The following is a 144,179-nucleotide window of genomic DNA, read 5'->3' on the forward strand; positions in this document are numbered from 1 at the left end:
CATATATAAATCTGCATATTTGTGATATTTACTCTGAGGGCATTTTTTTTTTTTACCTTTAAAGGGGGCATTTCTTTCCCAATGTTATTAATTGGGAAAATTGTTGTTATTTTTTTTTTTTTTTTTTTTCTCCATTAGGTCACCTGATGGAGTTTTTCGGTTCCTTGCCACTGTTGCCTTTGGCTTGCTCAGTTGGGGATATTTGGGGATATTTAATTTAATTAATCAATCAACGATACTATTGATCAGCATTACCGAATTAGACGTTCCACTAGAAACAAACATTGATGTATTGTTCTAATTTATTACTGTGAAGCTGCTTTGATACAACCTGTGTTGTGAAAAGCGCTATATAAATAAACTTGACTTGACTTGACTTGATTAATGGTACAGTATGCTTCATCTTTCAATTCAAAATCTTGCATTTGATCAATATATTCAATTAGAAATATTAAGACACTATAGGGCTGTTACCAATCAAATTAAATCATTTACACTAAAAAAAATGCATTAAATACATTATGTATGCTTACTAGGACTAGATGTTAGAATCCCCTGATAATCAGCAAGTGCTGTTGTCGCTGATGTCCTCTTGGGTAGGGTTGGATTGGGGGATGACCGCCTGGTGCCTCCAGTACGACACATCATCAGTTGTACACCCCGGCCTCATTGGGTGTTTCGGCCTTTTATCACAATACACCCTCACCCGAGGCAGGCCCACCACAGGCTGATCAGACCTGGGTGTGTGTCGCACCGGAGGCTCCATGAGGTCACTTGGCAGCCCATATCGTCTCCTTCCGCTTCAGCCACAACCAGTGACTGCTTCTTTCGGCAGCAGTTGCAAGGTCTTTGATGGTCTTCCGCTGAGCCTGTCCTCTGATTCCAACCTCCTTAAGTAGCCTTGTGATGGAACTAGCTACAAAGCCCCTGCAGCCCACTTCCACTGGACGCACGTTTACCTTCCAGCCCCGGCCCTCTGCTTCGGCAGCCAACTCTGCATATCGCAACCTCTTCCTTTCAAATGCCTCATCGATGGCTTCCTCCCATGGGACTGTCAGTTCCACTATGAAGACACATCGACAGCATTTGGACCAAAGGACCAGGTCTGGGCGCAGGTTGGTCACTGCTATTTCAGGTGGGAAGGTGAGCCTCTGATTTAAGTCTACTCGCATTTCCCAGTCCCGGGCTGCTTTCAGTGGGCATGAGTCTGGAGGCGATCGATTGGTCAACCGTTTCTCCCCCTCCCGAACAAAGGATGTTGGTTGCCGGAATGTAGTCTGGGCTTCCAGGGGCATGGTGTTGACGGTTACCCTCTTGCTCTCCAGTGTAGCAGCCAGGCATTTCAGCACTTGATTGTGGCGCCAGGTGTATCTGCCTTGCGTAAGACTGCTCTTGCAGCCCACCAAGATGTGTTTCAGAGTTGCTGGGGCAAGACACTGGAGACAGGCTGGATCTTCTCCGAACCAGAGGTGTAGGTTGGTTGGAGAGGGCAGGACATCATACGTGGCTCTGATGGTAAAGCTCAGCATATTGGAGTCCATGTTCCACAGCTCGCTCCAAGTGATCTTCCTTCTCTCCACACCTTCCCACCTCATCCAGCGGCCTTGCTTGGCTTGAGACACCGCTCTGGCACACCTGTTTGCTTCCTCCTGGTGGCGCACCTCCTCAACCACCAGGCGCCGGCGTTCAGCTGGAGTAGCCTTCTGCCATGTGGGTGTTGTTGCCCCCAGCCCTAGGCCCCCTCTGCCTTGTTGGACTTGGCCCACTATATCCCGGTGTCTAAGGGCGGATTTTGCCTGTGCCACTGCCACACCTGGCTTCCACCTCCTCCCTGTGGCTAAGGCGGGAGCAGCCCCTCTGACAAAGGGATCCCGGGATTCTGTGAGGGTCATATCAAGCCTTGCTTTAGAGCATTTGTACTCCTCCACCAGACTTGAGATTGGCAAAGAGAGGGCTCCATTGCCGTACAGTCCTATGGTGCTGAGGCATCTGGGTAGTCCAAGCCACTTTCTCACCTGCACGTTTACCAATTGCTCCAACCGAATGGCGTGGGATAGGGTGACCTCATAGATGGACATTGGCCACATGAGGCGGGGCAGCAGTCCAAACTGGAGGCACCAGAGCTTCAGCTTCCCTGGGAGGGCAGTGCTGTTAATCTGCTTCAGGCCACTGATGGTATCCTGCTTTAATTGTTCCACCTGTTTGGCATCTTTGAGATCTATATTGTACCACCGACCAAGGCTTTTTATGGGCTTCTCCAGGATAGTTGGTATCGGCTCGTCATTGATGTGGAATCTCTCATTTACGATCTGGCCCTTGACAATGGAGATACTGCGGGATTTGCTGGGTTTAATCTCCATTCGTGCCCATCTGATGTTTTCCTGGAGTTTGTAAAGCAGGCGTTTGGTGCATGCATTAGTTGTTGTAATGGTCGTCATGTCATCCATATATGCCCTGATTGGAGGAAGCCGCAGCCCACTCTTCAGACGTTCCCCTCCAACCACCCATCGAGATGCCCTAATTATCAATTCCATTGCCATTGTGAAGGCCAGTGGGGAGATGGTGCAGCCCGCCATTATGCCTATCTCCAAGTGCTGCCAGGCAGTTGTACTAGCCTGAGTTGTAACGCAGAACTGGAGGTCCTGGAAATAGGCTTTGACCAGCCTTGTGATGCCTTCTGGGACTTGGAAGAATTTGAAAGCTGCCCACAGCACCTCATGAGGCACTGACCCGAATGCATTGGCAAGGTCTAAGAAAACCACATGCAAGTTTTTCTTTTCCTTCTTAGCCGTTTGTACCTGGTGCCAGATGACATTTGAGTGCTCCAAGCATCCTGAGAAACCACTTATCCCTGCTTTCTGCACTGAGGTGTCTACATAATTGTTCTTTTGCAGGAATGCTGAGAGTCTTTGGGCCACAACACTGAAGAAAATCTTTCCTTCCACATTCAGTAAGCTGATCTGCCGGAATTGATGGATGGTTGAGGAGTTCTTCTCTTTGGGAATTAGGATCCCTCCTGCCCTTCGCCATGCCTTAGGTATGACACCTTTTTCCCATGTCACCTTCATTAACTTCCAGAGGACCTTCAAGACACCTGGTGTGTTCTTATATAGCCTATATGGAACACCGTTGGGCCCAGGGGCTGATGCTGTTCTTGCCCGTTTTACTGTTATCTCGACTTCTCTCCATGTTGGGGGTCTAGTGTCCAACTGGTGCTCAGGTGGTAGGATTGGTGGCATGTCATCGGGGATGGTGACTGGCACATGCCTCTGATTGTCGGAGTAGGTCTTTCTCAGGTGTTCTTCCAGTTCTCTCATAGGTACTTTGAGAGTCCCAGTTTTCTCCTTGACAAAGAGGTCTTTGGTGAACTTGTAGGGATCTCTATAGAAAGCAGTTCTTGTTCGCTCTTTCTTCTTACGTTGCTTTCTCAAGCGTTCTGCTCTTTGCAGCATTGCAAGGCGCTGCTTGCTGTCACTCTGTAACACCTCAATTCCTTCCCTTTCCACTTCTGTGGCCTTCTTCCACTGTCTTCTCAGGCATCTTCTCTCTTTCACAAGACGCTCAATCTCTTGCTTCCTCCTGGACTTAGGTTGGACTAAAGGTTCCTTCTGAGTACTGTGGCCCATGCGTTTCACTCCGAATCTCTCTGTGCCGTAACTGTATATGGTCTCTCCTATCTTCTCCAATTTTCTTTCGACACCCCCTTTCAGACCTTCTAGGAGATTGACGAGGTCTGTGTCGATGGTTCCCCACTCCTTTTTCGGACAGGATTTGGGCCACATAATTTGAGGCTTTCGAGCATCCATTTTCCTCTCTACCGCTTGCTGTGACTGGATAGGGTCTGGGCTCATGTCCACTGGTGGAGCTGTGCTTGTCTGAGCTTCGCCTGGGGTGCTGATACCCTGTGGGTTGTGGTGAGTATCCTGCCACTGGGCTTCATCCGACTGATTTGCCCTACCTCTGAGGAAGTAGTGGTCAATGCGGGGTCCTTTGGTAAGCTCTTTTAGACACTTTTTTCTGCCCTGATGGATCTTGAGACCCTTCTCCGATGTGATCTTACTCCAGCCACAGATACAGCTTTGTAGTTTGTGTCCTGCCAGTACTGTTAGTCCGTCAACTGTCTTGCTGATTATCTGTGTCGTCGTCGTTTCCGATCCAAGGTCTGTTACCGTGTGGTCTGCCAGTGAGTCATCTTGCGCCCCCGCTCTCGCAGACTCTGGGGGTATTCTTCCTCTTGACTTTTTTGTAGCAATGGTTGGGTGGATCCGAGTCATTGTGTTGTGACCGGCCCCTGCCGACATGGGTAGCTAGCCCATGCCAGCCCCATTGGGGTCTGTTCCCTCCTGTCAGCAGTCTCTTCAGGCTGTCACCAGGTCTTTCCCAGGTTGTCAACTGCCCTTTCACAGTAGTCACTGGTTCCAAACCAGAGTTCAGTATGCTTACTAGGACTAGATGTTAGAATCCCCTGATAATCAGCAAGCGCTGTTGTCGCCGATGTCCTCTTGGGTAGGGTTGGATTGGGGGATGACCGCCTGGTGCCTCCAGTACGACACATCAATTATACGACACATTAATATACTAAAATAATATTATGAGATTGTTGGGGAATAGAATAGAATAGAATCGGGCATTTATATAGCGCTTTCAAATGTACTACTGTACACCCAAAGTGCTTTACACACATATCAGGGGATCTCTCCTCAACCACCACCAGTGTGCAGCATCCACTGGGATGGTGCGACGGCAGCCACAGTACAAAGGCGCCAGTGCGCTCACCACACACTAGCTATAGGTGGAGAGAGGAGAGAGAGTGATAGAGCCAATTCAATGTAAGGGGATTATTAGGAGGCCATGATTGGAAGGGCCAATGGGTGGAATGTGGCCAGGACACCGGGGTTACACCCCTACTTTTTACGAGAAATGCCATGGGATTTTTAATGACCACAGAGAGTCAGGACCTCGGTTTTACGTCTCATCCGAAGGGCGGTGCTCTTTGACAGTATAGTGTCCCCGTCACTACACTGGGGCGTTAGGACCCACACAGACCACAGGGTGAGCACCCCCTGCTGGCCTCAATAACACCTCTTCCAGCTGCAACCTGGTTTTCTCAGGAGGTCTCCCATCCAGGTACTAACCAGGCTCAGCCCTGCTTAGCTTCAGTGGGCAACCAGTGTTGGGCTACAGGGTGATAAGGCTGCTGGCGGAAATCCAACATGTTGCAAGCAAATGGTTTAGAGAATAAAAAAATCTAATTTTTGCTTACCATCCGTACAAATATCGTTCTCAGTGTGGGACATACCATGCAAATGAAGAAATCCTTTCTAGAACTGTAATAGACTTTGTTCATCTCTCCTTTTCTGTAATAGGTCAGGCACAAACTAGTGCAGCACCACAGACAGGTAATTATACACCTTTGAATTAGAACCAGATCTGCTTTTCACACAACTTTTAAAACAGCCTAAAAAATGAGTTTGAACTGAAAAACATAAAGCACTGCAATCAATCTGATATGTCAACATCTTCATCTAAACATAACATTGTTGTTTATTTGTGTGTTAGTTTCTTCTGCTTCAACAGCGACATTGAACACGACTTCTTCAAGGCCAGGACTCAAAGGTAATGATGCTGAGGAGGATGAAACTCCACTATTATTATCACTTTGTTTGTTATCTCATCAAAAATACAAAACTAACAAACAAAAATTAACAAACGAAAAACCTAATGACCTGTTTTTCTCTCTTTATATTGTTTTGTGATTAATAGCTGTCAAGTTGGTGAATGGAACCAATCTCTGTTCTGGAAGACTGGAGGTTCTCCACAATGGAATATGGGGAACAGTGTGTGATGATCTGTGGGATTCTACAGACGCAGCAGTGGTGTGTAGAGAACTGGGCTGCGGGAGTGTTATAGAGGCAAAGAGTGTTGCTTATTTTGGACAAGGTTCTGGACAAATATGGTTGGATGATGTCCAGTGCCATGGGAATGAATCTACACTGGCAAACTGTTCATCAAATGCATGGGGATCACATAATTGTGTGCACGGTGAAGATGCTGGAGTCATCTGCCAAGGTGAGTCAGACACATTTATTCATACTCTAATTAATGAAACAATGAATAGCCATGACAACTAATGATGAGGAGGGAGGAAACAAAAGAGACACATGCTAAAAGTCCTTGAAAACAAAACAAGAACAGACTAAACATGACATTACTCCCCCCTCCGGAAGGCGGCTTCTGATGGCTGAAGACTAATGAGGCGGCAATCTCTTTGGGGGAAGTTTCAGGGCACGTAGCAGCGGAAGGGTTAGAAGTCTGTGGTGCAGACAGAGCGATGTCAGACCAAGGTGGACGGTCCTGGGTGGAGCAGAGGGAGGGAGGATCCAAGGTGGAGTCGACTGCTCGACAGGCCGAGGTGGAGCTACAGGCCTGGAGGTCTGATGTGGAGTGCTGGAATTGACACCCCTGGGCTGAGCTGGCGAATCTGAAGCCCAAGGCTGGTCTAAGCAGGGTAGAGTACATAGTGGAGCTGAGGGACTGAAGAGAGCCAGAAAAGGTCGGGCCGAAGGACTGACTGGCTTGGGCAGAGGAGGTGGGAGAGGGAGGCTAGGTGAGCGTATCATTAGTGGCAACAAAAGCATTGAGCTGCTTAGGACCAGCGGCGATGAAGGAGTCTTGAAGATGGACAGTAACATCTGTGATGAAGATGAGTCGGAACCGGACTGGACCGGCAGAAACGGAGAAGAAGAGGAAGACTTGGGTCTGGGCAGACCCAATGGAAATGAAGGGACTTGGATGCCAGACGAAACCAGTGGAGGAGGAAGGGCCTGAGCACAGGAAGTGATCAGCAAATCCTTCTCTCCAAACTGAATTCAAATACTGGAGGATTGGCTTGACCACACAACTCATCAGCCAGCTCCACCAGTACCAGTACTCCACCAGGATCCATCTATTGTATCCTTCTCTTCACGGGAAACGAAGGACGCATTTGGAGGCCACATTTGAAGGAGCCTTTGTGGCGCAACGGTGACGGAATCGGCCTTCGAAGGATGCAGCCTCTGAATTGGGACGCAGTTAATGTGTAAATTAAGCTTCATTTAGAACTTTGTATCTTTTGCCCAGCTGGTGGCATGGGCTAAATTAATTGGCCTGGTCTCAATGTCAGACATTGAGTTTTGTTCCACTCACTTCATGCTTGGAATCTATGCAGTCGACTTTCTTAGCATGTTGAAGGTGAATGGTTTAGAGAATAAAAACCTAATTTTTGTTTTCCATCTGTTTGAATATCACTCTCAGTGTGGGAAAGACCAAAAAAATGAAGAAATCCATTCTGGAACTGTAATAGACTTTGTTCATCTCTCTTTTTCTTTAATAGGTCAGGCACAAACTAGTGCAGCACCACAGACAGGTAATTATACACCTTTGAATTAGAACCAGATCTGCTTTTCACACAACTTGTAAAACAGCCTAAAAAATGAGTTTGAACCGAAAAACATAAAGCACTGCAATCAATTTGACATGTCAACATCTTCATCTAAACATAACATTGTTGTGTATTTGTGTGTTATTTTTTTCTGCTTCAACAGCGACATTGAACACGACTGCCTCACAGCCAGGACTCAAAAGTAATGATGCTGAGGAGGATGAAACTCCACTATTATTACCACTTTGTTTGTTATCTCATCAAAAATACAAACAAACAAACAAAAATGAACAACCTAAAACCTAATGACCTGTTTTACTCTCTTTATGTTGTTTTGTGATTAATAGCTGTCAAGTTGGTGAATGGACCCAATCTCTGTTCTGGAAGAGTGGAGGTTCTCCACAATGGAATATGGGGAACAGTGTGTGATGATCTGTGGGATTCTACAGACGCAGCAGTGGTGTGTAGAGAACTGGGCTGCGGGAGTGTTATAGAGGCAAAGAGTGTTGCTTATTTTGGACAAGGTTCTGGACAAATATGGTTGGATGATGTCCAGTGCCGTGGGAATGAATCAACACTGGCAAACTGTTCATCAAATGCATGGGGATCACATGACTGTGGGCACCATGAAGATGCTGGAGTCATCTGCCAAGGTGAGTCAAACACAGTTATTCATGCTTTAATTAATGAAACAATGAAAAGCCATGACAACTAATGATGAGGAGGGAGGAAACAAAAGAGACACATGCTAAAAGTCCTTGAAAACAAAACAAGAACAGACTAAACATGACATTACTCCCCCCTCCGGAAGGCGGCTTCTGATGCCTGAAGGCTAATGAGGCGGAAATCTCTTTGGGGGAAGTGTCAGGGCAGATAGCAGCGTAAGGTTTGGAAGTCCGTGGTGCAGACAGAGCGATGTCAGACCAAGGTGGACGGTCCTTGGTGGAGCAAGGTGGAGTCGACTGTTCGACAGGCCGAGGTGGAGCTACAGGCCTGGAGGTCTGATGTGGAGCACTGGAATTGACACCCCTGGGCTGAGCTGGCGAATCTGAAGCCCAAGGCTGGTCTAAGAAGGGTAGAGTAAATAGTGGAGCTGAGGGACTGAAGAGAGCCAGAAAAGGTCGGGCCGAAGGACTGAATGGCTTGGGCAGAGGAGGTGGGAGAGAGAGGCTAGGTGGGCGTATCATTAGTGGCAACAAAAGCTTTGAGCTGGTTAGGACCAGCGGCGATGAAGGAGGCTTGAAGATGGACAGTACCATCTGTGACGAAGATGAGTTGGAACCGGACTGGACCGGTGGAGATGGAGAAGAAGAGGAAGACTTGGGTCTGGGCAGACCCAATGGAAATGAAGAGACTTGGATGCCGCACGGAACCAGTGGAGGAGGAAGGGCCTGAGCACAGGAAGTGATCAGCAAATCCTTCTCTCCAAACTGAATTCAAATACTGGAGGAAGGGCTTGACCACACAACTCATCATCCAGCTCCACCAGTACCAGTATTCTACCAGGATCCATCTGTTGTATCCTTCTCTTCATGGGAAACGAAGGACGCATTTGGAGGCCGCGTTTGAAGGAGCCTTTGTGGCACAACGGTGACGCAATCGGCCTTCGAAGGATGCAGCCTCTGAATTGGGACCAAGCTAATGTGTACATTAAGCTTCATTTAGAACTTTGTAACTTTTGCCCAGTTGGTGGCATGGGCTAAATGAATTGGCCTGGTCTCAATGTCAGACATTGAGTTTTGTTCCACTCACTTCATGCTTGCAATCTATGCAGTCCACTTTCTTAGCATGTTGAAGGCGAATGGTTTAAAGAATAAAAACCAAATTTTTGTTTACCATCCGTTTGAATATCACTCTCAGTGTGGGAAAGACCTTGCAAATGAAGAAATCCGTTCTGGAACTGTAATAGACTTTGTTCATCTCTCTTTTTCTGTAGCAGGCCAGGATGAAACTCCCCTATTATTACCACTTTGTTTGTTATCTCATCAAACATACAAAACTAACAAACAAAAATTAACAAACGAAAAACCTAATGACCTGTTTTTCTCTCTTTATGTTGTTTTGTGATTAATAGCCGTCAAGTTGGTGAATGGACCCAACCTCTGTTCTGGAAGAGTGGAGGTTCTCCACAATGGAATATGGGGAACAGTGTGTGATGATCTGTGGGATTCTACGGACGCAGCAGTGGTGTGTAGAGAACTGGGCTGCGGGAGTGTTATAGAGGCAAAGAGTGATGCTTATTTTGGACAAGGTTCTGGACAAATATGGTTGGATGATGTCCAGTGCCGTGGGAATGAATCTACACTGACAAACTGTTCATCAAATGCATGGGGATCACATAATTGTGTGCACGGTGAAGATGCTGGAGTCATCTGCCAAGGTGAGTCAAACACATGTATTCATGCTCTAATTAATGAAACAATGAATAGCCATGACAACTAATGATGAGGAGGGAGGAAACAAAAGATACACATGCTAAAAGTCCTTGAAAACGAAACAAGAACAGACTAAACATGACATTACTCCCCCCTACGGAAGACGGCTCCTGATGCCTGAAGACTAATGAGCAGGCAATCTCTTTAGGGGAAGTGAATTGGGAGGCAGCTAATGTGTACATTAAGCTTCATTTAGAACTTTGTAACTTTTGCCCAGTTGGCTGCATGGGCTAAATTAATTGGCCTGTTCTCAATGTCAGACATTGAGTTTTGTTCAACTCACTTCATGTTTGGAATCTCTGCAGTCGACTTTCTTAGCATGTTGAAGGCGAATGGTTTAGAGAATAAATCCTAATTTTTGTTTACCATCGGTTTGAATATCACTCTCAGTGTGGGAAAGACCATGCAAATGAAGAAATCCTTTCTAGAACTGTAATAGACTTTGTTCATCTCTCTTTTTCTGTAATAGGTCAGGCACAAACTAGTGCAGCACCACAGACAGGTAATTATACACCTTTGAATTAGAACCAGATCTGCTTTTCACACAACTTTTAAAACAGCCTAAAAAATGAGTTTGAACTGAAAAACATAAAGCACTGCAATCAATCTGATATGTCAACATCTTCATCTAAACATAACATTGTTGTTTATTTGTGTGTTAGTTTCTTCTGCTTCAACAGCGACATTGAACACGACTTCTTCAAGGCCAGGACTCAAAGGTAATGATGCTGAGGAGGATGAAACTCCACTATTATTATCACTTTGTTTGTTATCTCATCAAAAATACAAAACTAACAAACAAAAATTAACAAACGAAAAACCTAATGACCTGTTTTTCTCTCTTTATATTGTTTTGTGATTAATAGCTGTCAAGTTGGTGAATGGAACCAATCTCTGTTCTGGAAGAGTGGAGGTTCTCCACAATGGAATATGGGGAACAGTGTGTGATGATCTGTGGGATTCTACAGACGCAGCAGTGGTGTGTAGAGAACTGGGCTGCGGGAGTGTTATAGAGGCAAAGAGTGTTGCTTATTTTGGACAAGGTTCTGGACAAATATGGTTGGATGATGTCCAGTGCCATGGGAATGAATCTACACTGGCAAACTGTTCATCAAATGCATGGGGATCACATAATTGTGTGCACGGTGAAGATGCTGGAGTCATCTGCCAAGGTGAGTCAGACACATTTATTCATACTCTAATTAATGAAACAATGAATAGCCATGACAACTAATGATGAGGAGGGAGGAAACAAAAGAGACACATGCTAAAAGTCCTTGAAAACAAAACAAGAACAGACTAAACATGACATTACTCCCCCCTCCGGAAGGCGGCTTCTGATGGCTGAAGACTAATGAGGCGGCAATCTCTTTGGGGGAAGTTTCAGGGCACGTAGCAGCGGAAGGGTTAGAAGTCTGTGGTGCAGACAGAGCGATGTCAGACCAAGGTGGACGGTCCTGGGTGGAGCAGAGGGAGGGAGGATCCAAGGTGGAGTCGACTGCTCGACAGGCCGAGGTGGAGCTACAGGCCTGGAGGTCTGATGTGGAGTGCTGGAATTGACACCCCTGGGCTGAGCTGGCGAATCTGAAGCCCAAGGCTGGTCTAAGCAGGGTAGAGTACATAGTGGAGCTGAGGGACTGAAGAGAGCCAGAAAAGGTCGGGCCGAAGGACTGACTGGCTTGGGCAGAGGAGGTGGGAGAGGGAGGCTAGGTGAGCGTATCATTAGTGGCAACAAAAGCATTGAGCTGCTTAGGACCAGCGGCGATGAAGGAGTCTTGAAGATGGACAGTAACATCTGTGATGAAGATGAGTCGGAACCGGACTGGACCGGCAGAAACGGAGAAGAAGAGGAAGACTTGGGTCTGGGCAGACCCAATGGAAATGAAGGGACTTGGATGCCAGACGAAACCAGTGGAGGAGCAAGGGCCTGAGCACAGGAAGTGATCAGCAAATCCTTCTCTCCAAACTGAATTCAAATACTGGAGGATTGGCTTGACCACACAACTCATCAGCCAGCTCCACCAGTACCAGTACTCCACCAGGATCCATCTATTGTATCCTTCTCTTCACGGGAAACGAAGGACGCATTTGGAGGCCACATTTGAAGGAGCCTTTGTGGCGCAACGGTGACGCAATCGGCCTTCGAAGGATGCATCCTCTGAATTGGGACGCAGTTAATGTGTAAATTAAGCTTCATTTAGAACTTTGTATCTTTTGCCCAGCTGGTGGCATGGGCTAAATTAATTGGCCTGGTCTCAATGTCAGACATTGAGTTTTGTTCCACTCACTTCATGCTTGGAATCTATGCAGTCGACTTTCTTAGCATGTTGAAGGTGAATGGTTTAGAGAATAAAAACCTAATTTTTGTTTTCCATCTGTTTGAATATCACTCTCAGTGTGGGAAAGACCAAAAAAATGAAGAAATCCATTCTGGAACTGTAATAGACTTTGTTCATCTCTCTTTTTCTTTAATAGGTCAGGCACAAACTAGTGCAGCACCACAGACAGGTAATTATACACCTTTGAATTAGAACCAGATCTGCTTTTCACACAACTTGTAAAACAGCCTAAAAAATGAGTTTGAACTGAAAAACATAAAGCACTGCAATCAATTTGACATGTCAACATCTTCATCTAAACATAACATTGTTGTGTATTTGTGTGTTATTTTTTTCTGCTTCAACAGCGACATTGAACACGACTGCCTCACAGCCAGGACTCAAAAGTAATGATGCTGAGGAGGATGAAACTCCACTATTATTACCACTTTGTTTGTTATCTCATCAAAAATACAAACAAACAAACAAAAATGAACAACCTAAAACCTAATGACCTGTTTTACTCTCTTTATGTTGTTTTGTGATTAATAGCTGTCAAGTTGGTGAATGGACCCAATCTCTGTTCTGGAAGAGTGGAGGTTCTCCACAATGGAATATGGGGAACAGTGTGTGATGATCTGTGGGATTCTACAGACGCAGCAGTGGTGTGTAGAGAACTGGGCTGCGGGAGTGTTATAGAGGCAAAGAGTGTTGCTTATTTTGGACAAGGTTCTGGACAAATATGGTTGGATGATGTCCAGTGCCGTGGGAATGAATCAACACTGGCAAACTGTTCATCAAATGCATGGGGATCACATGACTGTGGGCACCATGAAGATGCTGGAGTCATCTGCCAAGGTGAGTCAAACACAGTTATTCATGCTTTAATTAATGAAACAATGAAAAGCCATGACAACTAATGATGAGGAGGGAGGAAACAAAAGAGACACATGCTAAAAGTCCTTGAAAACAAAACAAGAACAGACTAAACATGACATTACTCCCCCCTCCGGAAGGCGGCTCCTGATGCCTGAAGACTAATGAGGCGGAAATCTCTTTGGGGGAAGTGTCAGGGCAGATAGCAGCGTAAGGTTTGGAAGTCCGTGGTGCAGACAGAGCGATGTCAGACCAAGGTGGACGGTCCTGGGTGGAGCAAGGTGGAGTCGACTGCTCGACAGGCCGAGGTGGAGCTACAGGCCTGGAGGTCTGATGTGGAGCACTGGAATTGACACCCCTGGGCTGAGCTGGCGAATCTGAAGCCCAAGGCTGGTCTAAGAAGGGTAGAGTAAATAGTGGAGCTGAGGGACTGAAGAGAGCCAGAAAAGGTCGGGCCGAAGGACTGAATGGCTTGGGCAGAGGAGGTGGGAGAGAGAGGCTAGGTGGGCTTATCATTAGTGGCAACAAAAGCTTTGAGCTGGTTAGGACCAGCGGCGATGAAGGAGGCTTGAAGATGGACAGTACCATCTGTGACGAAGATGAGTTGGAACCGGACTGGACCGGTGGAGATGGAGAAGAAGAGGAAGACTTGGGTCTGGGCAGACCCAATGGAAATGAAGAGACTTGGATGCCGCACGGAACCAGTGGAGGAGGAAGGGCCTGAGCACAGGAAGTGATCAGCAAATCCTTCTCTCCAAACTGAATTCAAATACTGGAGGAAGGGCTTGACCACACAACTCATCATCCAGCTCCACCAGTACCAGTACTCTACCAGGATCCATCTGTTGTATCCTTCTCTTCATGGGAAACGAAGGACGCATTTGGAGGCCGCGTTTGAAGGAGCCTTTGTGGCACAACGGTGACGCAATCGGCCTTCGTAGGATGCAGCCTCTGAATTGGGACCAAGCTAATGTGTACATTAAGCTTCATTTAGAACTTTGTAACTTTTGCCCAGTTGGTGGCATGGGCTAAATGAATTGGCCTGGTCTCAATGTCAGACATTGAGTTTTGTTCCACTCACTTCATGCTTGCAATCTATGCAGTCCACTTTCTTAGCATGTTGAAGGCGAATGGTTTAAAGAATAAAAAACAAATTTTTGTTTACCATCCGTTTGAATATCACTCTCAGTGTGGGAAAGACCTTGCAAATGAAGAAATCCGTTCTGGAACTGTAATAGACTTTGTTCATCTCTCTTTTTCTGTAGCAGGCCAGGATGAAACTCCCCTAATATTACCACTTTGTTTGTTATCTCATCAAACATACAAAACTAACAAACAAAAATTAACAAACGAAAAACCTAATGACCTGTTTTTCTCTCTTTATGTTGTTTTGTGATTAATAGCCGTCAAGTTGGTGAATGGACCCAACCTCTGTTCTGGAAGAGTGGAGGTTCTCCACAATGGAATATGGGGAACAGTGTGTGATGATCTGTGGGATTCTACGGACGCAGCAGTGGTGTGTAGAGAACTGGGCTGCGGGAGTGTTATAGAGGCAAAGAGTGTTGCTTATTTTGGACAAGGTTCTGGACAAATATGGTTGGATGATGTCCAGTGCCGTGGGAATGAATCTACACTGACAAACTGTTCATCAAATGCATGGGGATCACATAATTGTGTGCACGGTGAAGATGCTGGAGTCATCTGCCAAGGTGAGTCAGGCACATTTATTCATACTCTAATTAATGAAACAATGAATAGCCATGACAACTAATGATGAGGAGGGAGGAAACAAAAGAGACACATGCTAAAAGTCCTTGAAAACAAAACAAGAACAGACTAAACATGACATTACTCCCCCCTCCGGAAGGCGGCTTCTGATGGCTGAAGACTAATGAGGCGGCAATCTCTTTGGGGGAAGTTTCAGGGCACGTAGCAGCGGAAGGGTTAGAAGTCTGTGGTGCAGACAGAGCGATGTCAGACCAAGGTGGACGGTCCTGGGTGGAGCAGAGGGAGGGAGGATCCAAGGTGGAGTCGACTGCTCGACAGGCCGAGGTGGAGCTACAGGCCTGGAGGTCTGATGTGGAGTGCTGGAATTGACACCCCTGGGCTGAGCTGGCGAATCTGAAGCCCAAGGCTGGTCTAAGCAGGGTAGAGTACATAGTGGAGCTGAGGGACTGAAGAGAGCCAGAAAAGGTCGGGCCGAAGGACTGACTGGCTTGGGCAGAGGAGGTGGGAGAGGGAGGCTAGGTGAGCGTATCATTAGTGGCAACAAAAGCATTGAGCTGCTTAGGACCAGCGGCGATGAAGGAGTCTTGAAGATGGACAGTAACATCTGTGATGAAGATGAGTCGGAACCGGACTGGACCGGCAGAAACGGAGAAGAAGAGGAAGACTTGGGTCTGGGCAGACCCAATGGAAATGAAGGGACTTGGATGCCAGACGAAACCAGTGGAGGAGCAAGGGCCTGAGCACAGGAAGTGATCAGCAAATCCTTCTCTCCAAACTGAATTCAAATACTGGAGGATTGGCTTGACCACACAACTCATCAGCCAGCTCCACCAGTACCAGTACTCCACCAGGATCCATCTATTGTATCCTTCTCTTCACGGGAAACGAAGGACGCATTTGGAGGCCACATTTGAAGGAGCCTTTGTGGCGCAACGGTGACGCAATCGGCCTTCGAAGGATGCAGCCTCTGAATTGGGACGCAGTTAATGTGTAAATTAAGCTTCATTTAGAACTTTGTATCTTTTGCCCAGCTGGTGGCATGGGCTAAATTAATTGGCCTGGTCTCAATGTCAGACATTGAGTTTTGTTCCACTCACTTCATGCTTGGAATCTATGCAGTCGACTTTCTTAGCATGTTGAAGGTGAATGGTTTAGAGAATAAAAACCTAATTTTTGTTTTCCATCTGTTTGAATATCACTCTTAGTGTGGGAAAGACCAAAAAAATGAAGAAATCCATTCTGGAACTGTAATAGACTTTGTTCATCTCTCTTTTTCTTTAATAGGTCAGGCACAAACTAGTGCAGCACCACAGACAGGTAATTATACACCTTTGAATTAGAACCAGATCTGCTTTTCACACAACTTGTAAAACAGCCTAAAAAATGAGTTTGAACTGAAAAACATAAAGCACTGCAATCAATTTGACATGTCAACATCTTCATCTAAACATAACATTGTTGTGTATTTGTGTGTTATTTTTTTCTGCTTCAACAGCGACATTGAACACGACTGCCTCACAGCCAGGACTCAAAAGTAATGATGCTGAGGAGGATGAAACTCCACTATTATTACCACTTTGTTTGTTATCTCATCAAAAATACAAACAAACAAACAAAAATGAACAACCTAAAACCTAATGACCTGTTTTACTCTCTTTATGTTGTTTTGTGATTAATAGCTGTCAAGTTGGTGAATGGACCCAATCTCTGTTCTGGAAGAGTGGAGGTTCTCCACAATGGAATATGGGGAACAGTGTGTGATGATCTGTGGGATTCTACAGACGCAGCAGTGGTGTGTAGAGAACTGGGCTGCGGGAGTGTTATAGAGGCAAAGAGTGTTGCTTATTTTGGACAAGGTTCTGGACAAATATGGTTGGATGATGTCCAGTGCCGTGGGAATGAATCAACACTGGCAAACTGTTCATCAAATGCATGGGGATCACATAACTGTGGGCACCATGAAGATGCTGGAGTCATCTGCCAAGGTGAGTCAAACACAGTTATTCATGCTTTAATTAATGAAACAATGAAAAGCCATGACAACTAATGATGAGGAGGGAGGAAACAAAAGAGACACATGCTAAAAGTCCTTGAAAACAAAACAAGAACAGACTAAACATGACATTACTCCCCCCTCCGGAAGGCGGCTCCTGATGCCTGAAGACTAATGAGGCGGAAATCTCTTTGGGGGAAGTGTCAGGGCAGACAGCAGCGTAAGGTTTGGAAGTCCGTGGTGCAGACAGAGCGATGTCAGACCAAGGTGGACGGTCCTGGGTGGAGCAAGGTGGAGTCGACTGCTCGACAGGCCGAGGTGGAGCTACAGGCCTGGAGGTCTGATGTGGAGCACTGGAATTGACACCCCTGGGCTGATCTGGCGAATCTGAAGCCCAAGGCTGGTCTAAGAAGGGTAGAGTAAATAGTGGAGCTGAGGGACTGAAGAGAGCCAGAAAAGGTCGGGCCGAAGGACTGAATGGCTTGGGCAGAGGAGGTGGGAGAGAGAGGCTAGGTGGGCGTATCATTAGTGGCAACAAAAGCTTTGAGCTGGTTAGGACCAGCGGCGATGAAGGAGGCTTGAAGATGGACAGTACCATCTGTGACGAAGATGAGTTGGAACCGGACTGGACCGGTGGAGATGGAGAAGAAGAGGAAGACTTGGGTCTGGGCAGACCCAATGGAAATGAAGAGACTTGGATGCCGCACGGAACCAGTGGAGGAGGAAGGGCCTGAGCACAGGAAGTGATCAGCAAATCCTTCTCTCCAAACTGAATTCAAATACTGGAGGAAGGGCTTGACCACACAACTCATCATCCAGCTCCACCAGTACCAGTACTCTACCAGGATCCATCTGTTGTATCCTTCTCTTCACGGGAAACGAAGGACGCATTTGGAGGCCGCGTTTGAAGGAGCCTTTGTGGCACAACGGTGACGCAATCGGCCTTCGTAGGATGCAGCCTCTGAATTGGGACCAAGCTAATGTGTACATTAAGCTTCATTTAGAACTTTGTAACTTTTGCCCAGTTGGTGGCATGGGCTAAATGAATTGGCCTGGTCTCAATGTCAGACATTGAGTTTTGTTCCACTCACTTCATGCTTGCAATCTATGCAGTCCACTTTCTTAGCATGTTGAAGGCGAATGGTTTAAAGAATAAAAAACAAATTTTTGTTTACCATCCGTTTGAATATCACTCTCAGTGTGGGAAAGACCTTGCAAATGAAGAAATCCGTTCTGGAACTGTAATAGACTTTGTTCATCTCTCTTTTTCTGTAGCAGGCCAGGATGAAACTCCCCTATTATTACCACTTTGTTTGTTATCTCATCAAACATACAAAACTAACAAACAAAAATTAACAAACGAAAAACCTAATGACCTGTTTTTCTCTCTTTATGTTGTTTTGTGATTAATAGCCGTCAAGTTGGTGAATGGACCCAACCTCTGTTCTGGAAGAGTGGAGGTTCTCCACAATGGAATATGGGGAACAGTGTGTGATGATCTGTGGGATTCTACGGACGCAGCAGTGGTGTGTAGAGAACTGGGCTGCGGGAGTGTTATAGAGGCAAAGAGTGATGCTTATTTTGGACAAGGTTCTGGACAAATATGGTTGGATGATGTCCAGTGCCGTGGGAATGAATCTACACTGACAAACTGTTCATCAAATGCATGGGGATCACATAATTGTGTGCACGGTGAAGATGCTGGAGTCATCTGCCAAGGTGAGTCAAACACATGTATTCATGCTCTAATTAATGAAACAATGAATAGCCATGACAACTAATGATGAGGAGGGAGGAAACAAAAGATACACATGCTAAAAGTCCTTGAAAACGAAACAAGAACAGACTAAACATGACATTACTCCCCCCTACGGAAGACGGCTCCTGATGCCTGAAGACTAATGAGCAGGCAATCTCTTTAGGGGAAGTGAATTGGGAGGCAGCTAATGTGTACATTAAGCTTCATTTAGAACTTTGTAACTTTTGCCCAGTTGGCTGCATGGGCTAAATTAATTGGCCTGTTCTCAATGTCAGACATTGAGTTTTGTTCAACTCACTTCATGTTTGGAATCTCTGCAGTCGACTTTCTTAGCATGTTGAAGGCGAATGGTTTAGAGAATAAATCCTAATTTTTGTTTAACATCGGTTTGAATATCACTCTCAGTGTGGGAAAGACCATGCAAATGAAGAAATCCTTTCTAGAACTGTAATAGACTTTGTTCATCTCTCTTTTTCTGTAATAGGTCAGGCACAAACTAGTGCAGCACCACAGACAGGTAATTATACACCTTTGAATTAGAACCAGATCTGCTTTTCACACAACTTTTAAAACAGCCTAAAAAATGAGTTTGAACTGAAAAACATAAAGCACTGCAATCAATCTGATATGTCAACATCTTCATCTAAACATAACATTGTTGTTTATTTGTGTGTTAGTTTCTTCTGCTTCAACAGCGACATTGAACACGACTTCTTCAAGGCCAGGACTCAAAGGTAATGATGCTGAGGAGGATGAAACTCCACTATTATTATCACTTTGTTTGTTATCTCATCAAAAATACAAAACTAACAAACAAAAATTAACAAACGAAAAACCTAATGACCTGTTTTTCTCTCTTTATATTGTTTTGTGATTAATAGCTGTCAAGTTGGTGAATGGAACCAATCTCTGTTCTGGAAGAGTGGAGGTTCTCCACAATGGAATATGGGGAACAGTGTGTGATGATCTGTGGGATTCTACAGACGCAGCAGTGGTGTGTAGAGAACTGGGCTGCGGGAGTGTTATAGAGGCAAAGAGTGTTGCTTATTTTGGACAAGGTTCTGGACAAATATGGTTGGATGATGTCCAGTGCCATGGGAATGAATCTACACTGGCAAACTGTTCATCAAATGCATGGGGATCACATAATTGTGTGCACGGTGAAGATGCTGGAGTCATCTGCCAAGGTGAGTCAGACACATTTATTCATACTCTAATTAATGAAACAATGAATAGCCATGACAACTAATGATGAGGAGGGAGGAAACAAAAGAGACACATGCTAAAAGTCCTTGAAAACAAAACAAGAACAGACTAAACATGACATTACTCCCCCCTCCGGAAGGCGGCTTCTAATGGCTGAAGACTAATGAGGCGGCAATCTCTTTGGGGGAAGTTTCAGGGCACGTAGCAGCGGAAGGGTTAGAAGTCTGTGGTGCAGACAGAGCGATGTCAGACCAAGGTGGACGGTCCTGGGTGGAGCAGAGGGAGGGAGGATCCAAGGTGGAGTCGACTGCTCGACAGGCCGAGGTGGAGCTACAGGGCTGGAGGTCTGATGTGGAGTGCTGGAATTGACACCCCTGGGCTGAAATGGCGAATCTGAAGCCCAAGGCTGGTCTAAGCAGGGTAGAGTACATAGTGGAGCTGAGGGACTGAAGAGAGCCAGAAAAGGTCGGGCCGAAGGACTGACTGGCTTGGGCAGAGGAGGTGGGAGAGGGAGGCTAGGTGAGCGTATCATTAGTGGCAACAAAAGCATTGAGCTGCTTAGGACCAGCGGCGATGAAGGAGTCTTGAAGATGGACAGTAACATCTGTGATGAAGATGAGTCGGAACCGGACTGGACCGGCAGAAACGGAGAAGAAGAGGAAGACTTGGGTCTGGGCAGACCCAATGGAAATGAAGGGACTTGGATGCCAGACGAAACCAGTGGAGGAGGAAGGGCCTGAGCACAGGAAGTGATCAGCAAATCCTTCTCTCCAAACTGAATTCAAATACTGGAGGATTGGCTTGACCACACAACTCATCAGCCAGCTCCACCAGTACCAGTACTCCACCAGGATCCATCTATTGTATCCTTCTCTTCACGGGAAACGAAGGACGCATTTGGAGGCCACATTTGAAGGAGCCTTTGTGGCGCAACGGTGACGCAATTGGCCTTCGAAGGATGCAGCCTCTGAATTGGGATGCAGTTAATGTGTACATTAAGCTTCATTTAGAACTTTGTAACTTTTGCCCAGCTGGTGGCATGGGCTAAATTAATTGGCCTGGTCTCAATGTCAGACATTGAGTTTTGTTCCACTCACTTCATGCTTGGAATCTATGCAGTCGACTTTCTTAGCATGTTGAAGGTGAATGGTTTAGAGAATAAAAGAACTCATTTTTGTTTACCATCTGTTTGAATATCACTCTCAGTGTGGGAAAGACCATGCAAATGAAGAAATCCGTTCTGGAACTGTAATAGACTTTGTTCATCTCTATTTTTTCTGTAATAGGTCAGGCACAAACTAGTGCAGCACCACAGACAGGTAATTATACACCTTTGAATTAGAACCATATCTGCTTTTCACACAACTTGTAAAACAGCCTAAAAAATGAGTTTGAACTGAAAAACATAAAGCACTGCAATCAATCTGATATGTCAACATCTTCATCTAAACATAACATTGTTGTTTATTTGTGTGTTAGTTTCTTCTGCTTCAACAGCGACATTGAACACGACTTCTTCAAGGCCAGGACTCAAAGGTAATGATGCTGAGGAGGATGAAACTCCACAATTATTATCACTTTGTTTGTTATCTCATCAAAAATACAAAACTAACAAACAAAAATGAACAAACGAAAAACCTAATGACCTGTTTTACTCTCTTTATATTGTTTTGTGATTAATAGCTGTCAAGTTGGTGAATGGAACCAATCTCTGTTCTGGAAGAGTGGAGGTTCTCCACAATGGAATATGGGGAACAGTGTGTGATGATCTGTGGGATTCTACAGACGCAGCAGTGGTGTGTAGAGAACTGGGCTGCGGGAGTGTTATAGAGGCAAAGAGTGTTGCTTATTTTGGACAAGGTTCTGGACAAATATGGTTGGATGATGTCCAGTGCCATGGGAATGAATCTACACTGGCAAACTGTTCATCAAATGCATGGGGATCACATAATTGTGTGCACGGTGAAGATGCTGGAGTCATCTGCCAAGGTGAGTCAGACACATTTATTCATACTCTAATTAATGAAACAATGAATAGCCATGACAACTAATGATGAGGAGGGAGGAAACAAAAGAGACACATGCTAAAAGTCCTTGAAAACAAAACAAGAACAGACTAAACATGACATTACTCCCCCCTCCGGAAGGCGGCTTCTGATGGCTGAAGACTAATGAGGCGGCAATCTCTTTGGGGGAAGTTTCAGGGCACGTAGCAGCGGAAGGGTTAGAAGTCTGTGGTGCAGACAGAGCGATGTCAGACCAAGGTGGACGGTCCTGGGTGGAGCAGAGGGAGGGAGGATCCAAGGTGGAGTCGACTGCTCGACAGGCCGAGGTGGAGCTACAGGGCTGGAGGTCTGATGTGGAGTGCTGGAATTGACACCCCTGGGCTGAGCTGGCGAATCTGAAGCCCAAGGCTGGTCTAAGCAGGGTAGAGTACATAGTGGAGCTGAGGGACTGAAGAGAGCCAGAAAAGGTCGGGCCAAAGGACTGACTGGCTTGGGCAGAGGAGGTGGGAGAGGGAGGCTAGGTGAGCGTATCATTAGTGGCAACAAAAGCATTGAGCTGCTTAGGACCAGCGGCGATGAAGGAGTCTTGAAGATGGACAGTAACATCTGTGATGAAGATGAGTTGGATCCGGACTGGACCGGCAGAGACGGAGAAGAAGAGGAAGACTTGGGTCTGGGCAGACCCAATGGAAATGAAGGGACTTGGATGCCAGACGAAACCAGTGGAGGAGGAAGGGCCTGAGCACAGGAAGTGATCAGCAAATCCTTCTCTCCAAACTGAATTCAAATACTGGAGGAATAGCTTGACCACACAACTCATCAGCCAGCTCCACCAGTACCAGTACTCCACCAGGATCCATCTGTTGTATCCTTCTCTTCACGGGAAACGAAGGACGCATTTGGAGGCCACATTTGAAGGAGCCTTTGTGGCGCAACGGTGACGCAATCGGCCTTCGAAGGATGCAGCCTCTGAATTGGGACGCAGTTAATGTGTACATTAAGCTTCATTTAGAACTCTGTATCTTTTGCCCAGCTGGTGGCATGGGCTAAATTAATTGGCCTGGTCTCAATGTCAGACATTGAGTTTTGTTCCACTCACTTCATGCTTGGAATCTATGCAGTCGACTTTCTTAGCATGTTGAAGGTGAATGGTTTAGAGAATAAAAACCTAATTTTTGTTTACCATCTGTTTGAATATCACTCTCAGTGTGGGAAAGACCAAAAAAATGAAGAAATCCATTCTGGAACTGTAATAGACTTTGTTCATCTCTCTTTTTCTTTAATAGGTCAGGCACAAACTAGTGCAGCGCCACAGACAGGTAATTATACACCTTTGAATTAGAACCAGATCTGCTTTTCACACAACTTGTAAAACAGCCTAAAAAATGAGTTTGAACTGAAAAACATAAAGCACTGCAATCAATTTGACATGTCAACATCTTCATCTAAACATAACATTGTTGTGTATTTGTGTGTTAATTTTTTTCTGCTTCAACAGCGAAATTGAACACGACTGCCTCACAGCCAGGACTCAAATGTAATGATGCTGAGGAGGATGAAACTCCACTATTATTATCACTTTGTTTGTTATCTCATCAAAAATACAAAACTAACAAACAAAAATGAACAACCTAAAACCTAATGACCTGTTTTTCTCTCTTTATGTTGTTTTGTGATTAATAGCTGTCAAGTTGGTGAATGGAACCAATCTCTGTTCTGGAAGAGTGGAGGTTCTCCACAATGGAATATGGGGAACAGTGTGTGATGATCTGTGGGATTCTACAGACGCAGCAGTGGTGTGTAGAGAACTGGGCTGCGGGAGTGTTATAGAGGCAAAGAGTGTTGCTTATTTTGGACAAGGATCTGGACAAATATGGTTGGATGATGTCCAGTGCCGTGGGAATGAATCTACACTGACAAACTGTTCATCAAATGCATGGGGATCACATAATTGTGTGCACGGTGAAGATGCTGGAGTCATCTGCCAAGGTGAGTCAGACACATTTATTCATACTCTAATTAATGAAACAATGAATAGCCATGACAACTAATGATGAGGAGGGAGGAAACAAAAGAGACACATGCTAAAAGTCCTTGAAAACAAAACAAGAACAGACTAAACATGACATCACTCCCCCCTCCGGAAGGCGGCTTCTGATGGCTGAAGACTAATGAGGCGGCAATCTCTTTAGGGGAAGTGTCAGGGCATGTAGCAGCGGAAGGGTTAGAAGTCCGTGTTGCAGGCAGAGCGTGTCAGACCAAGGTGGACGGTCCTGGGTGGAGCAGAGGGAGGGAGGATCCAAGGTGGAGTCGACTGCTCGACAGGCCGAGGTGGAGCTACAGGCCTGGAGGTCTGATGTGGAGCACTGGAATTGACACCCCTGGGATGAGCTGGCGAATCTGAAGCCCAAGGCTGGTCTAAGAAGGGTAGAGTACATAGTGGAGCTGAGGGACTGAAGAGAGCCAGAAAAGGAGGGGCCGAAGGACTTGACTGGCTTGGGCAGAGGAGGTGGGAGAGGGAGGCTAGGTGAGCGTATCATTAGTGGCAACAAAAGCATTGAGCTGGTTAGGACCAGCGGCGATGAAGGAGTCTTGAAGATGGACAGTAACATCTGTGATGAAGATGAGTTGGAACCGGACTGGACCGGCAGAGACGGAGAAGAATAGGAAGACTTGGTCTGGGCAGACCCAATGGAAATGAAGGGACTTGGATGCCGGACGGAACCAGTGGAGGAGGAAGGGCCTGAGCACAGGAAGTGATCAGCAAATCCTTCTCTCCAAACTGAATTCAAATACTGGAGGAAGGGCTTGACCACACAACTCATCAGCCAGCTCCACCAGTACCAGTACTCCACCAGGATCCATCTGTTGTATCCTTCTCTTCATGGGAAACGAAGGACGCATTTGGAGGCCACATTTGAAGGAGCCTTTGTGGCGCAACGGTGACGCAATCGGCCTTCGAAGGATGCATCCTCTGAATTGGGACGCAGTTAATGTGTACATTAAGCTTCATTTAGAACTTTGTAACTTTTGCCCAGCTGGTGGCATGGGCTAAATTAATTGGCCGGGTCTCAGTGTCAGACATTGAGTTTTGTTCCACTCACTTCATGCTTGGAATCTATGCAGTCGACTTTCTTAGCATGTTGAAGGTGAATGGTTTAGAGAATAAAAACCTAATTTTTGTTTACCATCTGTTTGAATATCACTCTCAGTTTGGGAAAGACCATACAAATGAAGAAATCCGTTCTGGAACTGTAATAGACTTTGTTCATGTCTCTTTTTCTGTAATAGGTCAGGCACAAACTAGTACAGCACCACAGACAGGTAATTATACACCTTTGAATTAGAACCAGATCTGCTTTTCACACAACTTGTAAAACAGCCTAAAAAATGAGTTTGAACTGAAAAACATAAAGCACTGCAATCAATCTGACATGTCAACATCTTCATCTAAACATAACATTGTTGTGTATTTGTGTGTTCATTTTTTCTGCTTCAACAGCGACATTGAACACGACTGCCTCACAGCCAGGACTCAAAGGTAATGATGCTGAGGAGGATGAAACTCCACTATTATTACCACTTTGTTTGTTATCTCATCAAACATACAAACAAAAATGAACAACCTAAAACCTAATGACCTGTTTTTCTCTCTTTATGTTGTTTTGTGATTAATAGCCGTCAAGTTGGTGAATGGAACCAATCTCTGTTCTGGAAGAGTGGAGGTTCTCCACAATGGAATATGGGGAACAGTGTGTGATGATCTGTGGGATTCTACAGACGCAGCAGTGGTGTGTAGAGAACTGGGCTGCGGGAGTGTTATAGAGGCAAAGAGTGTTGCTTATTTTGGACAAGGTTCTGGACAAATATGGTTGGATGATGTCCAGTGCCGTGGGAATGAATCAACACTGACAAACTGTTCAGCAAATGCATGGGGATCACATAACTGTGGGCACGGTGAAGATGCTGGAGTCATCTGCCAAGGTGAGTCAAACACATTTATACAACTGATGTATACTTGGGATGTTATACAGTATATTGTTGTGTATGTGAAAAATACATTTTATTTGTTTGATATTTTCTCATGAGCAAAGCAACCATGTTTCATATTCTAAATAACATAATCTACTTGAAAGAACCAATGTATCATTATAGTATTTCATTATTTTATGTTTGCAATAACACAACAACTTTTTCCAATTATATTCCATTTATCCTTAAATCATGGGGTCAAGCTATCCAATGGCATACACATAGTATCGTTGAGAACATTTGTGTGGTCACCCCCGTGGTAAACTTAGGAAGTGCTTCGAAGGCCATTATACAATTTATAACTCAAAGTTATCTTAAACATACTTTTCTGCATTACTTAAATGAGAGATTACAAAATGAATGAGTGAAAAATAGATAGAAGTGAAATTAAATATTAATTTATCATCAATTTTCTTTAAATAACAAAGAAGATTAGAGGGCTAAAACGTCCTACGTATGACCCTGGTAACATAATTGAATTTGTTTCTGTAAGCAAATAAATGCTCCAGCTGCCTCATTCATTCTTTGGTTCTCCTCTTAGCTGTGAGTGACCCCTGTTCTGAGCTCAGCTGCACTGAAGATGAATGGTGTGGAGAGAAAAATGGTGTTTACGGCTGTTTCTGTAGCGAGAGCCGTCAAAGACCTGACCCAGACTCTTTTGGTTGGACTCGTTCCTCAACAACAATTCAAATCTAAGTTTTAAGTAATTAATCACATTTGTTTTATTAAAGCTACTGTGCTATTCTTACTCTTTTTTCCCCCTGTCAGATTTCTCTGAGGTTTGTGAAAGCAGCTCTGGTTCCATGTCTTTGTCTCGCTGCCAGCTCTTTGAGGCTGGTTTTCCTGCTGACAGCTTACACCTCAATGACCCCAGCTGCAAAGGAACACTCCAGAATGGCAGAGTGGAGTTCCATTTCGACAACAATGACCACATCTGTGGCACAAATCTTGTGGTAGGAGTCATTATAAATACTATATGCTATTTAAACACACACAGCTCTTATACCTCGATGTGTTACGGACTGAAAGGCATTGAAGTACAACTAAGGAAAAAGTACAACTAAGCCTTTTTTAAATCAAACTAATTGTTTAAATCAGACTTCTTTTTTTTTTTTTTGTTCTTAATACTGTAGTTGAATGCAAGCTGCTATTAAAAATGTCTTTAAAATTCTTTTAGATAATATCTTGAATTACATTCAAACTAAAATATTAAAATATTATGTCTCTGGTCCATAGGCCAATGGCACCCACTTCATTTATGAGAACTTTATTTTCGGAGCTCTGGGCTCGACCAATGTTATCATCAGCAGGAAGAGAAGTCTGAAGCTGAACTTCTGCTGTATATACCCCCAAAACCAAACACTTTCTATGAATATGGAAATCAATCCACTGGAGAGGTAGGACTTTATTGTTCGGACTCCGTTTGTGCTGCTTTATTTACAGGGGGAAAAAATATATGGTAATTTATATATGGTTTTATATATATGGTAATTTTCTGTAAACTGAACTGTTTAACTCTAAAATAGAGTCATTAAATTAATACACATACGTTTACATGGACACTTTTTGTTTCAATCAGAATAAAATCATCTGATTGATGAATCTGAACGTAGTGTTTACATGAACGCCAAATAAAGTGCACATGAACCGCTGTGTCGTGCTGCTTATATTTATCAAGCAGTAAAAATGCCCCTTCCCGAGCTAAAAACAAGTCGTCTGTGGATGAGAGTCTGAAACAAGGATGGATGGGATGTTGTCTTTCTCCACTTCACAGACGATGAGTGGAAAGAACGTAACAGAATGACACAACAGTAATTTATTGCACTTCACTCAACAATAACAACAACTCGTTCCTCACTTCATATGTCAATGTGCAATTTCTTTGTCACTGCACACGCGCAGTACTTTCTAGTTTTGGTTTTAATCCGAACAAGTGTATACATGTCCTCTAGATCAAGTTGGAAAAGATTTAAACCACCCCTTTGACGTGAATTCATGTGACTATTTTATTCCGACTGCGCTAATAGTCCGATTACAATCGGATTATTAGGGTCCATGTAAACGCAGCTAATGTATAAGTATACTGAGAGTATGTATGCTACTGTATACTTCTAAAACAGAGTCATTGAATTGATACAGTATGAATCAATGTATCAGTATCCATCCTTTTTCCACACATCTACCCCACTGTTTTCTCAACAGCATTGTCCACAAGAAGCTTCCTGCAGGTCAAGGGAGATATCAGGTCAGGATGGTTCCATATCAGGATGTTGAGTTTTCCCAGCCCTTTAATGGAAGTGTGAATGTGGAGATAAACTGGCAGATGTTTGTGGAAGTTCGTGTTGAGGGGGTTGACGGCCGTCAGTTTGCCACAGTGATTGACACATGTTGGGCGACACCTGAGAACAATCCTGATCACTCTGTCCGCTGGGACCTCATCAGTGGAGAGTAAGACTTTTCTTGTGTTTTAATCAGCGCAAAGTCTTAAAAGACAAAAGAGATTTACAGGACATTATTATCACTTTTGGGGTACAAATCTTCTGAAAGCACCACTTTAATGCCACCATTAATTTGATGCCAATCAGTTACTGAATTTTAGTCTGCACGCTTTTGTTGGACAGTTGAAAAATGTAACACAACAAATCATTTTTATTGTGTTTTTGTTGACATTACTATTTTATACAATGTTTCAGGTTCCTTTATTCTTTACATATTATTATTAAAGAATAAAAAATTGACTTAATTGTCACTGCTGATATTCTCAGGTGTCCCAATCCAAGTGACGACACAGTTGAGCTTCTGCAGAATGGAGTCTCCACATCCAGCCGTTTCTCCTTCAGGATGTTTGTCTTCACTGCAAACTCATCTAAGGTTTACCTGCACTGTACTGTTCACCTTTGCCTTCGGAGAGGAAATAACTGCTTAACTGTGAGTTTACAAAACCTCTCAAAACTAATTTTGTTCTGATATTTTCTTTCCAACATGATTAGAGTATAATTATTTTTCTTGATTGTATAACTCCCCTTTAAGAAAATACATGTATAAACACACCACAGGCCTTCTAAATAGTTTCCTTAGTTTGATCCTTTTTTGAGAAATTAGACTTGGGCTATCGAGAATCGAGCAGGTCAACGCACAACAGTCCACCATACATTTACACTTTATCCATACAACACAAAACATAACATTTCCAAATGGCATACATCAGTCATTACACTATTTTTATACACAATACCTGAACTATAAGTAATGATTGCTTTGAGTGAGTGAGGGTAGATTTGTGTTGGGTATTGGGTAATAATTTAGGTGTAGGTAGTCATGTAATAATTGACAATGGAATTAGAGAGAATTTATACCTATTCAACTTACATGTTGTCTTGCCTATGGGGGCATCAGCTCATACTCCTTATTAAGAATATGGCTTGGATCAACAATAATTAATAAGGCGAAATAAGGCTCTGCTTCTTTACAGACAGATGGGGCTAAATGGCAATTATTTCAACCACATTTTGAAGTTGTGACCTACGTTTAATGGACATTGTGAAGCCATAACATATTATAGATTAATCTGTAGAACTGTACCATGATACTTTTATCCACCCCATAGTCCCTGAGCCTTTACAAATAATACAAGCACTGACTAGCTTGTGTCCAAACATACTCCACTTGATGGCCTCATTTTAGCTGAGAAGTAAATCCCTGAATGCTTATGTTATTGCCTGCTAAACTTCCTCATCATAAATTGACACTGGGCAATGATCACCCACAAACCAACATCCAACAAAACATATCAATAAATAAAGGTATCAATAAATGTTGAAAGTGTTTAAATTTTATTAAAACATTTAATATTTTGGTATCATGACATTTTTTTGTTGCACTATGTCCTAAACCAAAACACATGTTTGCTTAGCTATATGTTTTTACTGTCCTCTGCTTTAATAGAGTATAGAATCAAATGCTGGTCTACATAATACACAGCCTGATTATCCTGTATTTCTTTTTCTCTTTTAGCACTGTGACGCTGGAGGCCACAGGAGAGAGAGAAGGTCTGTGGAATTCCATGACAGTGCTTTCATTTCCATGGGTCCCCTGATGTCGTCTGAAAGAAGCAAAGGTTTTTTTTAATTACATTTATTTATTAAAAAGCCTCATTTAATTCAGTTGAGTGATGTATTGGTTATGCATATTTAAAAAATCTGCTATATGTCAGATTTGAATCTATTACATATCACTGTATTATATTTCTTGTTCACAGATATTTGGACCCCATAACCACAACTCCAATTCTGTGTGGTTCTTTGATTATGCTATTTGTTTCTCTGCTAAGTGTCCTGAACTTTTTCTAGAAGAGTGAAATACTTTTTACAAAGAATGTTCATTGTTTTACACACATTTAATCTCTTTATAAATTAATGTGACACTGATGCCATATTGCTACAAGCTGGGTTTCTCAACACCTTTGCAAATCACACTCTCAAGATCATCTTAAATACGTCACTCCTGATTGTACGATGGAGTAATATCTTTTTCCTAAACCAACATGTAGATTTCTCGTTATTAAGTAGAACTCTTTATATTAAGTAGAAGTGCATTATTATGGGAGTTTTCTAGTTCAAAGGGTACTGATTAAGGAATAAGTTTTCTTTTCACATTAAAGTGTGGGGTAGAATCATAAGGAAGAACAGAAACAATGTCTACTGTTTGACAATATTCTATGTAGTTAGGATGTCTTTGTCTATAAAAAAACGGTGTCAATTGTCTCTCTGTTTACGATGTATGCTTTTGTCCCCATGCTATTTAGTACTATATAGGGTTATAGTGTAACACCTCCTTTCTTTTAAAGATGTTACTCTGAGGTGGTTCAACAGATTTTTGACATGTACTGATAAATAAATCTCTTCACAGAACTAATGATCATTTAAACCTATTTTATTTTCCCTACCTGTGCTTAATACATGTGCCAAACAGACAATAGAAATAAACTGCAAAGCAATCTCAAAGGTCTTTGTCTCTTCAGTAATGAGTCAATGAGATGAAGTAAACTTATCGTTTGAATGTCCTGTCTTTGATAAGTTGAAGTAATGATGAAGATGAAATGAGTTACAAATCCACAAGACTATTTGAGTGCGATGCAATGGTTGTAATCCTATAATCCACAAGGTGAGAAAAGATAGCAGTCAACCGCATTCAGTAAATCGTTGTCCTCAGCGCCACGTTACTGGCCATGTGTTGTAGAAGGTAGCATGAGTTCAACCATTAGATTTCCCTCTACCAAACGAATTGACTTACACTATGGTAGCTGAGATTATATGTCCGGTTACCTCCAGGCAATAGCGCCCTCAAGCTGCTCCTGTTGTTACTGCATGTGACCCAAATACATCACACAAGGGCATCAACAAGAGTAGCTAAAATACAATCATACAAAAAGTAACGTCTTGTCCGCTACAATAGTGTACAACTAAGTCTGAAATAAAGACACAAATAAACAAATGGCAACAGAAGTCATTTTTCCACAGTATATTTTACAACTATTTACACTATATATTCACATGGTTCCACAAATACACAACAAGCAAACTCACATAACATTAAAATCACCAAAGAAATAAACAATGTAGGAACGGTTTAGAATACTGTTCCATCATTAATGAATAACTACACAGGAACAAATGAGTAACGCATCATTAAATCTCTAGTAACTACTATTACCCAAAAAGAAACTCTAATGAATTAGAAACTAATGGCGCTCAGTCGAATGAGGTAGTTCACTATTAGCTAATCAGCAACTACTATTTTTTCATACCTTCCTAGTGGTTACCTTCTAGTAAGGACTCAAGTATTACCAAATCCTTCAGAAGGAATTACTAAGTATTCTAAAGTGAAAAAAACAAACAAAAAAAGATAAGTCTCTAGTAATGGCTGAAGTCATTGTAAGCTTTTAAGGGGTTTTGAAAGGTTGTGGATCTTAATTGCTTCATAATTGCACCAGGCCAATCTCTGCGGCCCTCCCACTCCTCTATCACATTGCAAGCTGTGGAGCTTCTGGGTGGGTTTCATGGGTGACCCAGCGTCTCATTCAGGCCTCCGGTGGAAGATTCGTTGTCAATTGCTGCATTAGAGGGTGGGCTAGAGTCCTCCAGGGATGAAGATTTGGCACCCTGTATTGTGTGTTGCACCCTTTAGGGAGCGTAGCGTCGTTCGAATCTGACCCATTTCATGGAGAGAGAGCATGATTGCGTACAGAAAGGCCTTAAAATCTGCTAGATCTGCTTATATTTCAACCCTCTTAGAAGAAAACAAACACAACCCTAGGAATTTTTTTGAAAGAGTGGCTAAATTAGCAAGAAATAAAGCTTCAACCCCAGATGTTTCTAAACAGCACAGTAATGACTTTAAGAACTTCTTTACTTTCAAGATTGATAATAGTAGAGAGAAAATTAGAACTATGCAACCGTCTACTACAGTATCGTATCAGGCTGTGCATTGTAGTCTCCCTGAGGAAAAATTCATTTTATGCATTCCTATAGGAGAGGAAGAATTGTCTAAACTCGTTAAATCATATAAATCAATAACATGTATGTTAGACCCTATACCGACTAAGCTACTGAAAGAGATGCTTCCAGAGGTCATAGATCATCTTCTTAATGTCATTAATTCATCTTTGTCATTAGGATACGTGCCGAAAACTTTTAAGCTGGCTATTAATAAACCACGTGTTAAAAAAACGCAACTTGATCCTACAGAATTAGTCGATTACAGGCCGATCACGAATCTACCTTTTCTGTCAAAGGCAGTATCCTCACAACTATGTTCCTTTTTAGAAAGAAATGATATCTGCGAGGATTTCCAGTCTGGATTTAGACCATACAATAGTACAGAGACAGCTCTCATTAGAGTCACAAATGATTTGCCCCTATCGTTCGATTGTGGTTGTATTAGTGTTACTCTATCTTAGTGCTAAATTTGACACTACCGACCACAACATTCTTTTGAATAGACTTGAAAATTATGTTGGCATTAGTGGAATTGCATTGGCATGGTTCAAATCGTACTTATCTGACCGTTATCAGTTTGTAGCAGTAAATGAAGAGATGTCTTATCGATCACAAGTTCAGTATGGTGTACCACAAGGCTTAGTACTAGGACCGTTGCTGTTCACTCTGTACATTCTACCCTTAGGAGATAACATTAGGAAGCATGCCATTATTTTTCACTGTTATGCTAATGATACTCAGCTGTATATTTCTTCACGCCCGGACGAAACTTACCAGACCAGGCCCAAGTGTGACAGTGCAGAGACCAGGCCCAAGTGTGACAGTGCAGACACCAGGCTCAAGTGTGACAGCGCAGACACCAGGCCCAAGTGTGACAGCGCAGACACCAGGCCCATGTGTGACAGCGCAGAAACCAGGCCCAAGTGTGACAGCGCAGACACCAGGCTCAAGTGTGGCAGTGCAGACACCAGGCCCAAGTGTGGCAGTGCAGACACCAGGCCCATGTGTGACAGCGCAGAAACCAGGCCCAAGTGTGACAGTGCAGACACCAGGCCCAAGGCCCAAGTGTGACAGCGCAGACACCAGGCCCAAGGCCCAAGTGTGACAGTGCAGAGACCAGGCCCAAGTGTGACAGTGCAGACACCAGGCCCAAGTGTGACAGCGCAGACACCAGGCCCAAGTGTGACAGTGCAGACACCAGGCCCAAGTGTGACAGCGCAGACACCAGGCCCAAGGCCCAAGTGTGACAGTGCAGAGACCAGGCCCAAGTGTGACAGTGCAGACACCAGGCCCAAGTGTGACAGTGCAGACACCAGGCCCAAGTGTGACAGCGCAGACACCAGGCCCAAGGCCCAAGTGTGACAGCGCAGACACCAGGCCCAAGTGTGACAGCGCAGACACCAGGCCCAAGGCCCAAGTGTGACAGTGCAGAGACCAGGCCCAAGTGTGACAGTGCAGACACCAGGCCCAAGTGTGACAGCGCAGACACCAGGCCCAAGTGTGCCAGCACAGACACCAGGCCCAAGTGTGACAGTGCAGACACCAGGCCCAAGGCCCAAGTGTGACAGCGCAGACACCAGGCCCAAGTGTGACAGCGCAGGCCCAAGTGTGACAGAGCAGACACCAGGCCCAAGTGTGACAGTGCAGACACCAGGCCCAAGGCCCAAGTGTGACAGCGCAGACACCAGGCCCAAGGCCCAAGTGTGACAGTGCAGAGACCAGGCCCAAGTGTGACAGCGCAGAGACCAGGCCCAAGTGTGACAGTGCAGACACCAGGCCCAAGTGTGACAGCGCAGACACCAGGCCCAAGTGTGACAGCGCAGACACCAGGCCCAAGTGTGACAGGGCAGACACCAGGCCCAAGTGTGACAGTGCAGACACCAGGCCCAAGGCCCAAGTGTGACAGAACAGAGACCAGGCCCAAGTGTGACAGTGCAGACACCAGGCCCAAGTGTGACAGCGCAGAGACCAGGCCCAAGTGTGACAGTGCAGACACCAGGCCCAAGTGTGACAGCGCAGACACCAGGCCCAAGTGTGACAGCGCAGACACCAGGCCCAAGTGTGACAGTGCAGAAACCAGGCCCAAGTGTGACAGCGCAGACACCAGGCCCAAGTGTGACAGCGCAGACACCAGGCCCAAGTGTGACAGCGCAGACACCAGGCCCAAGTGTGACAGTGCAGACACCAGGCCCAAGGCCCAAGTCAAGTTTATTTATTTTTTTATATAGCGCTTTTCACAACACAGGTTGTATCAAAGCAGCTTCACAGTAATAAATTAGAACAATACATCAATGTTTGTTTCTAGTGGAACGTCTACGTTTGGTAATGCTGATCAATAGTATCGTTGATTGATTAATTAAATTAAATATCCCCAAATATCCCCAACTGAGCAAGCCAAAGGCAACAGTGGCAAGGAACCGAAAAACTCCATCAGGTGACCGAGTGTGACAGAGCAGAGACCAGGCCCAAGTGTGACAGTGCAGACACCAGGCCCAAGGCCCAAGTGTGACAGAGCAGAGACCAGGCCCAAGTGTGACAGAGCAGAGACCAGGCCCAAGTGTGACAGTGCAGACACCAGGCCCAAGTTTGACAGTGCAGACACCAGGCCCAAGTGTGACAGTGCAGACACCAGGCCCAAGTGTGACAGTGCAGAGACCAGGCCCAAGTGTGACAGTGCAGAGACCAGGCCCAAGTGTGACAGAGCAGACACCAGGCCCAAGTGTGACAGTGCAGACACCAGGCCCAAGGCTCAAGTGTGACAGTGCAGACACCAGGCCCAAGTGTGACAGCGCAGACACCAGGCCCAAGGCCCAAGTGTGACAGCGCAGACACCAGGCCCAAGTGTGACAGCGCAGACACCAGGCCCAAGTGTGACAGCGCAGACACCAGGCCCACGGCCCAAATGTGACAGCGCAGACACCAGGCCCAAGTGTGACAGCGCAGACACCAGGCCCAAGTGTGACAGTGCAGACACCAGGCCCAAGGCCCAAGTGTGACAGCGCAGACACCAGGCCCAAGTGTGACAGCGGTACTGCCCCGGTACTGCCCACTAAGCCATGCCGCGATACATCTTCACTAGTGGGCAGGGCTTATATGGTGGCTGGGCGGGCTGGTAGCTGCCTGCACACTATGGCGGTGTTGCAGGCCTACCAGGCCGACCTCCTCAAGGAGCTTGATGAGGGCGAGGGTCCTTTTCCGAGGGATATCACGGAGCTTAGGAAGGCCACCGACTTGTCTCTCCGCATCATCAAGGAGATGGCCCGTGCCATCGGCCGCTCCATGGCTGGTCTGGTGTGTGTGGAGAGACATTTATGGCTGAATTAATCGGGGATGAAGGAGAGAGAGAAACATTTTCTCCTAGACTCCCCGATTTCACCTTCTGGCCTCTTCGGTGGCGCGGTTGAAGGTTTCAGGAGGTGAAAAAGCAGTCGGCGGCCTTCCAACAGTACCTCCCTCGCCGCTCTGGCTCCTCGAGGAAGGCTGCCTCTAAGGGGCAGCCTCGGCCGCCTGCCAGCTCCTCGCACCGACAGGTGCAAAAAGAGAGTGTCGCCACCCGCGCCCCTCCCGAGGGAGCTTGGCAAAGGAGGCGGCCCTCTCGAGGCAAGCCTTCTGAGTCTAAGGTCGTTCTGAGGACCGTCCTTCAGGCAAAGAAGGCCTCCTCCAAGCGGTCCTAGTTGCGGCTGGACCGCTGAGAGCTGTCCCCCCCGGGGTGGAGTGATCGAGGTCGCCTCCCTCCCGGAGCTCTCGGGAAATCAGTGCTGTGCTCCCTCCGTCCAGTACGCTTCGGGCCACACTGATTTCCTGCGTACGCACGCCGCTCCAGCCGCCTCTAGAAAGACCTGTGGCTGGGCAGCGAACGCGTCCGCCCACCGAAAATCGTTCTTGACTGCTCCCTGCCGGCCAGCCACTTCAGGGGGTCGGGAACAAGTCTCGGGTAACACCTGAGGCCAGCTACCTCCCTTAGTAGATTATCTCGGCGCATGGTCTTGCCTTCCGAATATATCTGCGTGGGCCCTGCGTACTGTAGAACTGGGTTACAGACTGCAGTTCATCTCCCCTCCCCCGAAGTTCAATGGGGTGGTCTGGACTGTGGTCAGCCCAGAGCAGGTTCGGGTTATGGAACAGGAAGTTCAGTCCCTGTTGGTCAAGAAGGCCATAGAATGTGTTCCTCTGCCAGACAGGGAGGCCGGGTTCTACAGCCGGTACTTCATAGTTCCCAAGAAGGATGGGGGATTGCGTCCAATAATAGATCTCAGGCACTTGAATCGTTCTCTGAGGAGATTCAGGTTCAAGATGCTCACAATTCCAGCCATCGTGAGTCAGATCCAGTTCGAGGACTGGTTCGTCACGATAGATCTAAAGGACGCATACTTCCATATATCCATCCTTCCATGTCACAGGAAGTTCCTGAGGTTCGCTTTCGGGGGCGAAGCGTACCAATATCGGGTTCTTCCCTTTGGCCTAGCTCTCTCCCCTCGCACCTTCACCAAGTGCATGGATGCAGCGCTGGCTCCGCTGAGACTCCAGGGCATCCGTGTACTCAATTATATCGACGACTGGCTAATATTAGCCAAGTCGTGCGAGATGGCAGTTCAACAGATGCCTCCCTCACTGGTTGGGGCGCGGTCATGGACGGCCGCTTTGCGAGAGGTCTGTGGGTGACCCGGCATTCTTCCTGGCACATCAACTGCCTGGAAATGCTGGCAGTCTACAAAGCTCTGAGGAGCTTTTTTCCGGACCTCCGCGGCCACCATGTCCTGATACACTCGGACAACACATCTGTAGTCGCGTATCTGAATCATCAGGGGGGTCTGAGGTCGCGCCCTCTATGCAGACTGGCACACCAGATCCTTCTGTGGTCCCAGGGGTAACTGTCGTCTCTCAGAGCGATGTATGTCCCCGGGGATCAAAATCAGGGAGCAGACATCCTGTCGAGACAGGAGCTGAGGCCCGGGGAGTGGCGAAGCCATGTGCGTGAGATTCGGCCCAGTGGAAGTGGATCTGTTCGCGTCTCAAGAGACGTCCCACTGTCCACTGTGGTTCTCTCTCAGGCATCCAGCTCTGCTGGGGCTGGACGCTATGATGCAGACGTGGCTGAGGCTGCGTCTGTACGCATTTCCCCCAATCGCTCTGCTCCCGGGAGTCTTGGAGCGAGTCCGCAGGGAGGGGATCAGCCTACTTTTAGTAGCACCCCGCTGGCCGACCCGGGTATGGTTCTCGGACATTAAGTCAAGTCAAGTCATCTTCATTTATATAGCGCTTTTAACAATGTAGATTGTCTCAAAGCAGCTTTACAGAGATAAGCGTATAATTTAAGGTAACAGAGATTGTTTCGGCTTTACAGCAGAGTTAAGTTATTTCCATCTAAAGTTAGTTTTAATTGATTTGGTTCCGTCGCAATGATCATTTGTTATTAAATTAGGGGCCGCTAAGACGACACCATTCTCTCTACACAGACTTTAAACGCGAACCTGTGAGAAACGCTGATGGCGGTCACATGCGCATTTAGAATGGGTTCTATAGTTATGTGCGTAAGAATATACGCAGGTTTGGAATTCCCTACAAGCCAAGCCTAAACAAAATACTTGTCTTTCCTTATAAATTTTGATAAGGAATTTTATTTTATTTGTTGCTTTGGGGTAGGACCGCAAGACGAATTTTCCCGACAACGCCTTATCTGTAGAGTGGTAGTGGGATCCTCCATAGGGAGAGACTAGTTGGCACTTCAGCACTGCGTTGTCATCGGTCCAGGTGAAGGTCCTTCGTCAGATCTGGATACGGCCTGGATCCGGCAGGCTGCAGGAAAAACCTTGGGATAAACACAGACACTAAAATTAGCGTAGATGCCATTCTTCTCGTGATGTAACGAGTACATCAGGATTTTTGGGAAGTGTTCCCGGTTCCGGCTGACCTAATCTATGCAGCATAACATTAAATTATAGAAGTCTATAATGTATTATGTGAAAGCTAGGTCAAAGAGATGTGTCTTTAATCTGGCTTTGAACTGACAGAGTGTGTCTGCTTCCCGGACAATGGTAGGAAGACTGTTCCAGAGTTTTGGTGCTAAATAGGAAAAGGATCTACCGCCAGCAGTCGATTTTGATATTCTAGGTATAATCAACTGGCCGGAATTTTGAGATCGTAATAGACGTGACGGACTATAATGCGTTAAGAGCTCGCTCAAGTACTGCGGAGCTAAACCATTCAGTGCTTTGTAAGTAATCAGCAATATTTTAAAATTTATGCGATGTTTAATAGGGAGCCAGTGCAGTTTTGACAGAACCGGGCTAATATGGTCATACTTCCTGGTTCTGGTAAGAACTCGAGCTGCTGCGTTTTGGACCAGCTGTAGTTTGTTTATTAAGCGTGCAGGGCAACCACCCAGTAGAGCATTACAATAATCTAGCCTTGAGGTCATGAACGCATGAACTAATTGTTCCGCATTTGTCAATGAGAGCATATGACGTAATTTAGATATATTTTTAAGATGGAAAAATGCAGTTTTACAGATACTAGACACGTGACTTTCAAATGAAAGATTGGTATCAAAGAGCACACCCAGGTTCCTAACCGACGACGAAGACTTAACAGAGCAGCCATCAAGTGTTAGACAGTATTCTAGATTATTACGTGAGGAAGTTTTTTGTCCAATAATTAGAAACTCTGTTTTTTCAGAATTTAGAAGTAGGAAATTACAAGTCATCCAATTTTTTATATCCGCTATGCATTCCGTTAATTTTGTGAATTGATAAGTTTCGTTAGGTTTTGAAGAAATATAGAGCTGAGTATCGTCAGCATAACAGTGAAAGCTAATTCCATGTTTCCTAATGATATCTCCTAATGGTAGCATGTACAGAGTGAACAGCAGCGGTCCTAATACTGAGCCTTGTGGTACGCCATACTTAACCTGTGATCGATGAGACATCTCATCATTTACTGCTACAAACTGATAACGGTCAGATAAGTATGATTTAAACCATGCTAGTGCATTTCCTGTAATGCCAACATAATGTTCTAATTTATTTAAAAGAACGTTGTGGTCGATGGTGTCAAATGCAGCGCTAAGATCGAGTAACACTAATAGAGAGATACAACCACGATCGGATGATAAGAGCAAATCATTTGTGACTCTAACGAGAGCTGTTTCGGTACTATGGTACGGTCTAAATCCGGACTGGAAATCCTCGCAGATATCATTTCTTTCAAGAAAGGAACACAGTTGTGATGATACTGCCTTTTCTAATATCTTTGACAGAAAAGGTAGATTCGAGATCGGCCTGTAATTGACTAATTCTGAAGGATCAAGTTGCGTTTTTTTAACAAGCGGTTTAATCAAAGCCAGCTTAAAGTTTTTTGGTACGTATCCTAGAGACAAAGACGAATTAATGATATTAAGAAGAGGATCTATGACCTCTGGAAGTATTTCTTTCAGTAGCTTAGTCGGTATAGGGTCTAACATACATGTTGTAGATTTAGATGATTTAATGAGTTTAGTAAATTCTTCCTCTCCTATAGCAACGAATGAATCAAATTTTTCCTCAGGGAGACTACAATGCACTGCCTGATGCGATACTGTAGTAGACGGTTGCATAGTTATAATTTTGTCCCTGATATTATCAATCTTATAAGTGAAGAAGTTCATAAAGTCATTACTGCTGTGTTGCTTGGAAACTTCGGTGCTTGAAGCTTTATTTTTCGTTAGTTTAGCCACCGTTTCAAATAAATACCTAGGATTATGTTTATTTTCTTCTAATAGGGTTGAAAAATAAGCAGATCTAGCAGCTTTTAAAGCCTCTCTGTAAGTAATTGAGCTCTCTTTCCATGAAATGCGAAATACCTCTAGTTTTGTTTTCTTCCAGTTGCGCTCCATTTTTTATAGCACTGCTGGACGGCCTCCCGTGGCAGGTCCCTCTGAGGAGGGATCTGCTGTCCCAGGCAGGGGGCACAATATTGCACCCCCGGCCAGAGCTGTGGAACCTCTGGGTCTGGCCCCTGAGGGGGCTCGGTACCTAGAGGCTGGCCTGTCAGCAGGTGTTGTCGAGACCCTACTCAGCTCCAGGGCTCCTTCTACCAGGAGACTGTACAGCCTGAAGTGGAATGTGTTTTCCACTTGGTGTGTCCACCTCACGCTCACCCAGTTAACTGCCCAGTGGCTTCAGTGCTGGAGTTCCTCCAAGATCGTTTCTCCGCCGGTCTTACCCCGTCCACACTTAAGGTGTATGTGGCTGCCATTGCGGCTTTCCACTCGCCTGTAGGTGATGGGCCTTTGGGAAAGCACCATCTGGTTGTACGTTTCCTCCATGGGGCTCGGAGGATGAGGCCTGCGGCTCACTCCAGAGTCCCAACTTGGGACCTGGCGGTGGTACTTGAAGGGTTGGCTGAGGCCCCCTTCGAGCCACTGGAGTCGGCTGAGGCAAAGAATCTGACCTTCAAGGTGGCCTTTCTCCTTGCTATCACCTCTCTGAGGAGAGAGGGAGTAGAGAGGGATCTCTATGACGCCGTTAAGGCCATCTTACATCCTAGACCGGGCTATGTGCCCAAGGTGCCATCTAATGTGGCACGGTCAGTGGTTCTTCAGGCCTTCCATCCTCCACCTCACGTGACGGCGGAAGAGGGGAGACTTCACCTGCTCTGCCCAGTCTGAGCCCTGAGAGTGTACTTGGAGAAGTCTTCTCAGTGGAGGAAGTCAGACCAGTTGTTGGTGTGCTTTGGTTCACCCAAGAAAGGGCTGCCTGGTACGCAATTTGCCTTCACCTATGGCCGTGAGGGCACATTCCACCAGGGGCATGGCCTCCTCGGTGGCCCTCCTTTCTGGCGTCTTGCTTCAGGAGATCTGCGAGGCGGCTGGGTGGGCCACACCGCACACCTTCATATGTTTTTACAGTCTGCAACTCCCTGTGACGCCTGATGCTAGAGTGCTCGTGTCCTAAGTGTGCCTGGTCTCCCAGCTTCACACTAGGGTGGGCGTGATTACGGTGTGGCATAGTGGGCATTATGTTCCCCAAAGTGTCGTCACGACGACGACGCAGTGCGAGTTCCCTCGAAGGTGAACGTTTCGGGTTACGACTGTAACCCTTGTTCCCCGAGAAGGGAACGAGACACTGCGTCTCGTCGCCACACCTATCAAGGGCAGAGCGCTTGCTTCATCGCAAAGGAGCTAACGTGTGTTTGTGCCGGCGTCCCTTTGTATCTTCCGGTTATGCCGTCATCTACTACGTCATGACGCAGCACCAATCAGGATTGGACAGATTTCATTCATGCTTCAGATGCGCTACGCTAAGGGCATTCCCCAAAGTGTCGTCACGACGACGACGCAGTGTCTCGTTCCCTTCTCGGGGAACAAGGGTTACAGTCGTAACCTGAGACGTTCTATATCCATGACCTCTTTTATGCTGTTTGCTTTGCTTTTTGCCATTATTCAAGATCTCAAGAATATTAACTCAAACATATCCAAAGATGGAGGGCCTTTCTGGAGGGTGGCTTTTACACAAGGCAACAGGTGTGTTTTAGCTGGTCTAACATGGTATCCTCCTGGCCAATATGTAATTCTGTTTTTTGTTTAGTTTTTTTTTTGTTTTGTTTTTCAAAAAAGGTGGTAGTGGTAGAAGAAAGCTGGTGATCATTCCTCCAGAGGCAGAGGGATTCTCTGCAAAAAACATTAAGGTCTGTCTCCTCTGGAGGGAAAGAAATAATCTATATTGTGCCACTCCAGGAGTCATTAGACACCTCTCCTCTGGCTCCTGACTCGCCTCACTTTTCAAAAATGCCTAAGACAACATGCTTTCAATGTAGTGAGGTGATACCACAGCAAATGTTGGCAGTGAACATAAAAACCTGCATTGAAAAATTGTCCTCCGATGAGGACCTCTTTTTTTATGTTGTGTTAGTGGCAATAGATTTTTAGTTTAACCCTCTGGAGTCTGAGGTGTTTTCTGGGCACTGGAGGTGTTCTGACATGCTCTGACATTTGTGCTTTTTTCAGTTATTTATAAACATGTTAATGGCAAAGGTGTAAATTCACTCTATATAGCACAAACAGGGCTTCCAAAATATGTGATCACCATGCATGTATATTTTTTTATTTTTAAGAGAATAATGCTTATGCGTGGTTATTGAAAAAAATAAAAATGAAAGTTGCTGAAAGAAGACCTCAAAACTCATAATAAATATGCATGAATAAGACTTTTGAGAAATGGATGTTCTTCCTTCGAGTTCTGGCTTCAAAATTATGTGAAAATAGTCTTGCTTTATCGTTCAGATAAAACAATACATTGATTTAAATTGATGTAAAACAGGTTTTGCTTGGAAAGCCATTATGCGAGTGGGCGTGAACGAGGAGTGGTTTACACCTTGGAATACAAAATGTCCCACCCATTATGCATAATGACTCTGCATAATTAGCCATTCATTCAGGTGTGACTCTGACTGACTGAGCCACAATGCAAGGACAAAAAATTAGAAGAAGACTTATATTGACCATTTAAGATTTTGCTTACATCTATCTTGTAAATATGTTTTGCTATTTTATTAAAAAGGTTACAATTACAACAATAATTAAAATTTCAACAATATTTCAAGTGTACTCTTTCTTTGTAAAAAAAAAAAAAAGATTATAGGCCTACATTTTAGGCCTATCTATGTATTCATTAGTTTGAATATAGCCAAAATTGGAACAGCTAACATCTTAGTTGATGACTTTATTTTATATATATATATAAAAATTGCTAAACAAAAGCTTATTTGATATATTCAGTATATTCTACAGTAAAAACTGTACTCAAATCTATTCAACAAAATGTTGTCTTTCATATTTTGCCTGACTGTAACGTTGTTTTTATGAAATATTAGGGCATATAAATGTTAATTTGCCGTTTAATACGTATTGCTTATACAAATAGCCTACATTTTATTTCAACATATTTCAGTCAATTTTTACTCATCTCAGTAGGCTATAGTAATACAGTTTGCTAAAACATCATCATTCATTCACACACGGGATTTAAATTTAAACTGTCTTTTTGCGAGCTGTGGTAAACAGCGCGCATCTCTGCCGTTCATTCATCAAAAACAGAAACCCGATTCACGTGAGAAGAAAAAAAAACTTACAGTATTCCTCAGCTCGCTCCTCGATATACCCAGGGCCGGTTCTAGACATTTGGAGGCCCTAGGCAAAATTCATGTTGGAGGCCCCCCACCCCCAATAAAAAACACTTGAAACAAATATGATTCCTAAACTTTTTATTTATACAACATTTATTTTTAAATGTAGTATATTTTTACTTACACAGTACATAAGTTTGGACAAATTACTATTTTTAATGTTTTTGAAAGAAGTCTCTTATGCTCATCAAGCCTGGATTTATTTGATCAAAAATACAGAAAAATAATATAGTGAAATATTATTACAATTTAAAATAATGGTTTTCTATTTTACTATACTTTAAAATATATTTCTGTGATGCAAAGCTGAATTTAGTGTCACGTGATCCTTCAGAAAACTTTATAATATTCTGATTTATTATCAAATGTTAGAAATGGTGCTTAATATTTATTTTATAACATGTGATACTTTTTTTCAGTATTTTTTGATTATTAAAAAGTTGTTTTAAAAAAGTCTTCACTATCACTTTTATATATTTAACACATCCTCGCTGAATATTCCTGTTTTTTTCTGTATTTTTGATCAAATAAATGCAGGCTTGTAGAGCATAATAAGAAACTTCTTTCAAAAACATTAAAAATAGTAATGGGTCCAGACTTTTTACTGGTAGCCTACTACATCAAACTTTATCTAAGGTAATCTCTTTTTTTTTGTTTAATGAAGATGTTATTGTTGTTATTTTGCTGTTTTATTCAGTTTGTTCACAGTTCCAGAATACCACTTCAGTAGATGAACATGAGCGTGCTTTTATAATTGTTTTCATAGCTGCGTTATGGGCAGGATTTTTCCCTCCCATTTAATCAATATTGACTGCAGATATTGTCATATTAATAATATCAGTAATATGATATTATGTATTGCATTGCTACCTTAAATATGCTATACACAAATCAAGTGGAAGAGAAAGATACGATCGCTACTGAGCAGGAAAAAAATTCTAAACTAATATTCGTATAGGCTATGATGTCAGGGTATTTTCTAATCATCAGCATCAGAATATAGAAGATAGACCCATAGATATGAGATCCTTTATTTGAAACATTTAAAAATGTTGCAGTGTGTTGGTTTTTTAACTTTAAATACAAACGTCTTGTCTTTTACTTTTGTAGCTTTTTTACTAGTCAGCTCCCAACGCGATGTTATTCATTGTACGCGCAAATTCAAAGCGTCGCGTCTGGGCACGTTAATGATGCTCGCGCTCTTTTAAACTCGTAGACTAACAAAGCGGTGAATGATTTTTCCAGAAATGACGCTGATCTACAGTAGCCCACACGTTTATATTTAAAATACATTGCAATCACTCCAAAATCGATTACCTGCATTACGAGCTGTGCTTCTTTGCGTGCCTATTTAGGCTTTTGCTTCGCACTCGCAGCACCTGATGGATGCGTTCGTTGACCGCCGCTGACGTCCCCTCGGACTTAACTGGCTGGCGCCTCTATATATACAGTCATGGGCTGGCGTTAATGTGACGTAATGTAACAGTCTATGGTTAAGATAAACATCGTCACTATTTTTAGTTAATAAATACATTTTGAAATAAATTGTAGATAGGACATTTGTACATTTTTTTTTTTTTTTTCCTCTGTCTGGGCCCCATCCCGCCAATCGGGCCCTAGGCACGTGCCTAGTTTGCCTTTGCGTTAATCCGGCTCTGGATATACCCACACTTCTGAGGTACTTTTTTCATTATTGTTATTGCTCACAGCGCTGCTGAGACGGTGTTAAAGTAATGATCTGAATAAACTGATATGTGGGCGTTCACAGGTTTGCTTGGATTGCCTCATTCATTTGCGTTTGAATAGTGCGCGCACTCCGTAGGCGGAGTCACATTACATTTGAATTAGCTCTAATGAGGTCGACTGGAATCACTCTCTTTTAATACAGATTTCACAACACGAGAATATTTGTTTTTTATATAAATTACTTCATTTAAGAGAAGAGAATTCAAGCTTCATGCCTGTATGTCTGTTTGCCTGTTTGACTGAGTATTCGCTGAGTTATTGTTCATTTTCGGACGCGTTACAGAATGGACGACACTGGCAGATAGAAGGCAGAACTCGCATCACGTTTATTTTTCTTTATTTGGCAAAAAGCACAACACTTTGTTTTTATTGTGAGTATACACAAAAATAATACACATTTAACAGAATCGATTGATGTATGAAACTTGTTTTGTAAAATCAAAGTCAAAAGAGTATTTTGGGTCTCAATTCAACTCATAAGGAAAAAAGCGAGCAGATCACGCCGGCGTGATCTCCGACCTCTGAGGGTTAAGTATTATCTTTAAACCTGCAGACATCCGAAGATGTATGGGTAGTTGAGGACGAGAGTAAGGTAAGGTCAACACATTGACCTCCAGTTTCACAGACAAGGCTTAATTGGCCGTGGTGGTTAACCTGCAACTTACACTTTAACATAAGTGTTTCATTCCACACTTACAGTAAAGCAATCATGGGCCCTATCTTGCACCCAGCGCAAGTGACTTTGTACACCGACGCATGTTTCATTCCTATTTTGCACCCGCGCAAAGCGCGCTTTTCCCTCCACAGAAGCACGTTGCTAAACTAGGGAATGAACTTGCGCTCCCTGGGCGGTTCAGCGCAAAAAAGGAGGCGTGTTCCGGCGCAAACAATCCCTGGTGCTATTTTACTGTTCCATAACACAATTGCGCCACTGGCCAGAAAAAACCTAGTCTAAAGTCAGTGGCGCGTTGCGCGTTGTTCATTATGCTATTTTAAGGGCGCATGCTTGACCATAATGTATAGCGTGCACAACGCGCATACACTTTGATTCTCTAATCTACACAGAAGCAGCAGTTTTCATTTTTGCAAATCATATTATTACAAACGATAGATAGATAGATAGATAGATAGACAATTTATTATAAAAGCATACATCTAGCTTACACATTTACCCACATTATTATATGCCTGTTTAACTGAAGCTAATTTGGGTGTGTTTCTCCATCCCCAATGTCACTTCTCTCTCTTTTACGGCCGTGACGAGAGCGTTGCTCTCCTCGGCTGTGAACCGCTCCTGGCGCGCTCCTGGCAAATCCGCCATTATAATAGCAATACGCCAAGGAAAAAGCGCGTCTGCTCTTAAAAGGAATGTGAGATGATGCTCTGATTGGTTTATTTCACGTTACGCCCAAACCACACCTATGAATAATGAAGCTACTTCAGACCAACCCCTTTTAGATTTGCGCCGGGCGCAAGAGTCATTTATCCCGCCGGGAAAATAGCAACAGCGCCGAGACCCGGCCACAAAGTTACTTGCGCTTTGACACTTGCGTTTCAGATCGTTAAAATAGGGCCCCATGTGTTTTAAAGAATAAACTTAACTAGCCTGTGTACATATGTAGTAGCACAAACAGCTATAAAGTGTGTTCTATTAGCACAATGTGTTACGCACAATTACAAATTTGAAAAAACAAACAGGATCATTGCATTTTGGATGTTTAACTATTAAACTTGTTGATATTGGGCTACTAACCCACTAGCAAGTGAAGTTAATAGTGGAAGGCCTTGCATGAACAATGTAGTTAACTCACTAAGAGTTTTACCTGTATGTGCAGATCGCTGATCTTTTCCCTTAGCATGTGGTTTCCTATTTTTCTGAATAGAAGGTGGAGGTCTGCCCCTACCCAGTGACCAGCATTTTTCCTCTTTATGGCCTATTTTCTGGAAAATTTACAGGAACTGCAAAATCTGCTTTATTTGCCATAGGGTTGATTGCTACGTTCTCTCTTATGCGTGTACACCATGCGTTCTGGTACATGACTCTGAGCTATTACAGTGCTACATCACCTTAAGAACTGAAATAGGCACACTTTCGTGGACAGTTGCACATGCATTTTCTGAACTAAACGTTTCAGATTCATTAGAGTAAGGCCTAGTCCACACGGACACGGGTATTTTTATAACCGGAGTTTTTCCTCCTGCGTTTAAAAAAAAAATCCCGTCCACACATGCTCGGTTTAAAAGAAATCTCCGCCTACATGAAGACGCAAAAACACGCTATCAAGCACTGTCAAGAGCATGCCACACCAGCAGGCGGCGATCGTAAAGCCATGTTGGCCAATCAGAAGCCTGAATCAGAAGCAAAAACCCCGGTTTTACTGTCTACACGACAACACTGCAACCGGCGTTTCTGAAAATCCTCACCCTGGCAGGGGTTTTCAAAAATGTTCGGTTTCAGTGATCTGATACTGCGTTTCCGTGTGGACGAACGGCCGAACCGCGTAAAAAAAGTCACGGTTATAAAAATACCCGTGTCCGTGTGGACAAGGCCTAAGTCACCTCCTCTAAGAAGTGAACATGGTTTTTAGTCCCATCGCTCTTAAAGGAGAACTCCGGTCAATTTTAACATTGAGCTCATTTTTTTGTAAATTTGGAGTGCTGTCAGTACAGAGAAAAAGGACAAAAATCGGTGTTGCCTACACCGTTTTATCCTCTTTTTAAAATTTGTACCCTGTTGACTTCAATGGGGCAAGTTTTAAACCTGCTTTTAGCCTCTTAACATCCTTGATGTGTCATTACAAGTGCCCAGCCATGTTGAGTGATTCCTTCAGAGTGAACACGGTGAATACCTTAAATAGGTTAAAACCTTCTAATTTCTGTTTTATTCAATTCATTTAAATGGAGACTTTTCCTATCATACAATTAAACAATGAAAACAGACTTATCCAGTTTGTGGTCAGAAGGTCAGCTTTAATCCATTCAAAGAATCAACTCTGAAAACATGTCCTCATTTTGATGACAGATCGAAGTAGATTTCAGAAAACGCATTTCGGCTCCATCTGTAAGGGTGGATTTCCCTTACACACATTTTGGCCAGGCCTTGATCATTATCAGCACCTCTGCCTTTAGGAATTACAAATGGTCCTTGGGGTAAGAGAGAGCGAGGTTCAAACAGTAAAAGCAAATGTCTTTGTTCATTTTCAAATATCTTTGATTATTTTCAATCTTACACCTGCAAAATACTGCCACCTGGCTGGGTCACCCATGTCTCCCATCAAGGGCCTATAAGTTCTTGGCCGCTCTTGCTGCCAAGGCTTACAGCGCCGCTAGACTGGCCGTCTCCACCCAGCACACCATGGCCCTCCTGCAAGTCTACCAGGCCAAGTCACTCCAAGAGCTGCACAAGGGTAGTTCTGACCCAGGGTTGATGCAGGAGCGGCGTACAGCGACAGACCTCGCCCTCCGGGTGACGAAAGTCACTGCGCACACCCCTAGGCAGACGATGTCCACGCTTGTGGTCCAGGAACACCATCTCTGGCTGAACCTGGCCAAGATGAAAGGAACTTTCAACTTTACAACTTTGCAGAACATTTACATTCACAAACAGCCAATATTACAAACGGCATGAAAGGGAATACTGAAAACCATAATAGGGGCACTTTAATAACTGTTTAACCCGAATGTTCTGTTCAGGTCTCTCAGACCCCAGCTATATAAAACATGATTAAATGCAATAGATGTGTGGCATGCATTCAGTTTCTGTCTGGTGTTGAGGTTACAGTTGACAAAAACTACTTTACTAAATCCCAAAAAAGTGTACACACAGACACACAAAACCAACTTAATGTAAAGTCAAACACAAAGGATATGGGATGTGCTTTTGCAACTGTGCAAAGGTAAGTCTGAAATACATATTTTAGTGGGATGTTTGCGGGATGAGGCTTATGCAACAGTGCAAAGGTGAATAATGGGCTCTCTCTCAAAATACAACCGTTTGAGTGTCTTGATCTCCTACTGACAGCCCTCGAAGTGATTTTTTCAAACCCGCAGTTCCGACCTTCCGATACTGCATGATGTTCGAAGCTTCAAACGTCATCAATTACATTGTATTGTCATTTTGATACAAGCATCAGACAGTGTGTGATACAATATTGCTTTGAATATTGCGTTGGAGCATCGGAGCCCCAGTATTAACTATACCAGCACTAACGACTGGCTTGTCCTGGCCCACTCGAGAGATCAGTTATGCGAACACAAGGATCTGGTGACCAGGCACCTTAGCTAGCTGGAACTTTGGATCAAACTTCCTCCCAAAACCTGATTAATTTCCATTGCCTTGAATTGAGGACTGTATTAATCAGATGGGAAACGCTAAATTTGTTAGCAAGTTTGATCTACTAAAAAGTTACTGGCAAGTGCCTTTAACTGAAAGAGCTCATGAAATTTCTGCTTTCATTTTACCATCAAGATTATTTTTGTTCAAGGTTATGAGTTTCGGATTGCGTAATGCTCCCGCAACTTTCCAGCGTTTAATGAATCGAGTTATTTCTGGTTTGAGGAGATGTGCTGTTACTTAGATGACGTCAGTGTGTATAGTCAAACTTGGGATGATCACATAGTTCAAATGAGAGCACTATTTGATCCATTGGTGAAGGCAAATTTGACTGTTAATTTGTTAAAAGGCCACAGTAGTTTACTTGGAGAAAGTGGTTGGGCAAGGCCAAGTGCGCCCTGTCCGTGCAAAAGTAGAAGCGACTGATAACCTCCCTATGCCTACTACTAAGAGAGAACTTCTGCGATTTCTTGGAATGGTGGAATTTTTCTACAGTGGTGCCCCCCCTGACAAATTTATTGCAAAAATAGTCTTTTGTTGCACTTGTTGTCAGCAAGCATTCGAAAAAGTGAAAATGCTTCTTACAGAGGGTCCTATTTTGAAAGCTCAGAAATTTGACCAAGCGTTTCGGTTGCAAGTGGATGCCAGCAATGTGGGTGCTGGTGCCGTTCTGTAACACATGGAAATGATCATCCGGTTGGATTCTTTTCTAAAAAGTTGAATTCTTACCAACTTAATTACTCTGTGATTGAAAAGGAAGCGCTTGCTCTGATTTGGGCTTTGCAATACTTTGAAGTGTATGTGGGTTCATCTGAGGGACCTCTAGTGGTTTTTACTGATCATAACTCTTTAGTTTTTTTTCTTTTTCTCGTTATATAACCCTAACCAGATGTTAATGAGGTGGTGCTTATTTTTACAGGGGTACCTGTTAGATATTTGACATATTAAAGGGATTTAACTTTTTTGATTTGATTTTGATTTCACATGATTTCACTTTTTTACTTCAGTTAGTGTTGCTAAAATGTTGTAAAAATGTTGCTGTTTGAGCATAAACAACATCTGTAAAGTTACGAAGCTCAAAGTTCAAAGCAAAGGAAGATATTTGCTTTTAAAGAAATCGTTTTTTAAGGACTACAGCAAACGGCTGGTAGAGACTACATGACATTCCTCACAGGTTAGTGACATCACCAACCCTAAAATTTACATAAACCCCTCCCCCCGGAACACGATTTATAGATTATCATGACAGAATATGCTAATCAATGACTAGAAGATAACTAAAAATCAGCTACATACATTCATCAAATAACCATTCAGAAATGTCCTGTTGCTTCTACATGTCTCTCCATTATTGTCTGACTCTGGTTTGAACATAAACATTGAAATTTTCAGTGCAAGTCTGGTAAAAAGACACAAACTGTTGTAGCTCCGCCCACTGTGCCGGGAGCAGCAGCTCATTTACATTTTAAGGGACAGACACAAAAACGGTGCGTTTTTGCTCACCCTCAAAAAGTGACGATTTTAACATGCTATATAAAATATCTGTGGGGTATTTTGAGCTCAAATTTCACATACACACTCTGGGACCATCAAATACTTATTTTACATCTTGTGAAAAGGACATTATACCACCCCTTTAAAGGCTCAGGTTCTTCCTGCTACAGCCTGCCAGTGGGTGTGGCTGGGAGACCTCATCAAGTGAACGATGTCCACCTGTTCTTCCCTCTATAAAGCTTAGGGTTTTTTGGGGTGGTGTGAGCGTGCTCCTGGTTAGTTTGTTCTTGATTCTGGTCTGTTTCTTTATTTTGATCTTGGTATTTATTAAAATTTGGTTCTGTCTGTCACTTAGATTGATCATGTGATTGATCATTTTTGTTTTATTCTATATTTTTATTTAATAAATCTTTTGTAAAGATCATACCAACCAGACTGTGTCCTTTCATTTGCCATGGCTTTGAGCTGATCATAACACTGTGAATTAAGAAATTCTTATTTAGTCACAAACTATTTTTCTGCCTACTATATATAATAGGGAAGTATGCGATTTCATGTGTATGTGATGCAGCCTCTGTGATTGGCAGGAGAAACACTGCCACCAGTCACATTCAAAGAAGGGAAATCTAACTCAATTATGCATTGTTTTGGATGGTTCATTACACTTGACTGCAGCCGCAGAAAAAGGTTAATCAGTTATCATGTAATTCTGTTATCCTGGTGTTGTGCCATATGTCAGCCATATGTTAACAACTTATTTTTTATTAAGATATCATAATCAGGGTGTTTAGAAAGAACTGCAGGTTCACTGTAAATCTGTCTGGATCAGAGATAGAAGAGAGCAGTCATTACATATAACAACTGTTCCCAGTGCTGTATGTTAAGAGCATAAAGCACAATTAGAGCATAAAATGCTTTAAGTACATGTTCATTAATATAAAGAAAGACGAGGCACAGAGGCCCTTTTCACAAAAAGTACTTCTGCATTCCTCAATTTACATAAAACTCACAGGGAATGCAAACACTGAACTATTGTACACGGGCAATAATTAAATAGTATATCAACTGTCCCCACACTTTATGTAAATCTCACAGGAATGAGTGAAAGTCTTGTTGCATTACTCTGGTCAAATTGCAGCAGTAGTAAAAAGCTGGATGTGTACCATCTTTATAGAGCTTTTTTTGACTGCCAATGTCATTGGTTATGATATGAGTAATGCAGTTCATTGGCCACCAGATGGTGCCACTAACATGCACTACAAGTGCTTTGTAAATCCTGCAAACATCGCCATCATCACCGCTGGTCTTTCTGAACACTCGGCACAGATGTATGATGCACGATTGGTCCCCGTCCTCTGGGTTTACAGCGCTGGCTGCTGAGACTCAGTGCTGGTGTTGCTGGTCCAGGTTTGAGACGGTACCGCACTGGCTGAGTCTGGTGATTCATAGACTGGTGGTTCTCTCTCAGTCTCTGGAGGGTAAGGAGGAGGTGGGAGGTCAAACCATGACGGTCGGCTGGAGAGAGAAATACAGACAGAGAGAGAGTTGAGCTTCATAATATGAGATGTATAATTATTGTCACAGTTAAAGTCGATTTATAAGGCACCTTTTAAAAACAGCAAGTGCTGTACACGCATATCACATATCATGATACAAACAGTCAACAGCGCAGAATAAAACAATAAGACACAATAAAAAAGCAACTCACATATCTCAAATGCCATTTTTTTAGGCTAGATTTAAAAACAGCAAGTGTTTGAGCCTGTCTAATGTAGAGGGGCAAATTATTCCAGAGCTTCGGTGCTGCCACTGCAAATGCTCTGTCACCCCTGCTCTTCAACTTTACCTGTGGGACAACTAAAAGCAAATGGTCAGCAGACCAAAGTGATCTTAGTGCATATAGCTTGATCAGGTGCATACAGCTTGATCAGGTCAGAAAGATATTTAGGTGCAAAACCATTAAGAGATTTAAAAACAGAGAGAGGAGAGAGAGGCCTGACTAATTCCTATAGAGGCCATTACAATAATCCAGATGAGTTGAAATGAAAATATGAACAAGTCTTTAAAGGACAGGAAAGATTTTACCTTGGAGCATTGTCTCAATTGGAAAAAGCTAGATTTAACTACCAAGTTAATCTGTTTTTCCAATTTAAAATCACAATCCATAATAACACCTACATTTTTTGCATAGGGCTTCACAAGTGGATTAAATGTCCAGATGTAATGATTCATAAGTGCCTCCCGGCGTAAACAGCATAACTTCTGTTTTATTTTCATTAAAGCTAAGGCAATTTAGTGTCATACAGGCCTTAACTTCCTCAAGACACTGCAATAGTGGCACTAAAGTGCAAGTATCTTTTAGTTTCAAAGGCTGATAAATTTGCGTATCGTCTGCATAACAATGAAAAGAAATGCCAAATTTCCTAAAAATATGTCCTAAGGAGAGCATATACAGAGATAACAAAATAGGCTCTAAAATTTAGCCCTGAGGGACCCCACATTAGAGGTCTTCACGGGTCCAAAAATTCGTGCCCGAACCCGAAAGAGACTAGGGGTGCAACGGTACAGATAGCCCACGGTACGGTCCGTACCTCGGTTTTTGGGCCACGGTCTCGGTTTGGTTTCGGTTCATGTTTTGTGCAGAAAGAGACTGCTATTTCATCCCAAAAATATTTTTTATTTTTCTTATGAGCATAAACAGAATGTCACAGTAGGAAGAACATCAATGTATGGAATAAATTAACACTCTAGTCTGTACTGAACAACACTAAGTAATACAACCTCTTCAACTATCACTTATATGAAATACAAAATGTAAACAAACACACTTCAAAATATTCAAGTGGATCCCAATTCCAAACCTTGATAACTGGTATATGAAGTGATCAATGTGAAAGAAAAAGTGCACTTTTACCTTTAACAAACATAAATTAGCAAAATAATATAATGAAAAAATACTGCATTCAGGATACAAAGTGCAATGTTATTTACTCATCCACTATTGAGAGATTTTTGTGCAAAAAGATGAGTCTATATCAACACTGTCTGGTGCCAGGCGAGACCGGTTGGCACTAACGATGTCCCCAGCAGAAAATTCTCAACTTTTCAGAATGCCGCGAGCGCACCGTAGGTCACGTGACAAGAACCAAACAGAGCGCAGCTGATAGTTGCTTTAGCAACGACAGACGCCTCCGGAGCGCAACTGCCCTAGCGCTTTGGAAAAAGGAGAAAGCGGCCCGCCTAGCGTTTTCTACGCGTTTTTAGGCGCGATATGTGAACGGCGCCTAAAGCAAAAACTAAAAGGATCAGCGCGAACTCAATGGCAAAACCGAAGTACCGCGGGACACGAGGGTAGATTGTCCCGTGCAGGGCTGACCGAACGGTCCGGTATTTTACCGTGTACCGTTGCATCCCTAAAAGAGACCCGTAATGTACTAAACCGAACCGACCCGGACCCGTCTATTATTTCAAAAGCTGGACCCGGACCCGTGCAGATCCGAGAAATGCCTAACCGGACCCGACCTGGACCCGTCTATTATTTGAAAGCTAGACCCGAAACCGCCGGGAAGACACAGACCCGACTGGACCCGATTGTCACATATTCCACCTTAAACTGCTATTACAAGTCAATAAACCTGTTGCGAAAAATACAACTTTTTGTCTTACCTAATTTAAGGAGCCGTGGTAGCGTAGTAGTCTCCTCTCCCTTCCTTGTAACGTTAACGTTACCTGACTGGCTGTGATCATGCATTACAATCCTCCGACAAGAAAGTTATTCATGTTATTCCTCTCGTTATTCCAAGTCCAAGCTTAATCCACTCATTATTTCAGCTTCAAAAGTCCACTTGATGTCACGGTGACGGATGACAAAATGCAACTTTGCACATGTAACTTACATTCTGACTCGAGTTAACTCGCATAACGTGAATAACTTTGACTGTTTGCCCTTTTGAACTAACGTTATAATAACGATTGCTCATTCAGTGCCATGGCCGCTGACGTTATTTATTTGCTATCATCTCCATGCTCTCTGCTCTGCATCGAGTCTGAATCTGACCACTAAAACTTTAAGATTAAACAAGACGGTTAATTTATATTGTAAAATCTAAAGCGTGGTTTGGCGGTCCCTCACTGAAGCTCTGGTAACTGGTTGCCATAGAAACATGACACGCGCTTGAGACTGCACATGCACGCTAGCTGGATCAACCTAAAATATGCTTTTTAACGCAATTTATTTTGAGTGTCCTAATTTTACAAGTTGCAAGTTACAAAAAAACACAAGCAGTGTCTAATCACGACCGGGTTTTCTCCGCGTCTGATCTAATGACTCCGATCCCACGGGTATTACACACAATGTTAAACAGACCCGGGACCCGAAGTAATAAATTCGGACCCGATCCCGGACCCGGCTGATCATTTAAAATATAGACCCGAACCCGTACGGGTCCCGGGTCGGGTCCCGGGTCGGGTCCCGGGTCGACGGGTCTCGGGTTCACTGTGAAGACCTCTACCCCACACGTGAAAGAAGCTGTTGAGGAGGTTAAGTCTCCAAAACGAACTGAGAAAGTTCTTTCAGACAAATAGGATCTAAACCATGCCAACGCAGTACCCTTAATACCAACACATTGTTTACAAGTGTGTTCTCTTCTCTTTGATCCCTAGCAGACATCTGGGGGAGGACGACCTCGCAACCAGTATTCTGCTGTGGGTGCCGCAGGATTCCGAACTCGTTTGATCACTTGTCTCCATGTTTTCTGGCCTGTAGCGACTACTCTTGCCTGTTGTAGGTCAAGCCGCTGGTTCTTCAGATCTTCTTTGATTTGCTTGATCCATGTTTTCTTGGGTGCAGTGCACTGGATTCTCCACTGGCTTGGTCGTTTCCTCCAGAGGAGTTGGTGTGGTATTCAATTTGCATCCATCTCAGCCGTTGTTGTTGTATCTGCTCTTCGATGGCTGGTTGTTGTTGGCACCTGGCTCGGATTGCGTCGTTGGTGATGCGGTCGCAAATCGAAATTCCCAGGATCTGGTGTAGGCATCGCATTTGGAAAACTTCAAGTTTGATCAAATCCATCTTGAGGCAGGTCCATGTTTCAGATCCATAGTGAAGAATTGGTAGGATCAACGTACGAAAGAGGCGGATCTTGATCTTTGTGGAGATGTTGTTTTTCTTCCACAGACACCATTAGAGGGAAGATGCCACTTTCTTCTCCTGAACCAACGAACCAAGGTATTTGAATTGTTGCACTTGTTCAATCTTAATCCGGCAAGGTGGACGAGTGCTTGGGAACCATCCGTTGAGAGTACTTTGGTCTTTTCGCCGTTGATCTCAAGACCATACGACTGAGCAATGTGGGCAATGTTGTAGAGGATATCCGTGGCCTAAGCATCTTTCTTCGCGAGGACGGAGCTATCATTAGCAAACATGAGGTCCGTTAAGAAGTGATCTTCATCCAATTGAATGCCCTGTTTGCCCTCAAAGACTTTCCTCATAATGCAACTCCGCCAAGGACAGTCCTAAGCCCCGATGAAAAAGGAGGAAGGTGGCCACCCTGGCGAGGTGACCAGAACCAGGAAACTGGGGAAACTAGCCAAGTAACCACATCGATTTCAAACCGAATTCTAAGTGTGTAATCAAGATCTTATGGTCTAAAGCAGTGATCTCAAACTCAATTCCTGGAGGGCCACAGCTCTGCACAGTTTTACTCCAACCCTAATCAAACACACCTGATCCAGCTAATCAAGGTCTTCAGGATTACTAGAAACTTCCTTGCAGGTGTGAGTTGGAGCTGGTTGGAGCTAAACTGTGCAGAGCTGTGGCCCTCCAGGAATTGAGTTTGAGATCACTGGTCTAAAGTATCAAATGCAGCCGAAAGGTCTAGTAAAATTTAAATCGCACAGTCCTTGAGTCAGTAGTAAGTAACAAGTCATTAAAAACCTCAACTGATTAAAAAAAGCAGAGCACACAGTGAAAATGGATAAAAAAGTCGATGGGAAAGATATCTGCTCTAACAGCTTCAATCTTGTCAATAAAAAAAAGTGTAAAAATGTTCACACATTTCGGCAGAAGGCTCTAAACAAGAAGCTTGGTGATTGTTCAAAATAGCATTAATAGTACAGAACAGCACAGCTGGCTTATTAGAGTTATTACAGATAACATTAGAGAGATACTTAGATTTTTCAGATCTAACAGTTTTTTGATATTTAGACAAATTCTCCTTTAAAATATCAAATGAGATCTGTAATTTATCCTTTTTCCTTCTGCATTCAAGTCTCATAGCTCGAGTAGTAGCATTCAGCCACGGTTGAACTCTATTTTTTTCTTGAACCATCCTAAAAGGGGCCACTGTATCCAAAATACTTTCACAGGTTAAAAATAACAATGAGGTTAAGTCGTCGGTGTTAAGGCCATATGACGACATTGAATAATCATCCTCAATGCCATTAAAAGCCTCAGAAAATAATTGAGCAGTTGAAGGATTAATCGTCCGACAGCGACGGTTTGGAACAGTGACTTTAAAATCACAAGAAATACATATCTCAAATAAAAAAAGCAAATCATCAGAGAAAGTGGCATCACAGACTTCAATATTACCAATAGGCAAGCCATATGATGAAACCAAATCTAGTGTGTGTCCACATATATGTGTGGGACTTGTGACAAACTGAGTTACGTTAAAAGACTCCAAAAAAAAGCTTTAGCCAAAGGCTTGGCGGGACAGCACACATGGATATTAAAGTCGACATGAAATAAAAATGGATCCTATTTACTTTGTTAGTGCATATTACTAGTTTTGTGGTGAACAATTAATATGTGCAAGTTAATACACAAAAAAAATTGTTTGCCGTGGTAATCTTTAAAGGGGGGGTGAAATGCTCATTTTCACTCAATCTCCTGTTAATCTTGAGTACCTATAGAGTAGTATTGCATCCTTCATATCTCCAAAAAGTCTTTAGTTTTATTATATTTATAAAAGAAAGATAGGCTGTACCGAGTCTTTCCGGAAAAAAACGAGCGTCTGGAGGCGGGCCGTGTGGGCGAAGCCTGAGCCATAGAGAGAATCCGTCGATCTGGGCTTTGTTTATAAAACATTCATCGTCGAAATGCAGGGAACAAACAGTCTACACAACTCGTTTTTGCCCCGGAAAAACAATCTGCATCCACTGTTCCTAACGCTGGGTTCTTTGGGAAGCTGAACATGGTAAGCTTTCCCTCACATCCAAAAACACACTTTGGAGACACTATGCAGCGCTGCCGATGATTTCCTGTTGAAGCGTGTTGATGTGCGCGGTCTCGCTCTCCTCTGGTCGACATGTGCGCGGGCGAGCTTTTCTGGGAGAAATGCTCATATAAGGAGTTCCACTCTGGTCTACGTCATTAGATCCACGGTCGAAAAAAAACAGCCGAAACTTGTACCAACCCGGAAGTAAGATTTTCGGCACAGAAAATCTCCGTTATTCGTCCAAAATATTTTTTAAAAACTTTGGCCATGTTAAGCATGAGAATTCATCTCTTTAACACTGTAAACAACACTGAATACATGAAACACCATTGTACCCCCCCTTTAATCAAATCTGAAAAGTTACTTCCGGTCTGAAATGGTGTTCCTTCTCTGATGACATCAGTTTGACGGCTTGGGTTGGGAAACGCTGAACCACTCCCTCAAACCGTCAGTCTGCTATGAGCAGAGATGGAGAGGAGGAGCGCTAGAGTAAAACCCTGCCTCTGTTCAATATTCCGTTTCACTGGGAAATACGTCACAACACTGGAGAAAAGTAGTTTGCAACTTCCGGTTCACGGGGACTTTAAGATCCCCCACAATTAAGACCTGATCATATTTCGTCATGATTCCGGCCAAAAAATCAGCAAAATCATCGATAAAGTCCTTGTTATATTTGAATGGGCGATAAACAACAGCGCACAACACCGGATAACTCGGACTTAGTTAAAAAAAACTGAGTTCAAAGCTGGAATAGGAGTAAAGCAAACGCCGACAGTTTAAATGTTTTTTAAAAATAGTTGCTACTCCAACTACTAGTCCCGTAAGCCGTGGAGAGTTGAAATAGGTACAGTTCAGTGGTAAAACTTCTGCAAAAACACTCGACTCACCAACACCGATCCAGGTCTCAGTCACACACAACACGTCCAAGTCCTTGAAAGTTAAAAAGTAATTCAAAATAAAGGACTTGTTAGCTAGTGATCTAGCATTCACCAAGGCTATCCTCACTGGAGTTGAGTCTTTCAACAACGGAGATTCACAGTCAAAAGGCCGATGGAGAGTAGCGTCTACACCACCTCTTTTAAGACGGGGTGGCCGATGAATGATGACCGGAGGCTCCTTATCCGTGTCAATCATAGGTTTCAGCCACTTATATGCAGGATCCCAAAATGGTTGAAGCAAGTACCGACGACAATCCACATCAAGATCTCCCAAAATCCAGCGAGGATCAGTATTTGGGAACAAAGCCATTAAAGTCTTTATTTTAACCAACAGACCACCTCGTTTGCCACAGCATCTGAATCGCTTCTTCCACCCGAGAGAGCATGGGGTCTGGCAGAAATAGGCAGGTAATCCACGCAGGAGCGGTGGAGTATCTATCTATCCATCTATATATCTATCTATCATCTATCTATCTGTCTATCATTATATCCATCTATCTATCCATCAATCCAAAACTATTTTAACTTTTAGAAAGACTTTGATATACAATGTTGCCAATGCTGGTATTTGGCATTTTTTAATTATCGGCATCAGCTGATGTTGTTTTATTCTGTTTTTGACAATTCTGTTATTAGTTATAGGAAGGAAAATGCTATAAAACTTTCTCATATAGCTCATACAGCTACAGTTGGTCATTGGCCATCTTGCTCTGTAAGATACTGGCATGTGGTAAAAGCTTGATATTTAATTAGAAAAGTTTGACATATCATTTCATTTGTAGTATTGATAAGCATACCCAACATCCAGCACAGCCTGCGAGTATGTTGGAGGACAGTCTATGGCAGTTCTGGGATATTGTGAAGGAGAGAGCAGCTGGAGACTGTGGACTGAGCTGAACGTCTCTGACGGGGACGGACACTGGGGTGAAAGTTCATGTCCTCCAGGACGGACGTGTCCTCTGTCCACTATGACAAGCCGGGACAGCAGGAGTGGTTGGTGGCAGGCGCCTCTGTAGACCCCGTGTGGCAGTAGGACACTTCGCTTTCTCTGATGGTGCAGGACGAGGGCCAGCAGTGCCACTACCAGCACAAAGATGACGGCACTGCCAATCACTGCGTATGTGATACTGGGGCAATAGTGTAGTCGATAGTCCAGAGTCACAACGTCCTGTCCTGGGTATTCTGGGAGGAATCGGGAATGATTTTAGATTATTTCAAAGATTATTTTACATAAACAGCCAAGTACTTAAACTGGAACATACATAAAATCAAACATACACAATCATACCATAAAGAGGTACGCTTGGATAAATTCCCAAGATATACACCCTGATATAACAGATTACCGTGTTAATCAGTTGTTGTTGTTTTTTATATATGTTGTGTACATTTCTTCAAAAAAAGTAAAGAGTAGCTATAAAAAGTCTACAGTTGCACAGTTTAAACTTTCTCTAATTACTGTAAATATTAAATTATGCATTCAGTGAACACATGACTATTATTACACATCTATGTACATGCATTTGGCAGACACTTCCATTCAAATCAACTTTAAACATTGAAGTATGCATTGTAGCAGTTCATGTATTCTCTGGGAACTGAGCCTATGACCTTTGGTTACAGTCAGGAACATCTATGCTTATGAAGATTTTTCACTGTCTGGAATTATGGACACAGCCAAACTCATTAAATAGAGAGAGTATTCAGGTACTTTTTAGCTACAAAGCTAATTTGAAACATTTAAGCATAAGCCTTTTGATGAAATCATCTTAAAGTTCATTCAAAACCTGCCTTCAGTGTGCAGATGTATTAGTGTGTCTGTACCTGCTGTTGTAAGGCAGTTCTCTTCATCACTGTTATCTTGACAGTTATCCTGTCCATTGCAGAGAAAACTGCGATCTACACACCGGCCATTACGACAGTGGAAGCGTGCGGATGAACACACCAGAGGGTTAGCAGCTGGGGGAGAGATTTACAGATTACTTTACAGATTATTTCATAGATTTGTACATGCTCTCTTTCTTCTAGTATAACAAATAAAATAAATATTTAATTTTATATTTAATTGAATATTCTTTTATATTTAATTTTACTTTGAATACCTCATTTGAATTTATTTTTTAAGTAAATGTATTGCCAAACAGTTGTTTAATAAGCAGGTGAAGTAAACCTACTAACCTCACCCAAATTTAATTGAATATCCTTTCAATAAAGTCAGTATTAACTGAAGATTAACCTGTTAAACCCAGTAGGGGGTGCAACCCACATAAAATCAAATTATTCCACAATAATACATCAAAAAAAAAAAAAAAAAAATCAGTTACAGCTCTTAAATGAGGTAATATACAGACCTAATATAAAGTGGTTTCGTTCCTTTACCATGGTTGATGTTTCTGTGCTTGGCTGAGCATTAGATACTCACTGCAGTTGTCTTCATCGCTGCCATCGGGACAGTCCCTGAAGCCATTACACTGGAAGCGGCCAATAATGCAGTGGACCCCGTTTGCACAAGCAAAGAATGTGGGCGCACACTTTGACTTCATCTTCACTGTGAGGAGGCGAGAGAGAGAAATAAAGAGGGGGAAAAATGTGGGCCTCTGTATTTGGCTGAGCAGTCATTTGGGTGACACACCATTGTATTAAGATTTCTTCTAATACATGAAATAAATAAGCTTGACAAGTCCAACAGACAGAACTTGTGTCACAAACAATAGATACAATACTATCTACCTATCTTATGAAGCTTCGAGAATACTTTTTGTGCACAAAGAAATCAAAACTAATGACTTTATTCAACAAGTTCTTCTCTTCCGTGTCAGTCTTTGACACTCATTCACGACAACACCGTGTGAGTGCATTCCTCTGCTTGCAAACAATGCGCAGTGCCATCCTGGTTCTACATCAGCAGCACCACACGCAAGCATCGGGGGACTCTCGTGGACACGTAGAAGACTGACACAGAAGAGAAGAAATTGTTGAATAAAGTCGTTATTTTTGTTTTCTTTGTGCACAGAAAGTATTCTTTTCGCTTCATAAAACTAAGGTTGAACCACTGTAGTCACATGGACTATTTTAACAATGTCTTTACTACCTTTCTGGGCCTTGAACGTGGTCGTTGCATTGCAGTCTATGAAGGGTCAGAAAGCTCTGGGTGTTCATCAAAAATATATTTTGTGTCTGAAGACATTTGTAACATTTGTGTTTCGAAGATGAATGAAGGTCTTACAGGTTTGTGTGTAATTAATGACATAATTTTCATTTTTGGATGAACTAACCCTTTAATGTATGCGTTTTTGACCTTTAATATGAGTGATGTGTTTTAATGTCAAAAGTTCAAATAAGTGAGCAAATCTGTATTGGCCAAAAAAATTATTATTGGTGTATCTCTAGTGCAAAATTGTCTTTTTGTCAGTCATTGATTAAGTATGTGCTCAAAAGTTAAGTGTATTATAATTTCTCATATTTGCATCGGTTTGATATACAGATCCTGTTGTATAATTTTAAATGCTTTAAAAAACAAGATGCCTACTTAAAACAGCCTCTGCCACTTTGCCCACTGACAGGGTGCAGAATAACAGCTAAAAATAATGGAGAATTTTGTACAGGAGAAGCTGAAAGAATGGAACTTGGATGTCCTGATACCAAGCTTTAAATGTAAACTTTATTTAGGTAAAATGAAAATGTACTTCATTATAACCCATTGTGCCTCTGGGAAGGCCAGTTTTCTTACATTTTTCTCTTCTTGTCTCTTTTTCTCTTTACAGATGAACAAATTAACAAAGAAACCATCCTGCTGCTTGATACAAAAATCCCTTGAACCAATGATACCAAAGACAGGCCTACATCTGAAATTTAAAAAGCACCTGAGAGAGCTGCTTGTTGTGAGTGAAGAAATACACATTTAAGATGGGATATATCTGCTTTAAGTGCAAAAAGACTGTTGGGGCCAATGTTCGTTTTTTGTTTTCTCACCTAAGGAGAATGCATAATGTACATAGTTCATCAAGTTATTTTGAGTGTGGCCAAGCTGGGTGTCCTAGGAAATTTAATTACAGCAGATAATTTAAGCAACATCTGCTCCAGCACCATGTAGAGGCTGAGACAGAAGAATCCAGCCAGTCAACACACATGCCTGAGACATTGACATCTAGGTCTGAAAGCAGACCTCTGACTTCTCACAGTCAGCCTTTAGAGGAGGAAGATAATGCTGCTGATGACATGGAATGGGATGAGTTAGAGCAGAACACTATCACAGACAGAGTGGCCTTGTTTCTATCAAAGTTGAGCACAAAATCATCTATGACCCTATCTACTGTCAACTTTGTAGTTCAGCAAATATCTAGTCTGGTCTATGATATTGTTGGTGCTTTACAAAGACAGACCATGTCTTTCTTACAAAGGATTCTTACTCCTGAAGGCCAACAGCTGAATCAGCAATTTGCAAATGCAGCTAAACCTTTTCAATGCCTGGATACTGAACACAAGCAGATGAAATACTTTGTTCAAGCTGGTTACCTAGTTCAGCCAGTGGAGCAGCCTCTCCCTGGTGTCTCATACACACAACAAAGGGACTCACAGACAGGGACTGTAAAACAGGTGGCAGGTGTAAAGGATTCCTTTACGTCCACTTCTGAAACTCATTCTTGAGAGTCCAGGAACGATGGAGAAGATAATGGAGTGGAAAAAGAAGCTTAGTGACTCAAACAGTCTGGACGACACCACTGTTTTCCCCACTGAGCCCTCTGTTCTTCTTCTGTTGTATAATGACTGTGAAATGGTTAATCCACTAGGCTCCAAGACCTCAATCCACAAGTTGGGATTCATCTATTTCACTGTTAAATGTCTTCCACCAGAGTGCCTTTCAAGCCTGGACTCACTTTCTTTTGGCAGTGTATAAGGCAGATGATGCCAAAACATACGGTATAGATGCTGTCCTGAAGTCAGTTGTTGATGATATCAATGACTTGGAAACAAATGGAAGTAGACATAGCTCACTTCAAAAGCACATTAAAGGTTTGGGTTGCCCAAATTTGTGGGGATTTAGATCTAAATTCAATCCTTGGCTATACAGAGAGATTCTCTTGGAACAGTGTCTGTCACTGGTGCCATGTGAAGAAACAGTTCCTGCGAACACAATCAATGGAAGATCCTTCACTGCTTAGGAATAAGGATGGCCATCTTTCAGATCTGGTGCAAAGTAATCCAACAGAAACTGGCCTAAAAAGAGAGATACTTTTAAACAACCTGAAATACTTCCATGTGACAGAAAATGTAGCACCAGTTGCCATGCATGATATCCTTGAAGGAGAAGGTGCTATGAAATTAAATTGGTATTAGGCTCTCTCATCTAACAGAAGGTATTAACCTTAGACCAGGTTAATTACCGAATCACAAGTTACAATTATGGCTTCTGTGACTGTGCCAACAAGCCATCCACAATCCGACCTCAAGAACTAAAAGTACCTGACAGTTCGATGAAGCAGAAAGCAGCACAAATGTGGTGCCTGTTAAGGCTACTTCCTTTGATGATAGATCTCATTCCAGAGGGAAACAAATACTGGGAGCTCTGGCTGCTTTTGTTGACCTGTATGGAATATATGTTTTCTCCAGCCTTAACAGAAGATGCAGTATTACTTGTCAGACATCTGAGATTGATGACATTGATGAGCACCACAGCCTTTTCCTAGAACTCTTCCCTGATAGACGTCTAAAGCCCAAACATAATTTCATGCTGCATTATCCAGGTTATATAAGGAGACTGCGCCCTCTGGTGTACTACTGGTCCATGCGCTTTGAGGCCAAGCATGGTTTTTTAAAAAGGCTCGCCCACGTCACATGCCACTTCAGAAACCATTGCAAAACAATGGTCTTCAGGCATCAAATGTTGCTGTGTTACAGTCTTTTGTCTGAACACATATTTACACATCACAAAGAACTTGGTCCTGGTTGCACTAATCCACTTGCTTCCATTGAGGGATTTGATCAAGTCTGACACAGATTTGAGCATACTCCACCATTGACTGAACTGTACATACCCTCTTGGGTGAAAGGGACAGAATATTGTCCAGGAATGACCCTCCTTATGTCTTCACAATTCAGAAGATTGTGGTTTTTGAGTCTGTCATCAAGTTCATTGTTAGGAAATGTGACACAGTAGGTTTTAAAAGACACTATTTTGCATGCTGTGTCATTCCCACTACTGTCATTGACTCCATTAGCCGCTTTCCGACTGGAGGAACCTTTCACAGTTCCTAGAACTATTGGCTAAAGTACCCGGATGTTCCTGCGGTGCGAACACGCCGACTAGAACGATTTTAGTTCTAGGAACTCCATTTGGAGGAACAAATGTAGCCCCTAATTCAGAGTAAGGTCTAAACCAGCACTACAGGAACTACCCGTGACGGTAGTGTACGCTGATGACCGAACGCACGCAAAACACCAGCACCTGCCATTTTTAAAACAGCTATGTAAACACACAGATTATACATTTACTCCAGAAACTAACTGTACAAAAATGGAAAACAGTGATAGATGGGCCTCTAAACATTTATGCTGAAGAGAAAATCCAACGCAACAGACGGGACCAAGCCAAACATGATAATATATTTCTGCTCAGCTAGCAACACTGGACATCAACCACACGGCATAGGCTAATAACCTTTTTCATATACTGTCTACTTTCTATGTATAACAGTTCTATCTAATAACATATTAAACAGTACTGTTAGACAGATTGCTAACTAATGAACACAGAATGCGAGCATTGTTTGCTCTGGCGTTCTCAGAAAAACTTTGTGTCCATGCGCTATTGATTGGTTTAAATGTCCTCTTTTCCAACTTGAACTTCCAAGGACCAAGGTTTTTTTTTTTTTTTTTTTCTGTGCAGAATTTTGGAGATGCAAGATTTTTTCCTGAATGAGTCTATCTTTAATTCACAATTTTGTGTTTTACCATGCTTTGTGCAAGTATATGTTGAATATATTACAATACTATACTATTTGCAAATTAAGCTAGCATTCAAGCACTATTATTTTTAGAATAAATGTCAATATGAAAAATGCATGTCATATTGTAGCTTTACATTTGTTACAAGAAATGAAACCATGTCCATGTAGGTAACCATTTTTCAATGCACTTTTAAAGGAGCCACGACCAGAGCAGATACAAAGTTTCTTACTCAAAGTCCTGGAAGGCTCTTTTAAGGTGCTTTTTCACTTGGTTCGATTGCCTGGTCTGAAACCGAGTTTGATTGGAGACTAACTTTTTTTTTGCTACATGCCATGGGATTAATCAATGCATTCTGATGAATAATGTATAACAATAATAAATAATCTGCATACCCTAGTTTTGCTCTGATGTAAAAAGACTGACAGTGACACAATAAGTCATGTTAGCAAAATGTTTAGATCTTTTAACTCTTAAAAAAACTATTAAAAAAACATGTATGTTCTTTAATGTTTGATTATAATTTTACTGTCTTCACATAGGGATGGGAATTGATAAGATTTTATCAATAATAATGCCACTGACGATTCTTATTATCGATCCAATTCTTTAACGATTCTCTTATCGATTCTTGATAGCACTGTGTGGAAAAATGTAGTCATCTGCTTTAAAAAAAAAAACAAGTGGTTTTATTTATTTTAAAGGTTATAAGCTTGAGTTAGCAAACTGTACTTTTTATATAATTTATGTAATAAATAGAACCTTATTGTAAAGTGTTACTGATTAGTTATACACCGATTCAGACGTCTCCTGAGTTCACTGTTGGAAAGATCAGTTGTTTTAACCATTCATTAAAATGAATCGGTTCAAAGGAGTCATTAGTTCGCGAATAGGATGTGTCGTGCGCGTTGTGTGATTATCCCAGCAGTTAGGACATGGACATCCAAGATTTGGACATCCAAGAAATCTCCGGATGCTCCACATGAAACTTTGGTCTTCCGACCTTTTACCACCAAAATCTCTGGATGCTCCACATGAAACTTTGGTCTTCCGACCTTTTACCACCGTGTCGATTTATTTTGATTAATATGTGCGAGGGAGAGAGAGCAACACAGCGCCTAGTTTGGAGACGGTGAAGTCGTTTACACAGAGAGTGCGCGCGCGCGACCGGCTCTCTCTCTCTCTCTCGTTCTTTCAGTTAAACACATGCCCTGTGACACACGCAGCCATTCATCTACATTACTCACCGATCAAATAAGACTTTGGCGGGACAAAAATTCACTGTGGCGGGCGCTAAAACAAGTTCAATGCAGGAATTTTTTTTTTTTTATTTCATGCTGTAACTAGTAGTAAAGTGGAATAGATCTGAAGCTTTGTTTATATTTTCGCATGACTGCGCGCCCAACTCCCCAAATGGACGAAGCTGTTATTCTTGATGCGCTCGTCATTGTACTGTTCTTCGAAACGTCAGGGGGGCGACTCAGACTAATTGTCCTTTAAACCATCAGGAAACAGAGGTTAGAAGTAGTAATGCACTCAAAACTCTGTCATCAGAAGAGACTGTCTACCCATACACAAAAGAAATATATTTGAAATATATTTTCAGAATATATTTCAAAATGATAAATATAAGTGAACAACAATGCAAATATATTTCAATGCATTTGGAATATATGCCACATATATATTTTTGACACTTTAAAATATATTTCAATATTTTTTTTTTTCTGTATGGGTACAGTAGTGCTGCAAACTCAGAAGTAATTGAACAGTGTTGTTGTTGTCTTCTAGTGTTTCTATTTTTTGTGCTTTAAATATTAGTTTTCTTGATGTAAAAGTAATTTTAACAACATTTGTAATAAAAATAATGCTTAAACCTAGTTTTGTTTTTTACTCTTTTGGTACAAAAATGCTCATGCATCTTTGGAACAGGAGCCACACACAGTTACACAAAATGGTGCGCACACCACCATGTGAAATTGTCACATATTTCCCTGTTCAGGCATAAAGGTCAAAGGTGTTTTAGTGGCCTCTGCTGTCCAATACATCCGTATGTATACGTATTATATGTTGAATTATGTTTTATAAAATGGTGCCGCAGAGTGTGATGTACTATGACAACTGTAGTGTCCATAGAATATGAATTTTGGGGTCATTCTAGGCAAAAGCATTCTAGGCTTCATGGGTTTACAGGGGTGTAACCCTGGTGTCCTGGCCAAATTCCCTCCATTGGCCCTTACCAATCATGGCCTCCTAATAATCCCCATCCACTGAATTGGCTCGATCACTCTCTCTCCTCTCTCCACCTGTAGCTGGTGTGTGGTGAGTGCACTGGTGCTGTTGTACTGTGGCTGCCATCGCATCATCCCAGTGGATGCTGCACAATGGTGATGGTTGAGGAGAGATCCCCTGATATGATTGTAAAGCGCTTTGGGTGTACAGTAGTACAGATGAAAGTGCTATATAAATGCTTCATTCATTCATATATCATGAAGTGAAAGCTAGCACTGAACAAGCTGATCCAAGGTCTTCAGGATTACTAGTAAGATACAGGAAGGTGAGTTTGTTCAAGGTTGGAACTAAACTCTGCAGGAAAGTGGATGTCAAGGGCCAGAGTTGAGAACCCCTGTGAATGTAGTCGATACATATTGCACATAACAATTAAGGGCCTCTCAGAGTTCTTCCCAAATTGAGGCCAGATAACTGCAAGCCCTGGTACAAACCATAGGTCCTAAGTCTCTGTTTTGGCCAGGGCACACTTGCAAGTGCAGATGGTGAGGTCAGCAGTCTTTATCCTATTTAACATCTTTTTGAGGTGTCCAAGATTTTCTTCCCAGCTGTAGTGATTCTCACACGTGGCACCAAATTAATGTAGTGAGTTTTGGTCATACGTCGCTCAGATTGAATGTGAGAGTTTCTGATGACTCATTCCTCCCTTTAATTTCACGTTAACAGCAAAGAAGAGGACTGTTGAATAAATAAAATAATGTAAAATGGAGTGAATTTGTGTCAGCTCAAAAGAGACACAAGTGTAATAAATTAATTATATTAATAAAAAGATAAACAAGAGTATGTTATCTTATGGAAAGACAAACTGTTGCTTCTCTGAAACTAACAAGATGAACAACCTTATTATACAAACAAATAAATGAAAGATTTTGTATTTTAATTAACTAGCATCAGCTTTATAACATCTAACATTAATTAGAAAAGCATATAGTGTTAATATACAACAATACCAAGGTATCTGGAAAGAGGTTTGGCAAAGATAAACAAGAGTGTGTTATCTTATGGAAAGACGAACTGTTGCTTCTCTGAAACTAACAAGATGAACAACCTTATTATGCAAACAAATAAATCAAAGATTTTGTATTTTAATGGACTTTTCATCTAACATGAATTAGAAAATCACATACTGATAATATACAACAATACCAAGGTCTCTGGAAAGTGGTTTGGCAGTGGTATTTACGCTCTATGTGGTCGAGTGAGCAGTCCGATGGCGGTGACGTCTTCCACTGGTTGTGCTGGGTGACAATGCTATGGAGAAAGGAGCCGGAATTCATTTCAACAGCCTTGAAAACAAAACTCTGTGGGATGCTGATCTCCTAGAGCAGCAAAATGGTCCTAAAATCGGAAATACGCAGATGAGGTGCTGAAGTAGGCGCAGAAGGTCCTTAACAATCTGGAACACACAGACGAAGGAACCTTGACGTGAAGGTTTAGCGTAAACTTCTTGGAAATGTGTATGCCTTCTGCCTCTGGGCCAGAGAATTGTTATATTTAAACCTTAGGAATAAGTTTCAAGATGGATGAAGGGCAGAAACTGCACACGGACCAATGAGAAGTCCTGTCCTTCCTGGGCTTGGGACTGGGGTAGTCTTCTCACCTTCTAATAGGAGACTTCTTAAGACCAGTAGACCTTCTTTAGACTATTGGCATTGACAATAACATTGGGCTCTATATGTTCTAGATCTAAATAACCTAAAATAATTTCTAAATAGGCTAGAAGCTTTCTGGAGAAGGTACCTATGTACCTATGTAGTGATCATAACAGTACTCCCCCCTCCCGGTAGGTGCGGGCGAAGCAGGCTGTGCAGGCGGCCAGGGCACAGCCAGCAGCTCAGGGGACCAGGGCAGAGCCGGACCTTCAGGCGGCTGTGGCGGAGACGACCCTTCAGGTGCCCATGGCGGAGACGACCCTTCAGGTGCCCATTGCGGAGACGACCCTTCAGGCGCCCATGGCAGAGATGACCCTGGCGTAGGCGGCAGCCATCTTGGCCGAGGGCTTGGGAGGCGAGGCGGCGGACATCTTGGCCGGAGACAAGGGCTCAGGCGTGGCGGTAGCCATCTGCCCAAACACACAAAATAGCTGTGGCGTCTATCATGAGTGCTGTATCATCCGTAACTGTCTCAGGTGCAGCGGCCACCTTGTCCATAGACACAGGCACGGCTGACCTAGCGCGTCTCTGGCTCGGCAGGCATGACGTGAACAGCCTCAGGCTCAGGCTCGGCAGGCATGACGTGAACAGGCTCGGCAGGACTGACGTGAACAGGCTCGGGCTTGGCAGGACTGACGTGAAGAAACTCAGGATCGGCAGGACTGACGTGAAGAAACTCAGGAAGGGTGGTCTCGACGGGGGGAGACTCTGGAAGGGTGGCCTCGACAGGGCGAGACTCTGGAAGGGTAGCCTCGACGGAACGAGACTGTGGAAGGGCGCTCTCTCAGCGGAATGAGACTGTGGAAGGGTGCTCTCGGCAGTACAAGACTCTGGATTTGGCGGAGGGGTGTTGGTAGGCTCTGCAAGGCCGATGGTGAATGCGGAGTTGTTGTTTACCAGCACCAACTCCACACATGCGGTGAAATCTTCACGAGGACCGCTCCCTGGGAGCGGTCCCGGGCACGCCTCCCAGGGAGCAGTCCTCGGCAAGATTTCACCGCATGTGTTGAGTGGGTGCTGGTAAACAAAAACTCCGCATCCGGATAGTGCGTTAGGCACGCCAATTCCAAGAATTCCATAGTGTAAGACTCCAGCAAGTGGTCCTTCTGCTCCAGGCATAGCAGGGCAACAGCAGGAATGTCCATGGAGAAAAACAAAAGAAAGAAAACACCGCAAAAAATAAACTGATATTGGTCTTGTATTCTGTCACGGCTGAGGTGGTAGAGATCAAGCGCACGACGAAGGAGATTCAATAGGAGACTTTAATTCAGAAATAAGACCAGGAAACATAACCACACATCAATTTAAAGTAGAAGATACAAGACAAGAAACGGAGAAACAGAGGGCTTAAATACACAGAGAACAGATCAGGGAAACGAGACACAGCTGGGGCAAATTAACTCAATGATAGTAACCATACAAGGAAACTAACAAGATACAGCTGAACAATGAACAGAGGAAGAGCATGCAGGTGAGGGCCAGGGAGGATGATGGGAAATGTAGTGAGCGTAACACCTGCACTACATGCAGAATAAAGATTGTGTGTCCAAGAATTAAAACGTTTTTTTTTTTTTTATTAATTCCTTTTTTCATTTTAGTTTAATCATGAGCATGTTGTATTAATTAATTCCCATTGTGTACAAAACAATCATTCTGGCAACAAGACAAACACTATAACAATATTACCAGAGACCTACTATTTATCAAAATCCTCATTTCATTTTACTCCAAGTCCTCCAAATTAATTTAAAATCCAGGCGACAGATGGCAGCAACTGCGTTTGAATGAAACGAGAGAGAGCGCATCTGCGGTGTGATACGAGACATGAATGAAGCACCGGCCTCAAAAATCCGGATGATTGGTCATTATACAGCATTGCTATTGATGACAGTCACTATTGGGGAATAACTGGCTTCATAATGTTGCATCTGACCAATCAGAATCAAGCATTTCCGAGCGCTGTGTAATAAGAAAAGTTAATTACCGTTAATTACGATTACACTGAACATTCTGTGGACAAGCAGACTATTTGATTGTTATATTAACTCCGCTACATCAGTTAATTCTTACAGCTAATACCAATATTTATCACAATTAATTATACATAACTCCCTTTGAGCTAATTGGTGCATAAGAAATGATATTATGAGCCAAGGCAGGAATAAACATTCATAATTGTCCAGCTCCATGTGCAGTGAAAGTGAGACTTACGGCAACCCTTCTCGTCACTCTTGTCGATGCAGTCTGGAAAGCCGTCACACTGCCAACCTCCAGGAATACATTCGCCATCCCCACACATAAAGTTCCCTGGAATGTTGCACTCTGTCGTAAAGTTATTTCCAGGAAGAAGCTGGCAATCTGAAGAAAAGAGACGATTGTATTAACAATCTTTATATTGAAGATTATATGACTGGTGAAATGAATTCTAGAAACAAGATTCCAGACACAGGCATCAGTTGTGTAATGCTAAATGAATGCATGGGAATGTAATGTGCTGTAGCATATTGGTGTGAGCAAAATGAAACAACCAAACGAATCCCAAAAGTAAACTTATCAAATAGGCCGCCCCCTCTGCCATCCGTCTTGCTTCTTTTAAAGGCCTAAATGGAAGTAAGCAGCAGGTGTCGTTGATGTAATCCAGCTAGCACTGGGGAAAACCCCACTAAAGACACAGTCATACAAAAATATTATTTACTTATTCAGTGATCTATTTAAGTATTTCGGGTTGTTGTAATCCCATGGTACCAAAAAGGGTGCAGTGTTTAAATTTGAATGGTGGCAAAAGCCAAGGCATTCTCTCTCTCTCTCTCTCTCTCTCTCTCTCTCTCTCTCTCTCTCTCTCTCTCTCTATCTGATTCGCTCTCTTGAACATGGATTGGATTGGCGGAATGGTTCTGTTCTGGGCAAGAACTCCCTGCGCAGTGCGCATTCATGCAGCCTAGCTTAGATAAGAGCAGGGAGAGCAGTGATAGGGTAAACAGAACAGAACCAACATAAATGTATTGCAGATATCATGAATGATCATGATTTCTGCTTCCGTCGTACTGATTCCATTGGCTGTGGAGGTGAAGATGACACCTCCCATGATTCCACACTCCTTCACGGGATCATCAAGCTACTATGTTGTTACTGTTGAATAACAGACCTCTGCAGTGAAACGTACCTACTGTGATTTAAGCACAAGCATGTACTCTAGATCAGTAGTTCCCAAAGTGGGGGTCGCGACCCCGAGCGGGAGATGATTTACAGAAACGTCTTTTTTTTTTTATGTTAAAAAAGGTTGTAATGATGCGAGTATAAATTTAGGATAATTTAAATAAACTGTAAATAAAACTTTGTTTGCTCCGATTAATTATGACAGTATGATGGTGTCAATCACAATTTACAGCACAACAACATGCGCTAGCTAGCTAGATGCACATTTGGTGTTTTGCCTAAACAGCGATCTGTCTATTTTGAGATCTAAACTTGATAAAAAATGAAACGGTGGTTATTATCATCAAAAGAGAACGAGAAGGGAGCAGAGATGCCTGCTAATGAGAGAGCGGGATCAGCAGAAAATACAGAGGGCAGAGAAGAGGATGAGCCGCCAGGACTACCCTCCACCTCTGGAAGGGCAGCCCGCCAAACCCGTGCCCCGCAAACGGACCATCCCTCCTCGAAAGCCAGAAAATACAGAGAGGAATACATAAACTATGGTTTCACGTGCATTGTTATAAATCAGGTACAACACCCTCAATGCGTTGTGTGCTCCGAAGTCCTCGCACATGAGAGTCTGAAGCCCGTGAAAATGCAAAGACACCTGAACACCAAACACCCCAGCCTCACAGATAAACCCACTGACTTTTTCCGCAGAAAGCAGAAAGAGTTACAGGGACAAAAAAAAGGTCATTTTTAAACAAACAGCTATCCCCACTAAAGCTCAGAAGGCTTCATATGAAGTGGCATATTTAATTGCAAAGACCAAAAAGCCACACACCATTGGAGAAACTTTAATCAAACCAGCAGCAATAGTTATGAGTCGCGTCATGCATGGAGATAAACTGGCCGCTGAGCTGGAACAAGTGCCGCTCTCTGATGGGACTGTATCCCGCCGCATTACAGACATGGCTCAGGATATCAAGTGTCAACTGATTGACAGAGTGAAGAAGAGTGGGAGGTACGTAGGGGTGGGCGATATGGCAAAAATATCATATCACGATTTTTTTCAGGAAAATCACGATTAACGATTTTATCACGATTCTTTTTATGTTGGTTTTACTATTTTGTGACTGAGCATTACAGCCAAACTAATGTCCATATTTTAAAAACAAAGCCTTAGGTAAAAAAATAAAAAAATGGCAGACAGGGGCAAAGATAAAAATATTTGTCATTATTTTCTTTGTTATTATATATTAAGATTAAAGAAACACATTACATATACACAACTTAATATACAAATTAAATAGGCAAAACATTGCTTTATGTTTTCAGCTACAGTAGGTGTATTTAACAGTAGCATTGAAGTAATTAAATGAACAAATATGAAAATAAAACAAAACAGACTTCACTGTATAAATTATACATTGATATGTATTAAAGCTACTATTAAAGTTATCAGTCAAGAGCAGTGAGTGATTTTCTCTTTGCATTCTGTTTTATTAACATTAAAGGGATAGTTCTCCTAAAAATTCAAATTATCATAATTTACTCTCTCAAGTTGTTTTAAACTCGAATAAGTTTCTTTCTTCTGTTGAAAATAAAATTTATTTGGAAGAATGTGGGTAACCAAACAGTTGATGTACCCCGGTGACTACCATATATATTTTTCTCCTATGGAAGTCAATGGGGACCAGCTACAGTTTGGATAGCCACATTCTTCAAAATATTAATATTAGAAAAATATTAGAAATATTGGAAGGAAATTAATACAGGTTTGGAACAACATTAGAGTGCGTAAATTATGATAGATTTTTATTTTGAACTATCCCTTTAAGGACAAGCGGCAGCGTGTTTACTATAGACGAATCCGACGAGCGTTCTGTGTAGGCTGCCATCTTGTGGCGACGCCATTACTGAGCTGTTACTAGTATGTAAACAAACCTCCGTGATAACGCAAACGCACCTTCGATGACAGCTACAGCCAGGCAGTATATGACTTGTTGGGTTGATGATGTTAGACAGTGGCCTCCAGTCACAGATGAAGGTACAAACGATCTTACAGATTATTTATGAAAATAGCTTGGCAATAACTATGCTAGCTAGGCAAGCTAACGAGGAAACTATTAAAAGATCTGTCCATTTGGCAACAATAAATTAATTAATGATATCAAATAAACGAATTCATGTTTTTATTTTGTGACCATTATTTATCTCATTTTCACATTTCAAAAGGAAAGGGTAAGGTACAGCTAACTGCTAGCGTTGTTGGTTCTCAGAGTCACAGTCAAGCAAATACAGTAACGTTAATGCTACTACTGCCCCAACGCGCCCCTTCGGTTGTTTTAAAGGTATTCAAGAGTATTTTCTCCTTCACCTGGCATCCGATGATCAACAAAATGCCAACTACAGGTCACTGATAGAGGGTCAAAAAAATTATCTAAGCTCAGTCCGTATGGGTTGGTCAAATAATGCACACTCTACCAGATGATAAATACATAGTTCTTAAAGGACCTGTCCGATTTTCACAGACCATTAACAACACTTATACTGTTCAAATAACTCTGCAGAGGAAGAATAGTAAAGTTGTAGATGTAACGTTAGTGACAGTCGTAAATCGCGGGCTGTTTATTCCAGTGGACGCAACCAAACCAATAGGAGGCAATGGCGCAACGCTACCCATAGACACGCTACCCAGCAACAGCTCAGTAATGGCGCCCGCTTACTTCCGGTAGTTTCGCCGGATTCGTCTATACTGTCTCTTTAAGAGCTGTGCGCGACGCGTCTAATATACACGCATTTGACAAGCAGTTTTTCTCTCAATTTTCTCAAGTTTGCTTTCACTTTAGACATAATCGACTTTATGTAAACCTTGTGTGTATTTAACAGTATAAGCACAATAAGACTCGAAAGATAACTTAACTTAGTCCAGTATCCAGGCGCTGGTAGACAGGCTTTTAGTGCATGTGAGCTTCACATGTACGCGCTGAGAAACGCATACGTTAGAACAGCGCATCAGCACGCGAATTAAATGTTTAACCGACAAGGCATTAAAGCACATGCAAATTATGAACTTTTGTGAACTGCAGTCTCCTGTTCCGCTGCGTTAACGTTTTATGTGAATATACGTCGCGTTGTTCAGTATGTTCGGGACAGAGGCGCCAGAACAGATATAGCCTAATGCACGATTCTACGATATTTCTTCAAAAGCAGATCGTGGAGACATTTTAATCGTCCACGATCAAAAATCGTCATATCGCACACCCCTAGAGGTACGCCTTACAACTGGATGAATCCACAGACGTGTCCAGCACCGCTCAACTCCTTGTATTTGTCAGATATATTTTTGAGGGGAAACTAAATGAGGAAATGTTATTTTGTACGCAACTGGAGGGATCATGCACGGGCGAGGACATTTTCAATAAGCTGGACAGCAAACTTAAAGATGAAGGACTATCTTGGGGCGAGTGCATATCAGTGTGCACAGACGGAGCTGGGGCAATGCTGGGAAAAAAGAAAGGACTAAAGGCACGAGTCCTCCAAGTTGCACCTCACCTCAATTTCACGCACTGCATCATACACAGAGAATGTCAATGTCAATGTCACTTTTATTTGTATAGCACCATTCAAACAACACATGTTGACCAATGTGCTTTACACCATCTCAATAAAACAATACAACAATATTTAAACAAGCTGATTAAAAAAAGAAATATATATATATAGTAATAATCATTATCATCAAATAGATGAATAGGCCATTTCAAACAAGTGTGTCTTAAGTTGTACTTTAAAAACATGTACAGAATCAGCGTCCCTAACATGTGATGGTAAGCTATTCCAAAGTTTTGGAGCAACTACCCCAAAGGCACGATCCCCTTTCTGGCTTAACTTGGTCCTCGAAACTTTTAACAAGTTTTGAGTTGATGATCTCAAGGTTCTACCTGTCTTGTACCCTATTAACAAATCTGATAAATAAGTCGGTGCAAGGCCATGAAGAGATTTATACACTAAAAAAAGGAGTTTAAAATCAATTATGTATTGTACAGGGAGCCAATGTAAACGGACCAAGTACGGAGTGATGTGTTCACGTTTTTTAGTGTTAGTTAATAATCTCGCTGCAGCATTTTGTACCTTTTGCAGCCGCTGAATAGATGCTTGACTAATACCCTTATATAAAGAATTGCAATAGTCAAGTCTCGAAGATATAAGAGCATGTATTGCAATTTCAAGGCTCTTATGTGTCAAACATGATTTCATTTTAGCCAAATTTCTCAAGTGAAAAAAACTTGACTTGACCACATAATTTACCTGTGCATTCAATTTCAGTGCGCTATCAATATAAACACCCAAGTTTTTAACACGATCTTTCACATATAATGACAGTGATCCGAAATTTAACTCCGCTGCGCCTTTGGTTCCTCTAGGGCCAAACACTACAACTTCTGTCTTTTTTTCATTGAGGTATAAAAAATTACAAGCAAGCCATGATTTAAGATCGGACAGGCAAGACATTAGAGATTGCACATTATTTCCATTTTGTAACGGTAAATATATTTGCAAGTCATCTGCATAACAATGAAATGTGATGTCGTACTTCTTAAAAATGTCTCCTAATGGGAGCATATAAAGAGAAAAAAGCGTAGGGGCCAGGATAGATGTCGATCTCGATGTATACGGGCCCAGTCTCACTGCCATGGTTCTGGCAGTCAAGTAAGGCTACGTTCACACTGCAGGGCTTAATGCTCAATTCCGATTTTTTGAAAAAATTAGATTTTTTTGCAAGGCCGTTCACATTTCCAATTAAATGTGACCTTTTGTGATCTCCTGTGTGAACGTGAAAATAACCCAGATGTGACCCGCATGCGCCGAAGAGTACTCAACGGTCAACGACGTCACTTGTTGTTTGCGGAAGTAGCTAAACTTTAACCAGAGCCCGTCTCTGCTTTAACTAACTGTGATTCTCTCACACTGTCACACACACACACACACACACACACACACACACACACGAGCGCACGCAGCGACCGTTACACAAGAGCCAGACAGCAGCCGCTGACCTATCTAATATCAGATTCAGCATAAATAAGTTAACATAACGTATATATAATGGCCGTGGGCTTTTTTTATTTTTTTTTTTATTAACGGGCTCGTCGAGGTCGACCCGCTCGGCAGATTTACCTCAGCTCGACGAATATGCAGTCCGTTTTCAAACCGACGACTAGCTGCTAACGTTACTTCAATGCAGAATAATTACATTTTTCGCGTATCAATGACGTGCGGGTCGGATACATGCGACCTGGCCGTTCAGACTGAAGTCGCATTTGAAAAGATCGGATATGTGTCGGATTTGGGACCACATACCCAAGTGGCCTGGGTCGCATTTGAAAAGATCGGATCTGTGTCGTTCAGACTGTCATGAAAAGATCAGATACAGGTCGCATAGGGGCAAAAAAATCGGAATTGGGTCGTTTCAGCCTGCAGTGTGAACGTAGCCTTAGACTTAAACCAATCTAGGGCCCTCCCCTGAATCCCCACATATTCCTCTAGCCGTGAAAGCATTACTGTGTGATCTATAGTGTCAAAAGCCGCAGTTAAGTCTAATAAAACTAACACTGCTGAATCACCAGCATCCACTGTCATCAGCAAATCATTAAACACTTTTACAAGGGCAGTCTCTGTGGAATGATGCTTCTTAAAACCAGACTGGTAAACTTTACCAATATTACTCTGTTCTAAATATACATGTAATTGATTAAACACTGCTTTTTCTAAAATTTTAGACATGAATGAAAGATGGGAGACCGGTCTAAAATGGGTCAGGTCAGTTTGATCTAAGTTAGGTTTTTTTAATATAGGTTGCACCAGGGCCTGCTTCAGCATGCGTGGAAAGGTACCTGTGTTCAAGCTTTTATTTACAATCTGTAGAATACTAGGTCCAATAACCTCAATATATATATATATATATGTGCCAATTCCATTGCAATATGAAAATGCACCTAAATTATCTGATAAGAATGTAAAATGTATACCTTAATATGCAATGTAAGTCGCTTTGGAAAAATGTAAATGTTTTAAATATTCACCCTAGCCTAACTGTTGGACACACAAAAACAAACAAAACATAAATAAATTATATATATATATATATATATATATATATATATATATATATATATATATATATATATATATACGTACGTACGTACGTGTGTGTGTGTGTGTGTGTGTCTTTTACAGTCTATGGTATATATAGGCTACCATATATATATAGGGCATATATATATATAGGGCATATATGGCATACGTCATATGTTTTACGTCATATTCTGTGCTCATCTGCTTTTCTGTAGTATGCATTAGCATTGTGTCTACTGAGTTTGATAATTTCGTTTATTTATTTTAATATCAGTCTAATGCATTAAGCCATGTTAGTGTTTCAGTGCACGCGGGTTTTGTGACATCATCGAACTCCCATTTCATTGGCTAGCTGCCAACCAATAAAACGGCTCCTTTGACCCCCCTCCTCCCGCCCCCCTTTCCCTCTCACCGCCTCTGAGTTTCAAGTGCACAAGTTAGTTTTGCACCTGATATATCGCGAAAAGAGTAGCAAAAGTCAAGGCGCGAAATTTGAAATTGCAGTGACAGATTTGAGAAGCTGCAAGTGCCTATTCGAGGAAGTACCGCGAATGTGAACGTAAGATTAAACGCAAAATATATATTACAAGTTTGTGTCTGTCGTTGTATTTCTGTGAATGGCATTTTACACATTTGTGTCTACTTGTCTGCAGCTTCAGATTCAGAATACAGGTTTGTGACTATTGTCTGCGAGTGCAAATTTCAACATTCAACTTCAGATTTTTATTTTACAGGTTTTCACATTGGAGCTGTGAGTGTAAATGTTCATGTACAAGTACGAATATTTATTGTACAAGTTCTCAAATTCACATTTACATGCTCTCGAGTTTTGCTACTGTTTTACCTTCATACTCTTATCTCATTATTTAACCACGGATCAGACCTAACTTTACGCTGTTTAGTATTTTGAGGAGCCACTGCATCCAACACATCTTTACAGGTTGAAAACAACCAATACAAGTGTTCATCCACACCCATATCATGTAAAGCAGATTCAGATATTCTACACACCTCATTAAAATTTGTACTAAATTCTGTACCAGTTGTTGCTGAAAAACTGCGAAAGCTTTGCAAAGACTTCACAGGATTAACAAGACAGCATGAGACAGGGATATTAAACAAGATGGGTTTGTGATCTGAGATAACATGGTCATATAATTCTAAATCTTCAATAAAGAGACCATGTGTTAATACCAGATCTAATGTATGGCCATAAACATGAGTTGGGCCATTTTCTTATTGGGTAAGGTCAAAAGAATCAATCAAGTTTAAAAAGTCTTTCGATATCACATTTTCTGGACAGCAGACATGTACATGTATATTAAAATCGCCTAGAATTATCAGTTTATCAAATTTTGAGAACAAACCTCCTAGAAAATCCCCAAATTCATTAATAAAATCTTTCTGTGCTTTTGGAGGCCGGTAAATAACAACAATGGCAACAGGACTACCAATGTCTAGTATCAACAGTTGTCGTTCAAATGTTCGGCATTCTTCCGTTGATATTAATCTGCAATTAAACTTCTCTTTAAATATAGAAACCAGTCCTCCCCCTCGACCCGATGAACGAGGGGTATTAAAAAACTTACAGTCTCGCGGTATGAGTTCAGAAAAAGGACTCATGTCCCCAATTGCAATCCACGTCTCAGTAATAAACATTAAATCCAAGTCGTGTGTAACAAAAAAGTCATTTAATATAAATGTCTTGTTCATCACTGACCTCGCGTTGATCAAACCAAACCGGAGTTTTAGTACATCCTCATCCGATTGTGTTGTCCGACGTAACTTTAGTGGTTTAAGATTACACCATCTCACCCCGCCGTGTCGTAGACGTGGAGAGCGTAACAGTTGCAGCGATCCAGAAGAAACATTAGGGAAAATCGGGACGTTCCAGTTATAAAATGGTTCGAGGGAGCGCCATCTCACAGAGCAAGAACGGTCTATTCCATCGACGACAAAATCTCTGTGGTCGTATCTCCTCCGATAACTTCCAAGTGCAATTTTAAGTTTAACTGCGAGACCACCTCTTTTCCCTCGCGTGCAAAACCCTGAATGCGGAGTTTAAACATGTTCTTGACACTGCTGTGAAGATTGTTAATTACATAAAATCACGTCCACTGAACACACGACTGTTTTCCACTCTCTGTAATGAAATGGGATCAGAGCACAAAGGCCTGCTCCTACACACAGAAGTCAGGTGGCTGTCGCGAGGAAATGTGCTGAGACGCCTGTACGAGCTGCGGGATGAGGTGCGCATTTTCCTCACAGACCAAGATCCCCACTTGCTGAGCATCTGTCTGATGCTGACTGGGTGACAAGACTGGCATATTTGTCATGTATTTTTGAAAAACTCAACGGACTAAATGTGTCCCTGCAAGGTGAAAATCATAGCCTTAAGAACAAGCTTATTTCCAATAGCAAATAAAGCTTTTAGAACAAGCATGTTTCCAATAACTAGATGGAACAAGCGTGTCTGATGATACCCAAACAGAATCAACACTGAACTGACTCAACTGAATAGCGACTATTTACTATGTCTTCTTAGAGCTGCGCCACAGCAGAAATGATTCCATTTGCACCATGAACGTTATTTCCTTTCTATCACTGGAAGCTGCTTGAATATGTGCCTTATGTGCTATATAAATAAAGGTGACCTGACTCAACCTGATAAGTTAAAGGGTTAGTTCACCCAAAAATGAAAATTCTGTCAGTAATTACTCACCCCCCCGTAAGACATTTGTTCATCTTCGCAACACAAATTAAGATATTTTTGATGAAATCTGAGAGCTGGCTCACTGCTTAATAGGCTTCTAGGCAATTTCATTCTGCCGGTCCAGAAAAGTTAGTAAAAACATCGTTAAAATAGTCCAAGTGACTACAGTGGCTCAATTTATCAAGCAACTAGAATACTCTTTGTGCGAAAAATAAAATAAAATAATTTTACATCACCCGTACATCCAGGGTAACCTCACAAAAACACAGCAAATTTAGGCAAAAAAGTGTCTTATGACATAAAGCTGTCACCAATTGCATTGCAAAAGACATGGTTCCAGTTCAAGAGGTTGAGAGAGAGAGTTTCAAGCATCTTTTGAATACTTTAGACCCAAGAAACACTGAGTGGACAGAACTTCAAACGGCTCTGCATAAATTGTATGATTCATGTCACCAAACTCTGGCGAATTAACCGTGGAAGGTTTCACATTTTGCCACAACTGATTTATGGTCCAGCAGAACATCCGAGCCATACCTCTCCCCTTGACAGGTCGTTTCATCGACGACACTCGAACACTGCAAGGTCACTGTTTGCAAACATCCCACCATCATGGACAGGACCGACAGCAGGACTACAGATTCACAAGTGGAAGAGGCTTCTGTGTTTTAGACACAGGCTTCATTGGTCAGTAATTTGGCAGCTTCATATGAAATGCAATTTAAGTGAAATATTGTATTTGTTAGTATGTTTAAAAATATAAAAAGGAATAATAATAAGCAAAGCTGTACAGCTTATATGCAGTCAGCTAAAATATAATAAATATAACAAAATATTTCTATAAAGTAATATATTCACAATAAATTATTATATAAAATAACATATCTATAAGATAATATTGCAATGTCATCATGTAAATACCTGCATTCTCCTGAAGCACAGGAGCAGCTGAAGTTTCCAGAGCATAAACTCATCAGAGTCAACAACAAGACGGCACATGATAGAGAGATTTATTGAAATTGGAAATGTGAAGTAAAGGTGCTCTATGGTCGAGGGTTCATCACTGGGTTCACCATGGCACTCTTTCCATTAAAGCGCCTTTGTCTCATGACTACATACAAAATTTGAAAGAATTATCCTACGCATTTCAGCACAGGCCTTCCTCAGGAGAGGGTAACACAACAAACTTATGCTTTAAGGCACACGGTAAGTTAACATTTCCTATGGTATTAAACTTTCACCAATACAACTCGTTTTCATACTCAAAAACAAAAACACCTAGTCCTCATTCAATCCTGGATATTTATTAGCCTTAAGTTTAAAAATCCAAAAAGTCTCTCTTTGGTTAAGTTTTTGTTCTCTTTTTCCTTTCCTAATTGTAATATTTGATTGATATCTTGAAAAATCCTATGGCTAAACATTTTTAAATTAATGCATTACAGTAATCCATCTCTCCTTAGATTTAATTACCCCTCATGGCATATTTGTGTTTAGCCAGTTAATCAAGAAATCATCTTTTTTTGCTCTACCAATATATATTAAAAAAAAACTTGCACTTCAATCTATAAAGAACATGGGTGGTTTAACAGTTCATAAATCAAATAGATCCTATTTGTTTTTACATCTATAAAAGTTTTTCCTGTCACAACATTATCACAATGATTACATTGATGACATTTAAAACAACCCGTAGGTTTATCCCATAACCAGCTTTCACTGTGGTAAATAGCTATTTACTAACTTAAGGTTGCACTGTTTTTAAAACTTACCATTGGAAAGTTGTTAAGTCTGTCCAATAATAATCGTTAAAGGGAATCGTTTCCTAAAGGGATCATGAACTGCATGTTTTAATTTGATCAAGTTTCCTGAGGTGCACACTTGTAATTTTTACAGCAAGAACTGCCATACTTTAGAGCAGGCCATTTTCTACCATGATTTTATCTCTCTGATTTATGCGCTGATTAAAAGGCTGTGTCTCCTTTCACACTTCAATGCAAACGCCCACTGCTATTGGCTAACATCTGTGCATACAACGTAAGTAGTACTTTGGAACTCATTTGAAGATTTTTTACTTCATTTAAAATGTTTAACTATTAAAGATGCAGAGATTAACTAATTCTAAAGAGTGTGGATTATAGCCCCAGGAGAAAAAAAAGTGTACTTGAGTGCACTAAAAAAACACTTAAATACAAGAAAGTACATTTGTAGTACATTCTTATTTTTTGTGCTAAAGAAAAATGTAAAAGTTATACACTATAAATACACTAATAAAAAGTATATTTTTACTTAAGTAGTACTTAAGTGTAATTGCGAAAATATACTAAATAACATTGATATTTTAGTAATAAATTGGTAATTTGATTGGTAATAAATATGCTTAGTTTAAGAAATATGCTAAACACAATATACCGTTTGTGTGAAGTTTAGTGTATTTAAAGAAAACATACTTATGTTGCTCTTAATTAAAGTACATTTGTGTAACTTGTGTAAGAACATAGCTAAATGATTAAGCTTTTAGTGTGTTTAAAGTACTTTAAACACTTAGGCCTACTGCAATATATTTGTAATATTTATGATTTTACCATTTTAATATTTTAGATTTTTTTGTATAATGTACCTACTTCTAATGTATTATAAACATTTGTCAACTATTATTAAGCATTGCAATAAGCACTTAAAATTAACGTTGTTCACTTTTACTTGTTTGTAGGCTACTTGTAAAGGGCTGTTGTCCATTACATGATATGTTTTTACTACTGAAATTCCCACAAGGATATCAACATCATATTATTTTAAATGCATCATAGATACATTTTCCAAAGATGTTTAAATGTTGTTCAAAAATATGTTGTACTTGTTTAAATTTGAAAAACAAGAATAACACACGTGACTAATCCTGATTGGTTCCAGAGCCGTTGAACGTCTGTGATTGGTTCTTGTGATAATTATGATTTATGAGCTCACACCTCACTCACTCAGAGCTTGCTGTGCGTCCATTGAATGTGATTATATTTCTAATAATTTTGATTAAGTCTAAATTTAAAATGGAGCGATCGTGTTTCTTTAGAGGACTTGGAGGAAACCACGTGATTCATATGGATTAGGTGACGTTTTTTTGCGATTCACTTTTTCAAACGTGAACAGGTAAATCGTTCATCAGAGGGATAAGTTAAATCTCTCAGGTTTCATTAGCCTACGATATCTCAGTTTTTTTTTCCTAAGATTAACGGAATTCTTAAATGTTTTGCAACTACTTAATGAGTGCTCATGACAGTATTTAGATTTTTTTTCTAACGTTAATAGAAAACGTAACTGTTAGTGTTGTTTTTATTTTTTCCTCCATCTTCAAGTTTGCATGACGTGTGACATTTGGAACCTCATTATGTTGTGATTCTAGGTAAGATTTGTAATACATTTACGTTTACTTTGCCAGTCATATTTTTGACTCTGTGTAACTAACAGCACGTCTTTTTCAGTTCAGCTACATTCAATTTGACCAATCAGAGCCAAGTTTTTTAAGTCGAATTAGAAGAGATGAAGATACTGCTATCAGAAGTTACTGGTAAGTTTTAGTTGCTGTTTGCATAAATGAATAGCTCACTGTTTAGTTTTTGTCCTAGTTTTTTCTAACATTTTTTCCTAGTTTCCTAGTCTAGCCTAATTTGTGTTCATTTATGTAAAAATCTGTTTGTTTAATTGTTTTTTTGGGACAGCTGCAAGTCACTTGTCCTGGCTTACAATATTTTGCACTTAATTTCCTTAACTCTTTGAAGAGTGTATGTGTTTCTGTACGTAACTTTTTTTAAAAAAAAAATGTATTGCTCTTAAAGTCAAAGGGGGCTGACTAAAACAAGATTAGCATTTGTTGTACATTATAATTATTATTCGTGTTGGCTGCGTATACTATTTCAGTTAAACAGTTAGCCTAAATTGCCCTTTTTTGCTGTGATACAGTGACATATGTAGACTTCACAGTTGTTCAAGAGATATTTTATTAACTCCTTTTCTGAATTACATTAACATTTTATATTGAATGTCTACTGTTAAAATATGAACTAAGCATTACATGCCATGTTAAAGAATTCCATTTTTACCAGGCGAAAAAGACTTACTATTAAATGTAATAAATATGTACTTAAGTATGTTTTTAGTACAAGACAAATATACTTTAATGCATTTATAATACATTTAACAGTATGTCTTTTTCACCTTGTATGTACAACAGAGAGAAATGTCAAAACATCATACTGTGTTGTAATAAAACAACATCTAGGTTACGACCTCTGTTCCCTGAGAACAGGGAATGAGACACTGCATCGATGACGCTATGGGGAACACCCTCCATGTGAACCGGTGTTTGAAATCACGGCAATAGAATTTGACTGGCGACAGCCTATGACACTACTAGTGCGACTCAGAAGTATTAAAGAGGCGTCTAGAGAACATTGTTCCCCAATAGCATCATCGAAGCAGTGCAAGTTCCCTTTTGAAAGGGAAGAGTTACTTTTTTAACAGAGGTTAATTTTGCTTTAATATAAAAATAAACTCCTCTTTTTCCCCTTTCATAGACACTGTGATCAAACAATTTCCAACACGTCTGAGGTGTGAGCACTGATTCGAAGGAAATGCAACAATGAGGCAAACTCAAAGACCAATCACTCCAATTCACTTGAAGGATGAAGATGGTTTGAGTTGTAACAGTACTGTAACTGTTTGCAGCTATTAATGACTGCACTTTATTGACTAGTTGGGTTTATTGAAGTTAGTTGTTTTGTTGTTGTTTATAATACCTCTGCAGATCACTGTATTTTATGTTAATGTATTAATTTTTTTACAGTTTACATATGCTGCTTTACTGATGTACACTGGGTAATACATTAAAGTTTACTAGCTTTCAAAGTGTTTTTTTATACAAATATTTTTTTTCTGTGTGTTTTAATACACCATTAACATATTTAATTATGTTTTATAAAGGTACTGTTGACATAGTTAAAACATATTTGAAATTATTTACTATTTAAAACATGTGAGCAATACATAAATATGATTTGTATATTCTTACATTTTAAATAATTTATAAGTGTATTTAAAAATGCATTAAAGATGGGTTCAATTGTACTAAAAGGGGTAACAAAATAAAATAAATTAAAGCTGAAATAGTATGTTAAAAGCATATTTTAGTTTATCTTCAGTGTGTCTCAAAATAGCACAGTTGAGTACACTAAGATGATCTTAAGTTTATATTAAGCAGTACTAAAGATAAGCTTTTAGTATATTAAGTGCAAAATAAGTGTGCGAAAATAGAGCACTTTAAGTACATTATGGAAATGTACTAATTAAGTGTATTTTAGTGCACTTGTTTAAACCTAGGAATACATTATAAATATAATGTGTATATATTTATTATATATTATTATTATATTTTAAGTAATTTATAAGTGTATTTAAAACGCATTAAAGATGGTTTCAGTTTTACTAAAAGTGGTAACAAAATATGTTTTTTTTAAAAATCTGAAATAGTATATTAAAAATACACTTTAGTTCATCTTCAGTGTGTCTCAAAATAGCACAGTTGAGTACACTAAGATGATCTTAAGTTTATATTAAGCAGTACTAAAGGTAAGCTTTTAGTATATTAAGTGCAAAATAAGTGTGTCGAAAATAGAGCACTTTAAGTACATTATGGAAGTGTAATAAAATGTATTTTAGTGCATTTTTTTAATCTAGGAATACATTCTAAGTATAATTTGTATATAATTTAATATTATTATTATTATAATTTAAATAGTTTATTATTGTATTTAAAGATGATTTCAATTATACTTAAAGTGGTAACAAAATACATTTTTTAAAAATATGAAATAATATATTAAAAATACATTTAAATCCATCTTCAGTGTGTCTCAAAAAAGCACAATTGAGTACACTAAGATGATCTTAAGTTTATATTAAGCAGTACTAAAGATAAGCTTTTAGTATATTAAGTGCAAAATAAGTGTGTCGAAAATAGAGCACTTTAAGTACATTATGAAAGTGTATTATGGAAGTGTACTAAGTGCACTTAAATAAAATGTATTTTAGTGCACTTTTTTTTCACCTGGGGCATTAGATTATGCCGTTATGCTGTCCCTTCGTTCAAAGTCACATGACTTTTTCAAGTGCATCGAGGAATTTATTCGGCAAATGTTTTTCCATCGTAGTTTATGTGATGTAGTAGTTTCTCCAACTCAAACAAGCGCGCGTGTTTTTTTATGCACATTTTTTTTTTTTTTTTATGTGCATCTTGCCGTTTCCATCCAGCAGTTATTTATGCAATATGCCAAAGTGTGCATAAGAATAGGTGGATGGAAACATAGCTAATTGGATGACCAAATGGAGCTCTTTTTAAACGTTTCATTGGTTAAATATTTGCAAAACCCACAGACAGAAGTAAAGGGTTAACAATACGCATGATTTAGGGGGAAACATTATGAAATATGGAAATACAAGGTTTCTGCCCAATGCTAAAATTGCGTTCATTTAGATAGTAATTGTCTTACTGAGTTTTAGCATTAGACTGAAATAATAATAATTGATACATATACAGTACAGTGCAAAAGTCTTAGGCACGTCAGTATTGTCACACACACACACACACACACACACACACACACACACACACACACACACACACACACACACACACACACACACACACACACACACACAAAAAAAAAAAAAACCTTTTTAAGCCTGGTATTTATATATTTTGCTGTAGTGTGTCAGAAGTAAGTTTACATTTAGAAACGTTCATTTTGCCTGTCATAATCCACTGAGATTTTTCTATGACCCAGGGAGTCACCATGACAAAAGTTGGTATTCTCCACACAGAGATCTCATCTCACCATTCTTGAGTCTGTCTGTGATCTCAAAACTGAGACAGACTAAATCCAGAAGAACTGCGGCAATGTTTCCAAGACACTTGAAGAAACCTCCCAGCAAAGCTACCTGAAAAACTATGTGCAAGAGAACCTAAAGGCTGTTTTAAACGCAAAGGGTGGTCACACCAAGTGTTGATATGATTTAGTTAATAGAAGTTAATTGATAAATAAAATCTATTTACGACATTATTTTTGAAAGCATCATCAAGCAAGTGTGTAAAACTTTTTTTACGGTACTGTAGCTTTAAAGGAAGGTTTCTTCAAGCGTCTTGGTGACGTTGCCGCAGTTCTTCTGGGTTTAGTCTTAGTTTTTTCTGTTTCTTCAAGTAACCACAGACCGACTCAATGATGGTGAGATCAGATCTCTGTGTGGATCATACGTTTGTCAGAGTCCTTGTGCATACAAAACAACTCACTGGATTATAAATTAATGGCAAAGTAATGTTTGGAAATGTAATTTGAAATTTAAACTGACACGCTATAGCAAAATATATAAATAACTGGCTTAAAAATATTTTTTTGTTTAAAAATACTAACATGCATACGACTTTTGCACAGTACTATATATATATATATATATATAATCCAGGGACTGCAGAAGGAAATTAGCAAGTAAATCTGTAGCAAAGCATCTCTTCTCTTGTGAGATAATAGTTTTTTATGCAGTCCCTGACAAATACATATGAAATAATAATAATAATTCCTCTTACTTTATTGATTTAAAATCCATTTGGTTCATTTGTGTTGTCTCAGTAGGGTTTAAAAGTTCTGCCACTTCCTGCTAATCGATTAATGAAATGTAACTGGATACTGCATATCAGACGCATGTAAAATGTGTTGTGAATTGAGAAATCATGCATGTAAAAGGTAATGTTAGCATATAAAGAGACTGTCATATGAAAGCAGGAACTACAGATAGGCAGTGCCAGGAGATCGGGTTGGAAAGCTCGTCTCAGAAATCTCTTTCATGATACGGCTGTCCAACTGAACACACAGCAACTTTGAGAAGAAAAGAGTACGAAGTCGTAACATGCCAAAATATTTCAAACATAAAGCTGATCTGGATCTGTCAGACCACTAAACTACTATCACTCCAATAAAACCATTATAATGCATGTTGCTTGATAGTTTAGGCACAAGAAGCTGGTGATGTTTGCAACATATTTAACTCTAATGCTGTGTTATCAAAATCTAAAACATTTTTCAACTCGTTTTAGTCTATTTGATCAGTCTAAAGAGTCAGTAGCTTTGAAAAGGTTATTGTTTATCTGGCCAATGGTGTTCAGGTGACCTTCAGCAGAGACACACACTCCATTATGTGCTCGACACACTCGATCTCATTAGTGCTGTTTTGAACATTATTCCTGAAACGTCATGACCGTGTGATGTTGATGAATACGGTAGGATTGTCACTGAAGAGATTCATAAAGCCTATTGACGAGCTTCAAACAAATAAACACTAAAACTGTCTTGTTTGTAAATGTTTTAGCTGCACGAGCTCATTACTCTACGCATATCAACTCTTGCGTACATCACAAAGTCTCTCTGGTTCACATAACGAACCGTTTAAAAGTAAAACAAGTCCCCGGGAGCGAGCAGCGCGTGCACATTGATGCCGGCTTCACTAACCCGTTACTTAATGCTTCAAAAGTTATAAGCTGCCACATAAAGTGCGTTTGTACGAGAATGCAACAGCTGCGATGCCTGAGCACTGCTGAAACACTACAGCAACTGCTGTACTAATGGCGCTACAGGAGGACATTCAGAGAAACAATGGATGAAGCCTGGCATAGCGACTCACCGACTGATCCCGAGCCCGTTCCTGAACCCGAGCCCGAGCCGAGCAGAAAGTACCAAACCCACATCGTTCCCCGACGGACCGGCCCGCAGCGGGGCAGCAGCTCGCTGGATCTAACGCGTAAAGCCTTCAGTGTGTGCTGTGTGTCCGTGTGTGTGCTCGTGTTGTCGGGACAGTCCTGAATCACTGTGGAAGAAGGGAGGAGGAGGAGGAGAAACATGCTGGAGTGGAGCAGCAGAAAGGCGGAGACACGGAGACATGGCCGAGGAGGAGCAGCGAGGTCTCGACAAGACAAACTCCTTCACATCTACAGACATCACATACTCGCAAACATCTACTGTATTTTCCAGACTTTTCTCTTTAAAATAACATTACTTTACTGGACAATAAACGAAGTACTAGAGAAAGTCACACCAAATATTAGGTACTTAGCCTACTTAAACAAATAATTAAGTTAAATGTTATTGTGTTGATGTTGTAGCCTACTATAAACACACTGTTATTGAGGATGATACAGGTAATATTAGCACAGGTTTACTGTATGTGTGGGTTTAAGGAGTTTACCGTGTCATTATAGATGTAATTACAGATATAATTTCATGCAGGTATTTTTAAAATATAAGTACAATGCAAAAACATACATGTACACAACAAGTGCATTGTAGCAAATTATTAATTTAAATGTAATTACATAGTTAAAGACACTTAATAGGCTATAAAGTGGGGCGGTCATTTTAGATCACCTATTCACGTGATAACTGTCTGTATAACATTCTTTCTTGTCTTTTTATAGCATGAAACTTTTTTTCAGCCACCAGAAAAAAGCACCTCGGTATTTAAATAAAGTTATGTAATTTGTTTAATGGAAATATACTGTCGACTACTGTATTTTAACCTAGATATCCGTGTTTCCAACCATGTTCTTGGAAGATTCAAACTCTTTTTAATTGAACACATGACTCAAATCATCTGATCATGAGTAGAGACTCAAAAACATCAAATATGGGGAGATATTTTTGGTGTGCCTCTACGGATAGGGTTAGGAAACACTGTTAATTATCCATAATTATCATATATTGTATTGGGATAACCCAGGGTACAAACCAATAGCATGTCAGTGTGTGTGACAAATAACAAAGGTTATATTAATTTATCAATCTTTCCAGGCTTTTCCAACATACATGACAAAATTATCCAATTTTATTATCAAACACTTGATAGAGTATCGAAATCAAGTCTAGTTCGGGATGCAGACACTAAAAATACATCGATTTAATCTGGCACACACATAACACACTATTATATCAAATCCGTTAAAGGATTGTTAGGCCAAATAAATAAAATCAACCAGAACTGGGAACTCTTCCCATAACATCCGATGTCCTTGTTAAGAGGAGTGGCATCTATGCTAATATTAGTCTGTCTCATTATTATCCCGAGGTTATTCAAAAATGTAAAGTCCACAGTCTTGTAATGCTGCCTGAATCATAATCATAATAGTATTCATCCGTTGGCCAGAGGAGAACTGATCCGACTGAGTCCGGATTCTCCCAGGGGTTTTCCTCCATTCTGTCTCCTGAGCGAGGTTGTGTTGCTTGTTTAGTTGGGGTTTTAAAGACACTTAATGTACAGTAAGATTATTGATCTGACTGCACTGACATGATCAGGTATTGTCTTCTGAACACAGGGCTGACATGATTGTGAAATTTGGCTGACGATTAATTGTCTGTTTTAGGGCTTTGTCATATTTTTTGTGTGCTTTTCATTATATATATAAAAAAAATAACAAATTGTTATGATTAATTGAAACATTTCTAAATTGTCACTTGCACGGTAAGATTCATACAGTTAAAACATTCAAATATAGAAGTAGTTTATCACACACACACACACACACACACACACACACACACACACACACACACAAACACTGTTATTGAACTGATCTGAATCAACTGTGACCTGAACTGAGCTGAATAATGTCACTTGTCTGCTTCTTGTGAAGCTGCTTTGGATCAGTTTGTATTGCATGGACTATAGAAATAAATGTGATTTGACTTGAATAATATCCATCTGCAGAGCTGCACGTCACATGATTAAAAAAAAAAATACATGAAATGAGGCTAGATAGATTTACCAAATTTAGAAAAATAGGCCACAGGGTTGCGCTATAACAAACAAATTCCTTTTTTTGCTAATAACCTTGCATATGCTAGCATAAACATGATTTCCTATGAATTGTTGCATCACTATGACATGTTATTGTTTTTAATTTTATAGATAAAATGTTTCAACCTCTCTAATATTCTGAAAAAGTACTTTTTCAAGCTCATCATAGGCCTCGAAATCTCGAGAATCTTGTATTATAAACTATACAAAGTTTTTTAGGTTAACATGAACAAAGAAAGATCAATTCGATTTTTAGCAACTATCGTTACAAGATTAATAAATGCTTTGAAGAATATATAGCTCATTGTTAATTCATGTTAGCTAATGCGTTAAGTAATGTTGACTAACGAGACCTCACTGTGAAGTGTCTCCTGTCACTGTGGTTGCGATCGGGATCTGATTGTTTGGATCATCCCTGAGTCGAAGCCTGTCCAGGGTTTTCCTGCCACCTCCGTGAAGATTGGACAGCTATAAAACCAAAAATTGAGATCTAAAACTTTCATTCAAAATAAGGCACAACTGTTGTCATTGATTTTTTTTATTTGATAGGGATAGTTACATAATTATCTCATCTCATCAAATCACTACCAATCTGTTTTCATGCAAAACCTACGGTCGTATGTCAGAAAGTGTGGTGTCCTTTTCCTCACTGTACCTCCAATGTTTCCGCATGTCCCCTGCTTCCTCTTCTCATTTTCTGAAGGGCTTCTGGAGCTTTGCACAGGTAGGGATTTTATATGTTCTTTTATTTTTTAAAGAAATCAAGTTTTAATGTCTATGCAGCCTTTCCAGACAAACCATGTGTAGATTCATAAGTCACACCATTGCTGAGTATTTTCTCCTTTAAAACTGCAGTGAATCAAAAATGCGTTTTTGAGACGTCCTGTTTCCTACCGTCACAAACATGTGACCAATCCTGTCGCGAGTGGGGACTGAAAGTTCTCACTGATTTTCTGTGATATTGAATGCTGATTTTTAGGCTGACTCTGAGATGGAGAACGGGAACATAGATTGTGTAACATTAGCAACACATTATTAGCTGTTTAATAACATAGTCAAGCCAAAGACTAATCATATTAATTATCGTTATATGTCCGACGGTACAGAGCGATACATAAAACGCATTACCATTCTGATACATGGACTTGTAGATGAGCCTGTATAATTTACTTCTGAATCAGTTTCTGCTTCAAACATATATGGCTGAATTAAAGTATTTCCAGTATTTCCACTTGCCATTGTGCAGCGTTTGCTACGGTTGATCGAGTGGATCAGGTAATCGAGCTGCTGTGAGTGAGTGAGTGGAGGCGGGGACTAATTTGTATATTTTTGGTCCCACCTGTACTGAATGAAGCAAGAGTTCAGTATAACATTTAAGCTATTTTAAGGCATTAAGAAACATTTTTCACAGGAAAAACGTTTAAATATGTTATTTTGATTTTGAGTTTAAAGAGGTAAAATGATTGACTGCAGGGGGACTTAAAGAAAGTGCTTTGAGTGCCCGGCACTGGCAGACTTGAGACCAGACTTAACAAACAGGGCAAATTAGCATGAGAGCGCAATCACATAAAAGTGCTGATGGGAGTGTAAAGTTCAGCGCGTGATCTTCTGACGACACACACATTAAAGAACACAGACGCAGCCGGATCATTTCCATAATGACCAACGCAATCTACCAAGAGCCGCGCAAATAAATCTATTTATTTGCAAAAAAAAAAAAAAAAAAAAAGACATGCTTTTTTGGCCGGTAAATATGTACACACCAGTAAATTGACTAGCGTAAACCTTAGTAAATCACCTTGCATTAAGTATTTAAATACTCTCCACCCATAAATACTGCATCTGAAAGGGGAACTCCTACAAAAGCATTTGCAATAAGATCAGGTGTAAAAATAACCCTGTTCTCGCATTTTCAATGCTAATTTTACACTTTACAAATCCTGACAGTATTTTTTTTACCGCCAAAAGAGGTTTTTGCGCTGGAGCAAGCTGGTAGTAAATCTGGACCTTGGTATTTTAATCCTCAAAAGCATTGAAGCTTTGATTTTTAAATCAGTAATATCATCAGCAGCTTACATGATGAGAGGAGTTCAGAATCAGTGTAGGCAGAGTAAGTTTAATCATAAAAGCCTACTATTTTACAACACAGTGACAGAAATAATGCATATTATGTGTGTATGCTGAGAACTGAATCTTTCCACACTGCTTTTCCTGAGAGTTTAACTCACATTCATGGACTCCATGATTGAGCAATAGTTAAAATCACTTGTTAGCCAAACATTTTATTGATATTTTATTGATACAGAGGTCACTCTACTCCTAATATCAAAGATCATATGGGCGTTACGTAATCAAATTAGATCTTTTCAAGTAACTCATTACTTTGAATTAATTTACAACAAAATATCTGAGTTACTTTTTCAAATCGTAAGTGCAGAGAGGTATTAAATACTTTATGTATTTAATCTCACTTTATTAACCAATGTCTTTGCTTCTGACCTTCAATGATCCAAATCAACCATACGAATAAGCAAAAATGACTTTAGATAAACATCACATTTGAGTACAAGTTTTTATTAATATTATTGCTAAAGTAAGAGCGTTAAACTTCGATTCCCAGGGAAAGCAAGAACTGCTAAGAATGTAAATGTGTACCTTGAAATGCAATGTAAGTCGCTTTGGAAAAAGCGTCTGCCAAATGCATAAATGTAAATGTAAATTTGCGTTTCCTTCAGTCTGAGGCTTATTCATTTCCCCTTTGGTGTGAACGGGCCTTTACATTTGCTGCCAAAAATACAACTTTTTTTCTTATTAAAAAACAAGCAAGCCAAGGTGAGAAAACGTAATGCAAAAGTAACAGTGCATTACTTTCCATAAAAAGCAACAAAAAAGAAAAAGAAAAAAGTAACTAAAACTTTTAGGAAGTAACGCAGTATTCAGGAATTCATAACTTATAAAAGTAACTTTCCCCAACTGACCATTATCAAATATATAACCTCATGTTTTCCCAAAGCAAAGCATTGTTTAGTTATCAAAGATAAATCTACTAATTCAGAAAAAAATGCTTAGAGAACTGAAAAAAGCTAAATATATATTTAAAACTGGTGAGGAAAATGTACACAATGCGATTCCAGACCCAACATACTGATATCCAAACACAAGAAATGGGTTTCCATCAGGTTACGATCAGGGTTGTAATATATTTGGTATACTGGGAATTAGGGAACCAAGGAAAATGTACATTTCATTCTGATAAAGAAAAGGTAGCCAACAAATGGTCTAGAAACAATGCATCAAACAATGAACAGCTAGACCAAATATATAATCCTCTACGTTTAAGCTTGAATAGAATCAAAGTATAGTGTGATGATGTGAAGGTAAGAGACCGCATTTCATGAATCAATCTATCAAACCAGTGTGGAATCTGAATAATTATTAAAAAAAAGGTTAAAAGCATTCTATCAAAAGAGTTTTTTTTTTCTTTAAAAAAATTCAAATGACAAAATACAAATCTGTCTTGTAGAATGTAGTGTTTCCGCTTCCTTCCTGCCTTTCCAGCATTTCCATTTTGTTTTATTAACTTTGATAGAAAGAAATTGTTCAAGACAAAACAATTTTGAGATGAGCGGTTGAAACTAAAGAAATATGATCAGCACAGTTGCATTCAGCGATAGTCATAGTTTTTCATCCCGATAAGTTTGGTATGACGGGAGAAAGCCAGAGAAGGCGACGGAATGGCCATTAGTTTTAGGGTGTATGTCCAATATGTGCATCTCCTCTCTCTTCATCTCCTGAAGGATCTTCCGCATCCCTCCTTTGATTGGCTGCTCTGTAAGAGAGAGGAAGACTCATGAATTATACATTTACATTCAAACATTGACAAAACACAGACACCGGCACAGAAATTTAAAACTTGGAGGTCACAAAATCCCAATTAAATATAGAGAAGTAATAGTGACACAGGGCACTGTTTAATCTAGATGTTGATCAGAAATAGGGGTACAGTAGGAGTCCATTTCTGTCCCCCAAGGTACAATCTACACTAACGTACCCCAAAGGGCTTATTATTGGACCTCAAGGTACATATATGTACCTTTTTAAGGGTCAAAAAGCATTAAAAGGTACATATATGTACCGTTTCTTTTAAAGGTTAAGGTACAATACCCTTGAGGGTACAGCCCCAGTGACAAGCCATTGTACCCCTAAAGGTACAAAAATTGTACTTTATTTTCTGAGAGTGTGGGGTGCCACATCCCCACAAGAAGCCGGTATTATACAAGTCATGGATTCATGTGGAGAACTAGGACTTATCAGATTGTCAATCCTGTGGACTCTGATGAGATAACAGTATGCAGTCTTATACACTGCCTGTGTCTCCTCTGTTGCCAAGCCGTTCTGACTCCCTGCCAAAATCCTCCTCTCTGGAATGGGAAGTATCTCTGGTGTTCCCCAGGATCTGGAGGGGAAGTTCTGAGTACATCATTTGAGAGACTAAAATTTGGGACCTCAGTATTTCTAAAAGCCTGCATCCACATCCACTATATCTTTCGTCAATCAGTTAGTATGCAACCAAGTAATGTTCAGCTATTGGGATATTGTCAACAAACCATGGCTACTTACAATATAAAGAGTACTGAAACAACAGATCATTTCAAATCCCCTTACCTTAGTCTCAAATCAGGAATCTGAAAAAAAAAGAGTAAAGACCAGAAGTTATTCATTTGAAATCACTGTTCTTCTGCTATATCATACATCCCGACTGTCAGTGGCTGTGAGACTAGTAGAGCTGCCTTTCCCTGCCTTCAATAATCAATATATATATACTGTATATGTCAGTTCTGCAATCATGATGACGTGTTGACTGTTTCCAAAGTATGTAATAATATGGTAATGTGTTATAGTTGTCCTACAGTATATCTCCATACAGAAGCTTTAGGTCAAGCCCATCCAAGCCCATAGAACATGTCAGCCCTTATCTAAAACTCTGCTTTCCCAAGGGCTTCTTGATTTCAACCAGTGGTTTCTGGAGAGACTGTTAGGCTGGTGAAACACTGGCTGCGTGGCGTGTCCGTTTGTATTTCGGCTCCCATGTTAACAGGTTAGAGTTTGCACACTGCCTGTGTGAGACGCGCGTCTCAGGCGCGGCTCGAGCCGCGTGGAAAACGTGTGCCTGCTAGAAATAGAACCGACGCCTATTTTTCACGCGACACGCAAGCGTCTTGGAAGCATTTCCAGGCAAAATTGAATAGGAAAAGATGTTTATATGACATTTTGACACGAATACATATTAATAAATGTCATTTTGATGTTTGAAAGTGTCTAGGGTTTGACATAAATGCAAATATAAATGCAATTTAAAAAAATATTATCGATTTTCAAATACTGCACCTGTCAATACAGAATGAAATATTCTATAGTCTATATTGCCGTCAACACTGCCGACGTTGTCTTTGCTGCTATATATTTATGTTTAACATGAAGTATAGGCCTTCCACAACTCTCTCCCCATGTGTCAAATATATCACCAATATGTCACCTAGCAGCAGCAGCGCCGCGTCAGACAAGCTTCTGGTGTGCAAAGACATGGAAAAATCGCCACGCAGCCGCCACGCAACAGAAACGCCACGCTCACGCCACGCATCCAGTGTGTCACCGGCCTTACCGTTGGTTGCTTGCTACACTTACATTTATCATTTATCCATTCAGCAGATGCTTTTATGAAAACTGACTTACAAACACAGGCAGATGTGTTTGATTAAACTCTGCAGGCCAATGAATCTTCAGGACCAAAGTTTACCCTCTCTCTACTTGAGCCAACATTATTTCTTAGTCCCACAATGCCAGGTTTCAGGAGTAACTGGTTGTGCAGGATAATCTGCCACTGACTTAAATATTTGTCAGGAAGCGCAGAAGGATGTTAGAAGCCCAAATGCTGCGATCTTTACTGCAGATAGCTGTAGATGAACAGGTGAGTAACAACAGCAGTCGATAGCCGCGTTTCCACCAGAATTACCAGGAACAATTTGTCCCAGGAACTTTTTCCCCCAAGACCTGTTGCTTTCTGCGTTTCCACCACAGTCTAAAGCAGTGGTTTTCAAACTGTGGGTCGCGACCCACTTGTGGGTCACACAGTGAGAAAAGGTGGGTCGCACAAAGGCACTTAGCTGCAGCTAAATTTTACGATGAGTGAAACAAAACCAGTCCGATTAATGACCAAACGACTACCGCCAAAGTGTTATTTGATCGCTGAGTAATGTAGATGAACTGCTGCGCTTGTGACAGAGTCACAGTCAGCAGCGGCTCGCCCATAGAGGGCGCTGGGGCGCCGACCTCCCTGCCAGTTTTTTATTTTTATTTAATTTTTTATTTAATAATAAGAAGTTTTTAATAATCTCTCATTTTGAAAAATAATCTGTGTTAATGACATGCTATTAATGGTTTTACTTTAGAATGTTTTTATTACTCTCCAGAATGATATCTGCATTCACTTCATGTTGGTGTAGTAGCCAATAGTCTGTCTTCCCTGGGCTCCAGTTCGCTCAGCCCTACAGTGCTGGAATTTAAGCCAATGGTTACCCTGTTGCTACGCAAAAAAGTTTATATTTTGCCAATCATCGTCGTCGAATTTTATGGTTTGGGGGCTCTGAAAATATCGCCCGTAGTACCAAGATTAGATCAGTGCACCTGCTGCACCACGGACGGGATATTTACCTCAGAGGAGTGCGAGTGCAGTATGGCAGCGCCGGCGACGTCGAGTAGCATTAGTTGAGTAAAGTTGGCAATAAATTCACAGATTCGAACTTCCCGGGTCAATAACTGGTGAGCTAAACGTTGTTACTACACAAATAACACCTTTTTAATCGTAGTAATGTAGACAAGCAGCAACCTAATTTTCCTCAAAACGAGCTTTCCCTCGCAGTGGACAAAATACATTGATCTCTATGCGCAGGCGGCAGAGACTGAGACAGATCCGAAGGGACCGTCTGCAAAGTGCAAAACCCGAAAAGCCACTACGAAAACACTCAATAACTTCACTGTCACACACTATAGTGTCAAATTCAGTTCACACATCACTGCTGTCCTGGGGCCGTATTCACAAAGCATTTTATCTTACCACTAGGAGTACACCTAAATCGCACTAAAATATTTTAGCTAGGAGTTTTCTCTTAAAAGTTATTCATAACGCCTTTCAGACCTACTCTTAGTAAAGAAAAATGACAACTCCTAAACTAAGAGTGAGTCTTCGTTGCTATGGATGACGTCATTAGTCATGCACGAGCTTGACTGAAGTGACCACCTTGATTGGCTGATGATTGTAACGCGGGAATGATTCCAAACACCTCCCCTACGATGATGAGTGACAGGTGACAGGTCTGAGAATGCGTGCGCTATAGTCCGAAGGACGGAAGATGATGAATAACTGAATAAATAGCCTAAATGAATAAAGAGTAAGGCAAAACAAATAGTCTAGTAGCCTAATGAAACATATGGATTGATGCAATATCTTTGCAACATTATTGAATTAATCTGTCACTATGCCTCTGCCTACGTTTGCAAAGAGAAGAACATTTTAATTTGATTCACAATGAAACGTTACTATTAGTTTACATGCAATGAGTAGCCTAGTTTTGGTTGTTGTTGGTGGCGTTATTGCATCCCTAGTTATGCCTACAATGCAAAATTGTTCCCTCGCGATTGGAAGCTCCTGTAGCCGCCGCATGCGCATTTCAAAACATCGCAACGTGAAATGCCACAAAAAGCGGTTTGTGAATAGCTCTTAGTGAGTTAGGAGTCCTCTCGACTTCTTTTAAGCTGTCCCAGGCTTAGGTGCTACTTTTAGGGCTAAAATGCTTCGTGAATTACTCTTAGTCAAAAAAATAAGGAGTCCTAATGTTAGGAGTGACACGCCCATTATTTTTAGGAGTTGCTCCTAAATTCGCCAGTTAGGAGCTACTTTTAGCCTTAAAATTCTTTGTGAATACGGCCCCTGATGGTTATACTACAACACTTATTTTGTATAAATATCTTTTTGCATAATTTTTATGATTATTATTTATGAAAAATATTCAATAACTGCACTGTAATTCACTGTATTGTTGCCAAATTCAATTTACACATCACTGATGTCCTGGGGCCGTATTCACAAAGCATTTTATCTTACCACTAGGAGTACTCCTAAATCGCACTAAAAGATTTTAGCTAGGAGTTTTCTCTTAAAAGTTATTCACAACGCCTTTCAGACCTACTCTTAGTAAAGAAAAATGACAACTCCTAAACTAAGAGTTTGTCTTCGTTGCTATGGATGACGTCATTACTCATGCACGAGCTTGACTGAAGTGACCACCTTGATTGGCTGATGATTGTAACGCGGGAATGATTCCAAACACCTCCCCTACGATGATGAGTGACAGGTCTGAGAATGCGTGCGCTATAGTCCGAAGGACGGAAGATGATGAATAACTGAATAAATAGCCTAAATGAATAAAGAGTAAGGCAAAACAAATAGTCTAGTAGCCTAATGAAACATATGGATTGATGCAATATCTTTGCAACATTATTGAATTAATCTGTCACTATATGCCTCTGCCTACGTTTGCAAAGAGAAGAACATTTTAATTTGATTCACAATGAAACGTTACTATTAGTTTACATGCAATGAGTAGCCTAGTTTTGGTTGTTGTTGGTGGCGTTATTGCATCTCTAGTTATGCCTACAATGCAAAATTGTTCCCTCGCGATTGGAAGCTCCTGTAGCCGCCGCATACGCATTTCAAAACATCGCAACGTGAAATGCCACAAAAAGCGGTTTGTGAATAGCTCTTAGTGAGTTAGGAGTCCTCTCGACTTCTTTTAAGCTGTCCCAGGCTTAGGTGCTACTTTTAGGGCTACAATGCTTCATGAATTACTCTTAGTCAAAAAAATTAGGAGTCCTAAAGTTACGAGTGACACGCCCATTATTTTTAGGAGTTGCTCCTAAATTCGCCAGTTAGGAGCTACTTTTAGCCTTAAAATTCTTTGTGAATACGGCCCCTGGTGGTTATACTACAACACTTATTTTGGGAAAATATATATTTTAAATTGTATATACAATTGTAAATTTATAATTTTTATGAAAAATATTCCATAACTGTACTGTAATTCACTGTATTGTTACCAAATTCAGTTCACACATCACTGCTATCCTGATGGTTATACTACAACGCTTATTTTGGAAAAAAATATATTTTTAATTTTATATACAATTGTAAATGTATGATTCTTATGAAAAATATTCAATAATGCATGTTGCAATGCATTCTGTTCCACCAATCAAAACTCATTCATGGCTCCCATCATGCATTGCTGCATGAATAAATAATGAGCTTGTGATCAGAGGTGATCTGTTTGTCACCATTGCTGAGATTCATATGCTAAATCTTGATGTCTCTCTCTTACTTACAGTCACACACACCACGTTTCACACACATTTGCCATTAAAATAGTGATCTCAATAGGAATGTAACTGTATGTTTGCTTTACTTTTTTTTGTTTCGGAGTTCTGAGCTGGATTACTGTGTTTCTATCTGGAAACGGAGCATAATAAACATGCAACTTGTTCATTATCATTACCTGTGAAACTGTTGATTTCTACATGGCAGTTCAATTCATATGGTCTTTTTAGACCATTGGTATTGACTGGTTTGAGTTATTTTATTGGTATAAGCAAGGGACATGGGTGGCCTAAAATGCACCAGAATGCATGAAATCACATATATGAAATTAAAAAAATTATGGGGGAGAAGCCCCCAGACCCCCCGCAAAAACAGCCCCACCTAAAATATTATTCACCAGCCGCCACTGGTCACAGTGCACATTTAACTGAAAGAACGAGCAGAGAGAGACTCGGTCACGCGCGAGCACTCTCTCTCTCTCTCTCTCTCTCTCTCTCTCTCTCTCTCTCTTCGGAGCCAGGCGAAAGTGTAAAAAAAGACTTCACCGTCTCCAAACTAAGCACTGTCTTGCTCTCTCTCCCTCGCACATATTAATCAAAATAAATCGACACGGTGGTAAAAGGTCGGAAGACCAAAGTTTCATGTGGAGCATTCGGAGATTTTTTTCTTCTTCCTCAATTACCGCTGGGTGTGAATTGTGCAAAATAAGTTGCCTTATCTTCTCTGAAAAGCGTCCCAGACATTCAGCTGACATAAAACAACACTTTAATTAAACGAAAAAAACTATCCAGTGATGAAATGTTTTCTGTGTTGACACAAATCTTGGATGTCCATGTCCTAACTGCTGGCATAATAACACAACGTGCACGACATGTCCAATTCGCGAACTAATTACTCATTTGAACGATTCATTTTAATGAATGGATAAAACAACTGATCTTTCCAACAGTGAACTCAGGAGACGTCTGAATCGGTGTACTAATCAGTAACACTTTACAATAAAGTTCTATTTATTACATAAATTACATAAAAAGTACAGTTTGCTAACTCAAGCTTAAACTTTAAAATAAATAAAACCACTTGTTTTTTTTTTGAAAAGCATATTGACTACATTTTTCCTCACAGTGCTATCAAGAATCGATAAGAGAATCGTTAAAGAATCGAATCGATAATCAGAATCGTCAGTGGCATTATTATTATTGATAAAATCTTATCATTTCCCATCCCTATGTGAAGACGGTAAAATTATAATCAAACATTAAAGAACATACATTTTTAAACGTTTTTTTAAGAGTTAAAAGTTTAAAATATTTTGCTAACATGAAGGCTTGTCACTGTCAGTCTTTTTACATCAGTGCAAAACTAGGGTATGCAGATTAAGACCATCAGCATGCACTGATTAATCCCATGGCATGTAGCAAAAAAATAAATAAAAAATGTGCGACCAAATCATGCTGGTGCGACCAACTGAGAAAGTTGGTAGCACCAGTGCAAGTGGGTCTTGAGATTGATTATACTTGTCTAGGTGGGTCCTAGAAACAAAAAAGTACAGTGAAGTTTAGAAAAATCAGTCCGGTGATGTAGGACTGCACGCACCGCAACAGATATTAACCAGCCCAAACCTCTTCATACATTATTACTGTGCGTGGTGATGGCGCAGTGGATAAGACACATGCCTTTGGTGTGAGAGACCCGGGTTCGAATCCACTGTGAGACACCAATGTGTCCCTGAGCAAGACACTTAACCCCTAGTTGCTCCAGAGGCGTGCGACCTCTGACATATATAGCAATTGTAAGTTGCTTTGGATAAAAGCGTCAGCTAAATGAGTAAATGTACTGTGTTTCTTTTCTTTCAGTGAAGTGCTTTGAAATCATGTGCGATGTGAGAAGCTTGACTGACCAGTGGTCTGGGCTCCAGCAGAGCTTCAGGTGCCGGTGCCGGTCCGTTGGCCAACAGCGGGGCGAGGGACATCGGCGCGACCCCGTCCTGCTCCATCTGATCCAGGTCGCTCAGCTGCTGTGTGATGGAGTCCATTTCCTCCTGAAGCTTCTCCGTGTGGACGCTGATCTCAGAGATCTTCTCGGCGGCCTGCGCTGTGAGGAAAGCCTCCTTCAGATCTACCAGGTGTAGGACACGCCACTCCTCCAGCCGGACCAGCCGGTGCAGCTCGTCAAACTGATCGTTCACAAACTGCTCCAGCTCTTCCACACCCATCTATGAGCAGCCAAGCAGGAGAGGTTTGCTTCACAGTATATTGATTTATGTGAGTAAACTGTGTTCAGTTTGGTGTAGTGACTAATTACTATCTGGAGTGCAAAGACAACTACAGGATTGAAAAATAATGCTTTCTCCCAAGGAATATTGTTCAGTTATGAAACTGCCTGTTCCAGATTCAGACAAGCTTGTTCATGCATTCATAACCACAAGACTAGATAATTATATTTACTTCTGGCTGGATGTAGTCTCCATAAACACATTGCAGTTTGTTCAAAACACAGCAGCCGAGGTACTGAGATTTAGAGGTAAAGCCTTTTCCTAAATATCTCTGTCCATATCATTTGCTTTCCCTTCTTCTACCTCCAGTAGCTGCAGTTGGTTGTATTGCATTCACCTGCCATATTTTTCAGTTATGAAACATGCTTTCTGTTCCTGATACAGAAATGCTAGGTCATACATTGACCTCAAGACTATTACTATAACCGTCTTATCGTTTGGTTGAAAATCCAGCAGCTAGTGTCTTTACCTGATCCAGAAGATTTGATCGTATTAGCCCAACTTTATTATTGGCACATTGGCTACATGTTATTTTGCCATTCATACTGACCCCTTATTTGCACTGCGCACATCTGCGGCGTATCTGTCCTCCAGGCGGTGCCAACACACACCAGGAGCGTTTCAGAAGCGAAGCGAAGTGACTGGATGCGCAAGACCTCATGATTTGCATGTCTAATGTAGTTTTTCTTGATTTTTTGGGTTTTACCATGGTTAAGTTATTATCAATTAAATGCAATTATAATTGTATAGTTGTAATTATAAGCACTTATCTTGTATCTATATTTCACATACAGTGCCTGAGAGCAGGAGAACACTGGCTTTTGGACGTGGTGTCCATCAAACATAGACTAGGTGCCTAGAGGTTGCACACGACGGCAGTCAGAGTCTCTGAAATGCTCTTTTAATGATGGAATTCATTTGGACTAAAGAGATGCATAAGTCGTATTTCATGACACATCTATATTTTTTTGCTCAATATTACCTTGTGTGCAGCATGTGTGGAAGTGCCTGCTCGACCACATTTTGAGTCTCTATATTTTATTGAGAGGGGTACCTAACTTAACTCAAGCTGATTGAGCCATCTCTACCATCTGGCTGAGGTATGTTATACCAAAGAAATCCACTAGATGTCACAGTGTCAATCAACAGCACTCGTCACAACACTTCCTGAAACATGGATTTCAGAAACAAAAAAAATCACTCCTGCCATGTGAACTAGTTTTGGTGAAATTTTGCAAGGTAAGCATTTTTTTTTTCTTTTTTTTTGACATATTACACTGTAAGAGCCCTGACTTTACAAAATTATGTTAGTTGGTGCCATGAAAAAAACTTAAGTATGTTTTTAATATTTTTTCCAAAACATGCTCAACCAAATGGTTGATTTGTCACATAATGGTTATCTGTCACCCCCCCTTTTTGAGAATGGACATTAAAATGCACTATTAAAACTTGGTTCTAATTCAAGAATGCTTTGGAAGTTAGACCTAAGTCTGGTCTTGATTTAAAGAAAACACTCAGCAGATTATTGCTGAGGTGAAAGCACTTCAAAAAATGAAAGTATGAAAAAGTATTTTTTTTATATAAAAATAGATTTTATATAAAATAAATATTTTACTAAATATTTTTTTTACTATAAAATTACTATAAAATCAAAGCCATATATCTAACCAAGTTGTGTTCCAAATTTGAAGTTGATATCACAAAAATTGAAGTTCCCATGAGATTTTGTTCAGGCGTATATTACCAAATATAGCCACCGGGTGACATACATTCCATTGATTTTAACTGTATGCATTCTGCCGTAACAAATTAATACATTTCTGTCCAAATATCACTTCTGTCACAAAATATGGAACCTTGAGACTCAGACCTTTCTGACAATATGTGTTTGGTCAAGATTAGAAAAGGTTTTGATCACAAATTATGATGGGCAAAGAAAAATAAAAATCCTGTTGCTCTACCACACTTGACGGTGTGTTTCTTGAAACATAAAAGCCTAAAATGCCATTATATTATTATTACAGTTTTTGAATGCAGAAAGAATGTAATGTCTTTGGTTTTGTTACTTTTAGTTTTTTGTGTTATTTATTTTTGTTTATTGTTAAAAAACAAGAAAACATATAATTTCCCTGTGTTAAAATGAAAACCTGAAATATTTAATGGCATACTTCAATAAATAAAGAAGATTCAATATACAAAAATATTTTATTTTGATTATGTTTTTAAATAAATTAGTATTATAGTTCATATTTTCATAGTTCATATGAAAATTTGTATACAATTTCTTTTACCATTAAGTGCCATCTCGACCATTTGGTAGAGGCTGATATTTTTTAAATTATGTGTTGAAAAAAAAGACATTGATTGTGGTTACTACTCTAGCGACATAAGTAGATAAGAAATGCAAACAAAAAATTGTTTAAATGCCTTTTTCTTGGTGGGGCAGTTAAAGGGTTAAGGCAATATTGTGATGAGCGTGACTCACGTCTGGGCTTATCCACTTGTTCTTGATCCTGTCTGATATTTCCTGCGTGCGCTCCAGCAAGTCGATGCCTTCTCGGCTCTGAAACACAAACACACCATGAACATGTCGACGCTGCTGTCCACTGCTCCCTCTGCTGGTCGGTCCTCAACACTGACTCATTCCCTGCACACTTGTGCTCGGCTTCTTCAATAAACAAACCAGTCTTCAATTTGAGGATTTTCTTCTGTTTTGATTTTGTTTTGCATAAATACATTCATTTAAGCACAAAAGTCAGATTAGGACTGACAGTCTGAACGTAGCCAGAGTTTTGGAACTTACATTTGGTGATCTATCCCTATGTGTCCTAAATGTCAGAATTATAACAAGTGGTGTGTGTGTGTGTGTGTGTGTGTGTGTGTGTGTGTGTGTGTGTGTGTGTGTGTGTGTGTGTGCTTGAGTGTGTGTGATGAGTGTGTGTGGTGAGTGTGTGTGTTTGTTTTTGTGATTTATGACGACAGAAATTTGTATAATGACATGGGTACTACACTGGTATTACAATGTGAACATGATTTATGAAGACATTTCCTGAGTCCTCGTATTTCAAATGGCTTTAAAAACATACTAAACAGTGTTTTATTAAAAATGGAAAAATGCATAAAGTTTTCTGTAATGGGTAGGTTTAGGGGTAGGGTTAAGTGTGTGTGTGTGTGTGTGTGTGTGTGTGTGTGTGTGTAGGGTTAGTGTAGGGGGACAGAATATACAATTTGTACAGTAGAAAAACCATTAAGCCTATGGAATGTTCTCCATAGTGTGTGTGTGTGTTCACTGACCTTCTGCCACAGGTAGGCCTCTCTGAGCGTGATGATCTCGTGTTCTCTGTGATCGCCCTGCACCGCACACACCACACAGATGACCCGCTGGTCCTGCTTACAGTAGAGCGACCCCTCCTGATCATGCTCTTTACACTTCAGCCTCTCCACGGTCACAGTTTCTCTCTTCCCCGCTCCGCTGTGGCTCTGAAGCTCATGCGGTGCGGAGGCTCCCTGCGCTGCGCTGTCGGCCGGCGGGCACACACACTCTGGCGCGGGCTCGGGGGTGCAGTACGCCTGCAGCGGGTGCCCAGTGCTCAGGGAGTGCTGGTCTGCATGGCTGCTGCAGAAGGCGAAGCGACAGCGAGTGCAAACCCACACCGCCGGCTGAGGCTCGTCCGGCTCACACGCATCACATGTGCCGTCCATCTGCGGCAGGTCCTCCTCCTTCAGACAGCCCCTGAGTCCTCCGGAGGCGTCCATGACCGTCAGTGGGAGACGCTAACACGATGATAGGGAGTTTCTGGGTGGAAGCCTAAAATGGGCAAAGGACAACTGCATTTAAATCAGGGATCTTCAACCAGGGGTCCCTCAAAATTATTAATTGATTTAAAATTGTCATCAAAATAATTTTGATGGCTTTTTTTAGTGGGGAAGAAAAATATTGATAATACTTAAAGCATTAGGCAATAATAAGCAAAATAAAAAAATTATTACCAACATACCAAGGGGCGATTAGGATACCGCCATTAAAGTCAAGTCAAGTCAAATTTATTTATATAGCGCTTTTCACAATACAGATTGTATCAAAGCAGCTTCATAGTATTAAATTAAAATATACATCAATGTTTGTTTCAAGTGGAAAACGTCCACGTTTGGTAATGCTGATCAATAGTATTGTTGATTGATTAATTAAATTAAATATCCCCAACTGAGCAAGCCAAAGGCAACAGTGGCAAGGAACCGAAAAACTCCATCAGGTGACCTACAAGAAGAAGACACTAATGTTAGCCGCTAATAAACAAAAAGCTGGAAAGAAAATAATAGTCTCGACTACTAAGTCCGAGGCCACAGGTGATGGGAGTGTCCGGCTCCACCTGCTCCAGCGGGAGAGGGTAAACGTAAGAGAGAGAAGTCCCAAAAATATTCAGAAACCTACCTAAAGTTTCGATTTACCTTCAAGGAAAGCAAAGGAATTGAATTGCCGATGTGTGTTATTTGTGCAGCAACACTATCAAATGAAGGCATGAAGCCATCAAAGCTGCAACGACACTTGGAGACTAATCATGGCCACCTGAAAGATAAACCGCTGGAATACTTCCAGGCTCGTCTGCAGTCTCTCCAAGGCCAACAGACAATGATGAGGAATTCAGGAGAGCTTGCTTTGAAAACCCCCTATCAAGTTGCACTTCGCATCGCTAAATGTAAAAAACATATAAAATTGCGGAAGATTTGATATTCCTCGCAGCCACTGATATGTGCAAGACCATGTTTGGGAATGAAGAAAATCCAAAAAAAACCTGATGACTATCCCATTGTCAGACACAACGATTGCTCGGCGGGTTTCCGAAATGGCATCTGATGTGAGGGAGCAGTTAATTGAGAAGCTGATATCGGCGGAAGCCTTTTCTTTACAGTTACAGAGTCTGTGGACGTATCCAAAGACGCACAGCTCTTGGGATTTGTGCGTTTCGTTGACCAAAACTAAATGTATGAGGTGTTATTATTTTGTAAGAAGCTTCCTGAACGCACAACAAGCTCTGAAATTTTCAATGTGATTGATGACTTTTTCAGAGCAAATGAGATAAGCTGGGCAAGGTGTGTTGCGGTGTGTACTGACGGTGCGCGCGCTATGACTGGTCAGAAAAGTGGACTGATGGCGCTTTCTCCACATTGTAGCACTATAAACTTAAATTACTCCGTCATTTATGGTCATACAGAAAAAAGAAATATAAAAAAAGTTCTACTTTTGTATGTGTCCACTTACAATCAAATCAAAACATTGTGCTTTTGTAAAATAAAGAAAATAAACAGGGTGAACTCATGGTGAACTTTTTTTTTCTTGAGCACGTCTATAAACTGAAACGCAAATCTCCACATGGAATGCGAACGCGCTCATTACCTCAAAAACAAAACACCAAAACACTTCACAAGTCTCTGCTTTTCGTCGAGTTTGAAAGACCCGCCTGAGCTTACATTGGATTTACATCAGAAGAAGAACGCAATTTGAAGACAAGAAAGATGTAAGGTAAGAAATTCTTACATATTAGTTTGTTATTGTTGCATAAATTTCACATTGCAGTTGAACTGTTACTAGATATATGGTGAATATTATAATATTTAGACCCGTATTTACTGTTACTCTGTTTGTGGATATCTGCTCAAACGTAGATATGTATATGGTAACCATAATGTTTTATATTTGAGCGCGATCGCGTTTGAATGTATCATATTTTGGATCGCGATCGCCAAAACGCACCAAACGGCTTCATGTTTTTACTATTATCTAATTTCATATCATCATAACGAATGGAAACATTTGAAGTAACATGATAATCAATATATTTTTCTCTAGCTAAGTTGTTACTGAAATCTTTTGGAAGATTTATAGGCTGCTATAGGTTATTGTTATTATTTTATGCAGCACTGCGCATAGCCTATGCCTACAAGGCACAACAAACCTGGTGTTCATTATATTATATATTGTTGGAAACATTTGTGTGTGTGTGTGTGTGTGTATTCTGTGAATGTTAAAAAGCAATTTTAACCAGAAAAATCTAAAATTTATTCCCAAAAATCATGCAGGCCTTTCTCTTGATATCAGTACTGTATGTTCACTTTTTTTTTCTTTCAGGGCCCAGATGCCACTGAGTCCTGCTGACTTCAACATTCACATGAGTCTCTGTGATGAACATGGTAAAGTGAAAATCAAACACCTTGGAAATGAAAGGTATGTACAATGTTTTTAGGAATGGCAGAAAGGTCTCTGTCTTTGGATCATTGTTTTCAATAAGTGCTTTTTTGTCATTTGTTTTGTATCTTTGGATTATGTTGTGTTGTAAATAAATCCAAACAATTTAAAAGCCATTCTTTTTTAAATCTCCTCATTTACAGTATTGTGCAAGGTTGCTCAGAATGGCAGGGCCTGATAGCTCCTAATAGGGCCATTAGGGAGGGTCTTTGTCTTTCTCAGGTGTGAAAAGCTTAGATATTAATGATGTGATCACACCTCCCGCATAAAGCTTTCTCACACAAAACACGTTGTAAAAGTTTTAAATCAATATATTGTCTTCTCTGAATAAGCAGTCAGGGTGATTTTCACATAGTTTTAGAGCAAATATTCTAGGCTACGTCATACAATTTTCAAAAGTCTTGTGAAGAAATAATCAGTAGGGGTTTCATGACCTTATTTCAGTGACAATTGTTTTAGTTTTTTTCACAAACCACGCATAAATGTCATTATCTCAAAACTACAAACTTTTACATACATGCTGCTGATATATTATTGTAGCAGAGTTTGTGCTAAATACAGTGTAATCAGACTTTAGCCATGAAAATGTCACAAGTAACAGAAATAACCACAAATGTCATAGCATGTCAGAACACCTCCAGGGCCCAGAAAACAGCTCAGACCCCAGAGGGTTAATGACAATGTCTGGCTCACTAAACTGTCATATCTTGTGGATATTTTCTCAGAGTTGAACAAACTGAACAGTTCCATGCAGGGCCGTAATACACATGCCATTCAGCTGTATGACAAGATGGAAAGCTTTATCAAGAAAACAACCAGATGGAGAGAGTGAATCAGGGAAGGCAACTTTTCTATGCTTTCATCAGTGGAGGAGTTGGCTGATTCTGCAGTGCTTTCGCCTGATGTGAAATGCAGAATTAATGGACACTTGGAGGCACTCGAAAGCCAATTTGAGAAGTACTTTTCTGAGGCTGAGTCCCGGAGAAGGGACAAGACATGGATACAGTTTCCATTCAAAGACAAGGCATATGACAGCTCAAACTGGACAGCCTCTGAGGAAGATCAGCTGATAGAGCTTTCCACAGACAGTTCACACAGGAATGTGTATGAGTCCAAGCCTCTCATTCAGTTCTGGATTTATTGCCAGAAATACTTCCCTCAGCTCACTGCAAAAGCAATGCTGAGCCTTTTGCCTTTTGCAACAACCTATCTTTGTGAAAGTGGGTTTTCCTCCCTTACCTACCCGAAGAGCAAATACCGGTCCAGACTGCAGCCTGAGGATGACATGATGCTCTGCCTGACAACCTCCATCTCCCCTATGATAGATAAGCTGTGTGCTACCCATCAGGGCCAGTCTTCTCACTAAGGTAGGCCTATGTGTCATCCTGAAACTAAATAAACCCAAATGTAAACCTCATCAATACTAATAATTATAATGAACAAAAAAAACATTTAATCAAACATAAACATAATAACCGATTACAAAATAGGTTAAAAGATGTGACAAATATGTTAGTCAGTGTAAGGCCAGGCTTAAAACATAACATCTTTTATTTGTTTTTGTTTTTTATCTGGAGGGGTTAGATAAAAATTTCACTATTGGCTAAGGGGTCCCTGGGCTGAAAAAGGTTGAAGCCATTAATTGCCATTAATGCCAAGTTTACACTGCACCATTTTCAAACTTTTCACACTGCGTGACTATCTGGGGTAACTTTCAGTCGCTGTTGTGTTCACACTGAGCAATAGATCGGTGACAGGGGGTTTCACACCACATGATTTTACAGGAGGAAGAATCGCTGACAACTCTGTCCGGTCCGCGAACTAGGCCTACGTTTTAACAACCAAACACACGCGAGAACTGATACGGGAATAAAGCCAGATCAAGTGTGTGTGAGACTGGAATTGTTATTAAAAATGATAGCCTGCAAGAAGCTTGCAATCCAAATTGTCTGTGTGCTGAAAAGGACAAAGAAAAAAAACAGATTATGCAGGAGGGAATGGTTGGGGAGACGCGGGGAGAAAGGACTGTGTTCTGCAAAGAGAGTTAGGGGTAAATGAAAATATCTGTTTGATATGGAGGTTTTCCACTTGTACTCTTGAGTGGGGTTTTCGCAGGTTTCCATGAGCTCACAAAGTTATGAACAGTACAGAGTAATATATGTTTATTGTAAACAAGACCATCCAGTCATTGTCCCGTCTCAAAAACAAACATTTACCTTTCATTTCTCTTTAAAGGGGATAAAACTGAAAAGCTGAAAGCAAATGAAAATTAGCTGATGACAACAGTGACTCAAAAAAGACTGGCCGTAGTGTCTGGAGCGGTCAACGGTTTGGGTTTTATGTCATTAGATATTTTGCATTGTAAAATTTTGAAAGGAACCAGACTGATTTTAGTGGGCAGTATTTCAGATTTAGTTCAGTGCTTTCTGCACTTTTCATTACAATCCTAACACTGTAACCTTACAGTTCAATCACTTTTGTAACATATCTACTTAGTTTTCTCCATTATCATTAAAAGGAGTTTTTTTGTCACCTTAGCACGTACTTTTGGGTGTGTGACACAAAAACAAAAGCAAATTAAGATCTGTCTACAAACCCTTAATAAATCGTCATTCGTTTTTATTAATATCAAAATATGAATTACTAATCTTTTAAATTAATTATGATGGTATATTATTCATTATATTAATTATAATTAATATACTGTATAACAATATATAAATTAAGCTTACATATTATCAATATCATGTTATAATAAAGTAATATTATGTTATCATAAAAGCCTTTAAAATTACAAAATCTGCGTTGTGGATATATACACTGAAAAAAATGATAGTTGAATTTACTAAAAAAAATTATGGTAAGTGGTTCCACACAATTGATTTTAGCTACATTTAAACAAATGCATTAAGTTGAACTTATTAAATTTTAGTTCAACTTAATGCATTTGTTTAAATGAAGTTTAAATGTAAGTTGCTTGGATCTGTTTGGTTGTGTCAACTCAGAACTAACCCTGTCAGACAGACTTCAGAAAAACAACAACAACGCAGGTTAGCCATGTAGCATACACTCCTGCTCAAACATTTGTGGTCAGCAAGACTTTTTTTTATAAAGAAACTACTTTTATTCAGTGCACTAGCTGTTAGCACTTTGTATTTTGCAAGGCAAGGTAATAAAGTCCCAGGATCCTAGCTGTAGTCATTTAGCAGATGCTATTATCCAAAGCAACTTCTCGTTCCCCTAGATCAACCTGAGGACAGTAGAGTCTTGCTGAAACACACAATGAGGAAGTTCAGGAGCCATTCAACAGCCTTCCGGATCCTCACACAGAGGATTACACAAAAGCTTCCCGCTCCTAACATGTAGCTTCAGCGGGTTTTCTCTCCAGCTCACAGCATGAGAAGGAAAGCTATTGTCTTGTGTTTTCTTCATGAGTCCTCAGTCTTACCTCTGTCTTTCTGAAGTGGACACTGTTTCCTTTGTCTCTGTGCTGCACACGTATGCCCCGATGTGATGCTAATGCTGATTTTTTCTCTTTCCCCCTTTGTTTTGTTAATTTTACTTGTATTCTTTCTGACTGCCCTGTTTTCACAGAGCTGTAACCCAACACATGATGATCTCAGACCTCTGCTGCTGCTCACACTGCCTGCACTTCCTTGTTTTGGTTTGTTTTTGTTTTTTTCACTACTTCCTGTTTCTCCAAAACAAGCTGAAAGACAGAGACCAGCAACAGCAGACGGAGCTGAGGACAAACACCACGGAAGGATACTCGTCTCTCTAAATATTTGTTGTTATATAGTTGATTTAATGTTGGATTAATGTTGTTTTAATTACAAAATGGTTGTGCGCGCGCTCTCTCTCTCTCTCTCTCTCTCTCTCTCTCTCTCTCTCTCTCTCTCTCTCTCTCTCTCTCTCTGTGTGTGTGTGTGTGTGTGTGTGTGTGACTGCTGGGTGTAGGCAGAGCATTGTGTGTGAGCCGTCAGTGGCTTCAACTTGTGCTTCATGTTGTAACGTTACTTTCAAGGCACCATGAAGTCAAAATTGTCAATTATATATATATATATATATATATATATATAGTGCTATGTATAAGTTTAGACACCCATACTAAAGTTGACTAAAAAGAGGAATAAAAAATCATATTTTGGAAACTGAACTTAATGCCTTAATTAAAAAAATTAGGAAAAATCCAACCTTTAAGGACACCAATTTTCTTTGTGAATGAATAATGTATCGTAAATAAATAAATATTCTTCCTTAAAGGGGCTATATGCAACTTTTTCCCCAAAATAAACGTAACAATAGCCTTTTTATTTGACCATTTATGACTCAAACATCTCCTGATGAGCATACTGACACCTTGTCAGCTCACAGTGGGTGCACCTATAAGCCTGTATCCTTTATTCCTATTTTCTGTCGGGTCGGATTTTTCGCGCGCTGTCTGCGGATGTGACGTCAAGCGCGTTCATGTTAAACGTTTCGGATCACTCTGTCACCACCGCTAGTCAGCAAACAAACAATATTTGCTGCAGTTTCTCAAACAATATATTAGTGCTGGGCGGTTTACCGGTTCATACCGAATACCGGTTTTTATTTTTGTTATGATATGAATTTTTAATATACCGCAATACCGGTGTATGTCGCTTTAATCGGAACGCGGCGCTGCGCGACACAGTCTCACCCCTCATTTACAACACACGTCTGCGGTGCATTACAGCTGCGACAAGGTTTTATTCCGTCCTCCACGCGGTGCGTCAAAATAGACTAGGCGCCTATATTTAGCGAAGCGGCGCGGAGAGCCGCTTCTGGGAAGCTTCGATCTGAAACACAAGCATTGACTAGAATGGGCACGAGACGTGTGGGGGTGAGAGTGTCTTTTTTCTCGCGGCCCGCGTGTTTTTATACTGTATTAACGTATCTGAAGTGAACTGACGGTCTTTAGAAAAGTTTCTTTGTTATTACGATTGAATCTTTCTTTATCTTTCCTGATAAAGCAGTGTTTATGAGCGTTGCTGCTTTGTGTACAGCCGTTACCGGGGAAACCACTGTTTCTGCCGCTCCTAAAGCGCGTCCTGCTGGCACCTCTTTGTAAACAGCCTTGCAAACCTGTATTATTAATATTAGTGTGGATTTTTTTCTATAATATTCACTCATGACAATAAAATAGGGCATTATAAGTAAATCTACTGCAGTATTTCCTCTCTCACTCAGTAGAAAATGTGGTTAACACCCATCATGCTTGAAAAAAAAAAAAATACCGGTAAAAACCGTGAAACCGGTATAATTTAGAAAAAAACCGTGATGTTGATTTTTGGTCAAACCGCCCAGCACTACAATATATGTATTTGACTGTTCTTACCTCTGGAAACATAATGTTGACTTCTTTGCAGCGGATGACTTGGGAAGTGTGCACGTACGAGAGCGAGCAGAAAGGAAGAGCAGTTCCGTTTTTTGGCCACAGGTGTCAGTCGCGAGTTTAAATTTCAGAAAATCCCATATAGCCCCTTTAAAATACAGGGTGCATAAGTTTGGACACCCCTATGTTAAATTCCCATAGAGGCAGGCAGATTTTTATTTTTAAAGGCCAGTTACTTCATGGATCCAGGATACTATGCATCCTAATAAAGTTCCCTTGGTTTTTGGAATTAAAATAGCCCCACATGTCAAGTCAAGTCAAGTCAAGTTTATTTATATAGCGCTTTTCACAACACAGGTTGTATCAAAGCAGCTTCACAGTATTAAATAAGAACAATACATCAATGTTTGTTTCTAGTGCAACGTCTACGTTTGGTAATGCTGATCAATAGTATCGTTGATTGATTAATTAAATTAAATATCCCCAAATATCCCCAAGTATTATATGAATGCCTGGCTGAAGAGATGCGTCTTTAATCTAGTTTTAAACTGGGAGAGCGAGTCTGAGCAACGAACAGTATCCGGAAGACTATTCCAGAGTTTTGGTGCTAAATGTGAAAATGCTCTCCCTCCTTTGGTGGATCTGGATATCCTAGGTATGACCAAAAGCCTCGAATTTAGTGACCTTAAAGAGCGCGATGGATTATAGGGCGATAGAAGATCCGTTAAATAGACTGGAGCTAAGCCATTTAGGGCTTTATAAGTCAGTAGCAATACCTTGTAATTAATACGGGACTTTATAGGTAACCAATGTAGTGATGATAAAATCGGTGTTATATGATCATATTTTCTTGATCTAGTAAGAACTCTAGTGGCGGCATTTTGGACTAACTGTAGCTTGTTTATTGAGGATGCAGGACAACCGGCTAATAACGCACAGTTATCTAGTCTCGAGGTCAGGAATGCATGAACTAGCTTTTCTGCATCAGAAACTGATAGCATATTACGTAGCTTAGCAATGTTTCTAAGGTGGAAAAAGGCTGTTCTTGTAACATATGAAATATGATTTTCAAAAGACAGGTTGCAGTCTAATATAACACCCAGGTCTTTTACTGTAGAGGATAAAGTAACAGGACATCCTACTATGTTAAAGTTGTATTGTGAGAGGTTTTGTGGGTGGTTTTTTGAACCGATAAGTAGTACCTCTGTCTTGTCTGGATTTAATAAAAGAAAATTATGCGTCATCCAATCTTTTATATCTTTAACACACTCTGTCAATTTGGATAATTTAGCGTTTTCATCCGGCCGTGATGAAATATAGATTTGAGTGTCATCAGCATAACAATGGAAACTAATTCCATGTTTCCTTATAATATTTCCAAGTGGCAGCATATATATTGAGAATAATAGAGGGCCTAACACAGATCCCTGCGGCACTCCATAGTTTACTGGAGTTATGATAGATTTTTCTCCATTTAAATAAACAAAATGGTAGCGGTCAGATAAATACGATCTAAACCAGCTTAATGCTTGTCCTTGAACACCAGTATAATTTTGTAGTCGATCTAAGAGTATTGTATGATCTATAGTATCGAACGCAGCACTAAGATCAAGTAAAACTAATATTGAGATACAGCCTTGGTCAGAAGCTAAAAGTAAATCATTTGTGATTTTAATAGCCCCACATCATCACATAGCCTTCACCATACCTAGAGATTGGCATGGTTTTATTTCAGTTAGCCTAAAAACTAGTTTGATTTGCATTGAGAGATGATCTTATGGAAAGTACTCCATGCCAATCTCTAGGTATGGTGAAGGCTATGTGATGATGTGGGGCTATTTTAATTCCAAAGGCCAAGGGAACTTTATTAGGATGCATAGTATCCTGGATCCATGAAGTAACTGGCCTTTTAAAATAAAAATCTGCCTGCCTCTATGGGAATTTAACATAGGAGTGTCCAAACTTATGCACCCTGTATTTTAAGGAAGAACATTTATTTATTTATGATACATTATTCATTCACAAAGAAAATTGGTGTCCTTAAAGGTTGGATTTTTCCTAATTTTTTTAATTAAGGCATTAAGTTAAATTTCCAAAAGATGATTTTTAGTCAACTTTAGCATGGGTGTCTAAACTTATGCATAGCACTGTATATATATATACTAGGGCTGTCAAATGATTAATCACGATTAATCGCACCAAAATAAAAGTTTGTGTTCACATAATATATGTGTGTGTACTGTGCATAATTATTCTGTATATATAAATACACACACATGCATGTAAATATTTAAGAAAAAAATGTTATTTATATATAAAATATTTATATTTATTTATAATACAAATTATATATAATATATATACAGTATATTTAAGCAAATATTTCTTAAATATATACATGCATGTGTGTGTATTTATATATATACAAAATAATGATGCACAGTACACACACATATATTATGTGAAACCAAACTTTTATTTTGGTGCGATTAATCGTGATTAATCATTTGACAGCCCTAATATATACATATATATATAAATAAATTTTCATGGAATATTGCAGTATTTCTTATAAATTAATTATCGGTGCACTTCATTATTTACTGTTAAATTCATGTTTCTGGTTATCTTGAATCAGAATGACTTCCCCTCCCTCCCCCAGAAGCTTTTCACTTGTTTATAAGGCACAACAGGGAAGACATTTATTTTCACTATAAAGATAACTGCTCTTGGCTGGAAGTCAACATTAGTGCAGCACTTTGTTCCATTCATTAATTTCAGTTCAAGTTCTCATGGTTTTGATGTCTTCAAAATTGAAATTGATCATTTGATTTGGAATTGATTCCATCTGAATGATTAAATTAAAATGTTATCAATCAAATAGCATGTCTAATTAATTGAAATAATGAAACTTATGTAATTCAACATCAATGTATTAAAAGCACCCTATAAAATTCTGTTTTATTTTCCCAAATTCAATTTTTATAAAAAAAAATAATCACGGGCCTATGAAATGTTTGCAATATTTACAAATGTGTTACGTCACAAACACAACTGGCATTCATTTGCAAATCACTTTCTGTGCATTTGTTAATGTCTGCACGCATTTGTATATTTTGAAACACTTCTAGTGTCAGGATTCAAGAAGTGCTGACAAATTTACAAATAAGTGGACTGCACTAACCGTAGCACATTCTCGCTACAACCAATCACGTTTGGCTTTACACTTGGGGCGGAAGCAGATTAATTTTGTATGGAAAGCCTTTAAAGAAGATCTACATTTCTAATTTTCATTCATGGAGATGACACAGGAAATGTGCCATGCTTTAGTCAAGGATTTCTGTCTTTGTCTAAAAACTCTTTTAACATGAAAATGGCATGACATTATCACTATAGCCAGCAGATGGCAGCAGAGGACCACTCATTAGCTCATTTGCCATTATCACATCCTTTTATAGTGCTTTTTGCATGTTTTGCTTTTGGATTTATTATAAAATGCATATAATAGGTCTAATGTAGCACATTTTGGCAATGTTTGGGTCTCAGGACTGACTGTTCAAAGGCAAGCCTACAGAGAGCATCCAAAGCTGCATCTTGTGAGATGCACGGTCACAGTTCTACTCCAGTATTATCAACAATAGCCCTGGTAACTTTAAGAAACTTTTCTCTACTATAAATCACATCCTCAAACCGCAAACTGTCATTCAGAAGCCACAGAGGAGCGGTGCAACAACTTTCTCATTTTTTCAGGAAAAAAAGTAGACACCATCCGCTCCCTCCTATCCAGCTCCTCCACCCTGCCTGTCCAGACTGTCGACCTCTCTGCTGTTTCTCTGACATCTCACAGCGAGAGGTTGAGGACATCATCAGAAAGATGAAACTCTAACTCTACCTCAGGAGTAAAACCAACCCCCTCTGCTGCCCTGCCATCATCCACTTTGAGCACCTGCCCGGAGAAGATAAAGGTGTGGATGAAGCAACACGTCTGCAGCTAAAAAGCTCCAAGCCTGAAGCCATCCTACTTGTCACTCCACACCAGGTCCGGACATCTGTCATCACCAGCTTTACCTTCTCTGGACAGGATATTCCACTTTCAACATCAGCCACCAACCTGGGTGTTAGAATGGACTCTAATCTGACTTTTGAGGCTCACATCAAACATCTGTCCAAGACCTCCTTCTTCCACCTCAGGAACATCGCCAAACTCCTTCCCACTCTCACTCTTGCAGATGTGGAAAAGCTTGTCCTTGCCTTTGTCTCCTCCAAGCTGGACTACTGCAATGCGCTCCTCATCGGGATCCCTCACAAAAGCCTCCAGAAGCTGCAGTACATTCAGAAAAGTGCAGCCAGGGTGCGCAAATATGACCATATCACTCCCATCCTTAAATCACTCCACTGGCTTCCGGTCTCACTCAGGATTGAGTACAGGGTCTCCCTCCTCACCCACCAGAGCAAAAATTGCTCTGTGCATAATAAGCCAGTGCGTTATGGTGTGATGGGCCGCTTTTTCTTTTTAGTCCTGGTCAATTGAAAGCGCACAGACCAACTGCAGGTTGTTAAATCTTACACAGAGACACGGAGGCATCATAAACCCTAAATCCAGCATAGAGGGGTTCAGTGAATGTGGTGTTGAATGTGTGTGAGTGTGTTCGTGTCAGAGACGCTGTAGAAGGACAGAGTGCCGGATGGCCAGTCCAGATACACTCCTACTCTGTTAAACGGCGGTGAGGGGGAAGAAATGTTATTGCTCATATTATTGTGCCAGACAGTAAATCCATTTGCAGTGCAGTACAGACTCCAGGATTTGTCACTGTATCCAAACCAACAGTCATTCCCTCCTTTCCTGCTAATTCCTTTATATGCCACAGCTATACCAGCCCCCTTCCCGCTCCATTCAGCCTCCCAGTAACAGCGTTCAGTCAGACTCTCCCCACACAGAACCTGCTCATAGTTCTCAAATCTCTCTGGATGATCGGGATATGACTCTGGGTCTTTGGTGTGTGTCACCTTCCTCTTCTCCTCACACAGAGAGAGTTTAACATGTGCTGTGTTTGGATCCAGTACGAGATCACAGGCATCTGAACACAAGAAAAACAAGAAGAAGATTAGAAGTTGTGTGAAGTTGATAGTTTTAGAGCATTGTGTGTGTGTGTGCGTGTGTGTGTGTGTGTGTGTGTGTGTGTGTGTGTGTGTGTGTGTAAGTGAAAGAGAAAAGTCCTACATTTTCTCAGTCCTTGCTGAATTCTGAAATGTTCCCCATGATCCAAACTAGAAAGAGACATGAAATATTAGTGAGAACTTCAAAATAAATAAGTATTTATCAAAATGAGGCATTCAAAAATGGAGCCAAATACAGAATTATTTTGGACAGTCCAATGAACTTAGCAGTCTAATAGTTACAGATCTCTAAAGACAGATCAGCCTACAAAACCAACAGCATACATAACGCAGTGACAATAATTTCAAGACCAAGTGACTAAACACACAGCTATATAAACTTTGAATACAGAAAATCACTCACACCGTAACAGACAGAACCCAAACGCTGAGTGCAATTAAATCATTTATTTAGTCCACAGTGAAAACAATCACTACATTACTGGAAGATGAAAATAAATAAATAAATAATAAATAAATCCAAATCACAGATGATTAGGCCAACTAGAGTTAGATGATGAACTTGAACAGGAAGAAATCAGTTGCACAGTCCAATCTGTATAATCCAGGCTGGTTTGTGATTGCTACAACGAGAGAGTATAACGTGGCATGAGATCAAAGCACAAAGAGACAGAGGGCAAGATGAGTGACGAAGGCAGACGATGACGAAACACAAAGAGTCCAAAGGCTTGTTCAACTTGAACCGGCGCTGTACAAACCGATCATTGAATGACATCAAAATACCGTGAGAGCGATTAGAGAGCAGACGGCTCTGTATGCTTCTGACTCGCGCTCCCAGTACTTTGATGTCATAAACCGATCGGCCTGTGCAGCGACTTCCAATCCCATTACAGACTGCTGATAGGGTGGCTGAATTTAAAGGACAGGCAACCTGGAATGGCAGCCGGGGTCCTTGTAGTAGGGATTGGGAAATGAAGCCTCGTGAATCACTGAGGCTGCGTTCGAAACCGCATACTTCCCTACTATTTAGTATGGGAAAAAGAGTAGGCGAGCAAAAAAGTATGTACGAATCCAAAAGAGTAGGCGAGAATTACCTGGGTGACGTACTAATTATCGCGAGATTCGGACTTAAGTGCGTTCCAATATGCCTACTTTCCTACTATATAGTAGGCGAAAACAGTACGTGAAGGAAGCAGTACGTTCGAAACATCAGTATTCATGAAAGAGTAGGCGAGAAGTTCCCGGATGGTTTACTGCTTCCGGCCAGATTTTCGAGTGCTCATCCGATGGATACTCTTCTATCCCAGGAGGCCACGCGAGAGGATACGTTGACGTTGGATCGGTGACACGGGTGCTTTCAAATGTGAGTAAACACGGTTCCTTGTGTTAAAATTGCATGTGTTGAACTACTGTAGAGTAAACTGTTGAAGTGTTGAAGGTGTAAAGACGTTACACAGTATAGTGTAGTTGTGATTTTGCTGTAAAAACACGTTTTATTATGTTTAACGTTAGCTAACAGGGGAGCTCCAGTAAGGACACGTAAGTTACGTCTCTAACGTGGATTTACATAAACCATATACTTCTTAAAGACACTTATTTTAAATGTCTATTTACATCTGACAGGAAAATCTTCAGTAAGTATTGCAGAAGAGCACATCACAACATGAAATAGACATCTGAGTGATGTGTGCTATTATGTAGAACAAATCTATAAAGCAACTAAACATAAGTTATCTCTTTTATTTGTCCATTACTGTTGATAAATTGAGGAACATTTATGTTGGATGAAAAGTTAAAACAACCTCAACATGTAAATGTATCTGGTAACGTGAATCTGGTCTGGATGTTACAGGGTTAGATGAACATGAGTGTGGTTATCCGGTGGAGAGTGGATCATGAAGCTGAATGCTGCCATCAAAGGCTTTGAGTGAGTATACTTTAGAACTGAATAACAAAAACTATTTAAATCTTAAATTGTAGTTGTCATGGAACACACACGGGAAACAGAAAGATCCAATAGCAGTATGTTTATTAATTAAGGGTAATCGAAATCGTAGCTATCCAGTCAGGGGTCCAAATCCAAATAAGCAATCCAACAAACAAGAAACAAAACAAGAACAGACTAGAAAACAGACCTTTGAAGTGTAGCAACATTAAACAAGGACTCCGTAACAAACACTGAAACAGACAGGGTATAAATAGACATAAACTAACAAGGTGACGGGAAACAACTGTGTGCAATGATCAATAAGTTACAGAACAGGATGATGGGAAATGTAGTATGACACCGTGGGGGAAGAGGACCTCTAGTGGTTATCCAGGGAAACACAAACCAGACACTGTGACATAACCCCCCCTCTACGGAGCGGCTACCAGACGCTCCAAGACGTACAAAAAACAACTAACACAAGAGTCCAGGAGGGAGGTGGAATGGTGGAGGATCAGGGGGAGGGATGGGGGGCCAGGTCCATGGAAGGGAACGGAAACAGGGGGTGACGGTTTAGCCGGCGGCCAGGGCGAAGCAGATAGTCCATCGGGCGACCAGGGCGGAGATGACAGTCCATCTGGCGGCCTGGGCGGAGACTTTCCCTCAGGCAGCCAGGGTGGAGTGGACAGTTCATTGGGCGGCCAGGGCGGAGCGGACAGTTCATTGGGCGGCCAGGGCGGAGCAGACAGTCCATCTGGCGGCCAGGGCGGAGCAGACAGTCCATCTGGCGGCCAGGGCGGAGCAGACAGTCCATCTGGCGGCCAGGGCGGAGCAGACAGTCTATCTGGCGGCCAGGGCGGAGACGACCCCTCGGGCGGCCACGGAACAGGAAACGACACCCGCTCAGGAACAGACACCGGCTTAGGAACAGGAACAGACACCGGCTCAGGAACAGGTACCTGCTCAGGAACAGACACAGGCTCGTCGGTGGCCATCTTGTCCGGAGAGACAGGCTCGGCGGCGGCCATCTTGTCCGGAGACACCGGCTCGGCGGCGGCCATCTTGTCCGGAGACACCGGCCATCTTGTCCAAAGACACTGGCTCGGCAGACGTGACGTGAACAGTCTCTGGAACAGCAGACGTGACCTAAACAGTCTCTGGATCGGCAGACTTGATGTGAAGAAGCACTGGCTCGGTAGGTTGCATCGGAGGAACCGGTAGGGCGAGACACTGGGGCGGCGCTGGCAGAGCGAGGCGCTGGGGCGGTGCCGGCAGGGCAAGACGCTGGAGCGGTGCCGGCAGGGCAAGACGCTGGAGCGGTGCCGGCAGGGCAAGACGTTGGAGAGGTGCAGGCAGAGCAAGCTGCTTGGAGACGGCCTCCGGGACGACAGCGGGCTGTACAGGGACGACCTCCGGAACCACAGCGGGCTGCATGGGCACGGCCTCCAGGACAAAAGCGGACTGCACGGGGACGGCCACCGGGATGGCCTCTGGTTCATTGAGGAGGCAGGAAGTCTTCCTCCTCCCCCGTCTCCGATGGCGATGTGCAGGATCTGGGCTGGACGGGAACTGCGGCGACCAGAGCTCTGGGCGGGGCGAAATCAGTGGCGGATGGAGCTCTGGGCTGGACATCACCAGCCCAGGGTCGAAGAGGGGCCAGAGTGGAGAATGGTGTCGGGATTCCTCTCGACCACCTCCTCCACTGCGGCCTCCACGGGTCCCGCAAAACTTGACCAACCGGGTCCCCTCAAAAAACTGTCTTCTCTCCCTCTCGGTGGCTGGGGAACAGACATTGAGAAACATACCGCTGGATCCTATTTTGACGGAGTCCTCCTGTCATGGAACACACACGGGAAACAGGAAGATCCAATAGCAGTATGTTTATTAATTAAGGGTAATCCAAATCGTAGTTATCCAGTCAGGGGTCCAAATCCAAATAAGTAATCCAACAAACAAGAAACAAAACAAGAACAGACAAGAAAACAGACCTTTGAAGTGTAGCAACATTAAACAAGGACTCCGTAACAAACACTGAAACAGACAGGGTGTAAATAGACAGAAACTAACAAGGTGACGGGAAACAGCTGTGTGCAATGATCAATGAGTTACAGAACAGGATGATGGGAAATGTAGTATGACACCGTGGGGGAAGAGGACCTCTAGTGGTTATCCAGGGAAACACAAACCAGACACTGTGACAGTAGTTTATTTAACTATTGTAATTTCAAACAGAGCTATTATAGCACTTTTCTGATTCTTGATTTCTGTGCATTTGCTGCAGATCTTTTGTGGTGGAGCAGGACCTGAAAAGGAAGATGATGGCGGCATTTGTAGAAAAAAAGTGTTTTTGTCTTCTAAATAATACTGAAATCAAATGACATTGTGCGGTTAAAATTACTGCTTTTGTGTTATGTTTTTTATATTTTTGTAGGATCTGAAATGTCAGCAGGCTGGTGTGAGCACTGAGGATGAGGAGCCCAGAGCTGAATCCTGGAGATGGTGCCATGGATGAGACCCTCCATCACTCCACCTGCCCTCCATCACTCCACCTGTCCTTACGAGTCCCTCCATCACTCCACCCCACCTTACGAGTCCCTCCATCACTCCACCTGCCCTTACGAGTCCCTCCATCACTCCACCTGTCCTTACGAGTCCCTCCATCACTCCACCTGTCCTTACGAGTCCCTCCATCACTCCACCTGCCCTTATTGCCTCAGATTGTGAAGCACAACTCATCCCGCAACAACCTCCAGCATGAAGTAACGGCTCACCTCTGGAGGTCCGCTGATTCATCAGAATAAAGCCGCAGAATGGGAACCGCTGTGTTGAGACGGCAGAAGGATGAGGGGTTTAGCGTCTGTAGTCATCTATATACACATCTAGAGTGTATTCATGCATAGCTATGTCATATGACATTACATTTTGTTTTATTGAATTATATCATTTTCAGTAAAAAGTAATATAATTAAGTATTGGTCAGCATTTATCGTTGTTGTTATTATTGTATGTTTTGGGGTGGGATAGCAATGCAATTCATTCTGGGGTAATATTAATTTTTAATAGTAATGATACTTACATTTTTCGAGTATAAAATCAACAGTTTTTCTCCAAAGCCGAATCTTCACACAGCTGCCCTTTGTGCAGACAATACAAACGCTAGTGGAAAACCATTCTAGGTATATATATATATATATATATAGCATGGGTTTGCATCTATGGTTTGCATACATAATACGATTTTTTACACAGGAAAAAAGAACCTACAAGGTTGAATATCTTAATATATATTTTCTTAAATAATTCATTATAATACATTTAAATATTTTTTTTTGTTATTTATAGGCCTAGGCCTGAGGGATGAAACGAGAGTTAAATTCAACAAGAAAAAGAGGAAAACAAAGCAGTTAGCCGTTAGCAGTTAGCCAATGTTTGGATATAAAATAAAGAAATTAACAACATATTCAAGAGATGACAATTTGATGGCCGCGTTAGCTTGAGCGTCTGATGTTTGTTTTGCTCTGTAATTTAGGGCTTGGTATAACTCATCATCAACCATTTTACATTTATCTTTAACTAGGCCTTAAGTCTGCGGCTACTTTATTTTTTATTTTTCCCATTGCAACTTTTTTCAGCAATGGATCAGGCCGAGGTTTCCCTACAGACAATTTGGGACGCAATTCAGCTGATCAAAGTTGAAATGACTGCTCATCTTGATTCCAAAACTGAGACTATACAAGCTAGCCTTACTAGCATTCATGGATCTTTATCTTCACTGTGCGAACAAATTTCGGAGCTCGAACACAGGGTGAGCTCTAACGAAGATAACTTTGAAGACCTGTCGAAACACGTGCAAACTCTTGAAAAAGAGAATGCCTACCTGAAGGACAGAGTTGATGACGCTGAGAACAGAAGTCGGTCATGTAATCTTCGTTTTATCAATGTGCCCGAAAAAAGTGAAGGCAGTGATGTGATCGTCTTTTTGAATCAGCTGATTCCGCTTCTTCTCAGCAGAGATCAATTCTCTGCTGCACCGGTTATTGAGATGGCCCATCGCTCTCCTACTTTTAGACCAATTAACCCAATTCTGGTCAAGTTTCTGCATTTCCAGGACAAAGTTAAGATCTTACGTTTGGCCAGGGAGAAAAAATAACTCTTTTACAAAGGTACTCGAGTGCACATTTATCCGGATTTCAGTGCCGGTCTGATCAAGAAGCGTCGGCAGTTGGATGCTGTGAAGAAGAAACTCCGTGCTGCGGATATTAAATACTCTTTGCTGTATCCCTGTACGTTGAGGGTGATGGTACATGGAAAACCTAAAATATTCTGTTGCTCTGAAGAAGCAGAGACTTTCTTTCGAGATCTCTCCGTCCCCTCTCCATGATTATTGTAGCCTATACTCTCCGCTCTGTTTTTCTTATTAAAATAGACTATTTATTTGGTTTAATTATTCGCTACAGAGAGGTGAATCTATGGAACTAAATTTGATGTGATGATGTATTATGTATATTTTGTTTATTCGAATTTAAAAATGTTTGGTCCTCTCTCATAATATTCTTGCTGCAGTTTGAATCTCGGGCATGTTTGCTTTATTTTTTCGATTTTCAATATACTTTTTTTTCTTTTTTATGTGGTGTGTTTGTTTATGTGTGTATATGTGTAGTGTTTGTGTATTTGCTCAATTTGTTGCATTCTTTTCTCTGCTTCTACCTTTTTCCTTTAATTCATTAGTTGACTGGCTGAATTATTGTTTTTATTGGTGCAATTGAATCGGTTAAAGGTTTAAAGGTTATTCACCTTAATATTAGGAGTCTTGTCTCAAAAATTGATTGATTATAACCTAATATTATTACTTTATCAGAAACTTGGTTACACAGTAATATTTCCGATGACGAGATTCAAATTGACGATTATGTTTTGTATAGATCTGATAGAGCCTCTAGAGGTGGTGGGGTGGCAACCTATGTTTCTGTAAACTTAGTTTCTGAATGTGTTATTCCTAACATTGATCCTATTAATTTTGAGTGTCTTTTTGTGAAAGTTACTTTTCATGTTAACAAAAAATTAACTATTGGTAATATTTATAGGCCACCCTCTGCTCCGTCTGATTCTATGATGTGTATTCTGTCAACTATTAATTCTCTTGAGAAACACAATGAATTGATTATTTTTTATTAATGATAGAAATCTATTTGGTAGTATAAATCTGAGTCAGTTAATTAATGACCCTACCAGAGTTGATTCTCATTCTTCATCTTTGTTGGATTGGATACTTGTTACTAATCCTGAAAGGATAACTAAATCAGGTGTACTGTCAGATTGTTTAAGCGATCACTCGATTATATATTGTGTCTGGAAAATTAAAACTCCAAGTTCTCCACTTAAATAGGCTACATAAGACTGAGACAGTGTAAAAATTTGAACGTTGATCATTTTATTCAAGATCTAATTGATATAAATGGGGATAGGTTTCAGTTAATTCCTTTTGTTGAGGATGCCCTGAATTTTTTTTCATTCTGAGGTTACAAATATAATAAATAAACATGCCCCTATGAGAACTGTTAGAGTCAAAGGCAGACATTTACCTTGGATCAGTTCTATTCTTATTAAACTTTTTAAGCAAAGGGATAAAGCATGGGCTAAACACCGGTCCTCTAGGGATCCCACTGATTGGGAAAACTATAGATATTTGAGGAAATTATGTAAGTTGGAAACAAGGAATGCAAATGTCACGGAATGGATGAATGTGAGACCAGGATACAAATGCAGAGGAATTTATAGTGACAGGCAGACAAGGTACAAAACTCAGGAAACTCCAGGAACGAGTAACTTGGACAAACGAACCAGCACAAGACTACAAACACAGGGAGGCTAAATAGGGGAACAAACAAAGGAGGGTAACGAGAAGGACAGGTGGGACAAATTAACCAATAATCGGAATAACAAGATGGGAGGGGCTAGACAATAGACAGGAGAGCACATGGCACAAAGAATAACGGTGCGTGTCCACTACAGCGGCAAAACTCCGCTCAGTGCCGCTGACAACGCTATAACGCCTCCGCTTTGGGGTGTGTCTGTAGTGAGTGTGTTTAATCTAAGTTTTTTTTTACACACGGACAGTATAATCATCAGCGATGCACGCGATTACATTTAGAAATAGACAAAGCTTTGTTTCCAAATGCCCCAAACAAAGATATCCTTTCAGTTTTATAAACTTTTATAAACCCAGCCAATATAATCACAATGAACACATCCAAATTAAAATCTTTAACATATATAACAACTGCAAAGCCTCTAATTTGTAAACAAAATGATTTACGCATTAAATCCAGCATAAACTCCGGCATACTTTGCATATTTTTAAACTCTCAAAACAGACGTCACATCCCGAACCTCACAGCAATTGGCAGCCGACCGCGTTTTTCGCTTGATATTTGCATAAAGTCGAGAACTGCCCAACCCTTTGACGCTCTCGGTCGCTCTCAACGCTTTCTCCGGTCCGCTGTCAATCCCAAAATGCAATGCGCGAGCGTGAAGCTCAACTTCCATAGGAATGAATTGAAACGGTTCATTTTCCTTTAAAGGTGCTCTAAGTGATGTTGGGTGATGTCACTTCTTGTTGACGTTTAAAATATTGTCAAACAAAACGGTGGCTAGCTAGACCCTCCCTCCTAACACTAGCACTAACCCTCCAAACTCCACCCCTAAATCATTCCTGTCGGTTATTGGCTGGAGCAGTTTGTTATGTTTCGTGGTGCGGGTTAGCCCAGTTTGTTTCTCTTGCTGTTTGAGCCTGTGTTGTCTACAGAGACCGCGTTTTTTTACATTGTGTTCGGGGGACAGGCAGCTAGCGGATGGTAAGGAGATGTTTGCTGTATGTGACAAAAAATGTTTTGGCCTAAAAAACACGCGACATCACTTAGAGCACCTTTAAGAAGATTATGCCTGTCGACGTTTACTATGTTATATGCAATCTAAAAACAAATAGCAGTGCTGGTCCTGATGGTTTAGAAGCTAAATTTGTTAAATCCGCTGCTCATGTATTAATGTATCCTCTTGCAGATTTATTTAATTTATCATTGTCTACTTGTTCTGTTCCGTCCATATGGAAATGTGCAAGAGTTACTCCTTTGTTTAAAAGTGGAGACTCATCTGATGTCAATAATTATCGTCCAATTTCTATTATTTGCTCTTTTGCCAAAAATGTTGAGAAACTAATTTTTAATCAATTATCATCGTTTATTAATTCATTAAATATTCTATCTCTAGTACAGTCAGGTTTCAGACCTATTTTTTCTACTACAACTGCTCTTCTAAAATTCACAAATGATGTGTTTTTATCCTTTGACAAAGGCCAAGCAACAGGTGCCATTTTCATTGATTTTTCTAAGGCTTTTGATATGGTCAATCATTATCTTCTTCTTGACAAATTGTGTTCTATTGGTTTAAATAGAAATGCTCTCCTTTGGTTTAATGCGTGTCTTCATAATAGACGTCAATGTGTTGTTTTCCAGGGTTATCAGTCAGATTATGTAATTGTTGAAAAAGGTGTTCCACAAGGTTCCACTCTTGGACCACTGCTTTTCTCTATCTTTATTAATGATTTACCTCAGTTATGCTCAAAATGTTCTGTACATCTTTATGCTGATGACACTGTAATTTACACTACTAACTCTGATCTGTTTCAAATTCAAAACTTTTTACAATCCGATTTTAATTTGGTTCAAAAATGGTGTCATAACAATATGCTTATGTTAAAAAAGAGGAAATCTTGTTGCATGATTTTTGGGACACGTCATTGTCATTCTAACACTTTTGATTTGAATATTATTTTTGATGATGGCTTATCTCTCGAGAATGTTGATTCATTTAAATATCTTGGCCTTTGGATTGACTCTGAACTTTCTTTTAAGCCCCATGTAGATTCTTTTGTTAATAGAACATATTATTGCCTACGTTCACTTTATCGTTTAATTCATTGTTTTACATTTCAGGACAGGAAAATAATTGTTTCTCAGTTAATATTACCTCTTATTGATTATGGTGATATTGTTTATCAAAATCCCCTCGATATTCATCTTAAGCCTCTTAATGTTGTTTACAATTCTTTGTGCAGATTTGTCTTAAGGTGTCCATATCGCACTCATCATTGTCATATGTATGAATTGCTTAATTGGTTGCATCTTAAATCTAGAAGACATTTCCATTGGTTTCTGTTTATTTTTAAATGTGTTTATTTTGTGTGTCCTTTTTATTTGAATGAAATTTTGATTCCATATAGATCATCTTACTTACTTAGGCATACGCAATATCCTTTTTTTCTTGTTCCTAAAATTTTCAGTGTAGCCGGACGTAGGTCATTTCAGTATAAAGCCCCTTCTGATTGGAATAATCTTCCTGTTTCTTTGAGATCTATTACCTCCCTTTATCGCTTTAGGCTATCTTTATTTTCTTATCTTAAAATAACTTGTTCATGTTTTTGATTTGATTTTTTATTTATTTATTTATTTTTAGATAAATTTGAGGATTTTTTGTTACCATTTGGTTCAATATTGATAATGTATGATGTTGAGATTTTGTATCCCAACTGATTTGTTGGTATAGGAAGCAGGTTGAGTTTTTTTTTTTTTTTGGTAGTTTTGTTCTTGTAAAGTTGTTTAGTTTTGTATTATAATATTATTATTATTATTATTATTTGTGCTGTATGTTTCTTTCTTGCTCATGTTCTTAGGACCCCCTTGAAAATGAGATGTTACATCTCAAGGGGCTATCCTTTCAATAAATTCAAAAATTCAAATTCTATAATTTTGGGATTCCGTAATAAAAATAAATAATATCGTTAAGGATAAAACGGTGGGTCACATTATAGTATGGTTAAATATAAGAACATAAATCAACCCTAAATGTATTCACAAAATAAATGGGCAGCAGTTTCTTAAAAAAGACCACAAAATGAGCAAGTTTAATCAATATCAAGATATTTACAGAGGTGTCGTTCAAATCTTTTAAGTTGTTGCGCGTGTGATAACGCGTCGTAGGTCACATGATAACGTCAACATGGCAGATGTCCAGTTCGCATTCATACTCAACGAGATCTGGCTATAAAGTACCTACACTGTTAATTATTTCCCTGTTAAATAACAGGAAATTACTGGCAGCAGGGTTACCATTATTTTCCTGTTTTTTTAACAGTTAATTATTGTTAATGTTTTTTTACAGTGCACTCCCCGTAATGTTTTTCAACAGGAATTTACTGTGAATCACAGAAAAAAACAGGAAACAACAGTGCAGCAGTTACCATTATTTTCCTGTTAAATCACCATTTATTTTGTTTCCATTAAATATTAATTATTTTTAGCATAGTAACGTGTACCACTGATTGTTATAGACATATTCTAGCTTGAGTTAATACAATAGGCATAATCCATCAGATGACACTTAAGTGAAAGAAAACGAATAGTTCCGTATTGAAATTAACTTTTTTTAATTGTAATACAAACACAAAGGTAAATACTTACAAATGAAGGGACACATGGATCAGACCAATCACAGAAATATACTGTATATCATGTTCATTGCTGACATCTGTGGTCGCTGGACGGAAAATAACAACTGCCTCTGTCTTAAACTAGCAAAGACACTTGCATTTGGCTTTGCCCTGCGTCGGTGCAAGATAGGGCCCTAAACCTCAACATTTAATGTTCCCTGAACTGCTAAAATTCAGCTAAAAAGACTCAAACCAAGGATATACACTGTGACTCCTGGTCACATAAAAATGTTACGCATAGGCTCAGATTAATCACAAACAAATCTCATTTTCTCATGTTCATGGCTTAAAAAGTAGCAAATACATTTTTAAACCCAAATACATTGTTCATTATAACAAAATACTGAACCTCAACACTCGAAAACCACTAAAATTCAACATGTATGAATACATTCAAAGCAATACTTAACACTTAATGGAACTCTTCATCAATAAAGATTAATAAACAAAACACTTTACAAAAGTGTTTTTGTGTCACTGCTTAGACTACTAACCATTTTCTCAAAGCACACAATGAGGATCCTTTGCAAAGTCTTGGGTCTGTATATGAGAGAGAGAGAGAGAGAGAGAGAGAGAGAGAGAGAGAGAGAGATGAGTTCCATAATTTCAAATTTTCAATCCAAAATTATATCACATGTCTTGACCTAACAAAAGCTAATTTTAGAAACAGAGCACAAAACAGACAGAATAACATAAAATAATTGAAAGTGTGATGAGTATAATTCATTGAAAGAACAAAAAAAGAATGGCAAAAGAGCATGGAAGAGGAGTTCAGCATTCTAACTTATTTTTTTATTTTTTCCCGGGCTGCACAGGCCCAAAAATCCAAGATGGCGGATATATCACCAAAAATTGCAAATAATCGCCTTTTTAAACATTTCAAATGGATATATGTGAGGTATATCATTATATACATACATTTTCTAATTAACTGATTGACTTGGGTAATAAATATGACCATGGGTAACATGAATTATCATGATTATCAACCAATGATGGGTGTAACCACCATTATGCTATTTATTGGCATACCCGGAAAAACGCATTGACTGATTAAAAGTTTCCTTAATATAACCTAATAATCATTTTAATTAAAATAATGTTCTGCGCTCACCACAATAATTCTGTTAACAATCAGATGACATGGAAAATTATTGAGGAGAATGGATTACATGAAGCCAATGGGAAAGATGGGAAAGATAGCCAGCCTTTGTTACTAGGAAACGATAAACAAAATGAAACTTTTGAGCTTTTGCAGGAAGAGGGAAATTATTTTTCCAGCCTGGGTAACTGGTGTTTTTTTTTACTTGCTAGGACCCCACTGAATACAAAACAACCTGTTTCCAATTTTTTTCTTCATTTTTAGTGCCAAAATTCAAGATGGCAGACAATATGCAGAAAAATCACATACAATAAAATATATAATCTTTTCACTTCTATAAAGGCTATCTGTATTCCTAATAAGGCAGACAAGTGAGACAGACTATTTTCAAAATATTTATTGGATCATTTGCCAAAAAATTGGGTGAAAAAAAATAGAAAAATTGGAAAAAATGGGGGGGAAAAATCAGCATTTTGTTTCATTATTGAAGAGTTCAACAAAACAGTCAGCCATTGTCACTCAAGTATTTATCCTCATCACTCTAACTGTCACTGTCTGACTTTTCAATATTGGTGCATGTCTCCTCAGAGCCCTCACACCTGCAAAGTTGCGTGCATGGTAAGTTGTTGCTCTTGCAAGAACACCTTCTACTGCATTGGGTGGCAAGACAAGAGCACTTCACAAGCTCCACAACAGCCTCTGGTTCTGGTGGAAGTTTTGACAGGACAGGAGCCCATTGCCCATCATCAATTTGCCTCCATCCCAGTGATAGTGCGTCAAGAATCTTTGGAGCAGGAGCTGTATCTTGTGCCCAAACATTTGCTTGCCAGTGTGCTCTCAGAATGTGCTCTGTAACGTACTCGGTTACTAACGTAACCTCGGTTCTCTCTAGAAGAGGGAACGAGTACTGCGTTTTATCAAAACGCTACGGGAAAAGTCTCTTTTCACGAAACACTGAAGCAAAAAATTATCCTTTAATTTTCATATATGTAAAACGCGTTGCGGCAGCAGCAGACAGCTATGGCGAGACGGCTTGCTCGCTCATTGGCTGCTCTGCGGCAACTGCTTAAGCCAATCGAGCGAGGCCTGGGATGACATCAGGCCAATGAGGGCGCTTCGCGCCCTCCTCGCCACTTCCCGCCGAAACGGGCGTGGCTTACCTCTATAAAAGGAGCTCGAGAAGGCTGACTCACTTGATTTTGATCGCCGAAGCGAACCAGAGTGAACCGTACGCACGGCAGAGAACGCAGTACTCGTTCCCTCTTCTAGAGAGAACCGAGGTTACGTTAGTAACCGAGTACGTTCTCTTACGAGAGTCCTCTCGTACTGCGTTTTATCAAAACGCTACGGGAACCCCTTGCAAAACGCCGTGCGTGCTGGGATAAAAAACACTGATCACCGGAAGCTTTTTCAGGCATACAGTGCATAATCACCAGATTGACTCACACAGAGTCAGGGAATAAGGGTGAGAGCCTTAAATCCCTATATTTTAGCGTCGTAGAAAAACATGTCCACAGACGCAAGTAAAATCATCACATAGACAGGGTAGGGAACCTGAACTAATGTGGAAAATGTAGGTCTTACACAGTTCTGCCCAAGATAGTCGGTAGCGCATAGCGCATGAGTTTCAGCGGTCTGATTAGACGGCTGAACAGATTACACCGACAAAAGCTTAGCCTGCAAGGCGGGAACCTCTAGGTTATAAAACCTGATAAATGTAGACGGCGAGGCCCAACCTGCCGCCGTACATATATCCTGTAGGGAAATCCCGCTGGACCAAGCCCACGAAGAAGCAACGCTTCTCGTAGAGTGCGCTCTGACTCCCAGAGGGCATGGAATGCCCTTGGCAGTATAAGCCAGCGCTATGGCGTCAACTATCCATCTGGATAGACTTTGTTTCGAAACAGCCATTCCTTTGGAACGTCCGCTGAACGAGACAAAGAGTTGCTCTGTCTGTCTGAAGACAGCAGAGCGGGACATATAAGCTCTTAAAGCCCTAACAGGGCAAAGAAAACTCGAGTCCCCTTCCTCACTCGATGCCGGCAGGGCAGCCAGGGATATAACCTGAGCCCGAAAAGGCGTGTTGAGGGATTTCGGCACATAGCCATGCTTAGGTTTGAGTATGACTTTAGAGTCATTAGGACCAAACTCCAAGCACGCCGGGCTCACAGAGAGCGCGTGCAGGTCGCCTATGCGCTTCACTGAAGCGAGAGCCATCAAAAACACTGTTTTGAAAGACAAATGTTTGAGGCTAATAGACTGGATAGGCTCGAAAGGGGCACCTTTCATGGCCGCTAGGACCGTAGAAAGGTCCCACAAAGGAACTGAAGGAGGTCTGGGTGGATTCAGTCTCCTAGCTCCCCTGAGGAAGCGGATGACTAAATCATTCCTTCCCAGCGACTGACCCAGCGTTGAACCAAAGAACGCTGAAATAGCCGCCACATACACTTTGAGCGTGGAAGGGGATCTGCCCTTATCCAACAGCTCTTGTAGGAAGGAGAGAACCTCCGTTACCTCACATTCGAGGGGTGAAATGCTCCGAGCTGCACACCAGCCGGAGAAAACCGACCACTTCGAAGCATAAAGCCGCCGTGTCGACGGTGCTCTAGCCTGAGTGATGGTATTCACGACTCCCTCTGTGAGACCAACGGGTATCCGTTGAGCACCCACACATGAAGGGACCACAGTTCCGGGTGTGGGTGCCAAATCGAGCCCCCGGCCTGCGAGAGGAGATCTCTTCTCAACGGCAGCGGCCATGGAGCGATATCTGCCAACTGCATCAGAACTGGGAACCATGTTTGGTTCTCCCAGAACGGAGCTACAAGCAGGACTGGGCATTTCGTTTCCCTGACCCGTTCCAGCACCTGTGGCAGGAGGGAGACGGGGGGAAAAGCGTATAACGGGCAGCGCGGCCACCTCCGGGACAGCGCGCTGTCGGTCTTTGAAAAGAACGCGGGGCAGTGCGCGTTTTCGCGGGACGCGAAAAGGTCCACCTCCGCTCTGCCGAATCTCTCCCACAACAGCCGGACTGTTTGTGGGTGTAGAGACCATTCGCCCGGGGGAACATTGTTCCTGGACAGTCTGTCTGGGCCCACATTCTGAAGCCCAGGTACATGCACTGCTCTCAGCGAGCGTAAGTTGTGCTGAGCCCATAGTAGGAGGCGTTTCGCCAGCCTGTACAGGGATATGGATTTCAGACCGCCCTGGCGATTTATGTAGGACACCACAGCCATGTTGTCCGAACGGACTATGACGTGTTCGTCCTTGATGCGGGGACAAAAACGCGTCATCGCGTTGTGCACTGCCAGCATTTCTAGGCAGTTTATGTGTAGGAGCTTTTCTCGTTCCGACCACAGGCCGAAGAACGGTCTGCCCTCGAGCAGAGCTCCCCATCCCGAGGTGGATGCGTCTGTCGACACCATCCTCACTCTCGAGGAAGTCCCCAGGCTTACACCTGATTGGTACCAGTCGTCCGCCGTCCAAGGCACCAGGGCTGAAACACAGCTCTGATCGACCTTGAGGCGTAATCGACCGGACGGCCACACTCCGCGCGGTACCCGCGTTTTCAACCAGAACTGCAGCGGGCGCATGCGGAGCAAGCCCAGCCGGAGAACTGACGATGCTGAAGCCATGAGACCCAGCATCTTTTGAAACTTCCTGAGCGGGGTGACAGCGCCGCGGCGGAAAGACCTCGCCGCGCGCTGAATGATCAACACGCGCTGTGGTGACAGCCGCGCTGTCATAGACTGTGAGTCCAGAACGACGCCCAGGAACAAAATCGATTGACTGGGGTTCAATGAACTCTTTGTCCAGTTGACTGTGATACCAAGATTCTCGAGGTGATCTAGTAAAATGGTTCTGTGCTCCACGAGCTGTGATCGTGATTGAGCTAGGATCAACCAGTCGTCCAAATAGTTCAGCACTCGCATGCCTCTGAGTCTGAGAGGAGCGAGCGCTGCGTCCATGCATTTCGTAAATGTACGGGGTGCTAGGGACAAGCCGAATGGCAGGACTGTATACTGGTATGTCTGACCCTCGAAGGCGAATCTCAAGTATCGCCTGTGGTGTGACGCTATTTGTATTTGAAAATACGCGTCCTTCAGATCTATTGACATGAACCAGTCTTCTCGGCGAACATGCGCGAGAATTTTGCTGGTTGTGAGCATTTTGAAACTGCGTTTCACCAATACTCTGTTCAACCGTCTTAGATCCAGTATGGGTCTGATACCGCCGTCCTTTTTGGGGACTAGAAAGTATCTGCTGTATAGCCCTCCTTCGCTTAGAGCTGGGGGAACGCGCTCTATCGCCCCTTTGCTTATCAGTTTTGATATTTCGGCTCGAAGTAGGTGAGCTACTTCCAACGAGACCGTAGTTTCGACGCGCGCTATGAAGCGGGGAGGGCGTCGACAAAACTGTAGCGAGAAGCCTCTCTTTATAATGCCTAGCACCCAGTCCGAAACCCCTGGGAGCGCTGCCCATGCTTCTGCATGGCTGGCTAGGGGCTGGATACGGAGCGCGCTCTGATCGCCGTGCGACAGAGGTGCTTCGGGGGATACAAACATAGGCGTTATGCCTGTGGCATTTGAGGCGGGGCGCGCGCTTAATACAGCGGGCGAGACGCTCGTCCTCGACCTTACTACAGTGCTTGGCTGAGTGAGGGAGGACTGAGAAAGTCTCATAGGACCCATGTGAGCGAGTAGATGTGGGCTGGGAGCGGGCACATTTACTGCTTTGGGCGCGGCGTCTGCCTGAGCAGAGCGCGCGCTCACAGTTCTCGTTTTTACAGAGAGCCTGTGATGTGTTAGACATAGTGTTCGTGGGCACTGGGAAGTGGGCACTCTCACTATGCTGGAAGCGCAACCGACCTGAGTCGATTTTATGTGCGCGGGCCCTACGTGTAGGGCTGTGCTTATGTGTAGTGATGGGCACTGAGGAGTGGGCATCGAGACTACATTTATAGCACCATCGGCCGTGGCCGGGACACCAGAAAACACACTCTTTTCGAGATTTATCTGGGTAGCCGTGAGAACGGCTTTTGCGTGCAGGCAAGCGGGCGGCAGTGCAGGCTTGCTCTCTGCAGAAAACACTGGAACAGTCGCAAACCTTGGGACTGAAACAGCGGGGCGCTTGGGTGGGAGGCCGGCCGCAACGGGACTCACACACCTGCGCTTTCCCAGGCTTGCTAGGACTTCTTCGGCACTTCCGGTTTTACCACAACCCTCGATCGCGGCCCGCGCGAAGAGGGGCGCCGGGCGCTGGACCGAGAGCGGGGCCTCGAGCTGCGCTGTTGTGGCTGCTGCGAAGAGGCGGCCGAAGGCGGGGGCTGAGGCTGAGAGCTCCGCGGGGTCCGTTTGTCACGAACCGCTGCAGAACCGGAGCGCTTCGGTAGGAAGTGCTTGAAGGCTTGAGACGCTTTCTGGGCCTCGGTAAATCTCTCCACGAACTCGGAGAGAGAAGAACCAAAAAGGCCGGTGGAAGACAGCGGGGCATCGAGAAACGCAGTGCGCTCGGAATCGGCCATCTCCGTGAGCGTCAGCCATAAGTGCCTCTCAGCGACAGTGGCGGAAGCCATACACCGTCCCATGGCTTGTGCGGCGGCTTTAGTAGCTCGGAGCGTGAGATCTGAAGCGCTCCTTAGATCCGCGATGCAGATAGCGTCAGGTCCCATCTCGTCCAGCTTACGGAGGAGATCACCCTGGTAAATCTGCAGCGTAGCCATGGTGTGTAGCGATGACGCGGCCTGCCCAGCGGCGGAGAAGATTCGCGCGAGCAGCGTCGACGTCATGCGGCAGGCTTTGGAAGGCAACACCGGTTTAGTCTGCCGTCCAGCAGGGGGCGGGCAAAGGTGGGTCGCTATCGCCTGTTCCACCGGCGGAAGAGAGAGGTAGCCTCGGTCACTGGCATTATCCAGAGAGGAAAACGCGGGTGACACAGATGAGCGCGTCCGCGCAGAGTAGGGCGCGTTCCAAGCCTTCGCAACTTCTTCGTGTAACTCAGGAAGAAAAGGAGCGGGCTTAGATTCCGGAGAAGTGCGCTCACCAGGGAGGAAACTACCATCCAGCCGGGTTCGAGAGGGGGGCTCCGGTGCAGACCACTCGAGGCCGAGGCTCGCCGCAGCCAGTGCGAGTACCCGCATGAGTTCCGTCTCAATGTTGGCTCTCGTTGAGGGCTTGCGGGCAGGGGGCGCGAGATCCTCAAAGCTCGCCCAATCCTCGCTGCCTGAAGCTAGCAGAGAGCAGGAATCCTTCTCCCCCGACGCGGCCTCTGAACCGACTTCCTCTGATGAAGCGGCGGCAGACTGCGGGCGCTGAGCATCAGGAAGTGATTCGAGAGAGGCCGGTGAAGCTGGCGGGCGAACCGGCGAGCTGGGTCGGGCTGGAGCGGGTTCCGGGACCCGCTGCGAGCGGCGCTTTTTACGGCGCGGCATCGCGGCGGTGAATGCAGGCTTGGAAAAGGATGCCAGGCGAGTCCTCAGAGTCACCATCGGCAAAAGCTCGCAGTGAGGGCATCCGCCGTCAGCGAGCGCGAGCGCTGCATGGTCCTCACCCAGGCAGGAAACACAGATGACGTGCTTGTCTCCCTCGGTGAGTGGGGCTCGGCACGAGCCGCAGGAAGGCATCTTGAAAAAGACGCAGCTCTCTTAGGGGTGAGTGTTGCGAAGAACACACACACACACACACAGAAAAGCAATAATATGAAAAGGATATAGGCGTCGGAAAGCGCAGCAGGTACGGCTGTAGAAGGCGGCGTTGGCCAGCGGCTTCAGGGCTCGTCCCGCTGATGTGCTTGCCTCAACGACGCTGCTTCCGTGATCCAGCGATGCATGCGCTTCGCTGAAGAGATTAAAATCAAGTGAGTCAGCCTTCTCGAGCTCCTTTTATAGAGGTAAGCCACGCCCGTTTCGGCGGGAAGTGGCGAGGAGGGCGCGAAGCGCCCTCATTGGCCTGATGTCATCCCAGGCCTCGCTCGATTGGCTTAAGCAGTTGCCGCAGAGCAGCCAATGAGCGAGCAAGCCGTCTCGCCATAGCTGTCTGCTGCTGCCGCAACGCGTTTTACATATATGAAAATTAAAGGATAATTTTTTGCTTCAGTGTTTCGTGAAAAGAGACTTTTCCCGTAGCGTTTTGATAAAACGCAGTACGAGAGGACTCTCGTAAGAGAACTGCTCCTGAAGTGGGACCTAGTTTTCCCACTCCCTGGTTGGGTTTTAGAGTTTTAAACATGTTCCACCGAAGGGCTTTAGCTGTTTCATAACCAGGTTTGAAGAGCTGACACATGAATTTCTCACATCCAGCTAACACGTCTGGAGATGGATGAGGACCTACTGAATAGGAGTTGAACAAAAACATATTCAAGGGCGTGCAAAGATGGGTGGTGTTTATGGTCATATGTAGTGGGCCAGTCTGGGCCAAAATGCCAGGGCCGATTTTCTGTCCCAGTCCAGCCCTGTTGAAATCAACAATTCAATTTTCACTAGTTAAAATTATAGTTCTTGATATCAGGAATAATGTTTCTACTAGTAACAATGGCAATTTTTGATATCAGGAATTTCATTTCAACTAGTAAAAATGTTCATTCTTGATATCAACAATTGAATTTTAACTAGTAAAAACTATAATTTTCACTAGTTAAAATGATAGTTATTGATATCAAAAATGAGATTTCTACTAGTAACAATGCTAATTCTTGATATCAGTATTTACATTTTCACTAGTTAAAATGATAATTCTTGATATCAACTATTGAATTTCAACTAGTAAAAACTATAATTCTTGATATCTGTAATTGTATTTTCAAAATCAAAATCATTTGTTGATATCAAGAATTGATTTCTTACTAATTCCAGTTTTTACAAGTAAGAAATTGTATTTCTGAAACTGGAATTTCAACAAGTAAGAAATCAATTCTTGATATCAACAATTGATTTTGAATGGCAGCCTATGGTGACATTTCACTAGTGAAAATACAATTACAGATATCAAGAATTATAGTTTTTACTAGTTGAAATTCAATTGTTGATATCAAGAATTATCATTTTAACTAGTGAAAATGTAAATGCAATATCAAGAATTAGCATTGTTACTAGTGGAAATATAATTCCTGATATCAAAAATTGCCATTGTTACTAGTAGAAATCTAATTTCTGATATCAATAACTATTGTTTTAACTAGTGAAAATTGAATTGTTGATATCAAGAATTCATATCCTGGAAATGAATAAAAGTTAAAACGGCTTGCCATACTGAGGAGACATGCACCAATATTGAAAAGTCAGACAGTGACAGTGAGAGTGATGAGGATAAATACTTGAGTGACAATGACTGACTGTTTTATTGAACTCTTCAATAATGAAACAAAATGCAGATTTTTTTTTTTTCAAAATTTTTTTTTCCATTTTTTTCAGATTATTATTATTATTATTTTTTTTTCATTTTTTTTTTTTTTGCCCAATTTTTTGGCAAATGATCCAATAAATATTTTTAAAATAGTCTGTGTCTCACTTGTCTGCCTTATTAGGAATACATTCATCAAAAAGTTTACCATTTTAAAGCCTTCATAGAAGTGAAAAGATTATATATTTTATTTTCTGTGATTTTTCTGCATATTGTCTGCCATCTTGAATTTTGGCACTAAAAATGAAGAAAAAAATTGGAAACAGGTTGTTTTGTATTCAGTGGGGTCCTAGCAAGTAAAAAAACACCAGTTGCAAAAATCTATATGAACCGTTCCTAAAATAACACAATTCCCCACACTAATTGCTGGATTGTCCACTTCTGCATAGGCTTATGGGTTCCCCAGGGATGGAGCTGCCTTCACTCTGCTAGCATGGATCCACTGCGGCTGAGGGTCAGTCAGAACACCTGTCCTCGTCACAGCAATCACGTGGCAGGCCCCAGATAGTTTGGTTCCCCAAGTCTTGTGGGCTTCCGACACTTTATCAACACTTGTTGTCCTGGAACGAAAGGATGAATTGGGTTTTCTGAAGGAAGAGGGAGAGAGAGAGAGAGAGACATCACCATTTATGCCATTCAAAGTTTTAACTAGGGAATCCACGTAATCCGCGATGATGTCACCTGTGGAAAGATTGCCAGCGCAACCTCTGACCCAAAGGGTCGGGAAAGGTCTACCCATGAGAGTTTCAAATGGAGACATTTTTGTGGTGCTGATGGGGACAGTGGTCCTCATTTATCAATCTTGCGTAGAAACGGGCGTATATATTGGCGTAAGATTATGCTTACACTCCTCTCATCGCCTGATTTATGAAGCTGTGCGTACCTTTGAAATTCTGGTGTACGCAATACCTGCCCTTGATAAATGCCACGGCTGAAAACGAGCGTCATTAGAATAACACGCCCCTATATATTCAAGTCTCCGCTCCCCCCACGCCCTCATTTTACGCCATGGACACACGGAAGACGGCAAAGAAGAGAAACTTCTTTGAGAAAGAGAAAGCGAAACCAGCGAAGTGGAAAGAAACTAAATTGATTTCTAGATTTTTATTATTAATGACGCTTATTGTTATTTAGAAGAATGTCGTTATTATATTATTATTATTATTATTATTATTATTATTATTTAAAAGAAGAAGAATGTCATTTTTATTATTTTGTCGGTCTGAATTATTTTTTTGGTCATTGAAAGCCTTTCATTACTAAACCCAGTCCGTGCACACCTGCCGGGCCTAACCCTGGCCTAACCATCGTTTCAAAGAATAGTACAACGGCGAGCGCGTCGTCGAGTATAAACGCCTCGTCCGTTTGGGGAGGTGCGCGCGCAGTCTGCGGAGACTCGCGCTGCGGAGCCAGGCGAAAGTATAAACAAGGCTTGAATCGTCAGGTAAAGCGCACAGGCTCGCAACTTAAGGAATACATATGCCTACAATTGAAATGCTTTGGCAAATTCACACAAATTAAACATTGAAGTCCATGTTGCACAAAAATAAACACTGAAGTTTATAATTACTATGTTGTTGTTTTTTTACAGTGGGTCATAATATATTATATCTTTTAGTTTGTCAGTTCGTTTTGTGGTGTTAGGAATTGTTTTTCTGCGCATTCCCACACTCAAAACGTGCGTACACCACCTCCTGAGCTGGCGTAGGATTTGAGCGTGCCGTACGCCAACGTCCATATTGATAAATCTCAAAGTCACCGTGGTTTTGGGTGTACGCCAGGTGTACGCTGGAAATTTGGTGTACGCACTTTTGATAAATGAGGGCCATTCTCATTTCTGTCAATACGGCAGGCAACAAATCAACCCAAT

At 41.4% G+C, this 144,179-nt stretch overlaps 3 protein-coding genes across 5 annotated transcripts; 1 reads left to right on the forward strand and 2 right to left on the reverse strand.

Annotated features, from left to right (window-relative positions):
• Nucleotides 1-22,333: 22,333 nt before the first annotated feature.
• LOC311283347 (scavenger receptor cysteine-rich domain-containing protein DMBT1-like) lies at nt 22,334-30,768 on the forward strand (the record flags this gene model as incomplete). The annotated part of the gene is made up of 12 exons (XM_084397689.1): nt 22,334-22,412; nt 23,425-23,730; nt 25,033-25,065; nt 25,244-25,282; nt 25,420-25,725; nt 26,315-26,434; nt 26,542-26,726; nt 27,010-27,170; nt 27,976-28,221; nt 28,539-28,701; nt 29,788-29,890; nt 30,032-30,768. 12 exons carry the CDS (start codon nt 22,334-22,336, stop codon nt 30,046-30,048), a joined length of 1,758 nt encoding a protein of 585 aa, XP_084253815.1. The 3' UTR covers nt 30,049-30,768.
• Nucleotides 30,769-51,334: 20,566 nt separating this feature from the next.
• On the reverse strand, nt 51,335-90,953 carry ldlrad3 (low density lipoprotein receptor class A domain containing 3). Of its 2 annotated transcripts, none has more exons than XM_084397171.1 (6): nt 90,755-90,953; nt 72,259-72,405; nt 61,584-61,709; nt 60,986-61,120; nt 59,959-60,343; nt 51,335-52,518 (listed from the first exon to the last, which is right to left on the reverse strand). In XM_084397171.1, exons 1-6 carry the CDS (start codon nt 90,816-90,818, stop codon nt 52,365-52,367), a joined length of 1,011 nt encoding a protein of 336 aa, XP_084253297.1. In that variant the 5' UTR covers nt 90,819-90,953; the 3' UTR covers nt 51,335-52,364. The 2 variants fall into 2 exon arrangements, 1 of the variants encoding a protein (XP_084253297.1); XR_014626004.1 differs by lacking the exon at nt 51,335-52,518 and adding an exon at nt 56,848-57,855 and having other exon boundaries at nt 58,559-60,343; nt 90,755-90,935.
• A 4,517-nt stretch (nt 90,954-95,470) lies between these two features.
• Nucleotides 95,471-114,764, reverse strand: trim44 (tripartite motif containing 44). 2 transcript variants are annotated; one of them, XM_084397113.1, is made up of 6 exons: nt 114,318-114,764; nt 107,920-108,433; nt 107,111-107,188; nt 104,251-104,565; nt 97,586-97,605; nt 95,471-96,749 (listed from the first exon to the last, which is right to left on the reverse strand). In XM_084397113.1, exons 2-6 carry the CDS (start codon nt 108,379-108,381, stop codon nt 96,668-96,670), a joined length of 957 nt encoding a protein of 318 aa, XP_084253239.1. In that variant the 5' UTR covers nt 108,382-108,433; nt 114,318-114,764; the 3' UTR covers nt 95,471-96,667. The 2 variants fall into 2 exon arrangements, with proteins under 2 accessions (XP_084253239.1, XP_084253238.1); XM_084397112.1 differs by having other exon boundaries at nt 95,471-97,376; nt 114,318-114,753.
• Nucleotides 114,765-144,179: the final 29,415 nt, after the last annotated feature.

This window comes from Rutilus rutilus, assembly GCF_951802725.1.
Source record: "Rutilus rutilus genome assembly, chromosome: 23".
NCBI lineage: Eukaryota > Metazoa > Chordata > Actinopteri > Cypriniformes > Leuciscidae > Rutilus > Rutilus rutilus.

Excerpts from the sequence above, each read along its gene's own strand:
- trim44 (XM_084397112.1), bottom strand. The coding sequence starts at position 108,381 with ATGGACGCCTCCGGAGGACTCAGGGGCTGTCTGAAGGAGGAGGACCTG. Across the intron at positions 107,189-107,919 it reads AGGCCTACCTGTGGCAGAAG|AGCCGAGAAGGCATCGACTT; the intron begins GTCAGTGAACAC and ends TTTGTGTTTCAG. Across the intron at positions 97,377-97,585 it reads ATTCCTGATTTGAGACTAAG|ATCCTGGGGAACACCAGAGA; the intron begins GTAAGGGGATTT and ends CTTCCCCTCCAG.
- ldlrad3 (XM_084397171.1), bottom strand. The coding sequence starts at position 90,818 with ATGTGGGTTTGGTACTTTCTGCTCGGCTCGGGCTCGGGTTCAGGAACG. Across the intron at positions 61,710-72,258 it reads GAGTGACGAGAAGGGTTGCC|TGAAGATGAAGTCAAAGTGT; the intron begins GTAAGTCTCACT and ends GCCTCCTCACAG. Across the intron at positions 52,519-59,958 it reads CAGGCTGTGCTGGATGTTGG|CCGACCGTCATGGTTTGACC; the intron begins GTATGCTTATCA and ends TTCTCTCTCCAG.